The sequence below is a fragment of the Curcuma longa genome, chromosome 12, assembly GCF_044706935.1.
Source record: "Curcuma longa cultivar G26 ecotype Majalengka, Jawa Barat chromosome 12, ITB_CL_G26_1.1, whole genome shotgun sequence".
Lineage (NCBI taxonomy): Eukaryota > Viridiplantae > Streptophyta > Magnoliopsida > Zingiberales > Zingiberaceae > Curcuma > Curcuma longa.
The window spans coordinates 4,604,946-4,749,124 of NC_133872.1; the positions used below are offsets into that span (position 1 = coordinate 4,604,946).

At 37.5% G+C, this 144,179-nt stretch overlaps 8 protein-coding genes, 1 long non-coding RNA gene and 5 pseudogenes across 11 annotated transcripts; 9 read left to right on the top strand and 5 right to left on the bottom strand.

Moving 5' to 3' along the window:
* The first annotated feature begins 631 nt into the window (after positions 1-631).
* On the top strand, positions 632-2,488 carry LOC141843505 (protein trichome birefringence-like 19; annotated as a pseudogene).
* Positions 2,489-4,174: 1,686 nt separating this feature from the next.
* Positions 4,175-6,612, top strand: LOC141843205 (glucan endo-1,3-beta-D-glucosidase-like). The gene has a single exon (XM_074731246.1). The coding sequence runs from the start codon at positions 4,175-4,177 to the stop codon at positions 6,401-6,403; it is 2,229 nt and encodes a 742-aa protein (XP_074587347.1). The 3' UTR covers positions 6,404-6,612.
* Positions 6,613-22,183: 15,571 nt separating this feature from the next.
* Positions 22,184-26,371, top strand: LOC141842766 (benzaldehyde dehydrogenase, mitochondrial-like). Of its 2 annotated transcripts, XM_074730783.1 has the most exons (9): positions 22,184-22,319; positions 22,451-22,604; positions 22,710-22,939; positions 23,742-23,831; positions 25,114-25,287; positions 25,359-25,496; positions 25,588-25,725; positions 25,817-25,878; positions 25,960-26,371. In XM_074730783.1, exons 2-9 carry the CDS (start codon positions 22,574-22,576, stop codon positions 26,231-26,233), a joined length of 1,137 nt encoding a protein of 378 aa, XP_074586884.1. In that variant the 5' UTR covers positions 22,184-22,319; positions 22,451-22,573; the 3' UTR covers positions 26,234-26,371. The 2 variants fall into 2 exon arrangements, with proteins under 2 accessions (XP_074586884.1, XP_074586883.1); XM_074730782.1 differs by lacking the exon at positions 22,184-22,319 and having other exon boundaries at positions 22,445-22,604.
* Positions 26,372-29,391: 3,020 nt separating this feature from the next.
* Positions 29,392-40,437, top strand: LOC141842764 (potassium transporter 25-like). 2 transcript variants are annotated; one of them, XM_074730778.1, is made up of 9 exons: positions 29,392-29,660; positions 30,120-30,639; positions 30,724-30,777; positions 31,854-32,114; positions 32,193-32,245; positions 36,781-36,904; positions 37,047-37,301; positions 39,147-39,553; positions 39,621-40,437. In XM_074730778.1, exons 1-9 carry the CDS (start codon positions 29,595-29,597, stop codon positions 40,251-40,253), a joined length of 2,373 nt encoding a protein of 790 aa, XP_074586879.1. In that variant the 5' UTR covers positions 29,392-29,594; the 3' UTR covers positions 40,254-40,437. The 2 variants fall into 2 exon arrangements, with proteins under 2 accessions (XP_074586879.1, XP_074586880.1); XM_074730779.1 differs by having other exon boundaries at positions 39,645-40,437.
* A 1,574-nt stretch (positions 40,438-42,011) lies between these two features.
* On the top strand, positions 42,012-46,199 carry LOC141842765 (uncharacterized). The gene is made up of 7 exons (XM_074730781.1): positions 42,012-42,294; positions 42,373-42,453; positions 42,530-42,709; positions 43,963-44,133; positions 44,475-44,684; positions 44,836-44,924; positions 45,319-46,199. Exons 1-7 carry the CDS (start codon positions 42,216-42,218, stop codon positions 46,006-46,008), a joined length of 1,500 nt encoding a protein of 499 aa, XP_074586882.1. The 5' UTR covers positions 42,012-42,215; the 3' UTR covers positions 46,009-46,199.
* A 2,431-nt stretch (positions 46,200-48,630) lies between these two features.
* On the top strand, positions 48,631-51,483 carry LOC141842767 (GCN5-related N-acetyltransferase 5, chloroplastic). Its single transcript, XM_074730784.1, has 2 exons — positions 48,631-49,303; positions 51,098-51,483. The coding sequence occupies exons 1-2, from the start codon at positions 48,690-48,692 to the stop codon at positions 51,336-51,338; spliced, it is 855 nt and encodes a 284-aa protein (XP_074586885.1). The 5' UTR covers positions 48,631-48,689; the 3' UTR covers positions 51,339-51,483.
* A 17,548-nt stretch (positions 51,484-69,031) lies between these two features.
* On the bottom strand, positions 69,032-73,470 carry LOC141843506 (pyrophosphate--fructose 6-phosphate 1-phosphotransferase subunit beta-like). The gene is made up of 12 exons (XM_074731557.1): positions 73,264-73,470; positions 72,926-73,087; positions 72,702-72,823; positions 72,332-72,385; positions 72,099-72,205; positions 71,888-71,993; positions 71,360-71,423; positions 70,737-70,825; positions 70,047-70,178; positions 69,749-69,919; positions 69,525-69,640; positions 69,032-69,233 (listed from the first exon to the last, which is right to left on the bottom strand). Exons 1-12 carry the CDS (start codon positions 73,448-73,450, stop codon positions 69,032-69,034), a joined length of 1,512 nt encoding a protein of 503 aa, XP_074587658.1. The 5' UTR covers positions 73,451-73,470.
* A 38,496-nt stretch (positions 73,471-111,966) lies between these two features.
* LOC141842733 (uncharacterized) lies at positions 111,967-112,466 on the top strand. Its single transcript, XR_012602979.1, has 2 exons — positions 111,967-112,183; positions 112,298-112,466. It is a non-coding gene; the product is annotated as an uncharacterized LOC141842733 (long non-coding RNA).
* Positions 112,467-113,009: 543 nt separating this feature from the next.
* Positions 113,010-113,456, top strand: LOC141842774 (small ribosomal subunit protein eS17-like). Its single transcript, XM_074730787.1, has one exon. It carries the CDS (start codon positions 113,010-113,012, stop codon positions 113,454-113,456), a length of 447 nt encoding a protein of 148 aa, XP_074586888.1.
* Positions 113,457-130,453: 16,997 nt separating this feature from the next.
* LOC141842776 (protein FAR1-RELATED SEQUENCE 3-like) lies at positions 130,454-133,480 on the bottom strand (annotated as a pseudogene).
* A 434-nt stretch (positions 133,481-133,914) lies between these two features.
* On the bottom strand, positions 133,915-135,119 carry LOC141842777 (uncharacterized; annotated as a pseudogene).
* An 84-nt stretch (positions 135,120-135,203) lies between these two features.
* On the bottom strand, positions 135,204-136,624 carry LOC141842778 (uncharacterized; annotated as a pseudogene).
* A 548-nt stretch (positions 136,625-137,172) lies between these two features.
* On the bottom strand, positions 137,173-138,201 carry LOC141842779 (uncharacterized; annotated as a pseudogene).
* A 1,478-nt stretch (positions 138,202-139,679) lies between these two features.
* LOC141842649 (uncharacterized) lies at positions 139,680-144,031 on the top strand. The gene is made up of 5 exons (XM_074730692.1): positions 139,680-139,977; positions 141,757-141,851; positions 142,744-142,816; positions 143,485-143,553; positions 143,653-144,031. The coding sequence occupies exons 3-5, from the start codon at positions 142,811-142,813 to the stop codon at positions 143,938-143,940; spliced, it is 363 nt and encodes a 120-aa protein (XP_074586793.1). The 5' UTR covers positions 139,680-139,977; positions 141,757-141,851; positions 142,744-142,810; the 3' UTR covers positions 143,941-144,031.
* The last annotated feature ends 148 nt before the right edge of the window (positions 144,032-144,179 follow it).

Sequence of the window (144,179 nt, forward strand, 5' to 3'; positions counted from 1 at the left end):
TGGCTACAGATTAACACGTCGTTCATACTTCCTGATTTATCCTAATGGCCAATAGAAAATTTTTATGAAGTCAGATTGATCATCTTCAAGATTAATCGGTTCGAAAAGTTAGATATCTAGATTACAAACCAAAAAAAGATTATCTCTCTTTTTATTTTAGTCATATATGGTCATTAGACCGTCAAAGGCTAGTATCAAGACAAATTCAACATAGTTTTATTCATATTATTATGCTTTTGTTGACATAAATATATATAATTTAACGGTCGATCAGCTCAAGCTCATTTCCACGTTCATGCCTAATCCATGGGTTAGATTGTGCTAAGCACGACTTAAATTATATTGGATTCAGTTGAGCTACCTAATTTAAATCCTTATTTAAGTTTCGAACATGAAACAATTAGGGTTGAATCATGTTATGCACGATCTAAATTGTGTTAAGCCAAGTTGAGCTAATTAAAACTTTTAAACAATTTCCTTTTTATATAAATTGCCTTAAAAAGGGGGGGAAAAAAAAAGAAGAAAATTGACCTTGTGAATCTCATGCATGTAGCTATCACATTGATATTAATTCCCACCTTTCTTATAAAGGCAAAAAGCTTCATCTTCTTCCTCCTCTCCTCTCTTCGCCATGAAGCCGCATGCTACGGTGCAGCTTCGCCCTTGGAGAAGTTACCTCAAGCACTTCCCCAACCTCCTCTCCCTCTTCGCCTTCCTTCTCTCCCTCCTCGCCCTCCTCCGCTACTCTTATCGCCACTTGCCCTTCCAATTCAACTTCTATTCCTCCCTCTCTCCTTCTCCCCAATCTCTGTCTCCTTTTCCCTCTCCCTCCTCCGTTTTGACTTCTAGATTCTTCATCTCCTTCCTCCGCCGTCACCGTCAGCGTCAGCAGTATCGGTGCGAACTACAGAGCGGAGGAGGATTGTGATATATTTAAGGGCGAATGGGTGCTCGATTCGGCGGCAGAAGATTACTACTACACCAACACCAGTTGCCGCATGATCCAAGATCACCAGAATTGCATGAAGCACGGGCGGCCGGACGTGGACTTCCTCCGGTGGCGGTGGCGGCCGGACGACTGCGAGCTTCCCCGCTTTGACCCGCGGTGGTTCCTCGAGCTCGTCAGGGGCACGTCGGTGGCATTCGTCGGCGATTCCCTGGCCAGGAACCAAATGCAATCGCTGCTCTGCCTCTTGTCGACGGTGAGCGTTCCATCAAACACACCCACCCTCGTGCTTAATTTTTTATTCTTAAAAAGGGCCAGAAATTTGTTTTCCGCATTTTCCTGCAAATTTTAGAGTTCCAACAAGAACCAGAGATCAAAAATTTCTTCCTAAAAACTTAAATTCTAAGAATCTGTGAAATAAAACGTTGAGATTGCAAACTTGTTCACGTAACGTGCGAAGCAACAGTCAACCATACTTGCTCCACAACCAATTAAAGCCACGTTTGGTGATCGAACCAAAGAATCTGAAGAAAATCAATCAAATAGAAACAATCGTCATGAAGTTTACGATGTCGTCGCCTTCAGAGCAGTTGGAGTGTGGCGCTTTCAGGCGTTGCTAATTGTTCACTGTTTGGCAGTTCAACAAATGAAAGGATTAAGTGGTAATGATGTAGAAGATTGAGTAAGAACTTGGCATATTTCCAACGAGAAAGTCAATGCGTTGACCCCGTGATTCCCTGATCGTCTCCGTGATTGATTCCCTCTGAGTTTTGTGTTGACTGACAGGTGGCTCATCCGGAGGACATCTCGAGCTCGAACGACACACAGGACCGGCGCCTCTTCTACGGCGACTACAACTTCACCGTCGCCATCCTCTGGACGCCGTTTCTGGTGAAGAGCTACGACGCGGGCGGCGGATACACGCACGTTTTCCTGGATGAGGTCGACGAGTGGGCCGGCCGTCACCTGGCCGCCTTCGACTACCTCATCCTCTCCTCCGGCACCTGGTGGACCCGCCCCTGCATCTACTTCAAGAACCGCGAGCCCTTCGCCTGCAACTACTGCCGGCCTCCCGCCGCCGCCAACCTGACCCGCATCGGACTCTACGAGGCCAACGGGGCGGCGTTCCGGGCGGCGCTGGACGCGCTGCGGTGGTACAAGGGCGCGGTGTTCCTGCGCACGTTCTCGCCGTCGCACTTCGAGGGCGGGCAGTGGAACGCGGGCGGGCACTGCGATCGGAGGCAGCCGGAGGCGGGGTGGCGTCTGGAGGGGATGGAGCTGGAGCTGTACGGGACGCAGGTGGAGGAGTTCCGGAAGGCGAAGGGGGAGAGGAGGGAGATATGGGTGCTGGACGTGACGAGCGCGATGGTGATGCGGCCGGACGGGCACCCGGACGTGCACGGGCACCCGCCGGAGAAGCGCGTGGAGATGAAGCATGACTGCGTGCACTGGTGCTTGCCGGGACCGGTGGACATCTGGAACGAGCTCTGGCTTTATATGCTGAGCCAGAGGCAGAGGCGGCTGGAGAAGACAGGAGTGTAGTACAGAGTCGACCTTCATTGTTCGCTGCTTTGATTTTTTTTTCATTTTCATTTTAAATTCGATCAATTTTTTTTTTATCAATTGTTCATGGGAGAGAAAGGAATGAAATACGAGCACAATGAATATTCTTAAATATTTGTTTTTGGATCTAAATGATCAAGTGTGTAACAGTTAGATGCGTTATATCTGGAATCTTCCACAATCATATGTAAATAATTAAATTGAGAAATTATAGTTGATCAGGACGAAAGAGGGTATTACTTAGCTTCATCAAAATTTTAATCTTTATCCTCTTTTATAAGTCTACTTAATCGTAACCAACTTAGTTATTCCCCAGGAGTTGTGGGTCCTACTCAATTAGTCTACCGGACTTCAATCCGTGAGCTTATTTTAGAATTTAAGAAAGAAATCTATATATTTAAAAATTTCTTTATATATTTAATAATCAATTAAATAAATTTAATATAAAAATTTAAAAATATAATCAAATTTTAATCAAATAGGACATCCAAGTTGTGATCCAAGGAATGAATGTATTTGTAAGAATTTTCTTTCAAATCAAACTTAAATCCCAAACTGCTCTAGAGAACGGCTTGATTAATTCAAACGGCTTATTTTTATTTTTAAATATGTTAAAATTGTTAGCCTATATCAGAAAAAAGAAAGTCGGCATCTCGTAGCATTATTATACGCGGATTACAAGCGCGTAGTTGTTGGCATGTCTTAAATCAGAAGCATTTTTCTCATTTAATAAATAGTCAATAATAATAAGTAAGTAAATTAGTTAACAAGTTTTTGACATTATCTTATCTGATCTAATCAGCGAAGAGGTGTTTTGAAAAGAAAATTACTATTTACTAACTTCCCAATCGTTCTAATCTGAAAAAAAAAAATCAAATTAGGATTAAAAAATTTTCAGATTTGGATCGAATTCGAATTAAGGATTTTAGATTTGATTATATTCAGATCAGATTCGGATTGACCTGAGTGATCTAAATTTAGAATTTAAGAGATTTAAAAAAATTAAATCAAATTTTATTATAAAACTTAAGATAAAAATAAAAAATTATCAAAATAATTTTTTTAAGAATTTTTATATTTTTTGAATTGATCGGATTTGAATTTAGAATTTAGAATTGAATTCTAATTAAAATTTTTTAAATTAACACTCTTAGAAGAGAACATCCAGCGAAGCCATGTAATTCCTTTATCATAAAGGTGACAACTCAAACATTCAGCATCCTTTGATTATGCTTCTCATTTAAAGGAAAATTCTTATAAATACGTCATAATTGAAGATCGAACCGCGAATGTCTAAATGACGATCTAAATGTTTTACTGTGGCACTTTAAAATCGAACGATGCATTGCAATGTTTCCCTTGCAATGGAAGAGAAGGTCCATCGGTTCTTGTCTTGGGGATCCTAATTACAAGCCAAGAAAACGTGACAATGTTTCCCTTGCAAACCAAGAAAGAACCTAATTCCCCTTCCTCTTCCTCTTCTTCCTCTTCCTCTTCCTCTTCCTCTGCCTCATCCACGCCGAATTCAAACCCTAAACTCAAACAGCTCGCGTTCCTACAGCCAGTCAACCCTAAACAAAACCCCAAAAACATAACCCACCCCAAAAATATAACCCTAATCCCAACCCTCCATTTAGAAAATTCACGATAAATAGCGCAGCGCAGATGATGAAGAAATTGCAAAGGAGAATTAGCAGAGTCTCGTCCGTCATACTCTCTAAATGCCCCACCAGTCTTTATAACAACAGCGACAAGAAGAAAAAGAAGAAGAAGAAACCATCCTCACCATCTCCACCGCCACCACCACCGACTGCCACCACCATGCCATTCCACCACCGCCACCCTCCTTCCACCGCCCCCTTCCTCTTCCCGAGAGCCAACTCCACCGTCCTCCCTGATCCATCCGCCTTCTTCTCCACCTCCCTCCTCTCCTCCCCTCTCCCCACCAACTCCTTCTTCCAGAACTTCGTCCTCAACAATGGCGATCAGGCGGAATACATCCACCCCTACCTCATCAAACCCTCCTCCTCCTCCTCCTCCTCCCTCACCTTTTGCTATCCTTCCCGCTTCCACATCCCTGCCTACGTCTACCAGTCCTTCACCCCCGATCTCACCATCGGCGCCGCAGATGGCGGCGGCCGCCACGTCGTCTCCGCCTTCGACGACCTCAGCGTCACCCTCGATTTCCCCCCTTCGCTTCGCTTCTTTCTCGTCCGCGGAAGCCCCTTCGTCACCTGCTCTACCACTACCGCCGCCACCGCGATCTCCATCTCCTCCGTCAACGCCTTCATCGACGTCTCCGCCAACGCCTCCTTCACCAAACACACTCTCCGCCTCAACAGCGGCCAGACCTTCCTCTGCTACTCCTCCGCGCCGATGCGCCTCGCGCAGCAGGGCAACTCGCTGCTCTTCGTCTTCGTCCCGGGCTTCGCCGGCGTCGTGCGCCTCGCAGCTCTCCCTGATCCCGCCTACGAGCCAGTCCTCGATCGGTTCAGCGCCTGCTATCCGATCTCCGGCGAAGCCTCCTTCGCCCGGCCCTTCTATGTGGAGTACAGTTGGGAGAAAAAGGGATGGGGCGACCTGCTTCTCCTCGCCCATCCCCTCCACCTCCGCCTCCTCTCCTCCCACGACTGCCGCGTCACCGTGCTCGACGACTTCAAGTACAACAGCATCGACGGCGACCTCGTTGGGGTGGTCGGCGATTCGTGGGCGCTCAAGACCGACGCCATCTCGCTCGACTGGCATTCGACAAGAGGCCTGAGTGAGGAAGGCTATACCGAGATCATCTCCGCCCTCTCCAAGGATGTCGACGGTCTGTCTTCTGCTCCCATCACCACCACCTCCTCCTACTTCTACGGCAAGGCGATCGCCCGGGCCGCTCGTTTCGCCTTGATCGCAGAGGAAGTTGGTTTCCCAGACGTCATTCCCTTCGTGCGACAGTTCTTGAAGCAAACCATCACTCCATGGCTGGACGGCAGCTTCAACGGCAACGGATTCCTGTATGATACAAAATGGGGAGGAATTGTCACCAGGCAGGGATCCACCGACTCCGGTGCTGATTTCGGTTTCGGAATCTTTAATGATCACCATTACCATCTGGGCTACTTCCTCTATGCGATTGCCGTCCTCGCCAAGCTTGACCCAGCATGGGGCAGCAAATACAGGCCTCAAGCCTACTCCATGATGGCTGATTTCATGACCCTGTCCAGGAAGCAACATGCCAACTACACCCGTCTCCGGTGCTTCGATCCCTGGAAGCTGCATTCCTGGGCAGGAGGGCTTACCGAATTCGCAGATGGCCGTAATCAAGAGAGCACCAGCGAGGCCGTGAACGCGTACTATTCAGCAGTTCTCCTGGGACTGAGCTACGGGGACACCCACCTCGTGTCCATCGGCTCGACGCTCACCGCCTTTGAGATTCAAGCCGCGAAGATGTGGTGGCATGTGAGGGAGGGGGAAGGCATCTATGACGACGACTTCAGCAGCCAGAACAGAGTGGTCGGAGTGCTGTGGAACAACAAGAGGGACAGTGGCCTGTGGTTCGCTCCTGCTGAATGGAGAGAATGCCGGCTGGGGATTCAGGTCTTGCCGCTGCTGCCCATAACCGAGGCCCTGTTCCGCGACGTTAGATTCGTAAAGGAACTAGTCAACTGGACTGTCCCTGCTTTGGCAAGGGAAGGAGTCGGCCAAGGTTGGAAAGGGTTTGTCTATGCGCTGGAAGGCATGTACGATAGAGAGACGGCGTTGGAGAAGACGAGAATGCTAACTGGGCACGACGATGGCAACTCCCTTTCTAATTTGCTCTGGTGGCTTTACAGTAGGGATGCCAGTGCCCCTGAGCAAAGCAGCTCCGGATGGGTCAGAGACGGTTGGTTCGGCCATTACTGCCATTGATGACAGTTGCAGTCTGGTAAGATGTTAAATGCTTCTTCCTGCATGCTTTCTTTTCGTTTGATTCTTCGATGGGATCGATCTAGAATCGATAAGAACATGAACATCAGCAGCTCTGCAGCATTTTATTTCTTTCTTTTAGGTGTGGTGATATGATTGATTGTTATAATCTACAGAAGCATTATTCGCCTTATAATTCAGCATTGTAAAGTTTGAGCCATGATTCAGCTGCTCCTTGTTCTTCTTGCAAATAAATTTGAAAGAAAATATTTTTTTTCATATTATTAGAGCAATTGCAATAAAAGAAAAGAATTTGAGGTTTATTTAACATTGGAGCAGCAGAGAAAGTTATTATCTTTTTTTTTTGTCATTTGTTAGTTATAATGGAATAATTAAATTTTTATAATTTATATATTTTTTAATGTTAACTTTTTTATGAGATAATTTTTTTTATATGAAATTATTATCTTTTTTGTTTTATTAAATTTGTTCTAATTTCTTAGATGGTTCGACTGTTCAATTATTGTTGTGTTAATTGGTATGGGAGCTCAAAGTTGATGAAATTAAAAATGAAATTGATAAAATAAAGAAGAAAATCTTATAAATTTAAAAATTATATTAATGCAAAGATGAATTTATTTTTTAGAATTAGTTCAATGGCAAATATAGAAATTAATAATCTAAATAAAAAATGCTAATCTCAATATGGATTATATAGTAGTTTCCTATTTATTATCAAAATATAAATTAAATATAAAAATAGGATTATAATAATTCTCTATTTATTTGTTGATTATTTATTTCTGATTTATTATAGATGTACTAATTGTGAATATATTTTCTTTTATTGTAAATGCATTGAATATTTTTTATTCATGAAGATTTTTAATTAATTTCTTTCTTTTTATAGTGGAATTTAAAAGAATGCTTTAAATTAACAAGGATAATAATTAAACTAATGATATGATTTGTGATGGATGATGATTACATTATATAGAAAATATTTTATTTGATGGATAATGATTAAATTAAATAGAAAATATATTTTTTTAATCGGTGATGATTAAATTAAACAGGATTTTTTTTATAGATGATGGTTAAATTAAAAAGGATTTTTTATGAATGATGTATGGTACTATATGTATGAATTTAAGAGAAAAATTAATTAAATTTGAATAATTAAAAATTTTTGATCAACATATAATATGTTTGGGATCTAACTTTATATAGATCTGAAAGGTAATAAATTTGATCTTATCGAATAAAATAATCTCATATCTATTATACCACAAAGGTAACGAAATATGTGTTTTATACCATTCCAATGCCTTCGGATTGGAAAAGATTATATCTTGCATAAGATTAATAGAAAATGTAATATCTGGGTGAGTGCAATTATCGAGATTCGATAATACACCAATTGCACTAAGATATAGTATTTTTGAACCAATAATATTTTCTCCATCTTTGAGTGGATGAAAAAGATCTTTCTTAATGTCAAGTGATTGAACAACCATTGGTGAAGACAATGGATGTGCTTTATCTTATGTAATAATATTTTAATATCTTTTTTTGTATACGAGGACTGATGAACAAATATTCCTTTGGATAAATATTTAATTTACAATCCAAGACAAAATTTTATCTTTCCTAAGTCTTTCATTTCCAATTCACTTTTTAAATAATTAGCAGTTTTGTTGAGCTTTTCGGGAGTCCCTATAAGATTTAGATCATCGACATATATTGTCATGATTGTAAAATCTTCTTCTGTCTTTTTTGTAAAAATGCATAGACACATAGTATTATTTGTATAGCATTCTTATAATAACTATTCACTTAGACGATTGTACCACATGCGCCCTGATTTCTTTAATCCATATAATGATTTTTGTAACTTTATTAAAAACATGGTATTGAGGTTACATCATTTGCTTCTGGTGGTTTGAATCCTTTTGAGATTTTCATACATATATATCATTATGCAATGACCACATCCCTAAGTCGCACGTCTAATTTTTTTTATACAGTCAAACTAATAAAAAATTAGAAAGTAATGGCATCTATCATAGTTGATTATATTTGCTTATAATCGATTCTAAGTCTTTGTGAGAAATCTTGGGCTACAAGTCTGACTTTATATCTCACAATTTCATCATTTTCATTTTCTTCGTATAAACACTCATTTATATCCTATTGAGATTACATTTTTAGGTGTTCAAACTACAAAAACTCAAAGACTTTACATTTCTCTAAAAATTCTAATTCAGTCTGTATAGCCACCTTCCATTTTGTTGAGTCATTTCTTTCTTTACAATCTTTAATAGATCGTGGTTCGGGATCTTCATCTCCTTTCACTACGTGAAAGCAAAAACATCATCCATGATTGTATTATTTTGATCACATATTTTATGAGATATCAAATAATTTATTAGAATCTCATTATTTTCATGTAACTGTGATTCTTCAGGAATAATATTTTTCATATTTAATTCATTGAGTTCTCTTAATGTATCATTTGGAATTGCTTCTTCTAAAGCTTTTGATTCTTCTTTTTCTTGTATCTTTCTTTTTCTAGGTACAATGTCTTTCGAGCCAATTGGTCAACTACACTTCTAGCATATTCTAAGTACATTTGCAATTAGAGTACTAGATGATCCTTCAAGGACATCGATTTTTACTGGAGTATTCTCTACTTGTATGTACTACTTTATCATATTTTGTATTAACAAATTAAAGCATTAGACAATTGGTTTGCAATTCTTTGCAAGTGAATGATTCTTTCTACTTTTTGCTCACATTGATTGTTGCGAGGATCAAAATGAGATAATATTTTTTCATTTCAATAATTTTTTTTTGTTGGATATAACTTTACTCCTCTCAACATTGGAAAATTTATTTCATTAAAGTGGCAATCTACAAATCTTGCAGTAAACAAGTCATCTATTAAAGACACCAAATATATAATAATGGATGGTGAAACATATCCCACGTAAATCCCAAATCTATATTGTGGACCCATTTTGGTTCATTGTGTAGGTGGGATACGGACTTATACTGCACAACCAAATACTCGAATATGAGAAACATCATGTTCTTGACCATAGACAAGTTGTAATGATGAATATTAGTGATAATTAGTTGGTATTGCACAAATCAATAATGCAGCGTGTATTATGACATAACCTCAAGCAAAAGACACGGAAGTATTATTTTCATGAATAGTGGTCTAAGAATTAATTACAACCGTTTATTAAATAATTCTGCTAGGTTATTTTGTGTATGAACATGGGCAATTGAATGCTCAATTGAAATTTTGAATAATTAGGGACGTCGACTTAAAATTCATCAATTGAAATGAACATGGGCAATAGTCATCCAATGCTTAAATTCAATAACATTATCAAGGTGAATAACCTTGATTGAATAATTAGGTACAATTGAGTTTATAATTTAATAATTTGCCCAAGTAGTTTAGCGAAGGCTATATTTCAAGATGAAAACAAACTAACATATGACCATCTAGTTGAAACATTAACCAATACCATGAAATATCAAAATGGTTCACATGGTGGGTGTCTATAAATATCCCCATAAATCCTCTCCAAAAAGGTTGGAGTTTCAACATCAACCTTTATGGGGGAAGGTCATATAATTAATTTGCCTTGTGAATAATTTACACATGAAAAATTATCATGTAAAAGAATCTTATAGTTCTTTAAAAATGCCCACATGAATTATTTATTATTCTTCACATTATTATTGCCCTAGAATGACCAAGTCAGTCGTGCTATAATATGAAACTATGCTTGCAACAAACTTCTAGTTTGTTACTATGTTTGTCTCAATTGATTTTATCATTGTATAATACATCTTAGAAGGGGGTGTACATAATTATTTTTTTATCTATTGGTTGCTTGTTTTAAGTATTTTACCATTTTATTGTTGATAATTTTTTCTTTGGCCACGTCCATGGTCACACCTATGACTTATGCCAATTTGATGATTTTGAGATGAGTTAACATTCACGTCAATGTTCCATTTGATGATGTAGATCTAGTTTGGCATAATTGATGATTTTTTATGAGGAGCTCATTATTTGTTCAACAACTAGTAGGCATGAGATAAGCTCATAATATTTTTTTTAAATCCACGCTCATGATATTATTATTATAGGAGCGTATTCGATGCATGAAAAGTGGAGAAATTTTTTTCTAATAAATCTTGATTAGTAATTTTCTGTCCGCAAAAGTGTGAGTCTGGAACTAATTTTGAATAGTGTCGAGTTATAATCGATTACAAATTTAAAATCATGCAGACGAAGATGCATCTATTCATAACAGGCTCTTGGAAGAACTATAATTCGCTTATGGCCAAAGCTTTCTTTCAAAATTTTTCAAAGTTCTTGTGGTTCTTTTATAGTGAGATACTTAATTTTTAATCCATCATCAAGATGACGATCAAGAAAAATAAGTGTTTTTGCACAATCCTACATGTATTCAGTCTTTCTTTCTTTTATTGTATCTCCTAAACTCTTAGAGATAAGGTAGATCTAGACATCCAAAATCCACTATAAATATTTTTTTTCAGTTAGATCAAGTGCTTCAAATTCAAGCTTTATGATAATTGTCATAACAATTATTATATAAAAGAAAATTAAGAAAATAATTACAACAATATCATTTATAGAGTAAAAATATATTGCTATTTGAAATAATTAAATATTTGTCTCCATACAAAATATTACAGCCATAAAAGTTAAAAGTAAACAAATATACTATAATATGATCAAAATGTGTTATGATGTAATAGTTATAAAACAATCAATCATTTATGTTCACACAAAAATATTATAGCAATAAAAATTAAAAGGAAATAAATACTAAACAAGTATGAGCATCAACATAAAATTAAAAATTGTGTTTCTTCATGAGCATCAATGTAAATTTAGAATTTGTGCTACTTCGAAAGTATAAATATTAAATCTAAATATTATACTAGCTACTTCAAAAGCATTAATATAAAACTAAAGGTATAAATATAAATTTAAAATTTCTATTATTACGAGAGAATCAATATTAAATTTAAATATTATACTTTTTCGAGAGCATCCATATAAATAATTCGCAGAAGAAAATGAATTATTTTAAAGAACGCTCGTGTTGATAACATGTTATGCTAAACACTCCTATTTATAGGAAAAGAAAAATACTGATTCATCAATCAACAATCAAATCAAAGTACCATTCATCTAGTATAACAAAAATACAATTAGATCTATTTTAAAAATTTTGTTGGTTCTTAATTTTACTAGTGACATAATTGCTAGCGGATGCGTTTGAGAGAGATTTTTTTTTTCTGAAATTCTCTCTCTTTTTAAATTTTTTTTCTCCATTTATAGCAACATTTTTTTCTCCTTTTCTCTCAGAATTTCCCTTTTTCTCTCTCTCTTTTTCCTTAACTTTTTTTCTCCACTCTTTTTCTTTTTTTTTCTTCAATTCTTCCAATTGTCTTTTTCTTCTTATGCTTGATTTTTTTGGTTGTTACCATTATTACAATATAATAAGAATTTTCTTTTTTTTTGGATGATGAAATTGACAATGATACATTTGATAATATAGCTAGAAAATAGGAGTCTCATTATAACTTAATATTGGATGGAAATAGACAAGTAGATAACGATGGAATAAAATGTGTGTGATGATAAAGAGAAAATAAAATCATAATAAAATATAAAAAATATATTAAAAAAATTAGATATCTGATTGGCTTTTGTTTGGCAAGTTACTGTCGATGAAATTTTTAATACTTTACCAAATAGATTCATTTTGTCAAATCCAAATCTATTCATGATTTATTCGGTAATAAAATTTAAAAAATGATCAAATCCAAATCTATTCATGATTTATTCGATAATAAAATTTAAAAAATGAATAAGATCGACTAAGTAAAAGACTACAGAATCTAATTCATAATATGACAAATGAGAAAAACACGATATACGAAATTAGACATTAGAAAAATACCTGGAGCAGAAGATGCCGATGAGTTCATCTTTGTTTCTGAGAAAGAAACCTAAACAATAGAGAGAAAAAGTAGAGAAGAAACTGCTCCTATCACCCGCCGTAGACAAAAATTTCGTGTATGTCTCAATGGGGCGACAATCCACATACGTTAGGGTTAGGAGTAGGGGTCTCTACATATAGAGGAAATAATGGACCAAGCCTACCCATTATGGCTAAGCCCAATAGCATCCTATTAATTATGCTAGTCCACATAAATTATCCAACATTCTCCCACTTGGACAGCATAATTAATACATCAGATTAATCAACAATATGTGACCATAATAAGATGTCAAAATAAGTCAACACATAACACGAAAAGGTCCAAAATGGAACTATAAGCATCTTAATAATACAGAAAATCACATTCGAAGGAATAATGATATCATGCATTGTAAGATACTTATATCCTGTGACCCAACAACAAAATGGAATATGGATAAATGGGAAAACCCAACAAAATGACATGCCAAAATTTGAACAAAGTGTTATTTCCCAGTAGAATGACCCAAACATCTGCCCAAGATGTCATATAATAACAACAAAATTGAGACTGGGTCCGAAATGTCATCACCAACAATATACAATGGGAAGAACCCAACAAAATTGCCCTAAGAATGTGCCCATATAATAACAACAAAATTGAGACTGGGTCCGAAATGTCTCCACAATATACAATATGCCCATCACAATATATATACAACAGTAGTTATTATTTGAGCAATATCAACAGTAGTTATTATTTGAGCAATATCTCAATATTGTTCAATGTCTCAAATATTATAAATGTGATGTCATAACAAAAACATAAGCATAAACTCCCACTAACCCAAAATATCAAAAGGCTTTACCACACCCATACGGGTTACATGGTCAACAAAAGCTTTAACAGTTATGCCTTTGGTTAGGGGATCAGCAATATTAAGCTCTGTAGGGATATGCTCGACACGAGTTTTAAACTCTTGAACCTTCTCTCTCACAAACATGAATTTTGTCTCAAAGTGTTTGGTGCGCTTTGAGCTTTTATTATTGAGAGAAAAACTCACCACGGCAGAGTTATCACAATATATAGTGAGAGGCCTAGAGATACTCTCCACAAAATCAAATTCAGCAATAAAGTTTTTCAACCATATCGCTTGACATGTGGCCTCATAACAAGCTATGTACTCTGCTTCCATGGTTGATGTAGCTGTAAGAGTTTGTTTGACACTTTTCCAAGAGATAACTCCCCCAGCTAACATGAATATATATCCTGATGTGGACTTATGATCATCTGGGCAACCTCCATAATCAGAATCAGAATAACCTGTTACCTCAAGATGATTTGATCTCCTATATGTGATCATATAATTTTGGTACCTTTCAGATACCTCAAAACACATTTTACAGCCTGCCAATGTGCCACACCAGGTTTACTCAAGTATCTCCCAAGTACACCCACAACAAAAGCAATATCAAGATGTGTACAAACTTGAGCATACATAAGGCTGCCAACAGACTTTATTAGAATGAGCCCATTTTTCATGTTTTGTTATAACAGCAGCGGAAGATTCAGTTGTGGGAACATTAGACTCATTCTCAGTAAGGGCAGCATCAACATTAAAATGGCAAGGAATAACTTAACAGAGTCAACCCAGTCCTCATAATTGGTTCCATTCAGCTTTGGTAAAGAGTTCATACTCATAGGCAAAGCTGGAATTTAAATATTAATGGGAGATTATTGTCGAGCATATCCAACAAAAGAAATAGAGCTTATGACCACAATAAATTTATCTCATGCAAATGCAATTCCGCCGAAGGGTCCCGAATTACAATGCATAAATTAATTCTCACATCACATAAAATAATTATATTTTTAAAGCTAATATCGAAAGGATACTGAAAACTTTAAAATATAATTACCAATCATTAGAACTATATCAATAAAGACAAACCGATAGGGTAAGTGCATTATTAAAATAATTCCTAATGCCACATTAATAATAATTTTTCAACAATAATATTTTATCATAATCCGTCTCGCGAAGGCGAGCTCACAACTATGAAAAAATATTAACAACAATACAAAATGGTCTTAAATTTAAAATACCTCTTTTAAATTTAAGATAATTTAAAATAACAAATGTCGTAGGCAATTTGGTTAATAGAGAAGAACAAAGTCATTGCCTTAATTAAGCAAGCAAAAAGAACCACACAGGGATGGGGCAGCTAGTTGTGACCCACCCACCCCAAACGTCCTCTCTCTCTCATTCGGCGCGATAGTCTATAATGTTTAATATATTAACAGGGTATCCCCGTGACTAATCATTTTAAGATGGAATGAGGTTTAATTATAATTCAACACGGTATCAGACCAACATTGATATCATTGAATTAAGATAGGCATGAAGGGGCGTGTTAAGCAAAAATATCACATTTTCATTTGTCCCACACGGACATGTACAATGGTCCATTATGTATATCTACTAAAAGGATATCCCCTCTCAAATGACTAGTCAGTCATTTGGGATGGAATGGGCTCAACCCCAATTGAAGATATACTTAAGTTCTTATACAATCCCGACAAGTCCACATGATACACCCCACATAATGGAACACATAATGACAGAAGATTAAGGACAGTCATGTAGAGGCAATTTAGTTCATGAGGTTACCCAATTTCACTATGAAAAAGTCATAAACAGACTTGTAATCTGTGAGAAAGAATGTCTTGTTGGTTGCTTGCACGATAGGAAGTCACACTGAATTAAAATATAAAGATTAAAAAAATGATTATATCCAAGAAGCTAGTTTTGCAGAAATTGAACGGTAAAACAAATCTCAAACTTGCCTCACAAACAAACAAAATAATAATAAGCATGATGCCAACTTGTGATCTGAGTTGGTGAACGCACATGGACAACAATTACAAAACTAGGAACATTTAATCATCAGCAGAATCTAGACCAATTTCATGCAGTATGGAATAGATTGATGTATATGAGTCTATAGAAAAGCATTGTTCTGTTAAGAAGAAAATTTGGATTTTTTTTTTTTAATAATTAAAATTGTAAAAAAAAATTTGAAACCACGTCGTTCTCAAATTTGGACGCAATTAACCACGTTGTTCATTTTCAAAAACTGACGCAACCGTCCAAAATTTTAAAATTAATAATAATAAAACAATAAATTATTGTTGTCATCGTTCTTTCCGAACCACCGCCAACATCACACCGTCTTAAGAAGACAGTTTCCAACCATGATAATTTTCGACAGCAATTTCTGACGATTTCTCGTCTCAACATGATCATTCATCATGCATCAAATCGCAACACGACGGTTTTCTCCAAATCATAAAATAAATTTAGGAAAAGAGATTGATTGAAGAAGAAAAACTCATTGTCATATTAGAATTAATAAAACTTGGCTCTGATACCATTTGAAAGACTACAGAATCTAATTCATAATATGACAAATGAGAAAAACATGATATGCGAAATTAGACATTAGAAAAATACCTGGAGCAGAAGATGCCGATGAGTTCATCTTTGTTTCTGAGAAAGAAACCTAAATAATAGAGAGAAAAAGTAGAGAAGAAACTGCTCCTATCACCCGCCGTAAACAAAAATTTCGTGAATGTCTCAATGGGGCGACAATCCACATACGTTAGGGTTAGGAGTAGGGGTCTCTACATATAGAGGAAATAATGGACCAAGCCTACCCATTATGGCTAAGCCCAATAACATCCTATTAATTATGCTAGTCCACATAAATTATCCAACATTTACTGGGTCTAGGTCTCGTACAATACCTAATTGTCGAGTCAAGCAATATCCTCCTCCGTCGTAGTCAACTGTAATTTCTCAATTTATCTCATCATAAATGGTCGTAAGGACGACTGTGTGAAATTGTTGGATAGCGAATTCTACTTTTTACAGAAGAGGATGATAATCAATAACGAAGATACCTCTTGTATTATTTGGTGCAACATCAAATTTAAAGTATCGAACCATCCAAAAAAGGAAATCTCATTTAAGAAAAAACTTTCACGCGAAGAGGAAAAATAAAATTAAAAATTATATTATATTAATTCAAACATAATTAGATTATAGGATTTTATACTTTTTTTTATAAACTTAACTTAATAGCAAAGATAAAAATATTCTAAATAAAAAATAATAATCTTAAGAAAGATTATAATAATTCTCTATCTATTACTATAATAAAAAAATATTGATTATAATTAATAGTAATTAAATCTCTAATTTATTAAAATATACCAATTTCAAATATATTTTTATTATAGATCTCTAATCAATTTCTTTCTCTTGAAAGAATTAATTTAAAATTTATCTTTAATTTTATGTTTTTTAATATTTTTTTCCTTTATTTGCATTATATATCTCCTTATTTAGTTTAAAACTCATATATGCATACTAATAATGTTGGAGTCATCTAGGTTCTTAGATTTATTTGATAAGTTGAATGTGTGATTGGACATTAAGATGACACTTTACAAAATTTAGTCAAAGATCAAGGGTAAATACAAAAACTTCCAACTTGTGTTAGACCTTTAGGTATATCCAACTCAAAATTTCATAAATTTGACTTTCTATGGAATATTATCATCTTACACCTAAAATAAACTTACTAATACATTCCAAACCTTTTCTTTTATCTCTATCTCATATAGAAAGTGATATATGACGCGATAAATTAAATTCATCTCCGTCATGCATGTCTCATTTGCATTTATTCTTAGATGTCCTGAGACAATGGTGCAACGGTAGGACATTCGGATTGTGACCCAAGGACCCGTGGTTCGATCCCCAACTACGGCGTATTTGTAAAAATTTTCTTCCAAATGAGGAGCGCAATCAAAGGATGCTGGACATCTGGATTGGTCGTTGTATGCGCTTCCTGATTTACCCTGGTGGTCGATGGGAAACTTCCGTGGGACCGAACCAACAACCCCTAGGGATTGAGTCCATGAGACTGACTGGGATTTATCATTTTTTTTAGATGAGATAAATTTATCCCCGGGGTAATGATGCAACGGTAGGACATCCTGGGTTGTGATCCAAGGATCCGCAGTTCGATCCCCAGCTACGGCGTATTTGCAAGAATTTTCCTCCAAATGGGGAACGCAATCAAAAGATACTGGGCATCTGGATTGGCCGCCGTATGCGCTTCCCGATTTACCCTTGTGATCTATACTTACACTTAAAACGGGCTTATTTGGACGACCACTCACGTGACAAGTCGCGTGGTGTCGATCGCCGAAGCAGCGCACCCACGCCGGAGTTGAGCTCACGTTCGGTGTGCCCATTAATTGTCATCGCTTTGGAATCATCGCTCACTGCTTACCCCTCCAACTCTCCCTCCCATCCGGCTCGCTCTGTTGTCTCCAAGCAGTGCAGTTACAGTTTGGCCGTCACATCGCACTGGACCCTATCAGATCTTTAGACTTTGTTTCACAGTCCCTTTTTCTAATCAAGATACGTCGGCCCCCCTCTTCCCTCTCCCTGTATTCGGTGCCCATACCGGCGTACTTTTCTTACGCTAAATTCAAAAATAAAGTACGCAATATACCCTGATTCCCACTCGCCCATCAATTGGACTACTTTCCTCTTTCTGACAGCAGACGTGCCGAAATCAATGAGCACCAAGTACCACGCACGCAAGACAAGTATCTGCCCATCGATACGCTCCCATATCAAAGTCCACGTGGATGGCCGATATTACAAGACACGCCAAAGGTCTCGTCAGACCTGTACCTGCTGAGCGGCATAGTTAATGTCGTGCAGGCATGTTGCACGGCTTCATGTTATCCTTCACGTGGCCACGCCTTTGCGTGGCATCTCCTCCTTTGCTTTTCTTCCCTATTATAATCGATTATCTCATCTCATTACCCAAAATGTGACGTAAGACTCCAAACAATTGCATCAAACTTTATTGACCAAAAATAAAAAGTAAAAAAAACACTCCGTTTTCAAATAAACATAAAATTCAAATGAACATCTCATTGAATGTTTTATATCTAAAATATTTTTTTATTCACTCTTCTACTCTACTCTCTGATAAGTTCCACCTCTCACTTCTCTTAATCGCGTCGATTTCCATTATTTTTTTCCGGATCTTTAAGTTATCAATCTGTTAGTCTTCTTGGTTTTCGTTTCCCATTGAACTTGTAGATATCAGAGGTTTATGAGAAGATCAATGATTTTGACCTATAAGAGTTGTATACTTTGGAAGCTGTGTTCAGAGAAAAGGTTTTATTTTTGGATATTTAACACTTTAAATAGGTACAGTTCGTCAAGGGCGATCCGGCTTCCATGTTTTTAGGGGAAGCAAATTCAATCTTATGACCTGACAAAAAGCATTTTTTGATCGCGTGGTGTCGATCGCCGGGGAGCGCGTATTTCCCTCCCTGTTCTCAAACATTGCCCTCGAACGCCGCGAACAAAGTACTGCCGCGGGAACAAGCGAAACTGTACGTCCGCCCATCCAGTCACCCTACTCCTCCTCTCTCCTCCTCCTCTCCTCCTCCTCCTCCGCCTTCATCAGCTCCCTCCCTTCCCCGAACGTCGTCACGATATTAAAGAAAAACAGCCTTCTTTGATCACGTGAGTGACGACCACTCACGTGACACTTTTCTCTTTTTACTTGATTTATTTATATTTTTAATTGTCAAATCAATATTTATTGATGATTAAGACTAAAAGTGACAGGATTAAATATGCACGTGGGCTCAAATCTTTTACTTATAAAATTAAAAATCTAATGGAGTAGAATAAAAATATAATACAAAATATAAATTACATTTTATTTATAAAAAAATAAATTTGTGAGAAATAATTACAAATTTGTAAATCAACGAGCAATCTCCACGAATACGAAACAGACAAAATATAATATTAGAATTCGAATCTTAATGAAAATAAATATTCTGTAAATCAAATTTTAAATACACAAGCTGAAGGATAAATCATGAAAAAGACATTAATTGGACAAAATATGAACAACAAAATTATTAAAAAGGGAAAAACATAACTACAAAATTTTGTGGTAGAGATGGATTTGTAGAATTTAATGGAGCAAAGTGTGACTATGAGTATACATGTGAGACACATATAGAAAGGGAATGATGTGTCCTGCTAATGAATTGTCAATTCTCACTAAATACATAGCAACAATTTTTGTTACCCATCTTTTTATTATATATTTTTATTATAAATAAAATCAAAAAAAATTATGAACACCTCTAAAATGTTCACCTCTTTGAAGAAAAGATATTTAACCATTATAAAAATAATAATAATAAATTACTATAATTGATCTCAAGTTCCGATCTCGAGATCCAGACTCGAACTTCATAGCGTTTATATCAAAAGTATTCGATATTTCAATTTTTTGATGCATTAAAATTATAAAATAAATTATATTTGTCCAATGACTCATTAAATTTTTTGATATTTTATTATTTTAGGATATATCAAAAATATCAAAGATATTGATACATTCGATATTTATTGAACCAATAGATACTATATATATCGAAATTTTTAATATTTTGCTCGCCCGTCGTCATTGCTACACGAAAATTAATTAAAATTTACTTAATTAAATAACCTACTGTCTTAATCTTTGCTGTTCATCATTTTTTATTTTTGGGCCAATCTTTAAAATATTGTGTTACGTATTGTCATTTCGATCAATCCAAATCACGATATGTTTTGATTTATATTTTTCGATCATCAAATCATGCATTTATTAAATGAACTATTGATTAAGACTTAAAGAGACAGGTGGGTCTTAAATATTTTACTGATAAAATCAAATATCTAATCAAGTGATTATAGCCATCTAATTCCATAGCTACGAGAGCAAGTTGACTTTTACGATGGAGATTGACGGCCACTATAACTGTGGCATATAGAAAGGAAATGATGCTAATGAATTGCGAATTCTCACTAAATAGATAGCTACCATTTTTGTTAGTCATCTTTTTATTATATACTTTTATTATAAATAACATCTAAAAAGTTCGATCTTCAAAGAAAAAATGTTTAACCATTATAAAAAACAATAAATTACTATAACAAAATCTTTAAGAATGAAAAACACAAAAATTAAAAGACGCGTCTAGGACTTCATCGGACGCCGCCCAATGTAAGAAGCAGGTTTGGAAGCGACCGCCCAATGTGTCGGCGAAGGCGGGCGCCGCCGTGATTGGGGGAACCGCGTCTTGGCCCGCTCTCTCCGAGTCCGCTAAACCCTCCCCCAAATCATCCTTGTCCGATGCTTTGAAATCTCTTTCTGATGCACCGCTTTCTGCGCCGGCAGTGAGATTTTCCTGATTTTGGTTCAATTGCATAGGGCTCTAATGGCATCGATCTGAGCACCTGTGCATGCTGCTCTGGTAATCTATTTTATGGTCTACCTAAACATAAAATTACCTTTTCCTCCTAATTTTTCTATTATTTTTGGATTTGAAAAATGTTTATTAATGTCACATCTTTGATTTTTTTCAGCGAAAAATCCGGTTCTTTCCTTCTCTCACCCTTTGTGTTTCGTACAAAATGCTGGACGGAATGGTGTTCCTCTCCTGATAATGATGGGCATGTGTGAACTTCTTTCAAGGTTTATAGTACTTCAAGCCTTTCTTTTTACGTGAATATGCTTGTATTTATACTTATATTTAAGCTACTACTTATCCTTGGCACACACCGCGCATTGCGCGGTGCATGTACCACCTGCTAGTTAATTTTGTGTGTGTGTATGTGGATACCGGATTGATCGAGTTTGACTTTGTCTTCTTTTTGATGATCGGATGATTTCGTTGAGAAATTATCCGGAAAAATATGATCTTGAAATTCGATGTATCGACTCTGGAGTACTCTTTTACTTTGGATGGAACATCGATGAATCTCGTTTGAGTTTTTTTTAAAGACAAAATCATGATCGGGTAGCTTGATCAATTCCTTCTCTGGAATTCTTTGGTGGATAGATTTTTCTATCTCTGTAAAGACTTGTTTTTTTTAAGTCCCCAAATACTTAATTCATGATGTAGATAATGTTTTGAAGCTATCTTCAAGGATGAGTGCGGATGACCTAAGGATCTTAGACTTGCGTGTTGTTTTGACACATTTAATTTTGTTTGCATATGCTTTATCTCTTGTTTTTATTTTTATTTTGTATGAATGTAATTACAATGTCAGATGTTATCTGCGAAGACGACAAAAAATTATGAACACTTACGATCCTAATGAGCATTCGTAAAAACAGAGCGGATCAACGAGCTCGCTAGAGGTTTTTTTTAATCTGATCCTGATCTCTATTTAACTTGAGAGTCGACGTGGGTTTTCAAATATTTTGTTTGACAATATTCCCTGTTGATGCGGTATGATGTGATCTGTAGTCCACGTCCAAAGCCTGACTGCATCGCTTAAATACATTCTTCAGATAGATTTGATGGTTCTGCATCTGGAATTCTTCCAAGGTTCAGCACTGCTGCCGCGGTTGAAGAACCGATTGCACCACCAGTTCAAGTAAACTATAACCAGCTTCTAATCAACGGAAAGTTTGTGGACTCGGCTTCAGGTTCATTTTCCACCTGTTTCTGAATAGAGAACAGATGTTGATGTCTATTGTATCAGATGTTCTTAATTCATCAAGTTTTTTGCTCGTCCATATTGCATAAAAATTAAGCTTTTGGAAGTTCTTTGCTCACAGGAAAGACATTCCCGACCTTGGATCCTAGGACTGGGGAAGTAATTGCTCATGTTTCTGAAGGCGACTTAGAAGATGTCAACAGAGCAGTTATTGCTGCTCGCAAGGCTTTTGATGAAGGACCTTGGCCTAAGTTGACAGCTTATGTAGTTCTCTTAGCTTTTTCTTTTTCTTGTTGGATTGAGATGTTTTCCATCCTTTCATTACTAGTATACTTTTCTTATTCTTTACATATTTGTGTTAATTTTCTCATGCTCTCCTAATATCAATGATGCAGGAACGATCCCGCATAATTTTACGTTTTGCAGATCTGATTGAGAAACACAATGATGAGATTGCTGCACTTGAGACTTGGGACAACGGGAAGCCTTATGAGCAGGCTGCCCAAATTGAAATTCCAATGCTTGCACGTTTGATGAGATATTATGCTGGTAAGGACATTTCCTTGATACAATGGAGTAATAGACCCATTTAACTGCCCTTGATTTTAATGTTTTTCTTATCATATGCTCTTCTCTTGCTATTTAACCTTTCAGGGTGGGCAGACAAGATACACGGGCTCATTGTGCCAGCTGATGGTCCACACCATGTGCAGGTTCTCTATGAACCAATTGGTGTTGCCGGACAGATTATTCCCTGGAACTTTCCACTTCTTATGTATGCTTGGAAGGTGGGACCTGCTTTAGCTTGTGGAAATACTATTGTATTGAAGACTGCAGAGCAAACTCCTTTATCCGCGCTCTTTGTGTCAAAACTATTCCAAGAGGTAGGTCAGGCAATTGGTTTGTGTTTTTTTTTCAGTTGGGATTCTCCTTTTTGTATTCTGATGATTTTCTTTCCTAGAGGTAATCAAGTTTAGTAATACATCTCTACTCAGTATATGATTTTTCGTAAAGGAGGTAATGAAGAATTAATGTAGGTATCTAATTTTATCAAATGCCATTATAGCCATGGAGTGAATAACATGCAATGATTAGTAAATTCAACAAGTTTTGAAAAAAGCAAAAGATTTCACTTTTGATTTCAGTAATGATGCTTCTGGATTGTTATTTTCAACATTAATTGTTCTAAAACTTCTTTAATCTCTTCATCTACGATTGTCGTCCATGAAACTTTAGGGACCTGTTTAGACTCATCAGTGAAAAGTAATTCTGAATATATTCTTTTGAGATTGAACCTTGATTACATATCTGATGAGCTTATTCATTCTTTTTGGGGTTTGAAAGTTGGTAAATCTACTAATCTGTGTAAACTTGTTGAAAACAAAGCTCTGAGCATATGGACAAGGTTAAGGGTTAAGATGTGTATTGGATAAGGGTTAAACGTGTGTATTAGAGGCATATCCAGCACTGTCGTGCTTCTTATTGAAAACTTGAGATGTGATATATATATATATATATATATATATATATATATATATATATAATACCTTCATTTAAATTTCTTTGATCTTTGTCTTCAAATAATTATGTGTTGCTTTCTGTTCTTTGAAAGGTTCAGTGTGATGACCAACCTTGGTCCTTAGCTGACAAAAATAATGATCTGGTAGTCTAATTTCTATGAATCAGGCTGGTCTTCCTGATGGTGTTCTCAATGTGATATCTGGATTTGGTCCAACTGCTGGTGCAGCTCTTGCGAGTCACATGGATGTTGACAAGGTGGCAAAATTCTATTTCTTATTTTATGAATTTGAACATATAGGTATATGGAATTTGATAAAACTATCTAGTATTCAAACTTGTATAATATCCCTGATGACACTGCTAATTTTTATCTTGATGAAAGATTGGCATGAGATTAACATATCCAATTCTGCTGTTTGTTTGTTCATTTTTTAATAGAAATCGTCTTTATTAACCATGGATCATATCTTGCATTTCTGCTAGTCATTTCTTTATCATCTATTTGAAGAATTGACAATAGATATTGTTACAAAATTCAGCAGCTGTCTCCTTTTGAGGAGACTGAGTCGGCGATACATTATACTTACGAGGAGACTTAGTTATTTGGCATCGCAATTATCCATCCACATCCTTAAATGATATCATATTTCTTATATAACTTGATTTCATTGTTGAAAATCATTCCAATTTTTATTCTGTTAGTGGAAAAAACCATTAAATAAAATCCATCATTTCATTTGCATTTTCCATTCTGATTTTAGATTTGACTATTTTCTGATTGATTAAATTATGTGTAAGCTTGGTCAACTTGTTACTCAGATTTCATCCACTGCCATAACACCTAATTTCCCCACATTGACACTTTAGATTGGATACATGACAGCTACTTGGGAAGATACAGAAGTGGCCATAACCTCTATATGTTTCCCCACCTGCTTTGGTAATGGATTATGTGAATCATAAGGTGTTAGTGCCACCGATATGCATATCCTAGACTCCATGCACTATGATGAGGGGATAAAGGCTTCGTTGTTGTTGTTGTTCTTCTTCTTCTTCTTTCTTTTTTCATGTTTCTTGCCTCTTACAACTTGATGGAGCTTGTCCAACTCCTGACACAGTGACCCTTGTGATTAAATCCTCCTGAAAATGATGTCGTCGATCGCATTTCTGATCCTAAAGTCCACACACAATATAAGACAAGATTTTACCATGTTGGTTTAAGAAGTAATTGCTAAGTGGCAAAAAAAGGTGTGGATTATTTGGAACTTGATTCAAGGAGATCACTCAATTGGAATCTAGTTAATTAGCTAGGGATTAGTTTAAACATGTGTATTTCGCTTAATGGGGCTCTTTAAGTTGAACTTCTGTCTTGTCTCCAAGGATTAAGAGTTTCAATTGGTAGCATTTGAAGCTAAAGGAGGGGAAGAATTGATTAAAGTTCAATAAAATAGCAGAAAATTATATTTTAATAGTTGCATCACAAACATAATTGTCTGAAGGTTTCTGGGATTGACCTTCACCTCTAATATTTGATCAGCTTGCTTTTACTGGATCTACCGGTACCGGCAAAATTGTACTCGAACTGGCTGCGAGGAGCAATCTTAAGCCTGTGACTCTCGAGCTCGGGGGAAAGTCTCCTATGATCATAATGGATGATGCCGATATTGACCAGGCTGTGGAGCTTGCACACTTTGCTTTATTCTTTAACCAGGTAATTCATATCAACTGAATGTAGCAAAATGTTTGGAGACATTTTCTGTTAACTTAGATCGTCTTCAACAGGGACAATGCTGCTGTGCTGGGTCTCGTACATTTGTGCACGAGCGTGTATACGATGAGTTTGTAGAAAAATCTAAAGTCCGTGCTTTAAAGCGCGTTGTTGGTGACCCCTTCAAGAAGGGTGTTGAGCAAGGTCCTCAGGTAGATTGTGAACTCTTTTATTGTTCGCAAAAGAATCTCCCTTTTACTTAATCCATTTTCTTCACAAATCTACCAAATAACTATTTCTCAGATTGATGAGGATCAATTCAACAAGATCTTGCACTACATAAAATGTGGAGTTGATGATGGAGCCACCCTCGAGGCAGGAGGCGAACGTCTAGGTACAAGAGGCTATTACATTCGGCCAACTATCTTCAGCAATGTAGAGGTATTGTTTACTATCTACTGGTACATAATTCCATAAGGCTATCACATAATTCATGCATCTCAAATCGCATTGCAATATTCGACTCTTCTAGGACGGGATGACCATAGCAAAAGAAGAGATCTTCGGCCCAGTTCAGTCGATCCTTAAGTTCAAGTAAGTACACTATCGCAAAAGATGTGAGATGTGTTTCTCATACAAACACCTGCATGCTCATGCCTGTTTTGTTCATAACAGGGAGCTTGATGAGGTGATTCGAAGGGCGAATAATAGTCACTATGGCCTTGCTGCCGGAGTGTTTACTAACAATCTCGATACCGCAAACACCTTGGCACGCGCCTTGAGAGCTGGATCTATTTGGATCAACTGCTTCGATGTCTTTGACGCTGCAATTCCCTTCGGTGGCTACAAGATGAGCGGCCAAGGACGGGAGAAGGGAATCGATAGTCTCAAGAACTACTTGCAGGTCAAGGCAGTTGTCACTCCTCTGAAGAACCCTGCGTGGTTGTGAACATCAATCTAGTTTAAGCAGATGTTGTTGCTGGTGTTTACTTTGGAGGAAGACAGACATATTTCGACAGCTCTGATGAAGCTAATTGGTAACTTTGATAATAAGTTGTACCTGTTTAATAGCAATTGTCTTGCAGTTTCTACATGCTAAATGCTTGAGTTAGCAAGCTCCTCCAAAGTCATTAAGATTAATAAATAGAGCTTAAATCTAGATTTTCTCACAATTCACATGCTAAGAGATGTTATCTCTAGAATTTTTATTGTGTTGGTATCTAGTTGATCTCAATCTACTATAATTTCTCATTTATCAAGAGACTTCGCTTTTGAATCTTTCTCTTCTGTCAACACCTGTTGAACTTCTTTATCTGTTAGCATCTTTTGAGTTTCTCCTTTGTCAAGTATTTGATCATCAACTTACTTGAATTGACTTCATCTACTAACACTTATTAAACTTCCTTTTTTTTGTCTGACTCTTGCTAGACTTCTCATTTGTTAAATGTCTGATCGACTTCAATCCACTTGAATTTCATCAATTATAATGACAATTTCAATGCCAAATAACTACATCCACACTTTTTTCACATAGTAACAACAATGCGAGCTCTCATAAACATTAAATCATATGGTTGAATTCGACTACTTAGACATGATTGTATTAATAATATCTTGGTTGAGTATATGTCTAAGAATAAGTTTATGCTAAAATGCAAGATTATAAGTCTCTCGTAATCTTTCACATTTCACTTGCCAAAAATATTTTACTTTTAGCCTACTTCTATTTACTAGGAGTCTTCAAGACTTCTTCCATTTGTTAAGAGATCTTATTTCTTTGTCTTCTTATATTTGCTGAGTCTCATCTTCCGGGCTTCTTTTATTTGCCAAGAGGTTTCACCTTTAGATTTTTTTCTTTTTTTAATATTCGATTGATCTTAACTTCTCATCTATCAATTATTATTGAACTTATCTATCCATTAAGTATTAAATCAACCTTGATTTACTTTATTTTTTGATATATATTTTTTAATTTTTTCATCCATTAAATATTCAATTAATCTCAAGCAACTATGTGTCAAGTTTTTTATATTTGTTGCACACTTGATAAAACTCATCATCAAATAAAATATTGACCTAACTTAAATCCTTCGTTAAATATAATAAAATCACTTGGTCAAATATGACCATTTGAGCAATGATTGTAATCTCTCCCATTTTATATTTGACAACTTATCTAAGTTAGGATAATGTATATATAATTGAGTTGCAATCATTATTGTTGTTGTTATTTGAGTTATTATCCTAATTAATTTTTAGTTAATGAAATGAGACAATTGGTTCCGATTAATATGAATGCTTAACATTAGAATTGTCAAATGAGTCAACTTATGGTGGGACATATCAATCCGTCATAAACTCATTATATAACGGATGGAGCTGGGTCATCACACCAACTTAACGGGTTGAAAAACCTTCAATCTAATCTAACTCAAGACGGATTTATGGATTAGACAGGTCAATCTATAGGTATATTAAAAAATAAAAAAATATTAAAAATATTAAAAATTTTAAATTTGAATTATAATTTAAACATGTCAAGTTAAAAATTTTAAATTTGGATTGCACACTAGTCCATTGATTTTTTTACTTTAATTTTAAATTTTTTAAAAAATAAATTTTCTTAATCCACAAGCAAACCTAGGCCCATCACGAGCCGATCCATGCAAATCACGGACCTAGGTGGGTTGACCCACTTGAATCCATTCTAAAATGAGTTGATAAAATTTTAAAGTCCGTTTAAATTAGATAGAGGTGGGCCAACCTGACGATTCAACTGATGGCTCTACTAATATTCTTCCTCAACCTTAATCTCTATAAAATATTGCTCCCCTTTGGTTTGTGGGGCATCCCTAATAATTGAATCACACTCCCTTACTATACACAGGGCTACCCTACAACAATAACAAAGCATGGGTTTATGTCTTCAACATTCTTCCTCCATCAACATTTGTCATTTAAGGGAAAAGAAACATTTTATTTCAAGAAAATATGTCACAAAAATACAAATTAGATAAGGGCAAACAAAATCCCTTAAGAAAAGATTTTCTTTTGGAATCTTATTAATTTGATGCATTTAAAATATTTCAATTTTTTATTTAATTAGCATTCAGTATTTAATTTTTATAATCGATTAATTTTGAGATGATCAATTCGATCCTATAAAATTTTTCATCGATTATTAAGATAAATTCGAAAATGTTTACAACAGAGGATCCAATAGCTCGATTTTCTTAGACCCAATTTCTCAACAAAAAAAATCATCCTATAATACATCACAATTGAGATTCGAATCTTAAATATCTATTGCACCTTAGCTCGGGATCATTTGGAATATTCCATGTTGCTTATTAGGCTTGTGTGGATGTTATCCATGAAGCCGACCACAATTTACGTCTATCCACAGATTCTCACTGAGATCTAATCACACCACAGCTTTGAGAAGTACATTTTACAAAACTATAATTGCTTTGACTTCCAACACACCAAAAAGGAACCAAATCATAGCATCGTCAAACTCGAGTACAAGTTAAACTGTCAAACAAGTCAAGTTGATTGAGATGTTTTGCTGCTATCTTAATTGTTCAGATGAGTTCAGACACAAAAGGAGAAACAACATTTAGATTTGTTAGATAAACAGCCTTAATTATTATCTCTAAGTTTTTCTGGATGTCAGTTTTGTAGTTTGATTCCAAATAGAAAACTGACACACCAGCCAAAACAGGCAACGATGATCTTTGCAGCATTCATTCATGAGCTTAATAGTTTATTCAGGCACTCCATTTGCAGCCCAAAGCAGAGATTTTTGAGAATCTAATGGTCCATTTCCAGCATTAAAGGAGCACCGACCTATCAAAGTTGACTGATTCTAATTTTTCTTCTTGCTAAAAGTATGCAAAGGAAGTTGCATGGCTTGTTTTTTGCGTTTCCTTCGTTGTAATTGTCATTTTTTCTTACGTCCTGTCAATGTTAGGTCATCAGCGTAGAGGCCGTCTCTTTCTCTTTGCCTTGCGTCCAGAGGCTGCCAGAAGCCATTTTTGTTCTGGCACACCATAAAAGTTCGATTCTTTGCGTCCGGAAGAGGATCGATTGGTGGTGGAACGCAAGAGGGACAGAATGCAGAAACCTCAAGGCAGTAATTGCTATGATTCTTCTTTTGGTGTTGTAAATATTTTGGACATGGCTTATGCTTGATTCCTACTCTGTCACTTGCTGCTGTGGCCGAACCTTCTTCCGCTTCCAAGAATCTTGGGTATCGGCTTCTCCTTGGTCTCTGTGCGGCAAACTAACTCCGCTTCGAGAAGGAGTATATGATTCTGAGTTCGACGGCGCGCGCTATGGATGTTGAGGCCGGTTCCTACATCAACCCTGCCAAGGTGAGTGGTGGCGGTTAGCTTCTCGGTGGTCAAGTTTGGACCTTGAACCGCCTCTCTGGAGTTTTGGCTTTGTGGTGTTGGGTTTTACTATTTTTCTTTTTGTCGAGTTCGAATTTCGAGGTTGATTGAGCAGGGAGGGTCTTGTTTGGAGTTTAAGCTGTTGTTTTGAATACGCTTCCAAGTGTTTCAAGTTTATTTTTCGGTTCTTCAACTAGAACATGCCCAGGGTTCTTCAGTAGCTTCTTGGGCGTTTCTTTTTCCTCCTCCTCCTCCTCCTCCTCCTCCTTCCCTAGTCTGGAAGTTAAATCTTTTGATTTCGCCCCTTGGGCTAAACTTTGAGTTTGTTCGTTTGGTTTTCTTCTTGCAACTTGCTCATTTCGTCTCCAAGCTAAGATTTTGTTAAATTTTCATCCTTGTTGTTGCTTAAAGAGGGAACTGTACTTGCTACTTGAACTGCAGAGACAAACTTGGAGTTCAGTGCTAATGCTTGCCTACCAGAGCCTTGGTGTGGTCTATGGCGATCTTAGTACTTCGCCTCTCTATGTGTATAAGAGCACCTTTGCTGATGATATCAAGCACTCCGAGAGCAATGATGAAATTTATGGCGTGCTATCCTGTGTTTTTTGGACCCTCACCATCATCCCCCTTCTCAAGTATGTCCTCATCGTCCTCCAAGCTGATGACAATGGCGAGGGTGGCACGTTCGCCCTCTACTCGCTCCTCGTCCGCCATGCTCGCGTTGGATTCATACCGAACGGGCAGGTTGCTGATGAGGAGTTGATGGCCTATAAAAAGAAGGATGATCACTTCCACCTACTTAATCTTTCAGCCTCATCTTATGGCGACGATACGTATACTGCATCATGGATGAGGAGGCTGCTGGAGAAGCACAAGAACTCACAGCGTGTTTTACTATTTCTTGCTTTGCTTGGGACATGCATGGTCATTGGTGATGGTGTCCTCACCCCAGCAATATCTGGTATTGCTGTGTTTTTATGATCCATCGTTGCTTCTTTTGGTACATAATTGATTTGTTATGTTCTGAATTCGATATTTGGTGTAGTCTTCTCTGCGATCTCAGGGCTTGAGCTTTCAATGTCAAGGGAGCATCACAAATGTAAGGAACTTCTCTAAATCAAGAACTTTTGTTTAGAATTGTTTGTAACACAATGGTTGTTATAAAGATTTTGTGACATTACATTTGACATGATACCGAGTTTTGTAAGTAGCTTGAATTACTCTGTTTGATTTAGGATAAAATTATCTTAACTTGCTTCTGTTATATTGAGTGCTTTTACGGTATGTGTCTTTGTTTCTGTTTTATTGAGTATTTCTGTATATAAGAAGAGAAAAGTTGGCTTGTCCTCATACAAAGCTCAACAAGATAGGAAGAAGAAAGGTAGAGTTTATATTAAAAGCTACATCCTATTTAACCCTCCAATTTCCTTCTGACTTGTAGATAAACATACATTTTTCTATTCTAATTCTATTTATTTATTTATGCTTTTGATTTTCATTTGCTATTTTTTTTCTCATTGAATTTGAATTTGATCGCGTAAATATGAATAGGTTTTCTAGGATCCTAGGAAGCAAGGATTTGTAAAACAAGTTTCATTACATGGTTAGTCCATGTGCTTTGCATGTTTTTATCAAAACTATCATGTACTCTTGATAATAGTAACAAATGTATCATTAGTTTCTTTCCATCCAGTTGTTAAGTTAATGATGATCATCACGCCAACTCATTTACCATGTCTACATCAACCGCCATGTTTTTTTTATAACAATGTCTCACTCTTAATAAAACTTAGTCACCTCAGCCATCCAGTTTTTATTCCAAAATTTAGACTATCAATTTAGAACCAAAACCTACTCTTCCTTCCCTTACCCTATCGTCCAATTGTCTCAAAGCATCCCCCTCTCCCATCACAGTGAGGATCTTGCTGACCTCCCCTACCACATACAATTGCTAGGATCTGATTTAATTGGAGATTTCTTCACAAAAATGCGTCATATTTTAGTATTCTTTCTTGTCATGTCTGAGCACGATGTTTTATTTTCTGTTAGCCAAGTTTGATAGAATGGGCTTTCTTTTTGTCTTATATGATTCTCTGTTAATTTATTTGTTACATTGATTGTTGGTCTGGTGGCTTTTATATGAATATTGCTTTTTCTCGTGATTCTTTGTTACAGATGTTGAGCTTCCTGTTGCATGTTTCATACTGCTCTGCTTGTTTGCGCTGCAACATTTTGGCACTCACCGACTAGGTTTTCTGTTTGCACCAATCATCATGACTTGGCTTTTATGCATCAGTGTCATTGGTGCTTATAATATTGTTCATTGGAATCCTCATGTATACCGAGCCCTTTCCCCATACTATGTGTTCAAGTTCTTGAAGAAGACTAGAAGAGGCGGCTGGATGTCATTAGGTGGCGTTCTCTTATGCATAACAGGTTTGTAGAAGGTATCTATAATCAGCATATAGATTTCTTTGCCATGAACTGCCTTTGTTTAAGAAATTTCTTTTATAGGTTCTGAAGCAATGTATGCAGATTTGGGGCATTTTTCACAGTCATCAGTAAAGGTACAGGCACCTAATGCTATTTAATATGAATGTGTTTAATTATTTTTTGATGGTATATGTCTCTATTTTTCGGTAGTATCTTTCGTCTTTATGCTTTTACTTGGAATAAGTTCTTTCTCAAACAATGTTGATATTAGTTATTCTCACATTTGCAAGTATTCATTATTTGGATCAAGGTTTAGAATATCGTTCCAATGTTGGGTATTGGTGAACTGTCTATAACAGCAAGGGTTTCAATGCTAACACCTGCGAGTGATGTTAGCATTGGTGCTAGTTAGCACCAATTAGAAGGAGAATAGCTTACCTATGCTTCTGCCATTGTTCCTGTGGCAGTCCGCATGAGCTAGGCTTACTATGAAGCTAGATTTGCTCGCGAGCGTGAGCTACAATAATGTCAGAGAATAAATATAGACAAGTGTTAACTAAACTAACTATATGTACAAATCTCGAATAATAACCTGTAGGTCAAAATAGAACGTGAGTATAGAATGCAAAGTGGGTATAAGAGGAAAGTGTATGATGTAAAGTAGTATATCTCATAAAAGAATCCAAAGAGCTACCATCATTTTTGCCAACTTAGCAACATTAATCTTTTACCACCAATTTCTCTTAAATTTTCTCTTAGACAATTTTAACATTTCTTGTGTTTTCTATTTTATACTTTTATAAGAAGTCTTGAGTTACTTTTATCAAGAAATTAACATATATATACATATTATATAGGGGTTGACGACCCATAATATGCCTAGTAAAAGATGCATTGTATAAGATGAATGACTTGCAATCCATTCAAAACGAAGTGCATTATAAATATATATAAGATGAACGACCTATAATTTACTTGATAAAGATGTATTATATATGGGGTGAACTATCTGCAATCCACTCAATACAAAATACATCATATAATACACACACACACACGCACGCACATGCACACGCACACACCCAGAGATGCACCTCTGATGCGGATCAAGTTTACTCTTTTTTATTAATTTTGCTAAGTTAGGGTTTAGGAGTATTTTTGTCTTTTACAGGGGTTAGAGTTTGAATCTATTTAAACACTTGTTTAATTATTTTTGAGGGAGTTTTTGATCAATAAGAATTTACGGCCGCGCTGTCTCTTCCCAAACGTCGAGTTTGGTTGCGTATCTCCTGGCATTCTATGGAATAAACAGGGTTTAGAAGATCGCTTCCGATATTGCGCGAAACAATGGAACTGATAGTTATCCGCTACATCAGTTGGTATCAGAGCCAAGCTGATCTTGTGGAATCATGCCTCCAAGAAGACAACAACGCGTTGACTACGCTTTTAAACTTTGGGTCAAACTACCAAAACCCAATGCTGATTGTGAAGATGAGTGTCCTAGTGAAGCTCTCATGGTTCTGAAATATGCTAGTGTTCTTCCTTTTGTTGGAAGAAAACAAGTAGAAGAGATGGGAAGGTTCTTTTGGAACAATATGTATCGAGATGAGGGTCATGTTAAGATGTTAGCAGCAACATTTGCAAATGACCTTCTTGATATAGAGAGACAGTTAACACCAATTCTGGTTTTACTTGTTAGTAAAGACTCTTTAATGTTGGATGGACTACAAGATGCCAGCGAGATGGAAGAAGCTAAGGTAAAATTACATGAAATTATTACTTCAGAAGAAAAAACATTAAATGGAAATATGTCTGGTGGGCCTTCATGGATGGTTGATGGAGTTAGGGTGCCTGATAATGCATCCCAACTTCTTCATTCTCTGATTAATTTGACAAACAAGATAACTGCAAAAGTGAAGGCTATCTAGTCATATTTGTACGATTGATATTTTTAATGTGAAGCATTTGATCATCTATTGATGATGATATGGTCAGTGATTCGAGGGGGAATTTTTTCCACCTTGGGGAAAATAATACGGATCAAGTTTAGTCTTTTTTATTAATTTTGTCGAGTTAGAGTTTAGGGGTATTTTTGTCTTTTATAGGGGTTAGAGTTTGAGTCTATTTAAACACTTGTTTAATTATTTTTGGGGGAGTTTTTGATCAATAAGAATTTGCAGCTGCGCCATCTCTTCCCAAACATCGAGTTTTGTTGTCTATCTCCTGGTGTTCTGCTGAATCAACAGAGTTTAGAAGATTGCTTCCGGTACTCATGTGAATCAACAGAATTGATCGTTATCCACTGCGTCAACCTCATAGAAGAAAGAGTAAATTACTTGTAATTCACCCAATGAGAAGAATTATTTCATGTAAAATGGCCAACGTCGACAAACGTATGAAAAAACTCAAGGGCCTTTTTTGAGCGTGGAGCTCATGCTCTATAATGTAAGTAATTCATTTATTTTCTTAATTTAATATACGTGGTTAAGCAACTTTTTTAGAGGGTGGAGCTGAAGCTTTATAGTATAAGTGTTGCATTTATTATTTTGTCAATTTAATATCAGTAATAACGCAAAGTGTTGTAATCATTATCTTGTTAATTTAATTTTAATAATTATGCAACTCTTTTAAAAGATGGAGCTGAACCTCTATGATATAATTTCTTTATTTTTTTATTAATTAGCAAAATTAATTATGAAATTTAATTCGTCAAATTCTCAAAAGGGAATATAAAGGAGAAACAATGTGGGAGAAAACTGTCAAGCAATAAAAGTAGAGATGTGATCATAAATAATTCTATTTCCAAACAAATTCTACATGTTCCATGGCGGCATATTGAAGAACAGCGGATAATTGAAGAGGTCATAATAGTTGAAAATTTATTTTTTCATATTTATTGCCTGCTGTTTTGATATGCTATTATATGCTATTAATGCATGTTTAAAATTCCTCATATCAAATAACTAAGTGGGAGAGGGATTATTTAAATAAATCTCATGGTCTCTATTACTGGTTTGTAAGTGATGCATTCAAACTTGCGCGTTGGCTTTAAGTGCCTTCCTCTATATCGGAGTAAGGAAACAAGGTAAGAATAAACCCACCTTGATAAGGACTTCTAAATGAATACTTATTTGATCCCGCAATGCACTTTTAAGCCTAACCATAACTCAACCTACGATATAAAGGGTAGTCCAGTGCACGAAGCTCCTACCAATGCGGGGTCCCGGAGAAAGTTTATTATACACAGCCTTATCGTGCTTTGCAAGAGGCTATTTCTAAAACTCGAACCCATGACTTCCAGGTCTACAACAGCAACTTTATAACTCAACCTACGATATATGAAACAAATACCACTCTTACTATAACCTCAATCATTCGTCTAGATAAAAAGGTCATGGATCAAAAGTTACAATAGACATGCAATCTGCCTCTCCAAAGTTGAGTTGCTAGGGCATATCTAGCAAGAGGTAGTAGGGGAAATTTATTCCATTCTTTTGTTTGTGTATCCGACACAAAATTGCATTCATAGGACCTCTACACTGTTGGCCATACTGTCCTATGGCAGCAAAAATGTACTAACCACTTTTGCCATTTCTAAGTGTGAATTGTCAATTGGATTGAATATCGTCACAATGAGAGTTCTCATTATATAGAACATGTTAAAGATTTACAGGGTTGATTTTCAGCCATAAATCAAGACTGATTTCTAGTAATTACTAGAGGACTAAGGATGATTTCATTTTCTCATTGCTCATTTGTAGCATTCTAACTGTAAATAGACTGACTCGAACTTGAATCCAGCTCAGACTCAACATATAATGACAGTTAATCTACCCCCTCCAAATAAATCAAATATAGCCTCAAAATCACCCTAAAACCGCAATTACCCATAATTACTATTAATTCTAAAAAATTTCCCTTATTTAGATTTTAGGGTTATAACACTACGTATAGTGTGTATTTTGTCCAATCAGACATTATATTTTCAAATACCTTGAAGATTTGCTCTATCAAACAGAATTTTTAAATCCTGTTAGTTTTGTTCTTCAAGCAAGCAATTTAGTCGATATGAAATTTTCTAAAGAGAACAAAGAATATTTAAGGGAACATATAATAACAATCCATATTTAATGAACATTCACTGGGTCATTTGTGACTTGGACAACTTTCTCACATACTTGGGCACTATTTAACCCTCTCAGCCCCTTGTACTTTTGTTGGAGCCTAACACTTGAGTTGAAATATGAAACCCATATTTATCACATGTAAAATTTTCTAGAAACAACTGTGCCAACACTTAAATCCACATTGATGTTGAATACTCGTACTTGTACTTAGTCAAGTCATAAGTGGCATAGACCCTGATGCAGTGCTTTGTAGACCAATTTCTATCAGAAACTAAGGTCTCTGAAATTTCTTTGCAAAACAAGCAGCTATCCTGTCATTCTGATTCCATTAAGCCGTTCGTGAGTATCTCTAAGACGATCATGGGGACTTGGTCTCATGACTCTAGAAACTCTACTCTTAGAATGTGAGAGCTTTAGTAAACAAATCTACTTTTAGTTTACAAATGGTCTTTGCTTTTATCAATTTAATAGGCTTCTTAGTTGGCTTGCAGTTGAATCTCTAGAGAACTAACTGCTTCACAGTGAACTGAATCTATCTACAGATTGCTTTTGCATTTGTGGTGTATCCATCCTTGCTCCTGGCATATATGGGACAAGCTGCTTATTTATCTCAGCATCATGTTATTGAAAATCACTATCGGATTGGATTCTATGTGTCTGTACCAGGTGCTGATATTTCGTGTATCGTATTTTACTACAATAATTCTTAATCTTTAATCATTCTTTTATTAACCCTGTTTTTTGAGGGGAGATAATCATAACCATGTTGATTTCAAAAATATTTACATATAGAAATTTCTCTTGTTAGAGAGACTGAGGTGGCCTGTTCTAGCTATTGCAATACTTGCTGCCGTTGTGGGAAGCCAGTCTGTCATCACGGGTACTTTCTCAATTATCAAGCAGTCCTCTGCCTTAGGTTGTTTTCCAAGGGTGAAGATAGTTCATACATCATCCAAAATTGATGGACAAATATACATTCCTGAGATCAATTGGATTTTGATGATATTGTGCTTGGCTGTGACTATCGGTTTCAGAAATACCAAGCATTTGGGAAATGCACAAGGTATGGTGCTTTAAAAATATGACCTCTCTTTTTTGTGTTCTTTCCTATTTCTACTGTGTCCTTTATGTTCAATTTGTCTTTACTTATACCTCATGGTTTCCCCTGTTCCTGATCAACTCTGTACCATTTCTACTATTGGCATCATGCCGCCAATTGGGTCAGGCTTCCCACCACCTAGCTTGGCCAAGCTCAGGCCAAGCATGATCCATGAGTTGGCATAGGCGTGAATGATAGCAAAAAAGTAGAATTGGAATTTCACAAAAATAAGAAAAGACAATGGCAGGCCTCAAGCAAAACCAAGCTAAAAGAGACATTTTGGTAACAAAGGGTTTAACTGTTCGACTCTGCAATGGTAAGTTCACAACCAAAAATAAATATCAAGACCCAATCTTTAAGTAGTTTAGCAAAAATGATTATGATTAAATTTGTATATATGATAATTATTAAACTTTCAGCCCAATGGCTCGACATTCTCAGGAACATGTTGGGCTTGAGTTTCGGCCATCTCGAGCAATGCTTGGCATGACTTATTTTGAGCTATGTCGGGCCCACATAATCGAGGACAAGGACTTAATCTCTACCTATAGATCCTTATATTGATTGGAGAAGAGATTGTTAAAGAGATTCTTGTGAAATATATACAAAGAATGGAAACTCTAAACTTTATATGGAAGATATATGATCAAGATATATAACCCTAAAATTTATCACGGTGATAAAATACGTGGAAGACGATAAAACAAACAATGGTTCCCAAAAACAGATAGAGCAATACTCTGCAGTGAAAATAAGTCGTTCCTCCAATCACGGTTGTTTTAGAGCTAGTCGTGAAAGATGCTAAAACTCACTTTTAGTGCAAGAGTCATCTAGTCTACCTAATGGAACTTTACACCATGATACTTGATGGTGAGCTATGACTAAGACTAGCGACTTGAATCATAAAGGCCAAGATGAAAACTTCAATGCTTTCTAAATCAAGATACATATCTTGGAAATCTTAAAAGGTTCTCTAGAAACCTTAAAAGACATCTAGAAAATCTTAAGTGCATCAAATAAACATCAACTCTGGGTTAATATTTTTGTATAGATAGTAGTAATATAGATGTAATTGATGCCAAAAGAATAGAAATGAATTCCATTTTATCATACTCTTCATAAAAGTCCATTCATGAACGAATAAAATACTTTAAGATATCTTTATTGAATCAAATTGGAATCTTAACTAAGATTGGCAATCTTGCTATAAGTCACGAAGCAACTAAATCTTGGTTGATTGTATTTTTTTCCTATACTCTCTCTAAGTGATATTCCTTTTGACTTTATGGGGAACTTGAATGAAAATTAGAACTATGAAACATGCATAGTGCATCCAAGCTGAAGATCCTCAGATTCAGGTACAAAAATATTATGAGTTGCTGCAGATGGAGTTGTTTGTTGTTATAAAATTCAGCGAATACCTGATGTTGGCATAATAGAAAAAAGATCTGTCTTCTGTGAATTTTTTTTATTTATTAGTCTAGTTTGTTGGTTGTATTCCTCCATGTGATAGCAGTTATTGATTGTTCTTTGCTCTGACTTAAGTGGTTTCCTATGATTGCAATAGAAAGTTCTGAATGCAAGTGAACAGCTAACGGTAATTCATTGTACTAAAGGTTACAATTAAGTACAGCATCTGATGCCCATAGCTTGGTAATAATAGTGATTTCTGTTTCTTACTTGGTTAACCCTTTGTCGGTGAAGCGGCAATTCCATACACTTGGAATGAGGACCTGTCACCACTATTAACTTGTCTGACATCATATACAGTTTTCTAATGCTCTATCTTTAACCATTGCATTGCAACAGGTTTAGCGGTCATCATCGTTATGCTGGTCACTACCTGCCTCATGTCAATAGTAATTGTGGTATGCTGGCATAAGAACATTTTCTTTGCAGTATGCTTTCTCATTTTCTTCGGAACAATAGAAGTGATATTCCTATCGGCCTCCCTAATCAAGTTTCTTGAGGGAGCATGGGTTCCTATTGCCCTTGCCTTCATTCTCATGATTGTTATGTGCATATGGCATTATGGTACCCTCAAAAAGTACGAGTTCGACATCCAGAACAAGGTTACCATCAACTGGCTTCATACCCTTGGCCCCTCGCTTGGCTTTGTACGTGTGCGAGGCATCGGCTTGATTCATACTGAACTTGTATCGGGAATTCCTGCCATCTTCACACACTTCGTCACCAACTTGCCTGCATTTCACCAGGTACACCTTAGTTTTTTCAATGCACTGAACTCTGGTAGGAAAATGAATTTGAAATCCATTGGCCCAGGTTCTTGTCTTCCTTTGTATCAAGTCCATTCCAATCCCGCACATCCATCCAGAGGAAAGATTCCTTGTCGGTCGAGTTGGTCCTAAGGAATTCAGAAGTTATAGAGTCATAGTCAGGTATGGGTACCACGACATACCCAAAGATGACATGGAGTTTGAGAAGGACCTAGTATCCAGCATCGCGGAGTTCATTCGATCTGCAGGGAATAAGCATGATGGTCTTGCAGAGGGAACTGAGGATGGTGATGAAAAAATGACAGTCATAAGTGCAGGTTTCAGGTTCAACGTGGAGAAAATAGAATCCGAGGAAGCACCGGGCATTTCCAGATCCAGGGAGATGCATTCTTCAGCTACTCCGCAGAAGAAACGAGTACGGTTCGTGTTGCCAAAGAGTCCAAAGATTGAGAAGGGAGCGGAAGAAGAGCTGCAAGAGCTGATGAAAGCAAGAGAAGCAGGAATGGCCTTCATACTTGGACATTCATACATGAGGGCAAAGAGCGGATCCAGTTTAATAAAGCGTCTATCAATCAACTTCGGATATGAATTCTTGAGGAGGAACTGCAGGGGGCCGATGTATGCCATCAGCATTCCTCATGCTTCAACTCTGGTGGTTGGGATGGTTTATAATGTCTGAATTCCCACTCCACTTGTACATATTTGCAATGATCAGCTTCATCTTCTAATCTCAATAGCCAAAGATCATGAAAAGCTAAAGTAGATTTTGTAAGGATGGAACGATTAGGTGCCCACGTTAGTTGGTTTTGCCTTGTAACACTGTATATCAAACATAATTTTGTATAGAAACTTTGGTGCTCGAAGAGATGCTAACACATCTTGCTTAAACCTTTCCTATCATCTTGCTAAATGTAAGTGCAAGCAAATGTTCTTGTTGGCATCTCGTGTTGTCTACAACTAATTGTTATATGAGCAACACGATAGAAGTGGGCTCATTAGAATCTTAATATGGTCTTGGTATTTTCATGTGCATAGCCTTACACAAGTTGAACTCTGAAGTGTGTGATCGTTCCAATGATGATTCAAGCCTTCTAATTCTTGCTAAATTTTTAGTCAATAAAAGTTCCATCATCAATGCCTTCATGGAGTCCTCCATAATTTGATCATTGCGACATTGCTGTCTGTTGGTCAAAGCATCTCTTTTCACCTAACAATCAGTAACTCAGAAGGTACTAAACAAACCCAAAACTGCTCCTCTCAGTCTCTTGGACCCTCAATTCAATCACGACGAGCATATGTATGAATAGATGCATTGCTTTTAGCAAACACTCATTGCAGGTTGCTTCCCAGGTTTTGTAACCATTTTCCTCCTCATCATGATAAGCATCATTATCGAGTTATCTTTTTTGTTACCAGACGAAATTTTCGTGATTTATCTCCTTTCAGAAAATTCCTCGTGACTCCAACAAGAAGTTGGACCATCATCCTACATTGTTCCAAACAAAATTCCTGCTCGCGAACACAAAGTGTCTGAATCCCCATGCACAGTGCCAAACGCAGTAACTTCTTCAGGCAGTCATGCAATAACTCCACTCCGCAGTGGCATTCACGAGAAACCTGCCCTCTGCACTGTTCTTGGCCTTCCTCCTCAGAATATACATTTAAAAAAAAAAATTCTTCCATCATCTCCTCATCATCAAGGCAATGTCTATCCACACCACCACCAAGGACAAGACACTGTACAGTGCATAGCTTGCGGCATAAAGAGGTAAAAAAAAAAAAAGCTTAGGGCATTTGGCAAATGCAAAGTTGACAGTGAACAGTAAGTTCATGCACCAAGTGGTAGGGAGAATGGAGATGATAGATCCTCTCCTTAAGCACTGCCCTCGTAAGAACAGGAGGAATCACATGCAATTATAGAAAGGTGATAAAGCGGCAAAGGAAGGTGGAGGAAGGAATATATCCGCAGCAGAGGCCATGGAAAAAGAAAGCAAAAAGTGAGCCCCACGCCATCGCACACCACCACCTTGAAACTCGTAAACTATTTGGTGAGCCATTGATACAAGTTTTTTCAGTCAATCTAAGAAAAAAAAGTCAATTTTTTTCTGCAAAAGCATGTTCTTTTCTTGGTTTTTAAGGGGAATTGGTAGTGTTGATCTTTTAGACCAGTTGTTTAGTGGAGTAAACACAGACAATTTGTTTCTTGCTGCTGACAATGGCGATCAAAGGTTCTGAGCTTGGCAATTTGGTTGTGGCTTGAAGGCTTTCCTACATGCTGGACAGCTGCTGAGGCAAGTGACAGCCTTGTTTTGTTTTATTTTATTTTATTTTGGTTGTGCTTATCACTCTTTTCATGCACCATTTTCTTCACTCACTCAGGCCTCACTCCTCACTTGTCTCTTTCTTCTCTGCTCTTTGCTTTTTTGCCTCACAAGAGGGGAGGAGAAGACACTACAGTAAAGAAAAGGAAGCAAAAGGGTGAAGGCGTTGATGTGCTCCTCCTTGCTTCTCCTCAGCTCGTGAGGGGTGCCAATCAAGAACTGCCTTCGCATGGGTTCCCCCCTTTAGGGTTCTAACTTTCTGGTTTCTCCTCCTCTGGATCATTACTTCTTTGAGAATCTGTGGCTTCCTGTGGAGCAAGATGAGAGCTTTAGCAGTGCTCACGCTCCTAATGGCATTACTAAGCGGTAGCAGCTCTGTTTCAGCTGCTACACCTTCAAGTGAGTTCTCTTCTCCTTTACTTGTTCTTTATTTTAGTTATCTTCTATAATGCGGCTAAATTCTGGTTGTTTCGTTAGAAATGGTCACTGCAGCTGTGTCCAATGCGGCCTCTTCTATCTTGAAGAGGTTATTGTCACTGAAATCTACCACAAGAACAGGTGCAATATGTTCAAGATCGCTGATTTTTTGCTTCCTTTTGTACATTTATAACTTGATTTGTGTACCTGATTGCAGCAATCCCTAGCCACCGGCCTTCGATGAAGTTCGAGAGCGGCTACACCGTGGAGACAGTGTTCGACGGAAGTAAGCTGGGGATTGAACCGTACTCAGTAGAGGTGACCCAGAGTGGAGAGTTGCTGCTTCTTGATTCCGTCAACAGCAATGTATATCGGATCTCTCTGCCATTGTCTAGATGTGAGCATTTTGTCTCTGCTTCCTTAATCTTCACAATGTTATGTGCCGATAATCGAAATAGGCTTTTTGAAACTATACTCCATCATTTTCATGCATATATCTTGAGATGTTGATTGAACAAAGCAGACATACCTCATTTATAGAGGCCACAGTTTTCATTTTAGTAATAGATTTGGTGAATGTGTTCTTTTCCTTCTCTATTCGGTAACCAAGAATTGCCTAAAGATCAAGTTTATGCTTTTCTACTATCTTAATGCTTCATTATTAGGGTCGATTACATCGATTTTGTACCTCCATTATCTAGTATTCTCACTCTAACTTTTACACTCTCCACTAATAAATTTATACCTATTGAATTTTAGTGCAACTACAAAATAGTTAAGATGGATTGACATGAAATTGTTATAACCATGAATTTTAGATAATTTGGACCTTTTATTAAACAAGGCGATATTGATATTAATGGAGATATTGTTAATAGACTAAAGAATGCATGGTCGAAATGGAGAGGAACTTCTAGAGTTGTGTTTGATCTAGAGGAAAAATTTGTAAAATTATTTGACATGTCTATATAGATCAGATTGGGCTAGTACGAAGAAATATATATGTAAGTACCATTGATGAAAATTATAAGTTGGATATATGGATTTACTAAAAAAATACTAATATCCAAAAGCAATTAGGTGTAGCTCTAATAGATAATAAAATTAGAGAAAATAAGTTGGATGGTAAGTACACGTTGAAAGGCGACTAATGACTTCTATAGAGATTAATATTACTACTAATGTAATTTTCATTGAGTGCAATGAAGGGATAAGATTCATGTGGCGATCTTAAATAGGTGGGACAAACAGAGTTTGATAATGATAGAAGTTCACTTTACTTCTTAATCTATATTGGTAAATGAATTGAATTTTAGCCTTCTAACTTTGTGTTTATCTTAGTAGTTTTGCATAGAATAAGCTGGTTTTTTGCAATACTTTAACCGTTTGCATGTCATTGCCATTTGATGTTCTCGATACACAGATGATAGTAGTTAACTCTTGGGATATTGTTCTATTTGTGTAAAAGCAAAATATCCTCATGTTGATTTGGTTTGCTTGTGTATATGAAGATTATCTTTATCAATCTCATCTATTAATTTTCCAAAAAAAGGGGAAAAAATTCAATTTCATCTATCGATTGTCGCTCTTACATGATATATTTACACAATTTCTATGTTGAGATTATTCAAACATTGTTTTCAAATGCAGATAGCAGACCTAAGCTTGTCGCTGGTTCTCCAGAAGGGTATGTTGGTCACGTTGATGGAAGGCCACGGGAAGCAAGGCTGAACCATCCAAAGGGCTTTACGGTTGATGAAAGAGGAAATATATACGTTGCAGATACGATGAACATGGCAATAAGGAAAATTAGTGACACTGGTAAGTGAAAAGACAAACAAATATGGAACAGCTTTGGTACATGTAAGTTCTACTTAATATGAACCAAGGAAAAGAATGAAAACCTAAATAGAAAATTTCTTTTGATGAGAAAATAACTTCCTCGTTGAGGGAGAGCCGTAGAGTTCATCTCTGATACATGTAAGTTCTAGGTTATACGTGTGCTTGATTAAAAGCGATGGATTGCTGGCTAACCATGATTTAGAAGAGGAGTGATATTTCACCTTGATCTATGCATAGAAAACAACTGCAATTTTGGATTCTTGTTGGCGGTTTGTTTCGTGGAGTTTCCATGACTATGATGAATTTTTGAACTTCTACAGGGGTTACGACAATTGCTGGAGGAAAGTGGAGTAGAGGAACACATTCAGACGGGGCAAGTGAAGATGCAAAGTTTTCTACTGATTTTGAAGTAGTTTTCCTTGCAAGTAGTTGCTCGCTTCTGGTGGTAGACAGGGGACACCAAGCAATCAGGGAAATCCAGCTTAACGTCGATGACTGTGCATACCAATATGAAACTGGGTTTCCTCTTGGTACTTTGTGACGACTTACTAGCTAGAATTCGGTGGATGTTCTTATAGTTTCTGTTATACAGAACATTATAAAGCTTAAAGAAACTACATGAACAAACAGTTACTTTCTGATAACTTGTGTAAGCTCATCGTTTTTACTGCAATTATATAGGTATCGCGGTGCTGCTTGCTGCCGGTTTCTTTGGCTACATGCTAGCATTACTTCAACGACGTGTGGGACTGATGATCTCATCAAAAGAGGTGAGTAATTCATACTTGATACTTCAACAATCCATTTACCTCTACTGCATTTGTGCAAATATTCTCCACATAGTTTTCCTTCTGTCATGGTTGTATTATTCTTGAGTGGCCATAACTTCTCAGCCATTCGAGTAGTCTCCTTTGGTGATTTTCGACACTATGATACCTACAGCCTTGGCATTCCAAAACACATTTAGATGACTGATCATGGATTGACAGATTTCTTCGCCGAACCACCCTCCCTGAAATGGGTTTTACGATCCTTTCAGCTGATTTATTCTTTCAGTAAATGATAGGAACTTAGAATTTAGCGATCGTTATATAGATCTAGTACGCATTTGCATCATAGCTTAATATGATTAACTATGCTGAATGTAAATAGGATCTTGTACAGGAACATCGAACAAATTTTATACAGGAACACCAAACACCCATCAAGACAAGCGTACCTCCTTACCAGAGACAAATGGCATCTGTAAGACCACCACTCATACCCACTGGAGAAGATGTGGAAAATGCGGATGAGGAAGGCCTCTTCACCTCCTCGCGGAAGTTAATATTTCGAACATGGTCGTCCTCGGTTGAAATCTTAGGTTCAATGTTCCCAATCTTCCGAAAGAAACCCAAACCCACACAGTATCAGCAGCAGCAACAGAGGGTAAACACTTGGTCAATGCCTGAGAGTTTTGTCATTCCAGATGATGAGATACCGCCGCCGGTGGAGGCGAGAGCTCCCACTCCACGAAAGACATATGCATTCATGTCGAAAGAACCAGAAAAGATCCACCACATCGGGCACCCGCGAACTCGAACTAACGGGTGGAACGCAGAGCCACAGAAGCAGGTACAGCAAGTGCATAAGCAGCAACAACTTCAGCAGCACCGGCAGTACTCATCCAGTCCTCAGACTTACTATGAGCAGAGTTGTGAAACAACTAATGAGATTGTTTTCGGAGCAGTTCAAGAATTGGATAGCAAATGCCGGTCGGTGGAGATCAAGGCTGTGAATTATGGGGATCCAATCTATGAGCAATACGGTATGCGATACCGAAATGGTTATTACATGGGGTATGGCAACTATTGATAGTCACTAAATTTCCACCTTCATCTCGTCGAACAAGATTCAGGCAGCTTATATGAGGTCTCTTCCCTGTCTTACATGTCCATAGAATGAGGGAAGAAGCACCAGGAAATCTAGAAACTTGGCAAATATTTGCATTATGTTCTGCTTGTAAGGGAAATCTAAGTGCTTAACCAATATGGTTCTGTAAATTTGGCTCGATTATATCAGTTATCGAATCTTTGTCAACCTTGATCTTTTACTGCTTTCTCCAACAAGTAAGATCTAATAAAGTCCATTAGCTGGTATAAATGTGTTCCCCAAGAGTTAGAGTTTGGACTCCACTGACTTTATGGCTGATAAAGTGTGTTAGTGCAAACTTGTAGCCGTAATTCTAATTTCTGCCAATGCTCTTCGTACAAAGGTTTAAACTAAGTTCGCGGCTGGGATGTTAGGCCTAGCTAGAACGAGATGTGTGGGTTTGTCCAGCCACGTGTCAGTCGCTGGGGTGAGTCATTAAGCTTAAAGTTTAAAGACCAAATAAGTAACTTCAAGTTTAAAGACTAGCTGTACTAGTTTACATGAGATCCACATAAGCTTTAGATTATAAAAACAGGTCAATTTAGGACGGAACGGATCAATCGGTTAGAAATTTGTCATATGACAGGGTAGGAGCGGGTTGGTTTATCAATTTGACGAGTTGAAAAATTTTCAATCCAATTCAAGACAGATTGCGGTTAAGCGGACCAATTCACGGCTATCAAAAAATAAAAAAACATAGAAAATATTAAAATTTTAAATTTGGATTACAGTTTAAATGGGTCAAGTTGAAATTTTTAAGTTTGAATTGTAGTTTAGACGGATCAAGTCTACTGGTCCATTAAGTTTTCTATTTTAATTTTAAATTTTGAAGAAAAAAATTAGTTTTCTCAATTCACGAATCAATCAACCCAAGCCTATCACAAGCCAACTTGAGCAAGTCACAGGCCTAGGCAAGTCGTCTCACTTGAACTCATCTTAAAATAGGTTGATAAAATTTTAATCGAATCCGCTTAAATTGTTTGATAGAGTAGACCAACTTGACTGATTCAACCCAAATTGACGGTTTTACGTTAAATAATATACATCCAACCAATTAATCTTAGAGGTGATAGTTTGATTTCATGAAAGTTTTTTATATTAGTTATCTAACTTATACTGATTAATTTTGAGATGGACGATCGATCTTACATTTTGGCTACCAAATAAATTCAAGAAGCAATGTGACTCCTGACTAGAGCTGTCAAACGGGTCAACCCATGACGGACCCATCATATGGCGGGGGCAGGGCGGACCAACCCACCAACTTGACGGGTTAGAAAATCTCCAACCCAATCCAACTCAAGACGGCCCGCAGGTTAGGTGGGTCAACCTATGAGTCTGTTAAAAAATAAAAAAATATTTAAAATATTTAAAATTTTAAGTTTGAATTATAATTTAAATTGATTAGGTTGAAATTTTTAAGTTTGAATTATAATTTTTAAGTTTATTGTAATTTAAATGGATTAAACCCACTAATTCATTGAATTTTCTATTTTAATTTTAAAATTTAAAATAAATAAATAAATTTTCTCAACCCGTGGGCCAATCCATCGGGTCGCGGCCCTAGGCGGGCCAACCCATCTGAACTCATCTTAAAATGAGTTGATAAAATTTTAATCCAACCCGCTTAAATTACTTGGCGGGGCGGATCACCTTAGCGAGCTTAACCCAAATTGACGACTATACTCCTGACATGATTCCCTAACAACATAAATTATCTGAATATTGCATGTATGTACTGAGTTTTGAACCATTATTTAAGAAAATCTCTTACCACCACATCATTTTCTAAGGGTGGTCAATTTCACCCTTGGAACATGATTGAGTTGGTTATTATGGGACAGATTTGTTGAAGTGGACAAGGATCGAATTTTGGCGAAACCGCGACAATACCTTCCTCCATAGTGGTTAACTGTAGCATTTTGATTTATCTTTTCATAGATGATTATGAGATCGATTATGTGAGATGGTTAGAATGATGAATTTCATTTTTTAAGAAAGGGAGTAAGGGACTATCAATTTCATTATTATTGCGGTAAAAAGGTTATGAGTTGACTTTGGACAGCTTACATAACTGGCGTCACAGTCATAGAAAAGTAAATTAAAAAATCAAAATAGACTCCATACACATAATTTCATCAGAATTTGATCCTTATTTAGTGTCCGACTCCGGCTCGACCGGGCAGTCAATTTCATTATTATGCGCTTTATTGAGAATGTCTCACTAGTCAATATTGCATAAACTTTTTGATTTATTTGTACAAATTGATTTGTAAATTATCTTCTACATCGGATTCTCGAATCCCTTTTCTTTATCATGTTTACTTGGAATCAAAACCATGCAAGTCAGAATATATCCAATCACTAAGCCTCAAGGCACCTACCTACCTTCCACCCGCATTCCTCTCAATAATAAATAATAATAATAATAATAATAATAATAATAATAATAAAAATCTCATTTTTATCTTCGTCACTTCCTTCTCCATCCAATCCATGGAGCTCCTGCAGCTCTCCTCTTTCTCTTCTCCCATCTCTCATCTCAGCAACTAACGGCGGCGGCGGCGGCGGCGGTTGCGGCGGCAGGGGAGGAGGTGCAGGAGTAGAGCAAGAAGAAGGAATTGATGGGTTGTAACCCAACTCCTCTCTCCCTCTCTCTCGACTCCGCCCTGCGACCTTTCCTTGCATCCCACTCTCCTTCTCCCGTTGTTCGATCCCCTCACGAGTCCCACGCTTCGCGCTTCCTCAAGCTCGTCCGCCGCGCCTCCCCTACCTCGGCCCTCCTCTCGCAGGGCCCCGCCCGCGCCCCCGGTACCTTCCTCGACCCCGAGGCTCTCGACGCCCTTCGCCATTTTCGCCGTGGCATCGACCTCGACCTCACTGGCGACGGCCGCGGCGGATTCCTCGAGATCCGGCCGATGGAGGACGGCGACCTCGATGCCACGGCGCAGCTGCTAGCCGAGTCCTTCGCCGAGGCCATGTTCGTTCCCCTCCGATACGTTTACGTGCTCGCCTTCCTCGTGAAGCAGTATATCAAGGAGCGGGTGGCCCTGGAGCCGCACGTGGCAGTGCTCCTCGGGTTTTACAGGGAGGCGGGGGACGAGGGCGCGCCGCAGCTGGCGGCCACCGCGGAAATCTCGTTCGATGCCCGCGGAGCCAATGCCGCCCCACCGACGCCGGTGCCCCCAAGTGAATGCCCTTACATCTGCAACATGGCTGTCAAAAACACGCTTAGAAGGTACAAAACTTGTTCTTTCTTTTCTTTCTCTGTTAGTTTGCTTCCTCCAGCTAATTTTGCTCAAGAATGTTGCTTAGGACACAATTTTATGCTATAAATTGCAATTGTCTATTTAGCCTTGTGATGCTAAACGTGTGCTCCCTGTCCTCGGATTGATTGAGCAATGTTACTATGAGAACCAGATAATCCAGATGATATAGCATACTAATCGTCTGTTTACCCCGAAATGACCGTGAGAATGAAAAGGAAAGAAAAAGAGAGAATAGTGAGGAAGAATATGAAACAAGGAGGAGGAAGGGAAGAGGTGCGAGTTGGCTGCGACTGCCACTTGTGGCTAGGCCATGGCCATATGAGGTCACAACTAGTTGACAGGTTGCAACTGCAACTCATGGCCGTACTGCAGCCATGAGTTGTGGTTAGACTGTGGTCGTGAGTTGTGGCCGCGGAGCTTGCTGAGACTTTGAGACGACCGGAGATTTTTTTCTTAGTGCCAAAGTTCTGCCTAATTTCGGGTGGACAGAAATCAGAAGGAAGGTAAATCTGTATTTTTCCTCATCTTTTTTTAAGTATACGAAGGAAAGTGTTTCGACTCTCATATGATTCATTCTTCTCCCAATCCATCCTTCAGGGTAACAGAGCATAAGAGCCTCTTCCTTCTTTTTCTATCATTTCCTAGATGATGGTCTTAACGAGGTGCCATGTATTAGATGGGTAAGGCAAAATAAATGCCGATAAGTTATATGAATATGACCCTACATCATGCTCCAAGTTCAAGTTAGTTTGAATTTTAGAGGTTTCCAAAAGCTAGAAATCTAGAAGGAATACTTGTTCTAATGTCTTGCTACTAGAGAGTATCAGTGATGAGTTGTGATACTCGTGTTGTGAGACCATCCAGATAGATTTAGTTAGTCACCATGTAACTGGGGAAAATACTTAGTTGATGAGTTAACAAATTAAAGGAGCAAGCACTTACCTTGAGTATAACGACCTATGAATATCATATTGAGTATTGAGTATCATATCAGTGGCAAAATCATGGGCGCACGCACAAAAAATGCATTCTCTTAAAGCTGATTTCAAAGACCAAATGGCATTTTGCTGAATTAGCATTTTTTTGTGATAGATTGCCAAACACATACACACAAAATTCTTTTAACGGTGATTTCAAGACCAAATAGCATCTTGCTGAATTAGCATTTGTTTGTGGATAAATTGCCAAATTCTTATTAAAACACCACGGATCACAAGAGTCACACGCGCGTGTGCGCACACACACACAAACATTCTTTTAAGAGTGATTTCAAAACCAAATAGCATCTTGCTGAATTAGCAGTTGACAAAAAAAATCTTTTCAGTGATTTAAGGACCAAATAGAATCTTGCTGAACTAGCATTTGTTGTGACAAGTTCTCATTTCAGATAAGATGAAATTTTAATGTGTGAAGAAAACACCATGCAATATAAGTTTGTACTGCTGTTTGCAGAGTTAGTTAATGACTAACCCAATAAGGCAACCCCCTTGAGCATCTTTACACAATCTTCAAGTTTAATATTCTTTTCTCTTGTTCATTCTCTGCTTGTTATACATTAGGTTTCCGCAAATCAAAGATTTGGCATTCATCGTTGGTAAAATTGTCCGACCTCAGCTTGTCGAGAATTATTTTCCATTGCATCTACATTTACATTTACCCTTAATTTTGGTTCAGGTTATTCTTAATTAACCATCTAACATTCATCACAGAATGTGACTAATGTGCGAAAAACTAATGTTGTATCTATGCTTTCAATTTTTTAGGAGAAGAATCGGATGGTATCTTCTGAAGGCATGTGAAGAGCTTATAACTCAAATGAAGGCTCAAAGAAGAGTATACCTTCATTGCAGAATGATCGATAAAATCCCTTTTCAAATGTACCAAAAAGCCGGGTATAATGTCATCAAAACCGATAGCTTTCTAACTTGGTTCACACTCCAAAGACGCAAACACTTGATGTGCAAAGAGTTGCCCCCTTCTTCAGATGTCATTGGATTTTCATGATTGTGATGCTCATTCAATTCTGGTCATTACATGTAATATGTTCAGGCGGAAGATCAATCTACTGAGAGATTGATTTTAAATAAGTTCAATATTCAAATATGATAAATACATTGATTGTGTCAATAGGATAATCATTTCATGATCATAGCTAGAACTTTGAATACCTTGAATATTCATTCACAAGATTGAGGATTGAAATTTTTTATGTTCAACTTGTTATATGAACTAGAAAATGGCAACATGACATTCATGTACCTTATGTAATTAATGGAGCACACAGCTAGTCGACAAAGTTTTATAGATGGTTGATGGAGTGTGAGAGTGATATATGTTGTGAAAAAGGTGTTTTGTACAAAACACCTTAATAGCACAACATTTCGATGGCTCAAAGGGCTTAAAATCGATCATTCCATATATCTCGCGTTGCATGCTTGTTAGTCTTCTAATAGTGTTCTAAGGTCTTTTAGTTCATCAAGGTATTTTGGCATTGAATTCTTAAATCAACTAGGTGTCGTCTAGAACTAGATTAGTATTGTATTGAACACAACTAGTTGTCAAGTTTGTGTAGGATTGGAAGGTGTGATAGAGATGGATGAATATCATGCATTCTTTCTTCGTTCTTTTCTTTTTTATCAGAGTTAGTATGCACAACATAATATAAAGAAAAACTAATAGTAATGAATAAATGACACAAAGGTATTTATTTGATTCACACCCTCTAAGGTACTACTCCAATGTCTATCTATGTATTTGGCATGAGTCTACTATCTTTTATTTCTTTCCTGAAGTCTAGAGAAACCAGTTAGAGATACAATCACAAGTAGAAAAACCTATATGCATAAATAATGCAAATAATGTTGGTCGATAAGGCTGCGGTTTGAAAGTCCTAAGTGTTGCAATACTTTTCCTGACGCTTTCCTGGTCGCACACACAAAATGTCGTAGACTTTTTCCAAGCATAGAGCAGGAGGATTAAATAAGAATTAAGTTATGAGTCTCTACCATCAAGTCTTCTTTTTACAGGATTATCGATCGACTGAACCATGGTTGGTCGACTGATCTTAAATTTGATCTCATCAAGTTAGCGCTTGATTTTTGGATTTTCCGGTTGACTGATCTTCCAAATTGATTGACTAAATTCAATCTTTCCTTGTCATCAGATCTAACCTCGCAAAATCCACTTTATCAGTCGCTTGATGCCCTTATCAGTTGACTAATCCTTCATGTTTCTTATACTGTCCAGATCTCAACGCATCCGATCTTTAGTTTCCTTTTAGATTTAGTTGACTAATCCTTTATAGGTCAACTGATCGTGATATTTCCTTCCAGAGCCGAATCTGATCTTGCTCGACCTTATCTACAATAATTGGTTGACTGATTCTCCTTGTTCTGTCGATTGAACCGATCGATCGATTGAAAATTTTATTTTTTACAAAATAAAGTTAGCACAATAGATACAAGTAGTAATACAAAACAGTGTTAGTAATGTTGTAATTCGGTCAACCAAAATATATCGGTCTAGTCGACCTTGTACCTATTGGTCATATTTACTTGTAGTTCACTTCTTTAAGACTTTTCACTATCTAGTGTTTACTCCTCTAGAGTTTTTCCTTTGTCAAGCATTCAATCACCTTTGATATGTTTGGATTTTTTCCTTGTCACATTCGATGCTTGAACTTTTCTTTTTCAGACATCTAGTCAATCTTGATTTGTTTGGATTTTTCCCTTACTAAGAATATGGTCAATCTTAACCTATTTGGATTTTTTCTTTTGTCGATCATCCAATCAACCTTGATTGACTGGACTTTACCTTTGCTAGTCATTCCGTCAATCTTAACCTGACTAGACTTTTTTTTTTGTTAGTCATTTGGTTAATCTTAACTTGACTATACTTCTTATTTGACAAAGTCAATCTTGATCAAACTCTATTAAATATATTATCAAATAAATATCAAAATCTTAAAAGCCAATTATACCAGTAATTTGATTTAAATAAAGAAAGAAATAGGTAGGGTGACAAGCCCTGCATGATGAAATTTGACCTTGATCATTTGAGAACACTTAGACACAATAGGAAATCAATAAGGATATAGTTGTATAGGAACTTGAAGGTCATATTCATGGAGAAGAATTCATGGCTAATGATATGGAAGAATGAACAAACGAGGTTAACCTAGATCATCATCATGATTTAGAAGATTATTTATTCGAGACCGAGGAATCTTATTAGATAATTTCATGAGTTTTCTAGAGATAAATATAGGACGTGATAAAACCTATTGAGTTTTATGTTGTCAAAGTCTGAATAATATTTTTGGACTTTTGGAGTTTGTGGGAGGGTATTAAATAATGATGAAAAAATCTCCAACATCTAATTCATATTTGATGAAAAATCTCCAACATCTAATTCATGATACAAAAAATTACTATAAAGAAGATTAGATGTTAGAAATACCTGGAGTGGAAGATGTCGAGGAATTCATTTTTACTTCCTGTAAGAAAACCAAAAGACAGAGAAAATCGCAGAGAGAACTTCTCCTATGACCTCAATCAAATTTTGCATCGTAGTCTCAATGGGGCGACAACAATATTTAAGGTTAGGAGAAGGGGCCTCTGTTAAGATTTAATGGGCCAAGCCTACCCATTATAGCTAAGCCCAATAACAACATGTTAATTATGCTTGTCCACATAAAATATCCAACATTCTCCCACTTGGACAACATAATACATCAAATTAATCAACAATATGTGACTATGATAAGATGCCAAAATAAGTCAACACATAACACGAAAAGGTCCAAAATGGAATTATAAGCATCTTAATAATACAGAAAATCACATTCGAAGGAATAATGATATCATGCATTGTAAGATACTTATATCCTGTGACCCAACAACAAAATGGAATATGGATAAATGAGAAAGTTCAACAAAATGATATGTCAAAATTTGAACAAAGTGTGCATCTGCCCAAGATGCCACATAATAACAACAAATTGAGACTGAGTCCAAAATGTCTCCACATACAAAGTGTGCATCTGCTCAATATGCCACATAATAACAATAAAATTGAGACTGGGTCCAAAATGTCTCCACATACAAAGTGTGCATCTGCCCAATATGCCACATAATAACAATAAAATTGAGACTGGGTCCAAAATGTCTCCACATACAAAGTGTGCATCTGCCCAAGATGACACATAATAACAATAAAATTGAGACTGGGTCCAAAATGTCTCCACATACAAAGTGTGCATCTGCCCAAGATGTCACATAATAACAATAAAATTGAGACTGGGTCCAAAATGTCTCCACATACAAAGTGTGCATCTGCCCAAGATGACACATAATAACAACAAAATTGAGACTGGGTCCAAAATGTCTCCACATGTATACAACAATAGTTATTAACAATTGAACTTCTCAATAAAACATATGGTAGCAATAAGTATTATAAATATGAGGTCATAACAAAACATAAGCATAAACTCCCACTAACCCAAAATATCAAAAGACCTTACTACACCCATAGGGGTTACATGGTCAACAAAAGCTTTAACAGTTATGCATTTGGTTAGGGGATCATCAATATTAAGCTCTGTAGGGATATGCTCGACACGAGTTTTAAACTCTTGAACCGTCTCTCTCACAAACATAAACTTTGTGTCAAAGTGTTTAGTCCGCTTTGAGCTTTTTTTTTTTTTTTTGAGGAAAAAACTCACCACGGCAGAGTTATCACAATATATAGTGAGAGGCCTAGAGATACTCTCCACAAAATCAAATTCAGCAATAAAGTTTTTCAACCATATCGTTTGACATGTGGCCTCATAACAAGCTATATACTCTGCTTCCATGGTTGATGTAGCTGTAAGAGTCTGTTTGACACTCTTCCAAAAGATAGCTCCTTCAGCTAACATAAATATATATCCTGATGTGGACTTATGATCATCTGGGCAACCACCATAATCAGAATCAGAATAACCTGTTACCTCAAGATGATTTGATCTCTTATATGTGATCATATAGTGTTTGGTACCTTTCAAATACCTCAAAACATGTTTGACAGCCTACCAATGTGCCATACCAGGTTTACTTAAATATCTCCCAAGTACACCCACAACAAAAAATAATATCAGGACGTGTACAAACTTGAGCATACATAAGGCTGCCAACAACAGAAGAATATGGAATTTTCTTCATATTTTCCATTTCACTTTCAGTTTGAGGACACTGGGCATTAGATAACTTCTCACCCTTTTGAATAGGTCCAAATCAATGCTTACAAAATTGCATATTGAACCGGTTCAGAATTCTATTAATATATCCTTGTTGAGACAAACCAAGGATGCCACGAGATCTATCACGATAAATCTCAATGTCCAAAACAAAAGATGCATTATCAAGGTCTTTCATATCAAAATGAGTTGTAAGCATTTGTTTAGTCCAACAACATTATTAATATTAGAATATCGTTGTTCAATTGAAAGAGGATCAAGAGTTAACATATACATGTCATTCAACTTGATGCCATAACCAACAATAACAGATTCAAAATATATGATAACTTTATTTGAATTGAGGTCTGTTACTTTTTCCCTTAAAATATGTTTTCTTTTTCTCATTACTCTTATGGGAAACCAACTGAATAACTTGAGTCTTACCCTTCCTCATATTTTGATCCTCTTGATTAAGAATGGCTACAAGCTCATCAATAGTCCATACTAAAAAATCACTACCCAATTCTACTTTTATTGATTTTATCTTGTTGTACCAATTGGTGAGCTTCATAGCATGCTCACGAACACCCGACACACCATCATATCTTGTCTTTGTCAATAATGAAAGATATGAAGCCTTTTCTGTCTTATCAAATTTTTTGAATTTCTTGCCTACAGACTCAAGAAACTCCTTAGCACTATTCGTCTCAGGAACATTATCTTTGATGGTCTTATCCATAGTGAACTTCATAGTCATCAGACATACTTTATTAGAATGAACCCACTTTTCATGTTTTGTTGTAACAGCAGCGGAAGATTCAGGTGTGGGAATTTCAGGCTCATTCTCAGTAAGGGCAGCATCAACATTAGAAATGGCAAGGAACAACTTAATAGAGTCAGCCCAGTCCTCATAATTGGTGCCATTCAGCTTTGGTAAAGAGTTCATACTCATAGGCAAAGCTGGAATATATACATTAATAGGAGATTATTGTCGAGCATATCCAACAAAAGTAATAGAGCTTATGAACACAATAAGTTATCTCATATAAATGCAATCCCGCCTAAGGGTCCCGAATTACAATGCATGAAATAACTCCCACAACACATAAAATAATTATATTCTTAAAGCTAATATCGAAAGGATATTGAAAACTTTAAAATATAATTACCAATCATTAGGAACTATATTAATAAAGACAAACCGATAGGGTAAGTGCATTATTAAAATAATTCTTAATGCCACATTAATAATAATTTTCCAATAATAGTATATTTTATCATAATCCGTCTCGCGAAGGCGAGCTCACAACTATGAAAAAATATCAACAGCAATATGAAATTATAGAGATCATTTTGGTCACATTTAACCAAATAATTTAAAATGTCATTAAAAAAAAACATTTTATCCAAATTTATAATAAATTGGATTAATATATATATATATATATATATATATATATATATTTTAATGACATTAATAAAATAAAAACATGCACTGTTTTTATTTTATTTTTCTTAAATCATCGCACCCAATTCACGTTTTAAATTATTAGATTTAAATTATCAGATTTAAAGGAAATTATTAATAAATTTAAATAAAAAAAACTGCCACGTTTTCTTGTAAATTAATAAAGTGAAATTATTTTTTAAAAAAAATGCACGTGTTTTACACGCACAATCCTTTGTTTTCTGCCATTTCTCTCTCACGCACGTCTCCTCAACCCACGACGCCACATTTTCTTCAATCCGTCCACGACGCCGACGCCACCCACGACGCCGACACCGCTCGCCGACCTTCTGCAGTCCGTCCAGCGCCGTCGCCGACGCTAGTCGCTCACCAGCAGACCTGAACCACCGTCGCCTCTTCACAGCGACGCCGACGCCTACTGCCTCTTCGGCTGCGCGGCTGCGTCGCGGCTGCAAATACCTGCCACGGCTTCGCCAGCCGACGCCAGATCCGTCACCGGCGGCAACAGACTTCAACAGTGTCTGGATCGGAAGCGATGTTCAGCGGCTTCAACAGAACTTACAGAAATTTAGGGATTTTAGGAGAACTTGATCGGGATTTTTAGGGATTTTAGGAGCGTCAACAGAACTATGTTATCTTCGTTTGATAAACAAGGATTTATCATTTTTCCTTCTTCAAACATAATTTGTAAGAAGGAAAAAAAAATGCTAACAGGAGTATTCGGCCAAGAATCAAGATAAACCTGGCTCTGATACCATTTGATGAAAAAATCTCCAACATCTAATTCATATTTGATGAAAAATCTCCAACATCTAATTCATGATACAAAAAATTACTATAAAGAAGATTAGATGTTAGAAATACCTGGAGTGGAAGATGTCGAGGAATTCATTTTTACTTCCTGTAAGAAAACCAAAAGACAGAGAAAATCGCAGAGAGAACTTCTCCTATGACCTCAATCAAATTTTGCATCGTAGTCTCAATGGGGCGACAACAATATTTAAGGTTAGGAGAAGGGGCCTCTGTTAAGATTTAATGGGCCAAGCCTACCCATTATAGCTAAGCCCAATCCAACACCTTCGTGTAATCCAAATTTTAAGACTAAATTTTCTATTTTTTGTATTTTAAAATTTATTTATTTTATTTTTATTAGAATTTTTAATGATAAGGTATATTTGAATTTATTTTTGTAGGACAGTCAAAGCTGCCAAAAAGTATTAAAATAAAAATATTTTTTAATAAAAATAAAAATAAAAAATAAAAACAACATACTGTTTTAATATAGATAATTTTTAATATCTTATATTTTAAATGGTGACAAAAGTAATAACTGATATCGACGTGATTAGGAGGAGTGAGCGGTTAATAACTGAACCAATTAAATCATTAAATTGAAATCATCAATTTTTTTTTAAAAAAAAACTGAACAATTTTCACCAAAAAAATCAAACAAATAAATCGATAAAAAATTAATTAATTCAATCAATTATTAAATTAATTGATCTTTATATATCAATCAATTGCTATTGAATAGATTGTAGGATATTTTCCTAATAATTAAAGTTGAAATTGGATTCGGGATATGATTGAAGCATTATTGGATTGATTATTATAGAATAAATTTATTGAAGTGGATAAAAATTGAATTTTCTCCGTCGTGGTTAATTATAGTTTCTCAATATCATAGATGATCGTGAGACCGATAGTAGTTAATTATAATTTTTTAATTTATTTTTTATATGAAATCGATTACTTTGTGAGATCGTTGAGGTAATGACTTTGTCATGGATCGATTTTATCTTTTATACCAGGGAATTGAAATTGAATAATTGAATTATAAAAAAAATTAATACATCGAACATGGATCAAATTAACTGATATCCAGCCCATGCCCACGCGTCCCTTACTGTTGAACTGTACCCCACCATCTCCTTCCGTTCGCCGAAGAGCAGCGAAGAAGGATAACAAACCAGCCCAAATCCCTCCCTCGGTCCACTTACCATTCCTCCTCTTTCCGACCAATCCCTCGCTCGCTCGCTCGCCTTGCCATCGTCCACCGGAGCCGCGGTTGCCGTAGCTAGGGGTCACCGCCGATTCCGCCCGTAGCGCTTCTCGTTCATTCGGAATTTGGAAGTGATTGGAAATTGATGGTTCGTGCTGGCGGGGGGATCGAGGGGAACCAAATCGGGCGAGATGCAACGCTATGCGTGGGCGGGAAGGTGAGAAGAAAGTACGGAGGCTCATTCGAGTCCGTCTCCTCGCCTGGTAGTATAGAAGAAGAAGCATCTCATGGTCCTTCGCCTCGGAGGTCGTTGTCGGCGTCGGAGACGCATTCCGATTCGTTCCTGAAGGTACCTCCTTTCCCGGGTTATCTTGCTTCTGTATACTGTATATTTGGATTATTTTAGGAATTGGTTATTATGCGTTGCTTGAACGTTTGCGTACTTTCTCGTGAGATGTCTGGTCTTATTTGTGGAATTTGAGTAGTGATCTTGCCCAGCAAGGTTTTTAGCGAGTTGTTTATCATGCGCTGTAGAATGTAGGAGAAGTTGGCAGTGTTCAAATGACCCAGATGCGATGAAAAACTAGCAATATAATCTACATTAATCCAAGTTAAGAATAAGTTCCATATAGCTGATCTGAGATTGTTGGGACTCGTGGCTTGTTGTTGTTATTGTCTGGAACCCCTTCAGAAAGAATATTTCAGGAGTTTTGTCCACGAAAATTTCCTTTCAAATTGAAATTGTTTTGTTCCAGGTAAAATCCACAGCATCTTATATGCAAATTTCCTTTTTGTGCTACAAGATGAATGATCGTTGTACGTTAGGCTCCAGCTAATATATTGTCAGGGAAGTTTGGTTTTCTTAGTGTTATTCTTGACTATATAACTGAATAATTTGTGCTTCAAGCCTGGTCTCCTAGTTTGCAATTGAGAAACTTGTTCATTTCAGTAACACTCATTCGCTCTATAGGTTTCATGACTAGTCATAACAAAGAAATCCTTTCTCATGCAAAGCCAAATACAATGATAAATATAGCGGATATAAATAAGATAAACACAACAAGAGAAAAATACAAGCACTAACAAATAATTTACATGATTCGAAACCTCTAGTTTCTACTCCATGCCCTATGAACACTTAAGATGAATCACCCCTTAAAAAGACCACTATATTTTCTTTTTATCAGAGGTGGAGAAATCTCATATCAAGATGTTCACAAAAGAAGTAAATAAGTAATGACAAAGCAACTGAATATATAAAAACAAATTTAGGATTTTGAGGTACAAGCTGTAAGTCCTAAGCATAAAAGACAATAGAAAATAAAAGAATACTTTGTGGAGCTGTGGAATGGTCTGAGAATCATGCCTTTCTTCTTATTTCAACTCCCCTTCCACCTTTATTTATAATCTTCAATTCATGCTTGGATAAACTTCTTCTAATGAATCTAAGTTGATTAAAATGTGGATCACAGAAACCATAATTTGTCAGCCACTATCTCCAATTGACTGATTATCTATCTTAAATCCATCCCATATATCTTAAAGCCATCAATCGACACCTATGGATAAGTTCTTTTAAACAATTTTTTTTTTTAATTCTAAAAATAAATTAGTCAAATGCCTAGTTGACTGAAACCATATCAGTTGACTGCCTAGATTTTGTTCACAACTAATTCAGTCTTAGTTAACTCCCTTGTTGACTTAGCACATTAGTTGATTGGAGTCAATTTCCAATCGACTGAAGCATCGACTGCAACCTTGAAACACACTATTTCTTGATCAAGTCTTCTGCCTAAGTAAGACACTACTTAAACCTTAAAGTACAAACATTCAACTCTCATAATTCATTTAAGAGATTATCTCAGCAGTTTGGCTTTGCCATCTAAGTCATCTCCCATTAGGTTTTAAGTCCCTCTGATGCAGCACTGAGTTCTCGGCTCATGTAACATGTCATCCTTCACTCCTTTACATAGTTCACCTCCTTCTGATTGTCGTCATCACTGCCACCTCGATCCTCTACCTCCTACAGTCTCTTGAATGTCTCATACCATCTTTTTGATCTTCAACAGACCTTGAGCCATGGAGCCAATTAAGCTCTTGCAAGCTTTATGTACATATAAGTCATACCATCAAAACTAAGTTAAACCCTTTGTCAAACACATCTAAATAATATAGCCATGTTGGTGCAATTGTGCTTCAGTTTGGTCCTATTAAACAAAGGTGTTTGACTTTTAGCTATACACTTGGTCAAAAGTATAAAGGTATGTTTGACTCAAGTGGTTAAGTTAGGACAATGTGTTAAGTCTAAATAGTGTGTCAAGTAGGTCACTAGATAGTTGCCATTAAATGAAGTTAAAGTGAGTTAAGGTTTTTAAGGACACTTAGTAAGTGGAAAGTCAAATAGATGTTGGCAAGTGGACCTTTGCTCAGGATCTTTGAGCAACTTTATTTATTAGTGGAAATCAATTATGATTAAAAAGGGTATTGATACGACAAAATTTGGAAGCTCCTAGCTGAATAGTAAGTAAACGTCGATGGCCCATCGCTTCTCGCTTTCTCCGTATCGAGTAGAAGAATTCCCGCTCAAAGTTAACACGAAGTCAAAGGGTGCCTGTCTAGTCCCGGCTAGACCCGACCACGGGCCGGGTCCAGCCCGGACCTGGCCCAGGTCAACGGGCCGGGTGGCCCGTTGACCCGGTTAGCCGAGCCAAACCGGAACCGGCCCGGCGATGCCGGGCCGGTTCTGGTTCAATAGGTGTGAAACCGGCGGCCCGCCGGTTCAAATTTAACTCCAGTCGACTGGATACTCATCAGTCGACTGGATTTAACTCCAGTCGACTGATGAGAAAAGTCATTCGACTGGATTTTGAATTTTGACAAAAATCAGGTGTGATTTCATCAATTCAGTAGTCGTTTTCTTGGTTTGACTAAATCAGTCGACTGGGATGGTAAATTCCCCGAAGTGCACTTTTTTTAATAAATTTTAAATTTTAAATTTTTTAATATAATAATCTCAAACCGTCGCGAACTGTGAACCGAACCGTGAACCGGCGGTTCCGAACCGTGAACCGTAACCGTCTTGGGCGGTTAAGGTTAAGGGTCGACCTGCCATGAACCGTCAAACCGGCGGTTCCGAATCGTCGAACCATCGGTTCTGAACCGTGGTCGGGTCTAGTCCCGGCGTGGGCCCTCCGATGCTTAAGTCAGATGAGAGTTGAAAAAAGTAGATAGTAGAAAATGTATGAAAAGTGAGCATAAGCATGAGCATACCTTATCGCCATTCTTTTATAGTTTTTTATGTAATGATAACTTTTATGTCATTAAAGTGTTTGATTGCAACGACTGCTTTTATTCCATGTTATGATTCTGCTCTGTTTCCATTCACCAACGACCTTACGATCCTGTCTTGTGATAATGCCTTATCAATAATTAATCTTCGTTATTACGGGCCGCCATTATTGCGTCTAATGTTCTCCCAAACCTTTGCAATTCCATTATACAAACCGATTCTCGAGTGCTCTCTAATCCCGACTCCGGTTCCCAAGTACTAAATAATTCTGAATTTGATTTCTGAGTACTTAATAACTCCGAACCCGATACCTGAGTCTAAATAACTTTGAACCCGATTGCTAATCATATTAAGTTTCACAGGCTTAGCTTCTTCTTAAACTCACATACCAAGCTCAATCTCCTCTTTCCTTATGGGCCCAACTCGGCTGACCCATCCTTAGCAATCGCAGATACAAAGTATCATTAGTCACTCCTCACACGAGTCAGATGGTGCATTGTAAATCGAGTCTGACTGTAGAAACCGAACGGCCATGCATTTATCGATCCTTAGTTACCCCTCGGAAGGTTGCCGACGTAGTTCGAGCTTAGGCTGCCGACTTAGTTTGACCTTATAAATGCGCAACCGAGTCAAAGACTTGGAAGGATGCCTACGCAGTTCAAGCTTTTGAATTCTTCCAGATCCTTCTCTCGACTCAACAAATATTATACCTCCTCATCTTGTCCTCGATATCACAGATATCATATAGCCACATCCACCTCGACATCATAGACAAAATACTTCTACATCCTCCTCTCGACTTAACAGATATCATACCTCCTCATCTTGTCCTTAACACCACAGATATCATACAACCACATCCACCTCGACACCATAGACAGAATACTTCTACATCCTCTGCTCGACTCAACATATATCATACCTCCTCATCTTGTCCTCAACACCATAGATATCATACCTCCTCATCTTTCCCTTGGCACCATAGACATCATAATCGGCTGCACCCAACTCTTTCCACTCGGTCGATATGCCCCACCCTTGTAGACGCTTGTTGGTCATCGATCTAAAGATCGAGTGTCTAAAGATTGATCTAAATTCGGATGCTTGTAGTTGAGGACTTTTGAGACGTTGATATCTTGTGCTCACAAGAACGTTAGACGGAGGCTGAGGCTGACGTGAAAACCCTTCTGATGCTCAAGCCAAACCTTGGAGGAGAGAATAACAAATAAGCGAGATTGCATAGAATAACGTATGATAACATACCTCTCGATGTTGATATTATTACCTAACAATTATGAGAAGAGTGGTAAAACTATCCCACCACACTTGTATCATTGTGTTCTTCTCTTGCCTTTTCTCAAAGGACACATCTGTATTATTGTCATTCTTCCCCCACCTTTGTAACTATCACTGTCGTACTCGAGTTTGAGCTCTTAAAGCTTTTGACTCCTGAGTGTACTTGAGTTCGGGCTCCTAAGCCCTCAGCTCCTGAGTACGCAAGCTGTCGAGCACTCCGGTAATGAGCATTCGGATGCTCGCTTACCTAGGTGAACGCCATGGTGCTTAGCAACGTTGCTGGTTTTCTCAACGTGGTCCCACCTTGTTGAATGCATGAAGTGGGCTATGATGCTCTCAAAGGGGGTCCCACTTTGGAATTCATGGAGTGCTCGACAATGTTGCCCTTCCTTTGGATTAAGCGGGTCCCATCTTTGATGAATGTATAAAGTGCTCGGCAATGTTGGCATTCCTTTGAATTAAGCGAGCCCCACCTTTGATGAATGCATGGAGTGCTCAGCAATGTTGCAATTCCTTTGGATTAAGTGGGTCCCACTTTTGGCAAGAAGTGGGTGCTTGGTACTACTGCATGAGGGAGTGGGTCCTACTAAGTGAAATGGTGCTCAACATCATTGCACTAGTAATGGTTCATGAAGGAGTGGGTCCCACCCTTGGTAAGGATACTCGGGGTACAAAGAAGTGGGTGGAAGGAATGAGTCCCACCTGTAATGAATGATATAATAGGCTTGTTGTATGTGAGAAAGAGAGAAATCTATTGTGAAGCCGAGGTCAGGCATTTCCTCTCCCTTCTTTGATCCGCCGTCGGTCGCTCGATCGGTTTGAGGTGGGAGGATTTGATCATGTTGCCTTCGCTACACGAGCTCTACACCGTCCTCTTCGATTTGAAGGTCAAAATGGGTTGAGCTCCCACTCGTATCATATGATAATAGCAACGGGAGAGGTAGCAGTAGCCCCGTGCTCTCCAACCGTATCATATTTTTGCGAAAGAGGCGAGAGTTACGTGTTGCCATCGAACAGTCACAGAGAAGGAGAGGTACAACGTCGCATCTAGCATTGAGGATGCAAGCGGAGGCCACTAGGGAGAGTCATCCTCGATCAACTAGGTGGAAGGGGTAGCGGTTTCGGCCGCCCCCGAACAATCATGGAGGGCGTTGGTTACAGTCGTGGAGAAAGAGAGGAGTTACATCAAGCAGGACTTTGAGATCGCGTTCTGCTTCGATTTTCCCATTCATCCGGCGAGGTGTGAGGTCTCCCTTCTCCCTCTATCTCAACGTTAACGTCCTAGCTTTAGTTCTCACAGATAGCGTCAATTATGATACGACAAAATTTGGAAGCGCTCCCAGCCAAGTACTTCTGGAATGTTGATGGCCTAGCATTTCGCGCCTTCTCCGTATCGAGTAGAAGAATTCCTACTCAAAGTTAACACAAAGTTAGAGGGTATCGGTCTAGTCCTGACGAAGGCCCTCCGATGCTTAAGTCAGATGGGAGCAGAAAAAAAATAGAAAGTAGAAAATGTATGAAAAGTGAGCATAAGCATGAGCATACCCTATCACCATTCTTTCATAGCTTTTTATGTAATGACAACTTTTATGTCATTAAAGTATGTGATTGCAACAACTGCTTTTATTGCTTGTTATGATTTGCACTGTTTCCATTCACCAACGACCTTACGATCCTGCCTCTTGATAACACCTTATCAACAATTAATTTTCGCTATTATGGGTTGTCATTATTGCGTCTAATGTTCTACCAAATCTTTGCTTCCGTTATACAAACCAGTTCTCAAGTGCTCTTTGATCCCGACTCTGCTTCTCGAGTACCAAATAACTTTGAACCCGGTTCCAAAGTACTAAATAACTCCGAACTTGATTCTCGAGTACTAAATAACTTCGAACCCGGTTCCTGAGTATTAAATAACTCCGAACTCGATTTTCGAGTACTAAATAATTTTGAACCCAGCTGCTAATCATGTTAAGTTTCCTAGGCTTAGCTTCTTCTTAAACCCACATACCGAGCCCACTCTTCTCTTTCCTTATGGGCCCAATCCAGTCAACCCTTCCTTGACAATCGTAAATTATTACAGAGTATCAGGTACCTTTGCTTACAAAACTAGAAGTCAAAAAAGCATAGTACAAATTTGCTAAGTGGGTGCTCGGGGAAGATGTGTATTGATTTAATCTTAATCAAGAGGTCAAGAAGATAAGGCAAGTTACAATTTTATATCACAATCTTGTATTCTCCTTTAAGTTCTTTAGTTGATATATATATATATATATATATATATATATATATATATATTCTAACTAATTTTATTTCTTTTCTTTCAATTATTTATCAACATTTAGAGCCACTATTATTGCTCTAAATTATCCTTTTTCACTGGTAATATAACTTTAATTAGCATCATTTAGTCACCATACTAATAAATGACAAAAATGTGAACCATTAGACTTAGTATCCTTATAATGTAATAATGTCATGTGATTTATGAGCTGAAGTTCTCACTTGGTATATAACAATGTAGTGCTCTCGCGTAAATAAATACTAATCATGGGTGACTCGTCACTACCACTTCCTTCTGTAAGTAGGTATTCTAGTATAAGGCTAGACGGAAAGTTTTCACTTTTTAGTATTTCTTTTCTCCATTTAAATTTATAATTGTTTCATTTTAAATCTATTGAGGGTTCACATCTTATTAGATAATCTAAACAACTAACCTAAATCAACCATTTGCTATAAGTTATGCTATTTTATTATATATTAGCATGTGATCTCTAGGCATGAGGTATGCAAGATAAAGGGATATGTATCAACATCTATATCAACAAGTATAATGAAAGGTAAAGCAAATATAATGACAATATCAATTAAGGAGTAAATTAGAGCATCCATTTTAATTTTTAAAACACCCTTTTTCATGTTAATCCCCATGTGAAATTTTCATTTGATCATGAAAAATTATCAATTATTTAACCCCCAATAGCTTACTTCATTTAAAATCCATTTCACTATTTTAATTATTATTTTAATCTCCTTTTTCATAAACAATTATAAGAACATGTATGTAATTCATTTTATCTATTTATTCATGGACAAGAAAATATCTACAAGTTAAATGATAATTTTTTACCCATGTCTATGTACAATAAAAAACTTCAAATATTTCCAAATCAACTTACTCCACTTGAACTTCTATCTATAAATACAATATGAAAATAACTTATAAACCCCAAAATAAATATCTAATAATGAAAATAATATAAAAATTAACTGAAACTCGAAGTCAATTGATCATTTTTTTATCATGTTACCTTGATATAATCCCAATTTCTAAATAAGACACCTATTACAATACTTTATTATTCATCCTAAACTAGACATGCTAGCCTAAAGAGATAAGTGTGTGTGTATACCTTACAATTTTTTTCGAACAATGGAACACGCTTGGTGTTTCACTAGCATGAAACACTTGACCAAATCAAACCTAAATAATACATTGTAATTAGTCTGAATTAACTAAATATTTTTCCAATATCAATATACAATTATTTACCAAGTCTTACCTTTAAATTGGCTAGCGTACGAACACAAATCTCATTCAACAGCAGCGATCGGTGGCTCTCTCCCTTGGCTCAACAGTAGCCAACCGTGGGTCCAGGAACTAAGAGGAGAGGCTGTATTGTCCCCTCTCTTGAGCTGCGACTAAGGCAGTTGCGGCAGTGACAACCATGATTGCTTGAGGACAAGAATGAGAGAGAGGAGAGGAAGAGATGTTGCCGGTGACACGGGGAGGGAAGGAGCGACTGTAGGTGGATGGCTCTGGTGCTGGGAGAAGAGGAAGCAAGGGAGAAAGCCGTGTGGGAGGGAAAAAATCACAAGAAAGAAAGAGAGTTGAGAGAAAAGTATTGCGACTGTAGGTGGATGGACCAGGTGCTGGGAGAAGAGGAAGCAAGGGAGAAAGCCGTGTGGGAGGGAAAAAAATCACAAGAAAGAAAGAGAGTTGAGAGAAAAGTATTTCTAACTCTTCAACAAAAATCTCTAATTCATTCCAATTTGATTGAACTGGTTTCCCCCACTTAAAATTTGGTTCGACCATAAGATGGCCAAAACAAATCTAAATCGACCCTAGTTCCACATAACTCTAATCACCACGTCTACTCGATGGATTTAATCCAAACCCAATTCAATTACAAATTGATATCCAAATTTTATTTTTAACGGTTTGATTCGATTTATTATATGGTTCAAAAAATTTAGAAAAAATAAATTTTAAGATGTGAAAAATTATAGATAAAATTCAGAATTTAATATCTCCAATACTGATCAATAGTGTAAATAAAACATCTCTCAATCCATACTAATTCAAAACCATTTTCAACTAAACCCAATAATATTGAATTAGATAATAATATATTTTAGTAAATAATTTATTAATATCTTTTATTATTTAATAACTTTATCAATAAATGTGTGGCAATATTTATTTACTTTTTGGTTATCTAGTAAGAATCTAAAAGATATACATTTAGCTTAATAATATGATATTGTTTAATATTTCTAGAAGATTATTTTATCAACTAATAACAATAATAATCTGATATCATTAACCTATAATGACACTATGACTAATCTAATTACTTATATACTGTTCATTATTTATATTTTGTTATAAGTGATGATATTACATGAGACATGATATATATCCTTATTATGATTGAACATCATTTGTCTTCTTTTATTTCATTTCTTTAATTTTTTTTCATTATGGTTTCAATTTGACATGTCCTGCTAGTGTGATATGGTCGATATTTACATTTTGTGACAATCTATTCTGATATAGATTTTGACAACAATGGAAAAAACACAGCTATGAATATGAATATATGTTAATTTTTTTTACTTCCTTTTTATTAGATTGGATAACAATTTTTGAGGAGCAAAACTTGTCACAATAATCTTTATATTAGAAATATACACGTTATGCTGATTGCATATATTTAAATCTCAAATTGTACCAGGTGATATGGGCGAAATGTACTAAGTTTGTAGTATATTGAGATTAATATGAGAGTAGCATGGTTCTAATGTTGTTTGATACAAGGTGATATGAGCTACACAATGCATGCTATGAGCTATCCAAAGAATGATATGAGCAAGACATTGCTTGACATAGACAATAGAAAGTTCGATATAGACAATACAAATTTAATACAAAAAACAGAGAACTTGTAAACTAATCATATTCTATCATCATGCCTAAACTTGCATATCTCTTATATTGGTTTACACCAATATCTAGGTAAATGAAGATGCACATCGTTGAGCTATAAAAAACCAGTGAATATACATTCTTGCAATCTCTATGTACCTTAGGCAAGATAGTTTTGAAATTGAAATCTTTGTGGTCAGAAATTCTTGATAATTATACAGACAAATTTGATGCATAAAATGTAGCAATTACTAGCAGTACAATATCAATTCTTAATAACAGTAGGTGATTAAGATAACAAACTGAGGAAATGAGCCCTGTCTTTCCAGAATGTAACAGGGCTCCTGCAGCATAACCCAATGCATAGCAATAGTTGGCATCAAAATTTGTCGGCAAGCCACATCTTCCTTCGTATCTGCAAATGTAGAACTCCTAACTGAAACAATAGAGTATAAAGGAAAACCAAAACACCCTAGTAAAGTTGGCACAAAATAAAATTAAGAACTCTAAAATGTGTGAATGAGGGGTCAAAAACCCAAAAGGAAGCCTATGCTAGAGTACTCCATAATGAAATCAAAATAAAAAAATCTTAAACTCTAGAGAGAATCTAATGTATTTCTGGATGTAAATATCGCCAATGATTCTACAATGATGCCTACAATGGAAAGCCAGTGCAGACCAATTGAAGTAATATGACTATTCTTACCCAAAAAAGTGAGACTGTCCTTTAAAATTTCTAGCATATTTACCCTCCAATTTTCTTTTCTGCAACTCAGTTTCAACCATGGAGATAAGCATTTTCTCAGTTTCAATTTTGGCAACCTGTACAAGAACATAAATAAGTCATAAACAAAATGACTAGCCAGCCATTTCAAAAGTACCAAAAACACAGGAACCTGCATGGCATGATCATTAAATAGTTAGCATCACCTGTACATTTCCATGCGGATCTCTTTCCAACAAGAGTTGCTCTTGGATTTGCTGAGGCAGAAATTCAAAGAGAACTTTTGATTGTTGTTGAAGTTTATTTTTCCACAACCCCTCAGCATCAACTACATCATGAGCTAGGATTTCATTTAGTTCAGCAATAAGTTGTTGAACCTGGAAGGAAAACAGGAATATCAATACAACAGTTTATATCTGGACCACAAATGAATACCAACACATTCCTTGTTTACTGATTTATACCAAACATGCACAAAGAGGAAAAATAAAGAATAATTCATGCCTCAGGAATAAAATCAATCAATCCTTCAGGAATAAGTATGACGCCATAATTGTAGCCAAGTTCTGCCCGCTTGCAGATAATATCAGTAATGTAGTCTGTAACATTCTTAAGTGTTTGTTTCTTAGCAGCCACCTGTAAAATAAAGACTGTGAAGCCAGAGGAATAATGAATAATTGACACAGTGATGAAGAAAAATACATTGTTCACCAAAAGTATTGAGTTAGTAATTATTCTGACTGTATGCCTTTTTCTGCTAATCAAGCCTACATTTTGCTCAAGTTTCTCAACCCATGGGTATTTTAAATGGATACTCAGTGAAAGAATAAGAAATGGTCGCCATACAGACATGCATTCCCAGGCTCATCAATGGAACATAAAGATTTAGGCGAGTTTAATTTAATTCAACAGCAATAATTGTCCTCGGAATAAAAACTCCCACAAAAAATACCCTATGGGTTACTTTCAACTTGAATCCTAAGGAAGCAATACAGAGATCATTTTCCTCAACCAAAAAAAAATGCAAAACAGCCTTTATTCATCTTTGATCATGGGGAACATCATTAAATAACTTACAAGTTAATGAACCACATGGTAGCTTGTAGCAAGATAATGACTACGTCAGAAAAGATACATTTTGGATTATCAAATAGATACTTCAACAAAATATTTAAACTTAAATAAGAGAATCACCTCTTCACCAATGATGGCAATGTTAGGATGTGTTTGCAACGCACATTCCAGTGTTATATGAGAAGCAGCACGACCCATCAACCGCACAACTGTAAAAGCAGGAGTCATTACAAGTGCAAATATATATATATATATATATATATGAATAAATAAACAAAAAGATTATTTGTAATGATTATTTAAATCAGCTGAGATTTAGGATTGATTTATACATTCTTGGTAAATAATATTAAGAGACATTGTGGGATATAACATGACTAGAACAATATCATATGATAAAAATAGCCAAAGAAGTAAATATGGACATTTAAGAACTATAAAATGATGGTTCCACATGACAAGACATACAAAATATACCATCAACAAAAGATTTGGTAATAATTTTTAAAAGTTTTATGATGCAAGAATGGCCTGAGTTTGTCCGAGAAGGAAATTTAACCTCATCTCTTTAGTAGGTTTAGGTTGTTTTGCAAAACTATTTTTAGCAACTAACCAATCTATTCTACAATTAAGAAATTGAGCAAACTCCTTTGATATCCACCAAGAGCTTTTGACCAAATACTGAAGCAACTATTTCAGATCAAGCTATGGAAGCTATGGAATGTAGCAGTTCGTGAGCTTACAATGGTAATATTTGCCAGTAGAACGTGCATCTATCATTACGTTTCCAATCATTTCAGAGTAGATCTGCAAAGCAAGAAATAATCTCAGAGAAAGAGTTCCAAGAAAACCATGCAATATCTGACACTTAGCATTTAGAGAGAGAGAGAGAGAGAGAGAGAGATTAACTGGTGAAAATTTTCATGTGAAAATAATTCCTATTGTCTTATACACTTGCAAGAAGGCACAAGTTATGTGATCACAACCATGTAGTGAATATTGTAAAAGGAGACACATTGAGAAACACATAAACACTACATAAGATTTCCTATTGTCTTGCAATGATATGAACTATGAAGGATTGAAGTCATGATTTTGTCAAAGTCTCTATATAAGGTTTTTGTGCATGTTAAATATTCTAAATGACACAGATATTTAAAGCTGCATACTCAATAGATTCTAAATAATTTTGCATGTTGTATCACTCAGCCTTTATGATCCTTAGATGCAGACTGTACCAAACAAGCATAACTCAGTAGTGAAGAAGAAACCTTGCACGCAGTATCAAATCCAAAACTTGCAGGAACTTCCTTGCATTTAAGATCTCCGTCAATTGTTTTGGGGCATCCAATAACCCGAGTTTTCATTTTCTTTTGCCTAATCAAATGTGAAGTTCAAAAATAATACTTGGTTAGTGATCATCAACAGGAACATCAAAATGAGTGCAATATTGGTTTAGTGAATTCTATCTCATAGTTCAACCTAAAATTTTCAGCGAGCAGGCATGCATTAGTATTGGAGTCATCACCACCAATAACAACAAGTCCATCCAAATCAAGCTTTGTGACAGTATCTTCAGCTTGCTTAAACTGATGGCCAAGTATATGAATGCAAGTCAGAATAAAAGGCAATACACGAACTTTTTTATAGTGAGTAGATATAGTTTAAAAAAAAACACTCATTTTTGACAAGCTAGAAAAGGATGAGATAAATGCCTGTTCTGGAGTTTCAATTTTATCCCTTCCACTACAGATCATGTCAAATCCACCCTATTCAGAAGAAAATATAGGATATAACCACATTTTTTCCAACTAGGAAAGGACAATCAATATCTTCAATATGCAAAAGGGTAAGGAGGCATGTATTCCAAACTCAACAACAGTAGTATTTCAATAAGCATACCACAAATCACATCAGTTAGATATTGCTGTGAAACTAATCATAAGTGTTTTGGTTTGGGAACTATTTTTAGAGCTTAATCCGCCAATTCTTAACTGCCTTTATCATGGAAAGACTAGTATAATAATGACAATAATCCAGGATCACTTCTAAGTGATTTTTTCTTAGTGATGGAGCAATAAATACCTGATTTCTGTAAGGATAGACAAAATTATGAGTCAGCTCCACATACTTGCACTTCATAATACCTGCTGGACCTCCTTTAAATCCATACAGGATGCTGCCCTTCGCCTTTTCCTGTAAGTAATCTAACAGAAGGGGGATAAAGATAGTAACAGATCACTTGGATACGGCGCGGTAAACAGAAGAACGAATTATAGATCAATAACGTCAATGGAATAGTGTCTCACCGAAAATCCCAGATATGACATTGTGTCCACCTGGAGCCTGGCCACCAGACAAGACAACCCCAATCTTCAGGCTTGCGGGCAAATCTGAACGACCCGAATCAGCCGGCACCAGTTTTGCCGATGGCTGACCAAACAAATTGGGAAATAGCTTCGAGATCTCGTCTATCATACACCAACATCAACGACAGCGTCACAGGGGTGAGTGAGATAAGTTTTTTTTTAAAAAAAAGACACAATTGATAAAACAAAAAAATTCCAAGTGAACATCCATCTATCTACCAGATCAACGAAGGTGTCACGCAATCCTCAATGAGATAAGGCGAATTACAGAGAGTGACCTGGGTTTCCGGCGGCGGAGCTACGAGGGCCGTCGAGGAGCTCGAAAGGGGCCTTGAGGATGGAAGGGAGCGGGAGGGAATGATTGAGGCGGCTGGTCTGCACCTCGCTGTAGACGGAGGCGAGGCGGCCAGGAGACGGAACCTTCACGGCGTCGCCGTTGGCTAGGAGGGACTTCGCCGTCGCCATTGGGAGATCAGAGGGGGGAGCCGAAGGTTTTCCAGTCGAACCGAAACCGGTGGATTTAAATATAAAATATACATTTAAAAAAGCAAAAAGAAAAAAAAATAAGAAATTGATTAATTTCCCTCACTCGATTTTGATGTTCTACAGCCACTCCCTTCTGTAAATATCTCAAGAATAAACCGGTTTGGTATATATATTTTTTTCACTGTGAAAAAAAAACTTTAAAAGGTTTAGAAATTCCCTTTGAGATATTTTCAGGATTTTATGTGACTTTTAATATTTTAAAATCAATTACAATTTTTAAACCATTTATTTTATCTGTTTAGAAAAACTTTTGGATATCTATTTTGAATGTTTCAAAAAAAAAGGATTTTGGTGTGCCTAAAATTTTATTTCTATATGATAATTTTTCTACACGGTATAGCCAATCTAACCCTTCTGAAGGTTAAATTTATTCTATCTATCAAATAAATTCAAGAAGTGAGGTGTCTTTGATGTAGTACTCCAACATCACTAATTGTTCAAATGCTGCATACATGCCTTGTGTGAATTTTAAACTCTAATTGTTTGAGAAAATATCTTATTTTTTACCATTATATCATGTTTTAAGAGGCTACTTAATATAAAAGATGCACGAGGTTAAGAGAGAGATAAGGAATGATTATTCTAAAAATAATGTGATAATCAATTAGTTAGTAATTAATTTTGTAAGATTAATTTATTAACATTCCCCTTAAATTATAGAGATGTTAGAATGAACTTTTAGAAAAAAAAACCAAAAAAATTAGTAGATACATAAAAATAAATTAGAAGACAAAAGAGGAAGAATAATAACTATACAAGGAGGAAAGACTATGTATATAAACCTCTCTTTGACATCAAAAATCTCTAGTGATTAATTAGGAACTTATACATTGATGTTAAAAAAAATTAAATATTAAATTTATTTTTGAAATGCCGTTTAGCATTTTAATAATGTTAAAATGTTTTCTAAAATATAAATTTTAAAAATATTTTAAGCACAATTGTCCTGCTAAATCTCTTGAAACAATGTTAGTTCCTTGTGTAACACATCAATTTAGAACAAAATCTACGACAATAAAGTTTCAATAAAATAGGATAAAAATCGACCATCCGTCTTGGGAAAACTCTGTTAAATATCTTTATTATTTATATTTTTATAAGAAAAAACTCAATAATAATAATAATAAATGTTTATGGGCCTTAGAGTACATGTATGGGCTGTGACCCAACAAGAGCCTTTTTCTTTAGGAAGTTCCATATGATCTTAAAAAAACATTCAATATTTATTTAAACCTTTAGAGATTTATTTTACTTTTTATGAATTCATGATTTTACAAGGACTATATGGAAATTTAAAAAATAAGTTAATTGGGGGCCAAAATGGGATAAAAATGAGTTCATTCTATCTGAAAACCTATAATTATTTGTTCAAAAACAAAAAGATAACTGTCACTGTGTTTCTTTCTCTGTCTTCTTTTTATTTTGTGGCTTAAACGAGAAGATGTTGATAGTGTGCAAATACTTGAGAGTCATTGAGCTCCAAGTCTTTCAACTTTTCCAAATTCCAACAAAAACCATTGTTGCGTGGGGGAAAAAAAAGTTATTTAATTTATCAGACAGATAAAGACTACAAGCTTTTGTACTATATATATTTTGCTTTCCCACAAAGCTAAAGAGACCATTAACCTACCACATTATTTCTTGTGTACAAAGTACAACCTTTCTATTGGGGAAAATGAATTAAAATTATTTCATTATTCCAATGACGGTGAGTCGTCATGAAGAAATCATGATATGATAAAATATATGACAATGTGTACTTTTGTTTGGTATAGATGAGATTGATCAGACTTCTTGTAAAATAAAAAATCATAATCTTATAAAACTTTTAATATAATAATAATAATAATAATAAACTTAATTGAGATATGGGTTGGGCCTCCCTGAACTCTGTAATGTTTTCTCAGTTGGGCTTGGGCTTGGCTTTGGGCTGTGAACTTTTAAGCCCATTTGGATACATATGCATCTTTTGATCGAGTCCTTTTCCTATAAAATTGTTAGCGGTATGTGTCCCTTGTCCACTCCTATCGTGCTTGTCCCCTTCTCCATTTCTAGGCAATTAAGCTGCCTCATCAATCGTCTTCAATGCCCGATAACAGCCCCGGGATTACGGTGTAGCGGTCGGATTCTTTAACGATTAGTCAAGCATCTAAGATTCGAATCTTAATTATGGTGCACTGTAAAAATTGTTTTTCTCTAATAGGATGAACTGCCATGAGTATTTTGCAATTTATTTTAGTGATAGATACAAAATTTTTATAAGATTAGATGATGATTTTTAAAATTAATTGGATTTAATTTATCAAAAGGCATGAGGAAGCTTCGCCCTCTGCCCACCTGCTGTTTGTTTGGTAGTCGAATTTAAAACGATTTGCATAATTTTCTATGCGTTGGTACGCCTAAATGTTGAATATTATTATTATTATTTATGAATTTCAGATTTAAAATATGCCACGTCGAAGAATAACTTAAAAAAAATATTAAAATTAAAGACGAAAATATTTTTAAAAAGCTGTATAGACATACGAGGATGATAAATAAAAAAAATTAAATAAAAAGTCAAAAAAAATTAATTAACAACGTCAAAGCATAGGAGGATTGAGATAAATCAAAATATTTGATTTTCAAAATTAATTAACAACGTCAAAGCATAGGAGGATTGTTTTTTTTTCATCCAAATATAATTACCAAATTATTTATCTAAATGTTTTTGTTCTTTCACATCGAGAAAATTACACTTCAACGAGACTAATAACAATTGTCTTAAACGTTTTTCATTTTATTTTTTTCTTGACTCTTTAGATCTCCTCAAATATGTTATGAAATATTGTTTAGGAGGAGAGGAAGAAAGCAGCAGAAGAAGCACAAAGAATGAAAGAATAGCAAAAAGATTGAGTTGTTCTCGTGCAAGCTTCTTTTATAATCTCTGCAACATCAGTCGACTGCTGGCAGGGCCAGTCGACTGATGCCTTCAATCGGCAACAAAATCTCGCATTAAAGCGCATTAAATGCTTGTCAATTTTCTGCAACGTTCAAATAGCAGTCGACTGTCCAAGACCAGTCGACTGGAAACAGTCGACTCACCATAACACCAGTCGACTGACCAGTCGACTCCTGTCTTCCTCTGGCTCGACTGATCTTTCTGTGTGCGTCTGATTTATGAGCAGTCGACTGCTGGCAGGGCCAGTCGACTGGTGAAGCTGAAAAATCCCATTTCAGCTTCTCTTGACCTAGACCTCGGCCTTCAAACACCTCCCACAGCCTCATGCCTCCCTGCACTAGCCTGAGATGCTTCCATCAGCTTTGTCATGTCAAGTCTTTGCCAAGACCACCCTTGGACTTCTCCTTGCCAAGACCACCCTTGGACTTTTCCTTGCCAAGACCACCCTTGGACTTTTCCTTTGCCAAGACCACCCTTGGACTTCTCCTTTGCCAAGACCACCCTTGGACTTTTCCTTTGCCAAGACCACCCTTGCCAAGACCACCCTTGGACTTTCCTTTGCCAAGACTACGCTTGGACTTTCCTTTGCCAAGACTACGCTTGGACTTTCCTGCAAACTTGCATCACACATGTTAGATCAACAAGAATTGCCTAACTTCAAACATAGTTTAGCCAAACATTGAAACTCAATGCACTTGGGGCAACTATTGCACCAACACAGTTTCCTTGTATATATATATATATATATATATATATATATATATATGTTGTGCACTTCCATTCTAGTATCCATTGAGTATTGTATACTCACCACTCAGATTCTGGGACTTTTCTTTCTTTTTCTCAGATAGCAGATAAGGACGTTGTTTGAAACTTGAAGATCTGTCAGACTGCTCCTATCTCACAGCAGGAGCAGTATCAGTTTGGGTGACTTCATATGGTTTTCGGGTTTTATCTGATTGTGTGGTTCTGGTTTGTTTTCGATGCATGGTTTGTGGAGTTCTGGTGTGTATATGTGGTTGGACTTATGTTTGTATTCATGTGGATATGGATCTTGTTAGAATTCTGCTGTGAAATTTCTGTATCGCAGACTTATTGAGTTTGTCGTTTGATTTTGTTGTAAGCACTACTGATGTGCTTTAGGATTTTTGTTGTTGTACGTGGATTGGTTGTTGTTGTGGTTGGTATTTTTGATGCATGTGTTGGATATGAGATTTGTGGTCGTGTGGGTCTTTATTCATTTAATTTAGTGGATTTAATACATATGTTGTATTGTTGAGTGACCGTGTATGCTCTATGTAAAATTGTATTCAGGAAAGTTGAATTATAATAAGGGAGTTGTTATCGAAATTTTTCAGATAGCTGTCTTTCGGATGTGATACTAACTTTTAAACTAAATTAATTATTTTTCTTCTTACTCATGGTGTTTAAGATAGATTACTCAAAAGTTAAGGGTTTGTTTGTAGGAGTTGAATGCTCATGTGTGCCATGACAATTAAGAAACACAAAAATGCTAAGAAGAGAAAGTACAATAACACGAAGAAAGTAAAATTGACAACAAACATTTTTATCTATTTTGACAAAATTTCTTAACCGTTGGTACATGAATGAATTTCTTATGTTCCCATCAAATGTACATCATATTACTCTAGAATTGCCACATGCAAGATGTTTGTCTTTTTACAAAATAAGAGTTTAGGGTTATATAGGAGTTTGTCAAGTGTGGAGAAAAAATCGATTATTTTCTTGGTTGCATACATAACTAAGACCCATTCATCATAGCACCATATTTGAAAAAAGGATGTAGTCATCAATTAGAAGAGCGAGTTGGACAAGTGCATGACGACAACTCAATGAAGATAAGGACACATTAAAGTCCCCTTGTTGTCTTAAAAGGCAAAGCAAGTTTACCAGAGATCTAGTTTCAGTAGAACAAGCTTCAAATACTAATTTTCTTGAACCTGAAAAATTAAGAAACCCATTCTTTACAAGGTTAAGGCCAACATTAGGAACAAACTAGGACAACCTAGGATGAGAAGTAATTTTGTTGTCCAATTCGTCATGGATATTTGGAGCCAACTTGTGGAATCACTATAAGAAAATTACCACATATCCACGGTAAATTTTAACTACGCATATACAAATTGTAAGTAAAGGTAACATATAGCCACAGATATATGACATCGTCATTATAAGTTATAGGGATAGATATCAATACTGTGACTGTTGGATATCTATACCTACACTTATATTTTACTATCATTATAAATTTTTTTTACTGTGGGTATAAGTAGCATATATCTATATTTATAATTTACTGTCATTATAAATTTCACTATTATTATAAATAATTTTTAATGATATTTAACAAAATAAATTATTTTAAATATTAAATTATCATATTAAATTATTTATGATGATAAATTTTATTAATGAAAAATCAAATCATAACATAAACACTATAAAAAACAGAGTTTTAGAAATAGATTTTTGAGACAGAATTAAAATTTATTTTAGATTTAGATAAATTAATAATGTATTTGTCACAAAATTTCTAATCAGTTCCACTTTAATAAAATATAATATTTTAAAAAAAATTTGAGATGGAATTTGAAATGAATTGAGACGAAATTATAAATAAATTTTTATAAATAAAAATAAATATAAATTATAAACAGAAACAAATTAATAGATGCTAGGATCATCTATTTGGTTCATAATGCTTATGATGGGCTAAATGATGAAAATTTTAAAGAATCATTCATTTGACCAACTATGGGGAAGATCGATACAAAATTAATATATATTTAGTTCAAAGATCATTGTTGGACATTCCAAAATAAATTAATCAACTTAATATCTTGATTATGATTCACAATGAAAATCCTACAATACTAGATTTTATATAGCACAACTAATCTTCATATATTCAATCGATTGATATTAGTAATCAGTCGATTGTACGCATACTAGTCGACTGGTTCACAATACCAGTTAACTGGTTTGATAAAACTTTCGGTACAGTAGTCAATTGACTCGACTGGATTTCATTCTAGTCAACTGGTCAGTTAAAACGTTCGACATAGTGACAAATTGACTCGACTGAAATTCATTCCAGTCGATTGGTCGGTTAAACCATTCGGCACAGTGACAAATTGATTCAACTAGAATTCATTCCAGTCGATTGGTTAGTTAAAGCGTTTGGCATAATGGTAAATTGACTCGATTGAATTCCATTCCAGTCGACTATTTGGTTAAAATGTTCGGTACATAAACAAATTAATTTGACTGAGAAAAATTACAGTCGACTGAATGTATAAATCAGTCGATTGATTTAACACCCAACGCGTGTTTTAACCGCCCGATGCTATCGTGATTCATCCCAAAACCTTAATCTCATGACTTTCTCCCCTCTGCGAGTTGACTATTCTCCTTTTCATTCTCGGTCTTCTGGTCACACTACGGTGTCAACTCTCCCATTTCCTTTCTGGTGACTCGTCCTCCAGCCTTCTTCTCGCCGGATATCTCTCGGGCATCCAGTACACTGTTATCCCGGTAAACTCTATCCTTCCTTTGTTGATTCGTGGTCAACGGGCTTCCAGTGCTAGGTTTAACCCTCATTTCCCATTTTTAGGTTGCATTCATCATTGCTATTCTACTCGTGAAGCTGCTTCAGCAACTTGTATACACGAACGAAAAATGGCGCCTAAGTAAAATCCTAACCTTACTCTCCTTCTACATTTCTATGTTGCCTTGGTCACTAATCCATTATTATTGATGCATTCATGTATTCATATAGATATAAATCTAGGCATGTTAAAGCGGGTCAAGGTCCTTCTAGGACCTCTTCTAAGGGCAAGGGTCCTAGTGAATGCCCTAGTTCATTAAAAATTATCCCTGCTCGCTACTTACATGATAAATTCTTTCGTGAGTAGTGTTCTGATGTCGTAGACATTATCACCACTATCATTTAGAAACCATCATGTTTTGTGACACTTCCATGCATTTAGATTTGGTTGCTGAGTTCTATAATAACCTTTATTGTGTCAGTGATGACCCTCCCTTGTATAGAACTCATGTGGCCAAACATGACCTTGATTTCTCTCCCATTATTTGGCGTTTCTTTCTGGGTTGTCATCCGGCTAACAACGACTTTGTCTGTTATCCGGCTCTTTACGAGCCTCTTCTGGAGCCTTTTGCTCATTTGACTGTGGATCATATATTTGAGTATTTTTCCATCGAGTTCAGCCATTGCATAAGGAAATTTTCTCTGCTCAGGGTTTCTTGGCTCCCGATAATGTTCTTTATAAAGTCATTATCAAGTGTCTACTTCCTATTGTCACACGTGGTCTAGCTTCCATAAGGCTCAGTCATCTATTTCTTCTATATGCATTTCGTCATAGGTTAGATGTCGATGTTGGTCTAAATATGTTTCATTGCATTGTCCATTTTACCAAACCCATCTAGAAAAAGATTCACATGTCTTTCCCTCATCTCATTACTGCATGACTTGCATCTTTAGACATTGATGTGACTAGGGACAGGACCAACATTAAGCCTCTCACTGGTTATGATCGAATTGGGCTATAGAACTTCTCCCTCGCTGGGATGAGGGAGGGCTTTCACACTATAAAGTGGGACGACGGGCATGATAATCATGCTGACGACCTTGGTGGTGAGGCTGAGGGAGCACCTGTTGGGATCGTTCCGGTGCAATGCGCATGTTCTTACATTTCAGAAACGTGCGCAGCGGAAATAAATAAATAATTAAGTTAATTATTATCATAACACACGCATGCATAAGCAAGAAATAACAAATATAAGGCATAGCAGGAAATTAAAATTTTTATAGAATAATAAATTATTCTAAACGCGTACCTTACGGATGACGTCGAGTGGTGTTGGTATCAATCGAGCGGTCCTCGTCGGAGTCCCACCTCTACTGGTGATCCACGCTAAGCTCTCGTCTGGACGGCTTCGAAAGTCATGAGTTGTGTCATCGTCTTCGGTACTAGCCGATGATCGATGACGATCGAATCAAGAAAAGACTTATTCCGGAAACCACGCAATAATATTTGTCGCGATCGTTCCAGGGCTTTCTAACTATCACCGAAAATCATATTCCCGGTGTAGTTTTCGGTGGTCAATCTTTGACCACTGATTTAGGATAAATAGTCAAAATCTCTTTCCGACAACGATGGAATCATTATCTGGAAGCTTCATAAACTTCCGATCGCTAACTTACACACGACTTCTCCGATGGTTGAAAATAATTTTTCAACAAACAGAGAATACAATCTCACTTCTCTTCCATGCCGACAAAAACACAAAATACAATCTCCTCTCCCAATCTCCTTTCCCATGCGACTAAAAACAGAGGAACCAACAACATTTCTAGTTTCTCTGGCCACCTTCACCTCTTGGACGGACGAAGAAGAACAAGTCCTCTTCTTCCTCTCCGGCAGCAGTGAGCATCTCCGGCGTTGCATCTCCTAGACGAAGAAGAGCAAGTCTTCTTCTTCGCGTCCGGGCAAACTGCGGCGAAAACAGGGGAGCACAATCCCTTCTTCCCGTCGCTTCTCCGGCGACAGTGAGGAGGCCAGCGATGGAGCGACGGTCAGATATTCTTTCGATCGCTTCTCCGGCGGCTTGCGAGCAACGCGAGAACCGGCGCTGTGGCAGCGACGCTCGCACGGGAGGGAGAGTAGAGGGGTCGTCGCAAACCGAGAAGAAGTGGCGTCGGGAACCCCTCCTTGCTCACATGGGAGGGAGAGCGTCAGAAACTCCTCCTTGCTCAACCGCGCAGTCGGTTGTCATGCTCGCGGGGAAGGCGCGTCATGGTGGAGAAGATGATGAACAGGGATCACGCGGAGGCAGAAGGTCGGCAGCACAGACGGTGACGCACAGTCGGTGATGTCGCAGTCGGTGAGACTACGACGGAGTAGGGGAGCGCTAGGGTTTTGGGCGACATTTTCGCGAGGAGGAAGAACAGAGGCCACCCTCTATTTTGTCCCGTGAGGAGAAGATGAACAATAATATTTCAAACCTAAATTGTGATCCTTTATTAACGAGAAGCTACAGTTGCATCTATAGTGAACCAACTACAATGAACTAGAAAACTGAGCTTGAACCAGAGAAATCTGAACCGGGCTGAACCAAATCGGGTAATTAGGGTTTACTTTAGCAAACCAAATTCAAACTTGGTTCGCTTGATTCAATAACCAAACGACCTCCGATTTGACCCAAATCAGTTTTGTTCAATTCGTCTTCACAAGACGAATCTTCTCATCTGATTCATTTTGCCAAAGTCTCATCCATCATGAACCAAACCAAGTTGGTTCAATTCAGTTCAAAACCTAATCATTTGGTTCACTAACCAAATGACCTCTAATTTGAACGAAATTAGTTTTGTTCATTTTGTCTTTGTAAGACAAATTCTATCATATTGTCCTTTGTTCGATCCAACCAGACTTTATTTCTCTCATTCTGAGAATCCAATTCTCAAACTCGTTTTAAGTCCTTCGAAGAACTTGTAGTGCGTGTGACCCAATAGGTTCCCGGTTATGTTGGCCGTCCGTAATTAACCAATAATTGCGAAACGATCATGAGTGGCACCTAGTAGTACATCATGATTCCCAATTGATCGAAAAATCAACGATTGATTCTAGAATATTTTCTAAACCCTTCAGCAACTACATTGAATCGTGTCTTGTTCCTTTCACCATCTTATACCCGCTTGGTTCAGGACATGGTCTATGTGTCGGCCCCCACTAGGCTGACTACGTCACACCTAGCCTAAGCTGCTTTCTTGTCCTACGGATTCAAGTTACTTGTACACGTATCTAAGAGTACCGTACTCTTAACATGTAATGCTTTGGCCAAAGACTTTTAGTAACAATCCTGACAAGCGGCCGCAAGGTATAGTCTCCTTTTTCAAGGAGCGGTGAATCCTCTGTGGGCTATTCAAACACCTTCGAGCACTTCGATTTATACCCAATCATCTCGGGTCCACACCTTCTCAGAGATGATTGCTTAAGATGTCAAAGTATAAGCCTACATGACCAAGGTGACTTGAATACCGCAAGTCAAAGGAAACTCGCACTTAAGCTGCACTGAAATCTTCAATGACATATGAATCGAACCATATGAAGTCTCAAGGCAGGTCACTTCAATGAACTGGTTACCTTTAACCAACATCCATGTCTCAACATCCAATGTCTCCAGCAGTAAGATCAGCTGCTTAGCTAACTAAGGAGTCTAAACGTGCTAGTTTCAACAGAATTGATAACGTTCGTGCTCATCAATTCCTCGACTAGAAATAATTTCAATACATTCATAATTACTGTAACGACCACCCTTCTTACCATAAGGCGATCCGTTACTTATTCTTGCTAAAATCTACTACTAATTTAAAATTTTCTTACTAGGTGATAGTTGAGTAAACACATGTTCTCAAATGGGTAATATAAAGTCTAACCATCCTAATTACAATGACCAAACCATAATTACAATCTAAGAGCATGGAGAAGAAAGTAGCAATTCTAGTTGCACTAGTATCAGTCGACTGAAACCCTGATCCCAGTCGACTGGAAATATAGCCAGTCAACTGCATAGTCGACTGGAAAAGCTTCTGTTCGAAGTTAGTCGACTGACCAGTCGACTGGAACTCGACTGAAGCCTCACTCGAGCCTTCTGTTCGCTCCCAGTCGACTAGGCAGTCGACTGAGAAATCTGTCTCAATCGACTGGGTTCCAGAAATCTGAATTTTCAGATTTCAGAAACGTACCAAGTCTATTCTATTTCGTACCAAAACCCCAATAAACCTATAGTTAAGCTCTACCACATATATTAAATGATTCTAGACTAGTAGACAGATATCTGCATGACAATTAAACATACTTTAGCAATTTCTAAACATGGATTTAGAAATCTAGACATGATATCAACTTAGCATTAAAACTAAACAATGCTAGCATCTGAATTTATCCTAAATAACATGTTAACATCAAAATGGTTCCGTAACTTCCAACCTTTCCTTTCACTACTAATGAGCATGCTATTGTAATTTACCAACTATCATATAATGCATAGAACTACTATGGTTGTTAACATTCGAAAGTGCGAAAAATAAACAACTCATAAACACTAGTCTTTAGCATTTTTAATAATGTAACTTCCCAAGGCTCTTTATTCTATGTTCCACCACATCACACACTTCACATCATCTCTGCCGCCTCCGCTACTCGAATTTTCCTTTGCCCTTATCTGCAATACAAGGAAAGAAAACTATAATCATAAAGCTTAGCAAGTACCATCCTACTCACAAAACGACACATATTTTAAAATCATGCTTTTTGAAAAATATGAAATGTAGGATCGGAAATACGCTAGAGGGGGGGGGGGGGTGAATAGCGTATTTTAACGCTTTTCGAAGTTCGATAAAATTCTGCGTGCGGAAGCGTAAGCGAAAATTCGATTTGCAAGTTAAGAAATTGTGCAGAAAGTAAGAGACTCGGTTATTTTTTACTTGGTTCACAGCGATGCGCTGCTACTCCAAGGCCCACGGTCTTTGACCGTTTACTTTGGGCAATCCACTAGTATACTTGCTCCTTGCGGTAGCAAGTATGTCGAAAAACCGATTACAGAAAGCTCGATTACAATAAAACAATTAAAATGACAATATGATCTTTGTATACCACTTTTTGCGCTTCCCGGAGTATGATTTCGGCGTCTCGGTGCTTGTTGAAGTAGCTTGATGTAGTCTCGGCACCAACGTCGAAGATCGGATGCTAAATGGACACAAGGAAGGCGTTTGGTCGATGAGAGAAGTGAATTCTCGAGAGCTGCTCGCGTCTGCCTTATATAGGCGTCCTGAGTCGACTCAGATAGGCATCTGGGTCGACTCCAGCTGACGTGGCGGATAAAAGTTTATCGGCTTCGCTGCTTATCCGTCCTGAGTCGACTCCAGTCTGGTTCTGAGTCGACTCCAGTCGCAGTGGCGGCGGAGACGATAAGGCCTTGACCTGAGTCGACTCAGATCGCCGTCTGAGTCGACTCCAGCATCGCTGGCGGCGACTTTTGTCTCGCTGACTTCCGGTTCTGTGCTGATTGGGCTGGAGTCGACTCCAGAACTCATCTGAGTCGACTCCAGACCCGAAAACTTGAATTTTCGGCCGGAGTTTCACTTTTTCAAGCTCTTCTTTCCTGCAAATTAAGTTAGCTCGAAATACATAGTAATTTAACAAATCGGTCAGCTTACCGAACCGATTTCGAGTCTTAACTTCGGATCTCCGGTGAGATCCTGGGTTAGACCGGCGCCTACTGTCCCTCGTAGGAACGCGTTCTCACCCACTCCCCTCGGGAGAATTTACCTGATGCCAACTCAGTCCTCCTGACCTGTTGGACTTTTGCTCGGCTCTGTCGTTGCCCCCCAGGACTTTGAACGCAACTGATCCTCCTGATCAGTCCATTCTTCTCTGCAACTTGGTCCTCCTGACCCAAGTCCATTTCATCCGCAACTACCCAAGTCCGGATCTTGCCTGGTGCACGTTGACTCTGCCAAGTCTTCTTGCCTAGACTTACTAGGACTTAACCTGTTGCCTAGACTTACTAGGACTTAACCTGTTTCTCTGCAATCTCATTTCAACGTAGTTAGTCAAACTTCATACTTAACTTGATCCTAGTTCCATAATCAAAACACAGGTTTGACCTGCTAGTGCTTCCTGCACTAACAATCTCCCCCTTTTTGATTATGGCAACTTAAGGTTTCAAGTTAAGTTTAATAATACTTAAATACCAAAGTTACCAACATTCAACATATATGATTTACTGAGTTACCAAGATATCACATGAGCAAAAGTAAAAATGCAGTGCATGCAAGTGTGTTGCTCCCCCTGAATTCTTTACTCCCCCTTTTTCACGTAACTTATGCTTTCTTAAATTTTGAACCTCAATTTTGAATTTTGAAAAGACTTTGATTAACTTGAACCTCAATTTTATTTTGAAAAAGACTTTGATTAACTTGAACCTCAATTTTCTCCCCCTTTGACATAATCAAAAATCTTTAGGTTCTATGGGTTTGAGTCCAAGTTAATAAATAATAAACATAAGTAGACAAAAAAAATTTCTTTTTGGGGCGCGTGTCCAACTTAGGTTTTAGCCATCTACTAGAAAGTAGGAGCTTGACCCAGTTAGCCAAGTTTAAGTGTATCATCCCATTTCAAAGATTGTCTTTTAGATTTGGGACACTTAACTTGATCAATATGAATTAAAGTCTAAGCTGTTTTAGATTGATGCACAGATTTAAAGCATCTATTTTTAGCTTAGACTAGATTCCTATACATCTCACCCGTTCTATGTTTTAGCAAACACAAACAAGGTATCTAAGTGCTTTGTGAGATGTCCACCTAGATCTATAGGATCATGCTTTCTAGGGGGATTTTTCTAGTCTAAGGCAAAAATCTCCATTTACTTTAATTTTGAAATCAAACTTTAAGAAAAGTAATTTGAAAATACAATAGTTTTGAAATCATTTTCAAAGTATACTTATAATAGATTGAAAAACATGTGTTTTCAAAACAAATTTCTTTTCCCTACTCTACTAAACATAAGCCTAGTTTTCTTCTAAGTGTACTGAATTCAGACTCAGGTAATGGTTTTGTGAAGATATCGGCTAAGTTTAGTTTTGACTCGACATAGTCGAGTACGATTTCCCCTTTAGCGACATGATCGCGTATAAAATGGTGTTTGACTTCTATATGTTTGGTCCGTGAGTGATGTACTGGGTTTTTAGTCAGATTGATGGTACTTACATTGTCTATTAGGACTTTAGTATTTTTGTAGTCTAAGTTAAAATCAGTTAATGTGTGCATCATCCAAAGTAGTTGTGCAACACATTCACCTAGAGCAATGTATTCAGCTTCAGTTGTAGATAATGCAACGCAGTGCTGCTTTCTACTACACCAGCTAACTAGACAAGGACCCAAGAACTGGCATCCACCGCTTGTACTTTTACGGTCTAGTTTACAACCGGCATAGTCTGAATCTGAATATCCAAATAAATTAAAGTTATTGTTTCTAGGATACCACATTCCTACAGTTAAGGTTCCTTTGATGTATCTTAGTATTCTTTTAACTGCTGTTAAGTGTGATTCCTTAGCATTTGCTTGATATCTAGCGCATATACCTACTGCAAATAATATATCTGGTCGACTTGCAGTTAGGTATAGTAGACTTCCAATTATACTCCTATAATATTTTAAGTCTATTGGTTTTCCATTTGGGTCACTATCTATGTTGCAATTTGTTGCAATTGGAGTATTTATTTCCTTTGAATGTTCCATTCCAAATTTAAATACTAAGTCTTTAGCATATTTACTTTGATAAATATAGTTTCCATCCTTAGTTTGTTTAATTTGAAGTCCTAAGAAGAAATGTAGTTCTCCTACCCAACTCATTTCAAATTCATTTTTCATTATCTTTATAAATTCTTTTAAATATTTTGAGTTGGTTGAGCCAAAGATTATGTCGTCTACATAGATTTGGGCTATAAAGAAGTCTTTATCTATGGTTTTTACAAATAGGGAAGGATCTATTTGTCCTTGTTTGAATTCTTTTGCTACCAGGTATGTGGAAAGTCTTTCATACCAAGCTCTAGGAGCTTGTTTAAGTCCATAAAGTGCTTTCTTTAGTTTGAAGACATACTCAGGATGGTCTTTGTCTTCAAATCCAGGTGGTTGACCTACGTAAACCTCTTCTTTTATAAATCCATTTAAGAAAGCTGACTTAACGTCCATTTGATAGAGTTTGAATCCTTTATGAGCCGCATAGGCTAGCAACATTCGTATGGATTCAAGTCTGGCTACAGGTGCGTAGGTTTCGTCATAGTCAAGTCCCTCTACTTGACTAAACCCTTTAGCTACTAATCTGGCTTTGTTTCTAACTACTTCACCCTTGTCATCTGTTTTGTTCCTAAACACCCATTTGGTTTCTATTATTGACTTATTTTCAGGTTTAGGAACTAAGTCCCAGACTTGGTTTCTTTCAAATTGAGCTAACTCTTCCTGCATTGCTATGATCCAGTCTGGATCTGACAATGCCTCTTCTATGACTTTGGGTTCTAATTTAGAAATTAGGGCAATTTGACTTAGATTCCTATAGGCGGATCTGGTCCTCACGCCTAAGGTTGGATCACCCAGAATTTGGTCAGGTGGATGACTTGCTCTAAGTCTAGGTGCTTGGGTTATCCTACTTGGATCTGGTTCAGTCCTTTCAGATTCAGTTCTATTATTGTTAATTACTCTGATTTCATCATCTTCTTGATCTTTTGTATTAGTTGTGTTATGTTGATTATTAAATTTTATTATTTCTTCATGATTTACTGTGTTTGTATTTTCTTCATCGAATATTACATTTGTGGTTTCTTCTACTTTCAATGTATCTTTGTTGTATACTCTATAGGCTCTACTGGTTTGTGAATATCCTAAGAATATTCCAGGGTTAGTTTTAGATGTAAATTTTCCTAAATAGTCTTTAGTGTTTAATATGTGAACTTTACAACCAAATACTTTAAGATAATTTAAGTTGGGTATTTTATTATTAAATATTTCATATGCTGTTTTATTGTGCCTTTTATTAATTAGAACCCTATTTTGAATATAGCAGGCTGTGCTTATTGCCTCAGCCCAGAATTTACTGGCAAGTCTATATTCGTTTAACATTGTGCGCGCTGCTTCTTGTAGTGTTCTATTTTTCCGTTCCACTATTCCATTTTGTTGTGGTGTTCTTGGACATGAAAATTCATGGTGGTAGCCATTGTCTTGGCAGAATTTTGTGAATTTGCATTTTCGAATTCACCACCATGATCACTTCGAATTCTTTTTATTTTTAAGTTTTTCTCATTTTCTAGTAATTTGCATAGAGTTGTAAATTTTTCATATGTTTCATCTTTTGTTTTTAAGAATTTTACCCAGGTGAATCTAGAATAATCATCAATTATTACTAAGCAGTATTGATTTCCGCTTAGTGACTTAGCCCCATGGGAATCAAAGAGGTCTAAGTGTAGTAGTTCTAGGATTGAGTTTGATTGGGCTTGACTAGTTGCCTTATGTGAGGATTTTGTTTGTTTTCCTTGTTGGCAAGCATTACATATTTCATTTTCTAGGTTTATTAATGTAGGTAGGCCTTTAACTAATCCATTGTGACTTATTTTTGAAATAAGTCTGACATGTGTGTGACCCAATCTTCTGTGCCACAACCTAGTTTCCTCTTGTTGTGTTAGAAAACACTTGAGTGAGGATGAGGGTAGGTCAATATTATATATGTTATTTTTCCTGATCCCAGTTAATTTAATTTCTGGGTTTTCTTTATTTTCTAGTAGACACTTGGTTTTGGTGAACCTAACTGTGTAACCTGAGTCACATAATTGACTTATACTAAGTAAATTGAATTCAAATTTGTCAACCAATAAAACCTTTCTAATTTCGAAATTTGAATCTAATTTTATATTACCTGATCCGATTATCTTTAACTTTCCGTTGTTCCCGAATGCGACCGTCCCCAAGTCTTTGAACTTGAGTTTGGTGAATTTTGATCGATCTCCAGTCATGTGTCTGGAGCACCCGCTATCCAACATCCAGTTATCCAGTTTCTTGTGTTCCTATAAATTTAAGAAACACTTAGTTGGATTTTATGGATCTTGGTTTTTGAATTAGACATTGTTAATTGAGTTTTAATGTGAATTAATTTTGAAAATTTGAAAAATTTTTTAAGTTAAATTAATTTTGAAGTTAATTTGTTTAATTAATTTTGAAGTTATTTTTTAATTTTGAAGTTATTTTAATTTTGAAAATTTGTTAAATTAATTTTGAAGTTATTTTAATTTTGAAAATTTGTTTAATTTTTGAAGTTATTTTAATTTTGAAAATTTGTTAATTTAATTTTGAAGTTATTTTAATTTTGAAAATTTGTTAATTTAATTTTGAAGTTATTTTAATTTTGAAAATTTGTTAATTTAATTTTGAAGTTATTTTAATTTTGAAAATTTGTTAATTTAATTTTGAAGTTATTTTAATTTTGAAAATTTGTTAAGTTAATTTTGAAGTTATTTTAATTTTGAAAATTTGTTAATTTAATTTTGAAGTTATTTTAATTTTGAAAATTTGTTAATTTAATTTTGAAGTTATTTTAATTTTGAAAATTTGTTAATTTAATTTTGAAGTTATTTTAATTTTGAAAATTTGTTAATTTAATTTTGAAGTTATTTTAATTTTGAAAATTTGTTAATTTAATTTTGAAGTTATTTTAATTTTGAAAATTTGTTAATTTAATTTTGAAGTTATTTTAATTTTGAAAATTTTTAATTAATTGTTAAGGACGGCTCCCCGAGGCTCAATCCTGATTAAGATAAAATTAATTGCAATGGACGGCTCCCCGAGGCTCAATCCTTGCAATAGTTGTAATTTTACGTTTTATGATTTAAATTGATTTGGGTTGGTTGGGTTATTTTAGATTATTACCTATTCATCTCACCCAGTCTAAGTGATCAATCAGTTATCCTAGGAGTTCAATGTGAGATGATTTCAATTTTATCTTTGTTTATTGTGAGGGGTATCTATACTTGATCAACCTTGAGTTAGATTCAGGTTTGACCTTCAACCAATTAAGTACACATTTCAAAAACTGATTCCCAGGTGGGTGGCGAGGCATGGGGCCTTCTTGGTTATCGGAGCAACGACCACTTCCTAGACAGAATCAATTCAAGAAATTATGGACTTAACCGATTTATTGAAAAACCTTGGTCTAACTAGTCTAGGATGTGGCGAGGTAGCTTCGGCCAGTTCGGTTCGACTCCATGAACCAAGTCAGGTACTCCTTACCCTTCTTGATCACTTTGTCTAGCCTCCCTGACGTACTATCATCTCGCCCCACCCTGGTACTATGTTGGCAAGAATTGATCGAGTAGTTGATCCTTAAACTACCTAATTTCTAATACAAGAAAATTAAATCTAAGTTATACATGCAATCAAACAAGTTGGTCTGGTTCCCCCGGGATCGTGTCCCTTGATTGGTCGAACCAAGTGAACCTGATCCTTGGGAATCAGAAACTGGTTCGGTCCGACTGGATTAACTAGTCGGGATTTTGGAACCCACGCTTGGACTCGTGTTCGATTTCTACGTGTTAGTGCAATGAATGACTTTTGTTTAGATGTGTATCCGATGCCCGATCGATTGTATCCAGCCTTCTGCGATCCAAGCATCATTTTCAGATTCTTGGACCCGTCGGTGAATTTTTCAAGCGATCGCGTGAGATCACTGACTTGGTTGTTCAGTCGAGAGTTTTCTTCCTCGAGTTGAGCTCGAGTCGGACCCTTGACCGGTTCCAAAGTCGGTGACTCGGAGGTGACTTTCTCTTCGAAAAGTGCTAACTTTTCTCGGAGCAAGTCACGCTCGGCTCGGATCGAGTCAAGCTCGGCTTCGTTTATTACTAATTTTTTACTTAACGAAATTATGATTGAAAGCATTTTATTTCGACTTACATTGAGTTTGGAACCTTCGGAAACGGATACGGATCCGTGGCTTTCGTCGTCCGAGTCGTAGTCGCTTTCGTTTGGGTTGTCTTGTGCCGGAAGGGCGAGAAGGCTTTTTGTTGGTTCTTCGTCTGATTCTTCGGATGATGATTCGTCCCACGTTGCTTTAAGAGCCTTCCGTTTTGACTTTTGGTTTTTCCGCGGGCAGTCGGCGATGAAGTGTCCTCTTCGACCGCAGCCGTAGCATTTTGTGTCTTGTTTTCCGTTAGTCGGTTGCTTTGACGAGTTAACTACCTTTTTGATCTCCGACCGGCGAACTCCGCGTTTGTTCCGGAACATCTTCCGAACTAGGTTGACTAGTTCGGTGGCGACGTCGTCGTTTCCGTCGGCTTCGTTTCCGTCGGTGTCCGATGTCTCCGAGTCTTCCGGAATTTTTCGTCGTTTCGGTTCCGAACCTGCAATTAGAGCAATACCTTTCTCCTGCACTTCCGCATTAGATTGCTCATGTAGTTCAAATTCAGAAAACATTTCATCTAATTTAATCGTATTTAAATCCCTGGATACTTTGTAAGCATCTACCATCGATGCCCACAAAGTATTTCGAGGGAAGGCTTTAAGTGCATACCTGATTAAGTCCCGGTTATCGACTCGTTCTCCAATTGCGTGCAAGCCGTTGAGGATGTCTTTAATCCGTGCGTGCAGACCGCTTGCAGATTCTCCTTCTAGCATTTTAATGTTATATAATTTATTAATGTACAAATCTCTTTTACTTACCTTGGTGTCGGATGAGCCTTCGTGAAGTTCTATTAGCTTATTCCATAGTTCTTTGGCGCTGTTGACTGGTCCAACCCGGTTAAGTTCTTCTTTTGTTAGTCCGCATTGAAGTGTCTGGGTAGCTTTTGCGTCAGCCTCGATTTTCTTCATCGTTGCAGCATCCCAATGTTCGTAGGAGAGTGGTTTTCCATCATTACCAGTTGGGATTGTGAGTCCCGTCTGGATGATGATCCACATCTCCACTTGTGTTTTCAAGTGACATTCCATTCTGGTTTTCCAGTATGGGAAATCGTCACCGGAAAACAACGGTGGTCGTGCGGTGCTCGATCCTTCTTGTTGGGCCATTAATATGAAAAGAAAAGAAAAACAAGAAACGAATTCCAAGACTTGGTCTTGGATTAGTAGTGCGGGAAAAAGAATTATCGAAAGAACGAAATTTATTCGAAAAAACGTCTTGAATCAGTGGTTGCACTGTTTTCAAGAAACCCCGCTCTGATACCAATTGTAGGATCGGAAATACGCTAGAGGGGGGGGTGAATAGCGTATTTTAACGCTTTTCGAAGTTCGATAAAATTCTGCGTGCGGAAGCGTAAGCGAAAATTCGATTTGCAAGTTAAGAAATTGTGCAGAAAGTAAGAGACTCGGTTATTTTTTACTTGGTTCACAGCGATGCGCTGCTACTCCAAGGCCCACGGTCTTTGACCGTTTACTTTGGGCAATCCACTAGTATACTTGCTCCTTGCGGTAGCAAGTATGTCGAAAAACCGATTACAGAAAGCTCGATTACAATAAAACAATTAAAATGACAATATGATCTTTGTATACCACTTTTTGCGCTTCCCGGAGTATGATTTCGGCGTCTCGGTGCTTGTTGAAGTAGCTTGATGTAGTCTCGGCACCAACGTCGAAGATCGGATGCTAAATGGACACAAGGAAGGCGTTTGGTCGATGAGAGAAGTGAATTCTCGAGAGCTGCTCGCGTCTGCCTTATATAGGCGTCCTGAGTCGACTCAGATAGGCATCTGGGTCGACTCCAGCTGACGTGGCGGATAAAAGTTTATCGGCTTCGCTGCTTATCCGTCCTGAGTCGACTCCAGTCTGGTTCTGAGTCGACTCCAGTCGCAGTGGCGGCGGAGACGATAAGGCCTTGACCTGAGTCGACTCAGATCGCCGTCTGAGTCGACTCCAGCATCGCTGGCGGCGACTTTTGTCTCGCTGACTTCCGGTTCTGTGCTGATTGGGCTGGAGTCGACTCCAGTACTCATCTGAGTCGACTCCAGACCCGAAAACTTGAATTTTCGGCCGGAGTTTCACTTTTTCAAGCTCTTCTTTCCTGCAAATTAAGTTAGCTCGAAATACATAGTAATTTAACAAATCGGTCAGCTTACCGAACCGATTTCGAGTCTTAACTTCGGATCTCCGGTGAGATCCTGGGTTAGACCGGCGCCTACTGTCCCTCGTAGGAACGCGTTCTCACCCACTCCCCTCGGGAGAATTTACCTGATGCCAACTCAGTCCTCCTGACCTGTTGGACTTTTGCTCGGCTCTGTCGTTGCCCCCCAGGACTTTGAACGCAACTGATCCTCCTGATCAGTCCATTCTTCTCTGCAACTTGGTCCTCCTGACCCAAGTCCATTTCATCCGCAACTACCCAAGTCCGGATCTTGCCTGGTGCACGTTGACTCTGCCAAGTCTTCTTGCCTAGACTTACTAGGACTTAACCTGTTGCCTAGACTTACTAGGACTTAACCTGTTTCTCTGCAATCTCATTTCAACGTAGTTAGCCAAACCACATACTTAACTTGATCCTAGTTCCATAATCAAAACACAGGTTTGACCTGCTAGTGCTTCCTGCATTATACCGGGTGTTACAATCCCCCATACCTTATAAAAAGTTCGTCCTCGAACTTAAAATAATTCTGGGTATTTCTGCCTCATACTATCCTCCGTTTCCCAAGTTGCCTCTTCTGCTCTATGATTTTGCCATATGACTTTTACTAATGGTACTTCTTTATTCCGTAATTTCTTAACTGCTCGATCTATTATCTGAATAGGTCGACTATCGTAGCTTAGATCTTCGCGGATTTGCACCGTCTGTGGCTCTATCACCTGGGTGGCATCTGGGATGTGCTTCTTCAGCATGGAGACATGGAACACATTGTGGATAGCTGACATCTCCTGAGGTAGCTCTAGCTCGTAAGCTACTTTACCAACTCTTCTAGTGATAAGGTATGGTCCCACATATCTGGGACTTAGCTTGCCCTTTTTCCCAAAACGCATTACTCCCTTCATGGGAGCCACTCTGAGGAATACTGAATCCCCAACCTCAAACTCTAATGGCCTACGCCGTGTATCAGCATAGCTCTTTTGTCGGCTTTGAGCTGTTTCTATTCTCTGGCGGATCTGCTGTATGGCTACTGTGGTATCATCTATAAGATCTGTCTGTAGGCCTAACTCTTGCCTCTCACCACCCTCATACCAGCAGATAGGAGATCTACACCTCCGCCCGTATAAAGCCTCGTAGGGTGCCATGCCGATAGTGGCCTGATAACTATTGTTGTAGGCGAATTCTGCTAAGCACAGGTATCTACACCAACTGCCCTTAAAATCTAAAGCACATGCTCTGAGCATGTCTTCTAGAACTTGATTCACTCTTTCTGTCTGACCATCTGTCTGAGGATGGAAAGCTGTGCTAAACTTCAGTTTGGTGCCCAGTGCTGTCTGTACGCACTCCCAGAAGTGCGAAGTGAACCTACTGTCTCTATCTGAAATGATAGTCCTAGGGACTCCATGTAGTCTGATAATCTCCTTGAGGTATAACTGAGCTAGCTGTTCCATGGAATAGGAGATTCTGATAGCTAGGAAGTGGGCAGACTTAGTCAATCTGTCAACTATTACCCAGATTGCATCATATCCATTCGTTGTTCTGGGTAATCCCACTATAAAGTCCATGGAAATATCTTCCCATTTCCACTCTGGAATTTGGATAGGCTGCAGAACTCCACCTGGTCTCTGATGTTCTGCCTTAACCCTTTGACATGTCAGGCAGGTACTGACATATCGGGCGATGTCCCTCTTCATCCCAGACCACCAAAAACGTCCCCTGAGGTCTTGGTACATTTTGGTGGAACCAGGATGCATCGCATAAGGTGATCCATGGGCTTCCTCTAAGATCTTCCTTCGTAGCTCTTCTTGGTTGGGAACGCATAAGCGGTCACCGTAGTACAGTGCCCCACTATCCGATAAGCGAAACTCCCCATTTTCTGATTCTGCTATCCCCTGCTTGATTTTCTGGAGGTCAGGATCTTGATCCTGTGCTGTCTGGATGTCTTCAAGCAGGGTTGACACTAAGGTCAAGGTGGAGAGTTGCCCGACGACAATTTCAAGTCCGAACTCCGATATTTCTTTCTGAAGGGGCGGTGCCATGGAGGATAAAGCTAGTAGGGCGGCACTAGATTTCCTGCTAAGTGCGTCTGCCACCTTATTAGCTTTCCCTGGGTGGTAGAGGATGTCAATGTCGTAATCTTTGACCAGTTCGAGCCACCTGCGCTGCCTCATGTTCAGATCCTTCTGAGTAAAGAAATACTTCAGACTCTGATGATCTGTGAAAATCCTACACTGAGCTCCATATAGGTAATGCCTCCAGATCTTGAGAGCGAACACTACTGCAGCTAGCTCAAGGTCATGAGTGGGGTAGTTCTTCTCATAATCCTTGAGTTGTCTAGAGGCATAGGCGATAACCTTACCATTCTGCATCAGCACTGCTCCAAGTCCTAATTTAGAAGCATCACTATATATATCAAAGCTGTCAGTGGTCTCTGGAAGAGTCAGGATGGGAGCACTGGTCAGTCTTCTCTTTAGCTCCGTAAAACTGTTCTCGCAGTCCTCCGTCCACTGAAACTTTCGGTTCTTTCTGGTAAGGGTTGTTAGGGGGGAGGCTATTCTGGAGAAATCCTCTACGAACTTCCTGTAGTAACCTGCTAGACCCAGAAAACTTCTGATCTCGCTGGCATTCTTCGGTCTAGCCCAGTTACTCACTGCTTCTATTTTGATGGGGTCTACCGTAACACCATCCTTGGAGATGATATGACCCAGGAAAGACACCTGATCGAGCCAGAACTCGCACTTAGAGAACTTTGCATACAACTGACTCTGCTGAAGAATCTCTAGTACTGTCTTCAGGTGTTCTGCGTGTTCTTCCTGAGTCCTGGAATAAATGAGGATATCGTCAATAAAGACGATCACAAACTTGTCCAGATAGGCTTTGAACACTCTGTTCATCAGGTCCATGAAAGTGGCTGGAGCGTTCGTCACGCCGAAGGGCATGACTACGAACTCATAATGTCCGTATCTGGTCCTGAAAGCTGTCTTGGGGATGTCACCTTCCTTAACTTTCACCTGGTGATATCCCGATCTCAAGTCTATTTTTGAGAACACTGTTGCTCCCTTTAACTGGTCGAACAAGTCGTCAATTCTTGGCAAGGGATACTTGTTCTTGATGGTGACTTGGTTCAAGGCTCGATAATCTATACACAAGCGCATAGACCCGTCTTTCTTTTTCACGAACAACACGGGAGCTCCCCAAGGTGAGTGACTAGGGCGTATGAAGCCCTTGTTGAGCAGCTCCTGTAGTTGCTCCTGAAGTTCTTTTAATTCTGCTGGAGCCATACGGTACGGTGCTTTTGAGATAGGGTTGGTACCTGGAATGAGGTCTATCTCAAACTCTATTTCCCTGTCTGGTGCTAAGCCTGGTAACTCGTCAGGGAAGACTGCTGGGTAGTCACATACCACTCGGACCTCTTCTAGCTTTTGGTCCTTCTCCAATTCGGTATTGACTACATGTGCTAGAAACCCCGTACATCCCGTGTCCAGCAGCTTTCCGTGCTTTCAGAGCTGAGAGAAATTTCTTGGCCTTTCTCTTTGGTTCTCCGATGTATTCAAACTGTACTCCCTCTTCAGGCTGGAACACGACTTTCTGTTTACGGCACTCTATGGAAGCACCGTACTTGATCAGAAAGTCCATTCCAAGAATGACATCATAATCATGTCATATGCAGCACTATCAGATCACTAAATAGTTCTCTGTCTGCTATTATGACTGGCACCGCTCGGAGCCGGTGCGTGGATGTCATGATCTCTCCTGAAGGTAGTGTTATTAAAAACTGACCACTAAGTACATCTGGAGGAATAGCTAACTTCTCGGCGAATACCCTAGATATGAAAGAGTGGGTTGCCCCAGTATCAAATAAGACAGTTGCATTTTGCTGTATAATAGATATCTGACCTGTCACAACTGTTGAGGCATTCGCTACGTCCCCTCTGGTCAGTGAGAAGACTCGTGCATTTGTAGTGGCTGATGGGGCTTCTGATCTGCCTTGACTAATGTGAGGACCATCCAGTGCTGCTTGCATCTGATGTAACTGTGCAGGTTGGCCTCCATACTGAGTAGGCTGTGGAGTAAGCAGAGGGTTCCTGGTGGGGCAATACTTGGCCATATGCCCCTCTTGACCACAGTTATAACACCCACGGGTGCCCAGGCGGCAGACTCCCGAGTGTTGTTTCCCACACGTGGAACAAGTGGGATACTTGGCTTGCTTGTTTGCTGGTTCCTCTTTTGGATGGTTCCACTGCTTTCTCTTGCCCTGATTCTTCCCTTTCCAATTAGAGTTGTGGCCCTGGGGTTTCTGAATTCCTGAACTGCCTTGGCCTTTGCTGTCTACCATCGCTGACTTTTGCTGTTGCATGTTGTTCAGGTAGTGCTCGGTGATTAAAGCACTACTAACCAGTTCTTCTGGAGGTTTGCGGCCTATGAATTCCGCTGGCCACATTCAAGGCTATTTCTGGCCTCAACATTTTGAGCATAAGTCTAACTCCTCTCGTTCAGTGCTGACCAGCTCAGGGCACAAGCGAGCTAGTCTGTTGAATTTCTTCACGGCTTCCTCTACTGATAGGTTGCCTTGACGAAATTCAGTGAATTCATCATAATGCCGATTAGTAACCCGCATATGAAAGAATTCTTCGAAGAACTCAGCTTCAAAGTTGGCCCACGTCATCTGATTTATCTCTCGTTTGGCCTTCACCCGTTCCCACCACATTCTAGCGTCTCCTGCTAGGCAGAAGGAGGCACACTTAACTTTCTCATGCTCTGGCCAGTCCAGAAGCTCCATTGTACTCTCCAGGGTTTTGAACCAGGCTTGGGCATCCCATGGTTCACTAGTGCCTGAAAAGGTTTCTGGCTTGAGCTTCTGCCACTGAACCAGATATGCTTCTCTTCTTGCCCCTCCTGTTGGGGCTTCTGTTGCTGTTGGTGGGACTGGTACTCTAAGTGGGACCTCTGTCACTATTGGTGTCTCCTCATTCGGTCCTGGTGTAGCAGTGGGTGCAGTCTGCTGATTTGCCCTCAAAGTGGCTATCTCTTGCTGTTGCTCAGCTATCTGTCTCTGGAGCTGAGCTACTATCTCCATGAGATTGGGTGGAGGCACTGTGTCATTTGTCTCCTGCTGAGGCTCACTAGTTGGTGCCCTTCTAGTTGGGCGTCCTCTTGCCATTATCTAGAAAAGCAGAGGACATACATATTTTACTACAACTATATTAAAGTGTCATCAGGTATAAGCATGCTTCCGTTAACTATAAATTATGAAAACTAGAATGCATAGGTTGCTATCAGGTATAAGCATGCTTCCGTTAACTATAACATAAAAGCAAGAAAGCATTAGTAATGTGAGAGGTACTCTTACTTGGAAGCTGCAGGTACGATGCTGGATGTGTGTGTGGAGGAAGGATAGAACTTGCTCTGATACCACTCTGTAACGACCGCCCTTCTTACCCCTAAGGCGATCCGTTACTTATACTTGCTAAAATCTACTATTAATTTAAAATTTCTTGCTATGTGATAGTTGAGTAAACACATGCTCCCAAATGGGTAATATAAAGTCTAACCATCCTAGTAACAATGACCAAACCATAATTACAATCTAAGAGCATGGAGTCTATTCTACTTCGTACCAAAACCCCAATAAACCTATAGTTAAGCTCTACCACATGTATTAAATGATTCTAGACTATTAAACAGATATCTGCATGGCAATTAAACATACTTTAGCAATTTCTAAACATGGATTTAGAAACCTAGACATGGTATCAACTTGGCATTAAAACTAAGCAATGCTAGCATCTGAATTTATCCTAAATAACATGTTGGCATCAAAATGGTTCCGTAACTTCCAACCTTACCTTTCACTACTAATTAGCATGCTATTGTAATTTACCAACTATCAAATAATGCATAGAACTACTATAGTTGTTAACATTCGAAAGTGCGGAAAATAAACAACTCATAAAGACTAGTCTTTAGCATTCTTAATGATGCAAGTTCCCAAGGCTCTTTATTCTAAGTTCCACCACATCACACACTTCGCATCGTCTCTGCCGCCTCCGCTACTCGAATTTTCCTTTGCCCTTATCTGCAGTACAAGGAAAATGAAACTATAAGCATAAAGCTTAGCAAGTACCATCCTACTCACAAAACGATACATATTTTAAAATCATGCTTTTGAAAAATATGAAAGGAAATATCTTCATGCTTGTCATTTATTGCTACTGAAACATATAAGCTAGATAAATATCATGGCATACTCATCATAACAAGCACATGAACTAAAATCATAAACTGAACTAAACATGAATCTTAAAAACTAATTTCACTTCAAGTTAGTAATGAACTTTTGAAAACTTATACATATAGTAAGTGAAAATAGTAATCATCCTGCTGTGGGCCCGGCATTGTGCTAACTATGCGCGCATCCCTAAATAGATCCGAGGTAGCTAATCCCGAACCCATTAGGGTACTACTAGGCGATCTAGGGCCTAGGGGCGATCTAGGAGCCCACCCATGGACGAACTCGGAGTCCAAGCACATGCCATATAAAAAGTAAAATACTTTCTTTAATAATTCTTTTCTCTTTAACCTTGCATATACTAGGCGATCTAGGGCCTAGGGGCGATCTAGGAGCCCACCCATGGACGAACTCGAGTCCATAATTACTGAGGCAAGGTAATTATTTTCATAAACATGTTAAACATGCTAAAACTTATACATTCTGACATTTTCTCAAACACCTTACGTGTCTATAACTAAGGACACACCCTAGGCACCACATGCGTCTAAACCCCAAACTAGAGGGGGAAGCACATAAGCCCATCTAGAGGTGCCCTTTCTTAAGAGAAGCTAATCTCCACATACATACATAAATTTGTGAATAACTAAAACTATGGATTTATGCATACGAACGGAGCTACTTATACTGCAGGTGAGAGGTACTTACCTCCTGCGCTAATTTCCTTACAATTCTTCCGTTAGAGTTTCGGAGAAGAAGATCTTCTCGGCGATCTTCCTACGTCTACGCGTTCTTCTCGCGGAGAGGAGCGTCCTTGTAGAAGAAGTTCTCCGGAAGCCTTCCTTGTGATCCTAGGGGACGGAATCCTCGTTCTTCGGGTTTGGGGCGCCGAGAGGGAGGAGAAAAGAGGGGCGACGGCGTTCTGGGCGAGAGGTGAGGAAAGGGTTTTCGAAGATAATCAAAATCCTCTCTTAAGCCTCCTATTTATATTAAGTGATTCCTAGACCTAACTCGCCTATAAATAAAATTCGGTTCCTTCTTTTTTGGAACACCCTTGTTGGGGCCCCTTGGTTATTGGAAATATTTTAAGAGTTGCAGATTCCTATAGGTTGCGGGTTCAAATCCCGCCTCGGACATTTTACTTCCTATTTATTTTTGCTACTTCCGCTAATCCAAAAATTCCAGAAAAATATTCTAAAATTTCAGAAAAATCATAGAATATTTCTAAAATTATTTTTGAGAATTTTTAAGATGATTGCCTTAGAACACCTCTTAAATCTAACAACACCGCCTTTGCCAGCCCGAGTTGCCTCTGACGACGATGAGTTCCCAGCGGATCGATACGATTACTTAGAGGCAATTATTGAGTCTCTTGACACTCGGATTGAGGAGCTACACCTTGAGATTATCAGTAGTCTTGGCTCCATTAATGGATCCGTTGCCCATCTGACTAGGATGTTTTAGTCATGGATGTCTAGTCATCCTCCTCCGCCGTCTTCTACTTCTAGTGGAGCATCTGCTAGCTGTGCTCCTCCGGATATGGATCTTGATTAGACTGTTGTCTTTTCCTCTAGGGTGTTTGTATTGTTATATGTACACTTACACTCTGTATTTTTATTTTTAGCACCGTCTGAGTGCTTCTATGTATGAAACCTTTTGAAGTAAATGCAATCATTTCACTTTGTATCTCTTCTGATGCGTGTTTGTGTATTGTATCTATGCTTTCTTCAATTTTGGATACATGTTCCATCTTTGTTGGCTTGCTTGCTATGTGTGTGCTAAATGAGCCTCTCATCCGTATGCATTATTTTAGGGGGAGGTGACTCTCGTTATGTTTTCTCTTTTCCCTCTTATACTGTCCTCATATTTTGATATTTGTCAAAGGGGGAGATAACTGTGTTTTCAAATTTTCGTGTTGTCAAACATCAAAAAGGGGGAGATTGTTGAAGCAATCATGCCCATGAGTTATAATTTTGATGATTGACATCAATAAATGTTAGAGCACAATATAAAAAATCTCACTTATGCATCAAGTGTGCAGGAAAGTCCTTACAGGTAAGAAGAACGAATGTAAGACAAAAGGAAATCCAACAAAGTCGAGAAGCGAATTCTTAGCGAGAGAAAGTCCTTACAAGTTAGAAGGTTGGATGTAAGACAAATGAAATCCAAGAAGGTCGACAACCAGACTTTTGCCAAGAGAGGAAAGAACGAGCGCATCATGGATTAGATGCGCGGAAGGTAAGTGAGGTGGATGTAGTAAAACTTCTATCAGTCGACTGATTGTAGTATACAGTCGACTGATATTGATATTAGTCGACTGAAGGAAATATCAGTTGATTGATACTAAATTTTTAGCCAGATTCAAAATTTCAGTCGACTGATAATCATGTCAGTCGAATGGATTTTAGAATCGACTCGACTAATTAATCCAATCAGTCGACTGATGCTGTTTCAGAAATAAATAGAATAGAATCAACTTGACTGATTATTCACATCAATCGACTGATGTTGTTTCGAAAGCAAACAGAATAGAATTGACTTGACTGATTCTTCACATCAGTCGACTGATTATGAATCAACTCGACTAATTCTTTATATCAATCGACTGACTTAGTTTGGGAAGCAAACAGAATAGAATCGATTCGACTAATGACTCGATTCATCCATAACAGTCGACTGATGAGTAAAATCAATCAATTGACATTTGAAATTTGATAAAATTAGATGTGATTTATATCTGCCGCTGACCAAATCAATTGACTAGTATGAGAAAATCAGTCGACTAATCTCAAGAAGATGAACTAGTTTATTAAATAATTATAAATTTATATTATTTAAATTTATTAAAACTCTAAATAAAACCCTAAACGGCTAACCCTTTCGTGTTTCGCTATTTTTTGGATTTCCACCAAAGCTCGCACGACGCTCTAAGGTGGTGGAGGAGCTCGACGGCATCTTCTTCGATAATCCTAAACTTCCTCTCTTGCCTATTTCAAGGATCTGAAAGGTGCAGCCTTGGTTGGTGGCTCTTCTGTTGGGTTGGATGATGGACATGATTTCAATGTTCTCGCATCACGGATCTGACCTTGGGGAATAGCTGAAGTTTCTTCTGAAGATGTTGGTCTAAATATAGATAATATTAATGCTTTTATTAGGATTTAAACTAATCATACTTTATAGTTTAAGCAAGAAAACCTAACTCCAACTATTCAATGAAAAGCAGAATTCTTAACCCTAAATTTGATGATCAAGTTTTTGCAACTAATCTTTAAGGTGACCAATTCAACTCTATAGAAGCGCATCTTCAAGTTCTTAGTGGTTGAACCCCGTGTTCTTCACAGTCCTAGTAAGATCGTCCAACATTGAATCGATATTCAGCTTGTGAAGGCAAACTCGTAGATTTTTTTCGCTCATGAATGATTTTATAAGTGCGTATGGTATTCGTATGATGTTGATAATTATATGTGGTTAACATCACATTCTAACTGCAGCGCCACTGCGTGTTGTAAATGCTTTTAATTGCAGTGCATATTGCATGTCGTGAATGATCATGATTGTAGTGCAACGGTACACATTGTCAATGTCTTATGCCTTTCAGTAGTTTGTAGTTATGCAGCATACAATGCGCACTACGGGTAAAATAATAGTGCGTTGTCAATTGACAAATTTATTGTAGTGCATATCAAGAAGATGTGAAACAAATGAAGAAACTTCATTGCATTTATTGATCATGACACTTCAACTAGGATGGTTAAAAAAGATTGATTTGCTAATGTAGTAGATTCAGAAGTAACTCTACTCTGTTCAGCAAAAGGTAGAATCCGTCATCCTAATAGTCCCACATGGTTGGCTCCACACCATATGTGAGGAGGTAAATCAAAAAATTATAGTTGACCACTACGGGGAGGACAACTCCACTCTCAACTTCTTCCTAGGCTCTATATTGAAAATCTAAAACATAAGTCGTTCCACCGATATCGAACAAAAGGCATAGTTTCGTAACTAAGTGCTTATCAAATTCAACTGTGTATTTAGTCTATCTTATAGGACCAACCGACTAAGCACCATTGTCGTTGTCAGGGTAAAGGAGCTCTGAATTGGCTTGAGGTTAGAATCGGCAGCTACCAGCTATTTTAAGTAGATATTGTAGGCTGACTTCTTAGAAAACCTTTTGATATGACAGGGCAATGACACCTCATCAAGGATAAAGTCATAAAACCGATTCATCTTTAAGATTAGGAAACCCTAAAACCGTTTCACCCAAAGAATAAGGAAAATATCTCGAAATATTTCTTAAACAAATATTTTGAAATCTTCCTAAAAAATTGGAATGGATATCTTAGAATATTTCCTAAACGGATGTTAATATTTCAGAGATCAACTACTATAAAAAGGTAACCTATGCCCATGGATACAGGGACGCGCACATCTACCCTAATTCCCCCAAGTCATTAAACTCCTTCCTGACGTTGAACCCTAACTTGAGCGTCGGAGTGGCTTGTCGGGACCCCTGGTGCCATTCTAACCCTCTTTTTGAGTACTTTTCAGGTCCTCTTCTCTCCGGGCGATTCTCTTCAAGGAGGGTGCACATCAACAGTTCTGAACCTGCGTTTAAATTATCCACGGTGTATTGGCCAAAATAAATTGGCGTCATTTGTGGGAAAACTGAGCCGAGATGCTACGATGGTTAACACTGTAAGAACTAATGACAATCACGGCTCCGTTGGAAAGAAAAGCTACGACGAGTATCCCATTTCTAAATTTTCTCCCCTTGATCCTCCTAACAGTAGCAAAAAGCCTCCTCCGTCAAAACTAAACACAGGAGCAATTCTATAGTTCATGAAGATTTCTTCGAGATGACACATTTTATGACAAGAGCAATCAATTACCAAAGCAAGTCAGATTGTAGGAAGTTCTTGGCTTACGTAAATCTAAATCAAAAGTCTTCGTGGTCTCTGAATTCATAGACAAGCTGAGGAGTCATTATTCTGATCACTCATCTATTTACAAAACATCCATGTTCTTGATATCTAAAAGATTGACAAGTCTAGCTTATATTATCAAAGATGTTCGATGTAATGTCTAAACCAAATTGGCATAGGCTGCGCCATCAGATTAGTCACCTCATATGTCTGATGGTTCAAGAAGTCATTGACTTTAGTTTATTAGGCTTTCCATTACTTAAGGTTTTATCATCTAGTATTATACTTCATTGTCATTACTTTAGAATTCCGGATGAACTCAATATGACCTGATTCATGGAATGTTCATTAGCAAGATAAGTCTCTACTTGTCATTATCATATTCATCTATTTTAATCTTATTCTCTTTTATAATTTAATAAATTCATATAGTGGTTTATCTATTTACTAGATGGATTATTTTTTCCTGCTTGGTATGAACATATTTGTGGTCTTGTGGGTTCCATCAGAAGCATTGTTGGCTCTACGGATAATAAAACTCTTGATACTATTTTCAATTGGCAATTTATTATCTTGTTAGAATTTTTTATTGTATGATCAGTAATTATAAAAAAAACCTTTGAAATGTGATTTTCTACCTCCAATTTAGGATTTCTTAATAAATGCAGTCATAATTTGTATCAGTGGTTTTTATTTTTGCCAAACGCTTTTATTATCCTTAGCATCATGGGCGTTTGAAGTGGCGAGCCGATATCTAAGTTTATATTTTAATCATGAAGCTTCTTTATTGGACAATGTTTGGAATTTGTAGCGCTACAACTAAGAAAGGAGATGGCAAAAGTAAGACATTCAATTATATGCAGTCTCAAAATTTATTGGATCTCTTGGTTTTGTTAAAAGGTCCTTAATATGACATGGGAAAAAGCTCTTGTTATCTGTTCTATTCTGGCTCTTTAATAGTTTGGACTTCTGGTGCCTTTAGTCTGTTTCTTTATACAAAGCTAGTTGGGATTTCTATTTATATCTCTCAGATTTCATAGATTTGATTTTTTATATATTTCTTTCAAACTCATGATACATGAATCTGATCTCAACATCTCTAGATAAGCAATGCATTTTATATGAAGGGTAAATTCAAATGTTGCTTTTACAACTTCTAAAGCACAAACTATGGATCTTATCTTCTCAGGAAGAACATGAATTTCTTAGATAAAGGAGAAAGGAAATCGTAATCAGTTGTATTTGCTAAAGTAAATGAACAGGGAAAGACCTTTTCGTGGGATTTTGTGATGTTGATTAGTTTACACTCTTGCAAAACTTATTTTTTGAAGCCTCCATTGGTAGTCTCAAAGAACTTTTTCTAATGAGATAAATCTCCTTACTCTTATTGTCATAATTTTCTTTTATAGTTTTGTTCATATGGTGAAGATTACTTGATATGAACATATCTTGAATTGAGAGCAGATGCTGAGTCCTCTCATCGATTACAAAGAAGAACCTCTACATATTTTTTTTATTGATATCTTCATCTATATTTATAAATTTTGTTGTTAGAAAATTACATCATAATCAGTTTTCAATTGTCAGCTTATGCAAATAAAATATATCCAAAACATGTCAAATGCCCAACTATAGCTATTGCTATTTCTGCTCTTATTATCGGACTAATTATTCATGGAATTGTTAGTCTATCAAGGATGATCACAACCTTTATATTAAAAGAAGAATTGTTCTAAATTCAATTCTAATGAATTGTTGTAGAAATGATCAGGGCTTTTAAGATGTTCTATCCAATAATACTGGTGATTCTGAATTCGTAGCAATGTTCTAGCTGCACATTCCAAACAAGTATTTGAAGACAATAAAGACTACTATGACAGTTAACATATTTCTTGAATCATTAGCGATGGTGTCGGCTCAAGATATATACTCTTTCGTAAATGTTATCTGACAAGGAGTCATTCCTATCATTATTAAAGTAGAGCCTCAACATTAAGCATAAACCTCTCTTTGAATCATCAGAATATTTTCTTTAACACTCTTTATTTTATAATTCATTCATTATATTACTAACCTTACAGTATTGATTCATTTAATATTTATTCATTTGATGTGTCTCTAAAAATTCTCAGGTGTTTTTATAAACTTTCTTGGTTTCGGACCAGCGGTATCCATTAGTAAGTACCTTTCTCAAGGTCCAATCTCCCTAGATTCAGACATAGTTGTGGATAGAGCGCAAAAACCAATGGATATTTCATTTCATTATCAGTTAAGATCCGGACTTTCTTATAGCAGCTTTTTTGGGGACAGAGATCCAATATCAGAATAGTTCTGACTACACGATGTTGATTCATCATTCGCCTTTGTTATTGAGTTGGTCACTCTATTATACTCTGTTCGGATCATCAGGATATCTTTCTTAACTCTATTTATCTTAATTCATTCATCAGGTCATTAATCTTTACAGCATTATTTCATAAATTTAATATTGAAGTGCTTCAAAACTCTAAGGTCCAGAACATCGAGCCTCGAGCTCACGGATTTGCCTTACGATAGGCCCGGAGCATCGAGTCCTGAGCTTGCGACTTTGCCTTACGACAGACCTGGAACACCGAGCCCTGAGCTCAATGATTTGCCTTACGACATGCCGAAACACCGAGCTCTAAGCTCAACGATTTTCTTTACGACAGGTCAAAACACTGAGCCCTGAGCACGATGATTTGTCTTACGACAGGCCAGAGCACCAAGCCTCGAGCTCGATGATTTACCTTACGATAGGCCAAAATACCGAGGCCCGAGCTCGATGATTTACCTTATGACAGGCCGGAGCACCGAGCCCCGAGCTCGACGATTTGCCTTATGACAAGCCAAAACACAGAGCCTCGAGCTCGATGATTTGCCTTACGGTAGGCCCGAGCATTGAGCCCTGAGCTCAACGATTTGCCTTACGACAAGCTGGAGCACCGAGCCCTGAGCTCGACGATTTGCCTTATGACAGGCCGGAACATCGAGCCTTGAGCTCGACGATTTACCTTACGACAGGCTGGAACACCGAGCTCCGAGCTCGATGATTTACCTTACGACAGGCCGGAACACTGAGCCCCGAGCTCGATGATTTATCTTACGACAGGCCGGAACACCAAGTCCCAAGCTCGATGATTTTCCTTATGACAGGGCGGAACATCGAGCCTCGAGCTCAACAATTTGCCTTACGACAGGTTAGAACACTGAGCCTCGAGATCGATGATTTACCTTATGATAGGCAGGAACACTGAGTCCTGAGCTCGATGATTTGCCTTACGATAGGCCCAGAGCACCGAGCTTGCGACTTTACCTTACGACAGGCCTGGAGCACTGAGCCCTAAGCTCGCGACTTTACCTTATGACAGATCCAGAATATCGAACCCAGAGCTCGTGACTTTGTTTTACGATAGACCCACACCATTGAGCTACAAGCTCGTGACTTTGCCTTACGACAGGTTGGAGCACCGAGTCCCGAGCTCGCAACTTTCCCTTACGACAGGTCTGGAGCACAGAGCCCCGAGCTTGCGACTTTGCCTTACGACAGGCCCGGAGCACCGAACCCTAAGCTTGCAACTTTGCCTTATGACAGGCCTAGAGCACCGAGTCTCGAGATCGCGACTTTGTCTTATGTCACCTCATTAAGGCATCCCGATGACAACGCAACACATTTTAGTTAGTCGATTACACCTCCTTCGATTAGACTAATTGGGGATCCTTGTGATATGGCGGGACGATTACATCTCATCAAGGTATCCCGATAACAACTTAGCACAGTCCAGTCAGTCGGACTACGCCTCCTTCGATTAGACTAATTGGGGATGCTTGTAATACGACAGGACAATGACACATCATCAAGGATAAAGTCATAAAACCAGTTCATCTTTAAGATTAGGAACTCTAAAACTGTTTCACCCAAAGAATAAGGAAAATATCTCGAAATATTTCTTAAACAAATATTTCAGAATTTTCTTAAAAAATTAGAACGGATATCTTAGAATATTTGTTAAACGGATACTAATATTTCAGAGATCAATTACTATAACAAGGTAACTCATGTCCATGGGTATAGGAACGCATACATCTATCCTGATTTCCCCAAGTCATTAACTTCTTCCTCACGCCGAACTCTAATTTGAGCGTCGAAGTGGTTTGCCGGGACCCTCGGCGCCATTCTGACCACTTTTTTTGAGTGTTTTTCAGGTCCTCTCATCTCTCCGGGCGATTCTCTTTGAGGAGCATATATGTCAATAATTTTGAACCGATATTTGATTTATCCACGATATATTGATCGGAATACCTTTCATTACTATTTATTACATATCCTTGACACCAAGCTCGTTGGTTATATATGCTTGAAAAATTGGCCTGCTATTTATTTTAAGGTAATTAAGCTTTATTTGATCATAAATTCATGAAGTTTGATAAAAATAAATAAATTGACTTAAAGATTAATATTTACCTCTACTTTCTTCTTTCCCCTCTAAGTTTTATGACTAAACTTTGCGAGACTTTAATCGATAATATCTAAACTGAAATAGAATATTAAGAAAATTTATCATATGAGTGTGCAATATGGCATGGTTTGAATTAGGCATATTTTTAATTTTTTTTTTTAAATAGGGAGCGCAATCAAAGGATGTTGGGCGTTTAGGCTGGCCGCTGTGTGCACTTCCCGATTTACCCTGGTGGCCGGTGGAAAACCTCCGTAGGGCCGGACCGGTCACCCCAGAGATAGTCAATAAGTCTAACTAAGATTTATCATTTTTCTTAGTTAACAAATTATATGTCTCTGGAATATAGTTGAGTTGGTTACTACGAGGTAGATTTGTTATAGTAGACAAGAGTCGAATTTTGATAAAATCGAGATAATGTCCTCTCTTGTAGTAGTCAATTACAGTTTTTCAATTTATCTCCTCACATGTAATCATGAAAATTGACTGTGTGGAGTCTCTAAGATGACTAATTTCACTTTTATGCTATAGAGTTGACAAATTAAATATATTGTACTTGACATCACTCATAAACACGGAGCTTACTGTCTTGATCCTGATAGAATTGATAGATTACATACATTGTGGTTGACATCATAAACACAGGTCTTATTGTCATGTTTATTACATGTCTTCATGGTAAAGCATTTATAAATCAATTTGATATTATAAAAAAATTATTTATGTTCATTTTATAATAAAGATGTTTGAAAAATATAAGTTCAATCCATTAAAATTCATAAATAAAACTCACGAACAATTTATAACTAGACCCGACCACGGGCCGGGTTCAGCCCGGACCCGACCCGGACCCGGACCGGGTCGACGGGGCCAGTTCCCGTTAGCCGGGCCGAACCGGAACCGGCCCGGTAGGATGCCGGGCCGGTTACGGTTCAAGCCATTTTGAACCGGCGGACCGCCAGTTTGGTTTTTTTTAATTTTATGATTTTTTTATATATTATCAATACATTTTTATATAAAATATATTTATTTTTATTTAATTAAATTATAATTTAACATGTCGTTGCAAGGGATCGAACCAAGATATCCCAAGACACAAGCACATATACTCACCACTGTTCTACAATGTCTTTGGTTTATAAAATTAATATAATTATATATATATTATATTTATATTTATTTAATTCAATTTTAATACGCCATTGATGGAGAATAATTCTCACCGGTCAAAGACGTAGACACTCACCACTGTACCCCAATGACTTTTATACATAATTTCAATACGATAATATATATAATATGGTTATATATTTATTTCAAATATATTATAATATGCGATTGATGGGGATCGAACGCGAGAGTTCCGCATGAGAAATGGATACAGAGACCACTATAGTACATCTTTAATAAACTTATTCAATAAATTTATTTATATATTTATTTCAAAATTATATTTACATGCCGTTAGTGAGGATCAAACCAGAGTCTCCCGCGTGAGAGAAAGGAATACGCACCACTAAACTACATCGACTTTTCTCTCTTTTTTCAATATTTCTTTTATATACATTTTAAATTTTTAATATAATAATCTCGAACCGTAGTGAACCGTGAACCAAACTGTGAACCGGCGGTTCCGAACCGTGAACCGTAACCGTCTTGGACGGTTAAGGTTAAGGGTCAACCTGCCATGAACCGTCGAACCGGCGGTTCCGAACCGTCGAACCGACAATTCTGAACCGTGGTCGGGTCTATAATTATAACTATACATATTTATTAACTTGTCTAAATTTTAATTATAAATTTATTTATTTTTTATCCACGTACATAAAATTAATTATATAATTTTTTACTATCTTAAATTATCTATAATATATCATAAATAAAAATATAAATTTAATATGTTAGCTGACCAATTTATCTAAATTATAAGGATAATAATATCAAAACTTAAGTTCTATATAAAAATTCAAATCCAACTTGAGCTCATAAAATTTATAACAAATAAATTTAAATAAAAAATAAATAAACATTAATACAGTCAGGTTCAATTTACCTTAGGTGGTTTACTCGAACTGTACTGAGCTTGGTGTTAATCTGTTTCGAGCTTAAATCAGAATCTATTGGTTGGTGGATCACACCGTCAATCCGCATTTTGCTACAGACCCGATATTCCCATTTCATTACCCTAAATCGGTTTCGCAAGGCAATCTCAGCGCCGCCCCCTTCTTTTTCCTCCTTACCTTCCCGAACCCTATTCCCTTCGTTGTTCTCTGATCCTTCCACGACCAGCTTCTTGCTGTCGATCGCCAGCCTGTTGAGGCCTGCGAGTGGAGTAGGCTGAGACCGATCGAGGCGATTCTGAACGGCATAACCCTTACGATCCAAAAGCAATCCTTGGTACTCATTCTTTCTGTCTCCTATTTTTTCCTTAGTTCATGGTTTTTTTTTTTCCAATCTGAGGCATCCGAGGGAAATTGGAAATAAAACCCAGAAATGTGTGTTTTTTGACAGTCTGCGAGCTTTCTGACGGAGTGAGATGTCCCAACTTGCTAGAAGGATTGAGGATGAGTTTACCATGATTATATTTAGCCATGGAACTACAGGAAGAAAGAAGAGGAAAAAGTATTCTGCTTTTTTTGAGTACAAGTTGGCATGGGAGGTGTTGGAAAAATATTATTCGGTGAGCAAAATGTATCTTCTCATGTATATTAATTTTAGTAGTTTTTATATAAAATCTTTAATAATTTACTAGCCGCCCATTTAAATTTCACAAATATCTTGTACTAAATCATGCACTATCTTTAGTCTTGTCAACCTCAAAACCTCTTGAGTCACTTTCAACTTTGATTCACTTTTAGCACGGAGATATTGTTGGATTTAGACGCATCTAATTCACTCAAGGATTGCACTAACATGTTTCTTTCACTCTTCTAAATTTGATTATATTAAAATTTACATATTTCATATTTTTTTCAGTCATTAATATGTCTTACTTAAAATTCATTGATGCATTTAAATAATTTAGATTTACATTAAACTCGGACATTATCTACTCGATACTCTCCTTGTTAGAAAGGCAATTGCAAAGTGTAGTTATAGCAAGTATAAACATGCAATTTTGGTTTGGAACTCAAAATCGCTCCCTTCCAAATCGGGCGGAACGCAAGGATGGAAAAAAAAAAGACGTAACTATCCTTCGTCCTGCTCCTCTCCTGCGCCCCCGATGCCCCCATCAGCTCACGGAAGTCCGGCCGATGCCCCCATCGCTCCCCTCCAAGTCATCGAGCGCTACTACTCGAGGATGACCCTCGACTTCCACACCAACAAGAAGATCCTGGAGGAGGTGGCCATCATCCCCTCCAAGAGGCTCCGCAACAAGATCGCCGGGTTCAGCACCCACCTGATGCGCCGGATCCAACGCGGCATCTCCCTCAAGCTCCAGGAGGAGGAGCGCGAGCGTCGCATGGATTTCGTGCCGGACCAGTCCGCCATCAAGGTCGATCACATCGAGGTCGACAAGGAGACCCTCGACATGCTCGCGTCGCTCGGCATGCCGGACCTCCCCGGCGTCGAGAAGCAGGCGGATGCCCCTGCGCCGCCCGCCTTCCTGTCTCGCCCTGGTGGTGGCTACAAGAAATTTGGGAGTTCGTATTGGATTACTAGTATTTAAGAAAGGAAGGAAGTAAACTGTAACGTCCGTCAGGGCTCTGATAAGGGCGGGCGTTACAAAGATCAAGAGGTCTTCGGGTACAAACTTCGTCCTTCCGAAACGTCGGAAGAAAGGTATAATTTAATGTTTCCGCTTTAATTAAATTATGCTTTTATATTGGATCCTGTAAACCAAACACAAGAGCCCAACGATCTAAACGCGTTGGGCAACTTGAGATCGTTTCAGGAAAATTTTTGTTCTGCAAGAATCTACCGGAACGATTTTTCAAGACTTTCCCATCAGGAGGGATAGATCCCATCTACACACCCAGTAATCGCCTTTATAGTCCACCCAATTACGGGTGAAGTTTGACGAACCTAAAGTATACAACTCCTTATGTTGGGAACCATGGTGACTTCAGGTCCTAGGACTAATAGTCATACTAATAGCCACATGAGAAAGTATATGACACTCATATAACGATCCATGATACGTTCTCATGGCGGGTCATTCAGTATACATTCTCCAATGCATACCCATGTGTCAACTTGATATCTCATATCCATGACTTTTGAGATCAAGTCATCATGTTGACCTACATGCTAGTCTCGCCGTATTAACATTGTCCTTGAATGTTAATACTTGACTAGGAATCATTTAGAGTAGTGTTATCTATATCATCTCACTATCGATTCAACCAATTGATTGATATAGATATGAACCTTCTACTCAATGACATTATTATACTTAGTTATATGACACGAATATTAAGTAAGTATAATAACCATAATAAAATGCCTTTATAAAATGTAGAAATATGATAGATGGAGTCCATACAACAATCATCAAATGATTGGCTCTAGGGCTCTCACTAACAGTTTCAAACTAGGCTTATGCCTTTCACAATTCTGTGAGAGTAGATGGTACTGACTTAGAAGGTACCAAGTTTAGAATGTACGCTGTCGTTTCCAAAACATATCCATAAAATAAATTTGGTAATTCTGAATAACTCATCATTGATCTAACCATTTCTATAAGAGTCTTATTCTTTCGCTCTGCCACACCATTTTGTTGGGGTGTAATAGGTGTAAACAATTGGGATTGAATCCCAACCTCTGATAAGTAACTCCTACACTCTCCTAAGAGGTACTCTCCACCACGATCAGATCGTAGTGTCTTGATACTTTTACCATGACGTTTCACCACATCAGCCTTGTACTCTTTGAATTTATCAAAGCACTCAGACTTACGGTGCATCAAATAAATGTATCCATATCTTGAATAGTCGTCTATAAAAGAGACAAAATATTCGAAACCACCTCTCGCCTGGATAGTCATAGGTCCACACAAATCAGAATGAACCAACTCTAACACTTCTTTGGCTCTATACCCCTTTGCCTTAAAAGACCTCTTAGTCATTTTTCCTTCCAAGCAAGACTTGCAGGTTGAAAAATTTTCCACCACTAATGAATCCAAAGGTCCATCGACTATCAATCTTTAAATTCTACTGAAGTTAATATGACCTAACCTTAGATGCCAAAGATATATTAGGTTCATTTCCAAATGTTGCTTTCTCTTATTAGAATTAAAAGATGTGTTATTAATTTTCATTTGTTGCATCGTGGGAGTTATTGGATTAAGAGTATATAAATTGCCAACCAACGTACCAGAATAGATAATATCCCTATTTTTCTTGACAACAACTTTGTCATCAAAAGAAATAGAATATCCATCCAAAAATAATTTAGAAACTGAAATCAAATTCTTTCTAAAACATGATACGTAAAGACAATCCCTCAAAATCAAAGTTTATTCCTATCAAAAGATAAATAAACATCTCTCACTGCAATAGCCGCTACTTTTGTAGCATTGCCCATGTAGACGGTAATCTCATCTTCACGTAGTCGTCAGGTTTCCTGGAACCCCTGCAATGAATTGCAGACATGATCAGTGGCTCCCATATCTATACACCAAGTACCGGTAGATAACACCACTAAACATGTTTCAACAACTAATGAAAAAGATATACCCTTATTATTCTCCTTTCTGCAAGGACAGTCTACCTTATTTAAATGAGTCATCATCTTGAAGATATGATCCTTCACGGGTATTCCCTCAGTCATGGTGGTCGGCATTAAGTTTCTCATGGCCTCCTGCCTAGCAGCTTGATTCTGGTGTCTGAAGAGTTCTTTGAGATTGAGCATCATGTCATACTCTTCAGCAGTTAAGACAATATCCAAGTTCCATTTCTAATCAATATAATTTGCACCAGTAAGTTTATTTTTTTTAGAATAACAACAAGGGGATTGAAAGCCATAATGAAATCCTGAGAATCACAAAATAATATATCTGATTAAAAACTTTAGAATTTAAATAAATATTGATTTCTTAAAAAATATATTTTAAATTTACCAACATCTCAATACACCATGAATTTCGTATGCCATGATAGTGTGGATGTATACTAATTCAAACATTTATAAGAGGAGATTTTATCCATTAATTTTATTATCTTGTCAACCTAACTTTATGACAAATAAAATTAATAGTTGGTTTATCTTCTTCTTTTTTTTGATGAAGGTAAAAATATATCATCAAGAAATAAGCACAAGTGTACACTGGGGTAACCAATGACACTATCTCATGCCATGCCCGACGAACTGTCAGATCTGAGTAAATGTCATGGTCATAACATGTACGTGCTCTCATGTGTACCAACAATATCCATGTGTCTCTCCCACTACCTATCTAACATGCAGGTATGCTGCCCAAAATCATCTGTCATGTTGTAATCTAGAACAGTAAATGCACCATGCCGCGAGGTCAATGTTACAGGCTCGGCCAGCACCGTCCTCCATCAGCTCCGGTTGCTAGTGCATATCAACAAAATGTGCCTCCTATTATCCTGCTATAGCTCAACATCAGCAATCAGCACCAGATGCCAGCTCCACCAGCACCACTACTCTCCTCTAATGGCCGTCGGGATCCATCATCTGATTGATCTTCTGCTGTATTCCTCTCCTCTTCTTGGACGTTGTGTGGGCAATGATCCTACAAGATGACTCCACCAAAATCTCTTCTATACGATGGCAAGAACTCAAGGTAGAGGCTTCTTCTTCTTCCTCTTCCTTTTTCTTTTTCCCTTTCTTCCTTTCCTTTCCAAACCACCACCCACCAAGGGAGAACCAAGGCTTTCTTTCTTCCTCTCTTCCTCTCTTCTTCAAGTCACCACTAATCAAAGGAAATCCTTAAGTAGAGGCGCCGGCTCTAGGAGATATAGAGGAAGGATAAAGGGTGGCCAGTTCTAGGAGAAGGAAAGGAGGGAATGGTCGGTTCTATCTTCCTCTTCTCTTGGGCACCGCCCCTAGCAAGGAGGACATGAAGTGGGCGCCGACCCTAGCAAGAAATAGAAGGAGGAGGAGGAGGGAGGGGGCCGGCCCTAGCAAAGGGGAGGGAGGAAAAGGGATGTCGTCAGCCTTAAAGAAGCAAGGGGAAGAGGCTAATGAATTGTTGTAATTTCCCTCTTGCAAGCCTCCCTTTTATAGATAAGCCATCATAAGAAATTTAAGAAAAAATCTAACAAATATTTAATAATATTCAATTAGAATAAATCTAATAGAATCTTTGGATAAGATTTGTCAGTTTTTTAATAAATTTCCTTTCTCTTAATTTTATTCTTATCTTGACAAAATCTTTTAATTAAATCTCATTAATTTTTTAATGAGATTCCTTAATTAAATTCTGTCAAATTTTAACAAAATTAATTAATAAAATTTTATAATAAAATTTTATTCAAGAAGAGACGAAATTTCATAACGGAAATTCTTAATAGAATTTCAAAAAATTCTGAACAGAATTTTCTTTCCAAAATTTTTACAGAATTCTAACAGAATTCATCCAGGTGGATTTAAGGCTTTATCTAGAGGCTACAGCAGGGACCTAGAGGAGGAATTGGTTTTGGCCTCCTAATGGGCTTGGGCTTCCTGTGTTCTTCCTGAACACCCAACTCAAGTCCATCAATAATAACTCATACCACTAAAGGGTTATTATTGCACTACCACACCAATCCCATATTATAATATGTGCTCCTTCTTACCATGAGTGCATTAATCTCCCTGTATTTAAGATATCGTATGTCTGTCAATTAATCGAATTACTGACAACTCAATTAATTAACTTCTGATTCCGAGAGTAGTACCACTCAACCTTATTATCATGCGGAACTAAGTCCACCTACAGGATTTACATGATAATCCTTATGAGCTCCTCAAGGGGACATCATCAACCTAAATTATTAGGACATAGTTTCTTTCTATAATCAACAACACATCATATACATAATACTATCTCCCAACTCATCGGACCTCTTGATTTAACGAGCTAATTCTCACCCTTTGATGAATCAAAGAAATATATACTAAGTATATGTGTTTGTTATTATATCAGGATTAAGAGCATGCACATCCATAATAACAGAGATCTAGTTCGATTATATAGTCAGTATAAATCGAACGACCTTAAACAGTCCTGCTCAATACACACAAAGTGTACTAGTATAATTTAATAGTCAAGATAGACTAATGCCAATTACACTACAACCACTCCAATGATTTATCCCTATCCATTTTGGTTGTGAGCTACTATTTATAATTTATAAGGAATCGATAATATGATCTTCTGTGTGTGACACCACACACCATGTTATCTACAATATAAATTAAGTGGACAACTGCATTATATAAAATGCAAACATTTGACCAATGTGTTTCTTATTTCAAAATATTTCGGATAAGGATGTTTATACAAAAGCTAGGCTTATAGTATACATCCCAACAACATGCATGGTCACTGTCTGCACACGTCATCCCCAGACACCCATCAATGAACTAGGGTGCATGACATGACAACTGCACACGCTCGAATAACAAACCACTACTAATCAAGTAGGGAGCGGACAGAATATCTCAGGAGAGTTATCTAGCTAGTCCTAGTTGCACCCAACATAGTGCAACAAATACTCTCACCCATGTACGACTATCATACAGTGTTAGGTGAGTGTCAACAACAACAACAACTGTCAACCACACCTACTACTATCATGTATATGTCATGATGCTCAACTCAACAAATAATGACTACATCTACTCAGGCATAATCAACACCAATCAGGACAAGTCGTCAATTAGACATATATAGTAGTAAATCTGTGGCTAGATAATACAATAAATAAATGAGACTGTAATGATGACAATTAGATCATATCACAGGTTAACAATCAAGTATCAACCATCGAGTATAATAATAAGAATAAGGTCAAAACATCAACAAATGATTTATAATAAATCATGCACTACAATTAAGAACTGTACTGACCAAGTGCAGGAGTACCCACTTGGCATGACGAACGTTAAAATAAGAATGCCCAATAAAATCCCTGTATTTAATAGAATCTATAAATCAAGGTCCTGTAAATTATAACATACCACACCCACTAAATATAATAATATATTTAATTTGTAGTAAAATAAATCCCTAATACAATAATAATCTATCTCCCCTACTTAACTTATCCTACTCCGTTCCAATCCCTCATTCCAATTAAACGGTTAACACAAGCTAACCTCATTCCACACTTAACCTAACCAATTCTCATCTGGATCTAAAGCTATCGAAAGTAACCACAATCATTAAACCACAATTATTAAATTAACCTAATCTAATCCACCCGAACTTAGTCTGGATCAAATTAACCACAACAGAAAAATCCATCAACATCCCAATTCATAATCCCCAACAGAACAAAATCCATCAACATCCAAACAACCACAACAAATCCAACTGAACAACATCCTAATAAAATTCAAACTTCAACATGCAGGAATTCCCATTGTAACCCTAGCTCCATCAATTCCTATAGCCAAAACCTATCTTGATTAAAACAAACATGCAAGAACAGATTGGAACAGATCTGATCTCAATCAACCCTTGTTCCAACAATTTCCAAACAGAAACATCATCCTAACAAAACCATAACACTCGGATCAACCCTCATAGAACCATAATCCACAACAAAATTTAGAAATCTCAACACCAAAACAGATCCAACAGAAACAACAAATCCTGATAGCATGCAAGAACCTCAACATCCAAAAGCAATCTAATCGGACTCAAGAAAAACTTAATTAATCTGATGCCCTAGCATCCAACTAATCTCCGATTCCTCCTTCGTTGTCGAAACCCAGCTTCGATTCGTCTCGGACAAGACCCGCCACCGATCTATTGCCAACAATCGGTGAGCTCAAACAACTCAAAGATCTGAATAAAATCCCACAAAACCACACGCACTAGCAATTCAAACTTATCGATCGATCTTCCCCTCCAATTCGAGTTCCCCTATCGCGATGATCGCAGCCACCGACAGATCCCAGGCACCCCCCGATGAGAACCCGATTCGTCGATTGAATCTTTTGGTCACCGGCGATCCACCAAGGTGTTGGCACCGGCTTCGGATGAGCACGATCACACGATCAGAAGAAGAGGAGAAGGAAATTGTGAGCTGAAGAAGATGAATCACGATCGCAGTTTAAAGCCTTCTTAACGGGTTTCAGGTTTTACCCGATCCGAATCTGACCCACCCGATCTATCGATCGAATCTCCTGGTCACCGGTGATCCACCTCAGCATCGACATCGACTTTGGATGAGCGCGATTGTGCAATCGGGAGAAGAAGAGGAGAAGGAAATCGCGAGCTTGAGAAGATGAATCGTGATCGAAGTTTAAAGCCTTCTTAACGGGTTTCGAGTTTAACCTGATTTGGATCCGACCCACTTGATAAATTGGGCTGAATTAATTGGGCTTATTGAGCTGAGTTAATTAGGCTTCAATAGTAAACCCAATTTGAAGCCCAAACCCAATAATAACCTAGACTTTAATTGGTTAATCCTAACCATACTTAATTAGAGATAATAGTTATATTAAATATGGATTAATTCCCCCATAATCCTTGTTAATCAATTAGAGCTAAATTATTTATAATTAACACCAAACATCAATTTATATCTTGAAAATTTTTTTCATATCTTACATTCTCCCCCACTAACAAAAATTTGATCCTCAAATTATCTTCATACTATAGTGCAGAAATACCATATTAATTAAAATCATACCTCAAGTAAATAGATGAGGGTATTGAGCCTGGATAGCATCCTCCGACTTTTGAAAATGATTTCAAAAATATTTTAGAAAACCTTGGTGAAGTTTATCTGTTGATAGGAATCACCATTGATCAAATTGATACAAAGTTAGAGTGAAACATTGAAGTTTTCAATGGTTTTCAACTTTGTATCATTTTTTGAAAATAAAAATGTATTTTCTTAGAAAACTATTTTTCCCTGATATTATTTGACATAAGTAATGTATGTATAAAATTTCATGATTTTTCAAGAATTATGGAATTACTTATGTATTTTTGAAAGTCGATCTGAAAATTGAAAGTGCAGTTTTCTTTGTATCAGTCGACTGATATCAGTAATCAGTCGACTGAGTTTTATATTTTTCACCAAAATGAATGTGTTTAAGGTATTTAGGCTCATCCCGAATGACTTAACTATCCCTAACCATGTGATATGCTTGGATAAGCATTCAAAGGTGATTTTCTTAATGAAAATAAGAAAGGGATGTTAAAAATGGGAAGATAAGGATATGAGAAGGAGGTTTAGATTCAAGGTTAAAGTTTTAACTTCATGACTTAAACTCTTGATTTCCTAAAGGTTTAGGAATTCTAAAATCATTGTTGGTGCAATGATAGCGGTTGGAACATGCTTTGAGGGGGAGGTCCACCTTAAAGGTATGAATTGGATAAGATGAATGAACTTTGAGAAAAGATTTTTTTGATGTGTGCCAAAGGGGGAGAGTTAGTCTAACTTAAACATATTGTCAAACATCAAAAAGGGGGAGATTGTTGGTGCAATCAACCTCAGGTCAATGTTGACCAAGTTGGCCAAGCTCGGTTTGACTCGAGTTGGATTTTGATGTTTGATCAATATGTTGATAAGGTGTCAAGTAAGTCTAGGTTGACTGAATACTTGATGGCATGGTAAGTCCAAGTGGGTCATGGAGGACCAGACACTTGGCACGAGATGGAAAGTCCAATATGGAAGTTGGCAAGAGGAAAGTCCAAGTGGGTCAAGGTTGACCGAACACTTGGTGATCGAAAGTCCTTACAAGGTAAGGCAAATGGAGGAAAGTCCTTGCGGGTGAGAAGACCGGACGTAAGGCAAAAGGGAAGTCCGAGAGGGTCGAGGAGCGAGCTCTTGGCACGGAAAAGTCCTTACAAGGGTAAGGCAAATGGAGGAAAGTCCTTGCGGGTGAGAAGACCGGACGTAAGGCAAAAGGAAAGTCCGAGAGGGTCGAGGAGCGAGCTCTTGGCACGGGAAAGTCCTTACAAGGGTAAGGCAAATGGAGGAAAGTCCTTGCGGGTGAGAAGACCGGACGTAAGGCAAAAGGGAAGTCCAAGAGGGTCGAGGAGCGAGCTCTTGGCACGGGAAAGTCCTTACAAGGGTAAGGCAAATGGAGGAAAGTCCTTGCGGGTGAGAAGACCGGACGTAAGGCAAAAGGGAAGTCCAAGAGGGTCGAGGAGCGAGCTCTTGGCATGGGAAAGTCCTTACAAGGGTAAGGCAAATGGAGGAAAGTCCTTGCGGGTAAGAAGACCGGACGTGAGGCAAAAGGGAAGTCCAAGAGGCGAGCTCTTGGCATGAGAAAGTCCTTACAGGGTAAGGCAAATGAAGATCAAGAAGGTCGACGACCAAACTCTTGATCAAGCGAGGAAGTCCAAGAGGCGAGCTCTTGGCATGAGAAAGTCCTTATAGGGTAAGGCAAATGAAGATCAAGAAGGTCGACGACCAAACTCTTGATCAAGCGAGGAAAGAACTCGGTAAGACTTCATTTCAGCCACTTAATCCTGGTGTCAGTCAACTGGTTTTACACTTCAGTCGACTGGTTTTATACTTCAGTCGTTTATACTTGTCGACTGTTTATACTTCAGTCGACTGGGAGCGAACAGAAGGTAAAACGACTCAACTGATCATCCACAACAGTCGACTGAAATAAAATCAGTCGACTGATGGGAAAAGTCAGTCGACTGAAATTTGAATTCTGATAAAAATCAGGCGTGACTTCAGCAGTTCAGTGGTCGTTTTCTGGGTTTGACTAAATCAGTCGACTGGCATGGTAAAACCAGTCGACTGATGACTTAAAAACTGAACTGGTTTAAATGGTGAGTGCACTTCGTGGAAGACACACTCAACACTGTTTATGCTCCAAGTGCTTGTGCTCTAGTGATCAAGAAACCTGCTGGTGTTCATCTACAAAGCTTGGAGCAACCTCTTGAAGAAGAAGAAGCATTCTCATCACTTTTGTGTAACATCTTTACTCTTCTTCTTCCTTGTATTGCTTGGTTGTTTGTATACAACTTGTAATCTGTTGTAAGAAGGTTTCTCCGCCTTCGGGGTTTGTCCGAGAAGGAGAAGATATAGTGGAAGAGTGAGCTGAGTGAAGATCCTTGGATTAGTCGCCTCAAGGAGGCGGATACCAAGTAAATCCTTCGCGTTAGCATTGTTGAGTTGAGAGGGTGTGTAGCGAGGATTCTTCATCGACGAAAGTTCAAGCTTGATCAAGTGAAGCTATTCAACCCCCCTTCTAGCTTACAAGGTCCTAACAAATTATCCCTAGTTGAGAAATTGATGAGCATGGGCATCATCGATTCTATCAAGACTAGCACGTTTAGACTCCTTGGTTAACCAAGCAACTGATCTCACTGCTGGAGACATTGGATGTTGAGAGTTAAACATGGATGTTGGTTAAAGGTAATCAATTCATTGGAGTGACCTGTCTTGAGACTTCATATAATTCTATATATGTCAATGATGATCTCAGTGCAGCTTAAGTGTGAATTTCCTTTGACTTGCGGTATTCAAGTCACATTGGTCGTGGAGGCTTATACTTTGACATATTAAGCAAGCATCTCCAAGGAGGTGTGGACTCGAGATGATTAGGTATAAGTCAAAGTGCTCGAAAGTGTTTGAATAACCCATAGAGGATTCACTGCTCCTTGAAAAAGGAGACGTATACCCTGTGGTCGCTTGTCAAGATTGTTACTAAAAGTGTTGGGCCAAAACATTACATGTCAAGAGTACGATACTCTTGGACACATGTACAAGTAACTTGAACCCACAGGACAAGAAAATAGCTTAGGCTAGGTGTGACGTAGTCAACCTAGTGAGGACCAACACATAGACCATGTCTTGAACCAAGCAGGTATAAAATGGTGAAAGGAATGAGGCACATTTAATTAGAGATGTTAAAGTGTTTAGAAATAGTTCTAGAATCAATCGTTGATTTTTCGATCAATTGAGGATCATGATGTACTACTATGTGTCACTCATGATCGTTCCGTAAATAATGGTTAATTACAGACAACCAACATAACCAGGAACCTATTGGGTCACACGCACTACCAGTTCTTCAAAGGACTTAAAATGAGTTTGAGAATTGGATTCTCAGAATGAAAGAAATAAATTTCGATTGGATCGGACAAAGGATAATATGATGGATTTTGTCTTGTGAAGACGAATTGAACAAAACTGATTTGGGTCAAATTGGAGTTCATTTGGTTAGTGAACCAAACGATTTAGTTTTCAACCAAAATTAAGCCTGGTCCGGTTCGCTATAGTTTCGATTCGGTTCAAATAGGGAAACCCTAGGCTAGTTTGTTTGGGTTTTTTGTGGTTTTCGCATAGAAAGGGTTGGCCGCCACTATAGCTCCTCTAAATAGGGTTAATCATGATTATCCATATTGCTCTTCTCTGCACGACACCACCTCCACCGTGACACCACCTCCACCGCGACACTGCCGATAACTAGCATTTTAACCGGGTTAATTAGGATCATATTGGGTTAATTTTGGTTATATTTCAGGTTATAAATTATATTTTGGGCTGATTGTTTACCGTGGATGCATTTTTTGGAGTTTATTATATTTTTCATTAAATTATGGTATTTATGGAGATTAATTGATTGTAATTTATTTTGTAGGAAATCAAATTTAGGGGAAAATTAGTTCTGGTTTGAGTCCGGTTCAAATCGAATTCAATTGACTCAATCAGATTGAAGAAAATCAAGTTCAATTTGAATCAAATTGGATTTAATCAGCTCAAAGAACAAGATCAGCCCAAATTCCATTGAAATCAATTCAATGCTCAGCCCACATCTCGGCCCAATTCATCAATGGGTTCAAATGCCCAATTAACCCGGTTTAATTCAGAATGTTGGCCAGTTCAATTGCAAACTCCACATGGTCTGGTTCAATCAAAATGTTCATCGCCTAGGTTTTAAGAAGGTCGGTTCACACAGAAACATCGGAGGCTCAGTCGCGATTGGGAAGCACTGTAGCTTCCCAATCGCGGCTACTGTACATCGTCTTCACCGTTCTGCCGCGATCCCGAGCCTCGTCGCGGCCCGCCACCGCCAATCCACCATCTTCTTCTTCAATCTCTCGATCAGCACACGAGCAGAGACGACTTGTGCCCGGTTGACGAGCGTCGACACCCGCAAGGGTTCACCGATGTGGTTCGGAGGCGAAACCTTAGTCACCGTGGCCGTGGAACGAGGGCTGTGAGTGGTTCTCCAATCATCGATGCACGACGACATTTAGCACAGAGGCACCGCCGTGGGTGGTTCTCCGGCGTGCTGCCCTGGCGCTTCACCTCCACAGATCCCTATCACAAGCTACCCTTCGTCGATGTGGTTCGGAGGCGTTAGGAGATGCTCATGCTTGGCCTGATCGTCCCCTCCACCGATGAAGCAAGGTAAGGATTTCAATCTTCCTTTGTCTAATGCTCTGTTCATGGACGGCAGGTCACGGGCGGAGGACTTGAGCATCCAAATCTTGTCTTCTCCGATCGCTTCTCGCCGGTGTAGTCCAGCTTCGGCGAGACTCGTTCCTGTTGGTGTGAATTCCACTGAAGTTCAATGTCTTCTGTTCTGTGCTGATCGAATCCTTCCACCTCCATATTCATCCCGTGCTCTCTGTGCCGAACCGAAAGGGAAGGCAGCTCTAACCTAACCCTAGTTTTAATCTAATTTCATTTGCTTTCTGTTTAGCTTGTTAATTGTTACAATCAAAACCCCCCTCAATTCATTTGAATTTCTTTTCTATTCTTGTTGTGCCGGCTGGATAAATTAGATGAACTTGTGTTACTGTTTTAATTGTGGGATTAATTGTGAATGTAAATGAATGATTCAATTGGATAGCATGAGGTTTTTGTAGCCGGCTAATTGTTTGATTTATGAGGAGAAAGTTTCGGTTGTGGGCTATGAGAGGTTCAACTAGTTGATTTGAATTACATGTTGCTGTTAGTATGAAATAATTCATGGTATGTAATGGGATGTTTGGATAGATTAGTTTGTTACAACCGGTTGAGAATGCTTTAGTTATTGAAATCAATGTGCACATGAATTTGTTGTTGTTGTGGAAGAGAACTCATGTTGAACATGGTTAAGTGTGATTTAATGTAACTTCTAAGATGTGTTTGTTGATGTGTATCAATGAAATATCTTGTTGAATGTTGAATGTTTGTAAAGAAAGTAAATCATGTTGTTGAATTGGTGATCAGGAAGGCAACTGTTGTAGGTTGAACCATGGACTATTGGGTTGTAAAAGATGTAAGAGCATGCTTAATGTTGAATGTGTAATGTGGGGAATTTCATTAAGGTTGTAGTTGTGAAACTAGTTCTATGATTGTGTAATGTGAATATGTTGTTGTTGTATGTATATAGATGTATGTTGTATGTTTTAAGTGGTATATAATGCATGTTGTATGGAATCATGTTGTATGATTGTTGTATATTATGGATGAATGGGTGTTTGTTGTATATAATTAGCATGTATTTGTGCATATACCTTGTCCTTGCTTGTAATAATAAGTAGATTATGTATAGTGTTGCCTATATTTATGTTTAGATAATTCATGTTTAGTTTGTTTGTAGATTAATTTGTAGATTTAGGGCACTTATTGTATATTAATGTAAATAGGATTATTGACTGAATGTATCATATGTTTTGACCAAATTGTAGGGTTTAATGGTGAAATGTGTGTGTTGTATGTACGATGTGTAGATAGGATGTATGAATTGCTCTAAATTGTAAATAATGTATATTTAGGATTCTTTTACTAATTGTAGGATTCTTTTGAATAAATAGTAGTTGGTTAGGATGAATAAAAGTCAATAACAAACCCCACACCATATGTCTAGAATAAACTTCCGGTCATTGAGTCCGTGAGAGAGACGATCCGGACCTCTCTATACTGCTTTAGCGATAATTAGGGGTTTGGTAAATAAATAATTAATTTTGATGGGGTGTAAGTGACACAATAAATAAGAAAATAAAAGTAAATAAATAAATCCCAACAAAACACCCACATCAAAATTTTGGTGCCGTTGCCGGGGACTCACATAATGTTTGTTTATTTTAGGCTGTATATTGGTGTTCTTATTTGTTTATTTATTTTATTTGTTTATTCATTTGTTTATTCATTTATTGGTGTTATCTATTTATTTATTTATTCATTTGTTTATTTATTTATTATTTAATTCAATTTGTTCTAATTATCTTGAGGATGTTGTTGATTTTCAGTGACACTATGACTTATTTGTGCTTTTCTATATTGGAGAGGTGCATGAAAGTGTAGGAAATTGCACTGGAAGCAATATCCCTAGGATCACTTTCATCGATGTTGACTGGATACAGTTGCAGAGTTGAGAACCCAGGGCGATCATGGATCAAGGGACTCCTCTGGCGACGATCCATCTTCCCGATGAAAGGGGAGTAATCTATCTCATCTTGTTGTTGTATATACAGTTTTATTTTATTTTATTTCTTTTCTATTAAGTAGGATGTGTATACTTGTTTATAATTCTTTCTTTGTTAAAATGTGTATAGTTTTAATTTTATTTTCTTTGTACATATTACCTTGGTTAGTTTAGAATGTATAGAACTGTTATTTATTCTTTCTTAGCTTAGGATGTGTATACATAAATAATGTAGTTTAAGATGTGTACATTTATTCATTGATCATTCTTTCACAATAAATTTTTCCCCTGCATGACTTGATCATCTTAGGAATTGTGATAACTTAGTTATCTAAGTTTGTCAAATTTTAGAGGTTCATAGACATGAAAGAGTTCTTGGATTATGTGAGGATACAACTTAGTGATGGATTTTACCTTAAATAGTTGAAATGATGACTATTTTATACCTAGTGAGGACTGAGCCTGATTGTTTATTTGTTGTGTGGCACTTATGGTAAATGTTACTCTAGAACTTGCTCTGATTCTGTCAAGACCACATTACCATGAGGTTGCATAATTTCATGAAGATCATTACTTTATTCTTTATTCATTCATTCTTTTCTATTAGTTTAGGTTATCGAATAATCCATCTCTTGTGTGCCATCTCTTTCATTACTTTTTCTTGGATTTGGGAACCTTGAATGCCGAGATGAGGTTTTGCCCGAGACGGATAAAAGTTTAAGTGTGGGGGTGTGAGTGATTAGAGAGTTCACCATCCACAAACGATCATTTTGGTTGTAGATAGATTTTTTATTTTTTATTTTTCATTTCATTTTTTCTTTTTTGTTTATTTCATTTGTTTTAGTTAGGTTAAAAAAAAGTTAATCTGTTAAAAATAAATAAATAAATAAATAAATAAAGTGAAAAAAAATCTGTTGAAAAAAAAAAAGAAAAAAAGAAATAGATTCAAAAAAAATGAAAAATGAAAAAAAAAAGTTCAGTTCTTTTTGAGAAAAATAAAAATAAAAGTTTGAGTTGGTGATATTCATTGGGATAGTTGGTAGTGAGTTTTTGCAATTTCTATTTTTTCCTACTAAAGTGTTATTGGAGATGTTTTAGAGTGTAGGAGAATCATAGGAGTTGTTACCTTGCTATTAGCTCACCCCACATTAGCTTAGTTAGATTCACTGGGCATGATTTTCATTGACTCATCTGTGAAGCATATCATTATTTCCCATTTTTTTCACTTGTATTTATCAGCTTCATTTTCTCTTACATACATTATTTTCCTTCCAATTTTTATTCCTTATTCTTTATTCCTTATTCTTTTGCAATAAATCTTTATGAATTGTACGATCTTGTGCATATGATAATGGTGGAGATTAGAAGAAGAGCAAGTCTATGGTAGTGCATGAACCATAAGCAGCTTGAGAGAGATCCACTTATTTACATGATTATGAGGATGAGCGACCACACATTTTTTATCCTGTGAGGTTTTTTTTGTCATCATTCTTAATTTATTTAGGGTGGATTGAAATTGCTATTTTGTGGATCCATATAAGAATTGAATTCTGGATTGCTTGGATTTCTAAAATTTGACATTCTTATTTAACTTGTTGTGACAACTTCTTAATTTGATTGATATTGCTAAGGTGGAAAATAATATATATTAGCTTACTTTCACGAGACGTGAAAGAATAAGTGTGGGGGATTTGATAACTGGTTTTTTGACTAAGAAAATTAAGGTTAGATTGGACCGGTTTGATCGCATTTCAGATCATAAATAGGATTTTTAGACTGATTATTTATTTGGATGAAGTTTTGGTGTTATTATAATTTTTTTAATTAATTTATGACATTTGTGAATATTAATTGATTATAATTTATTTTGCAAGAAATCCAATTTGGAGAAAAATCAGTTCTGGTTCGAGTCCGAGTCAATTCGGATTCAATTTGACTCAATCAGATGCGAAATTGGCTTGGTAAGCTGCTGGTTCAACTCGAGTTCGGATCAAGTTCAGATTCAGCCCAAACCATTTGAAGTTGGTTTAGCCCAAATCACTACAACAGCCCATTTAGCCCAATAGAAGCTTAAAATTTAGCTCAATTGAAACCGATTCAAATCAATTGGTCCGATTTAATCACTCGGTTCGGTTTAATTTCAAGACATCTGGTTCAGCGCCTAGGTTATAATTGTTGCCGGTTCACACAGAAGAAGGAGGGCTCGGTCGCGATTGGGAAGCTACAGTGCTTCCCAATTGCGGCTACTATACATCCCAATTGCGGCTACTATACATCCCCATCGCCGATCTACCGCGATCCCGAGCTCATTGCGCGCTTCACCGCATTCTCCTTCTCTGATCAGCACAGCAACGGCGGTTTGAGCCGGTTGATGAGCGCCGACGCCCATGAGGTCTTCGCCGATGTGGTTCGTAGGCAAATCCCTAGTCACTGTCGCCGCGGAACGGAGCTGTGGACGGTTACCCAGTTCCGGTGCACGATGGCATTCAGCACAGAGGCGCCGCCGTGGGTGGTTCTCCGGCATGCTTCCCTGGCGCTTCACCTCCACAGATCCCTAGCACAAGTTGCCCTTCACCGATGTGGTTCGGAGGCGTGAGGAGACGCTCGTGCTTGGCTCTGATTATCAGTCATCCCCCGGAGAAGCTAGGTAAGTGGTTCCATTCCTTTGTGTCACATACGAGCTTGACATGTCACCCGGGTGCCACATAGGCACTACAATGTCATTTGGAGCATAAATTTAAGCTCCTCAATGCTCCTCGTGACGACGTGTACATGCAAAGTGCAAAGTGCGGCAAAAGCGCCCATTGTGCACGTGCGCACGTGTCGCGTAGCTGGTGGCAGGCTCACAGGTGCGAGCACCTGCTCGCCCCTGAGAAGAGAGTACATATATGGGCTTTTTGTGTTAACTCCGTAACAGAACATTTGATTAATAAGGAGAGGAAGCCCATCGAAATTTTTTGATGTAGGACTATTCCCCATCCACTTTCTTATATAACATTGATTAACAATTAATGTTATTCTGGCCGACTTTAAACAATTAATTTCTCATTCAATAGTCTAAATCTATCTATGCGAAATGTAGATTTTGATTTTGAAGTCAATTATGACTTTCATCAATTGATGGCATTCCGATTTTTTTCACAAACCGTATTAGTCCATTAAGGCCCCAATATCCAACACCCCATGTATCGTGTTGCTATCATGATCACCATCTAACAAATCAACAATATTAATATCCATGAGTCTTTGTTTTGCATCTTTCAATATTCTCATTAAAATAGAGAATCTCTCGAGATTTTTGGACCCAAGCTGATGGACTTCTTGTATATATCAAGGGTTGAAGATTATTATATCTTTTTCTTTTTCTTCATGATAATAAGAATCATCATAAATATTAGTGATGCCTTGATACCGACGTTTACTATCTTTGCGCCATCGTTCCAAAATATGCTTTTCTTGAACTCTAGTGACATTTGTTTTGATAAGAACAGAAAGCATATGTCTACACAAAATTTCTCGAAACTCAAAGAGACGACACAAACATTTCATCTCACAGTCCACCTCATTATATTGTACCAACAATGAAACAACTTTTGGAGTTGCTCCCTCTTTTCTCAATACAATTTCCACCACTTCATATAAGATAGTTGACCCTTCTTGCTTCATAAAGGAAGTGTTACAAAACATCAAACTCATGATTTCATCATGAAACAACTTGAATATCTTATTAGTATAAACACTTTGAAATTGCTTTTCAATTGGATGACCACTAATGATCAGAATAATTGAATTGAAAGATACAAAATTATAATTATTTTCCTTTTCAATCTTGCTTTTCAAAGCGTTGTCATACTATTCAACAAATTACTTCAAAGTTATTTTCGAATGAACATAATCATCAAAAAAGACATTCATACTCTCACTTCTTTGACTTGTTGACATCCCTGCCCAAAATTTATCTTTCACATACACAAACATCCACTTATGACGACAACCCCATAAAGAACTAAACCAATCATTGTTCTCCAAATTAAAATCTTCAATCAATTTTTTTCCAATTGCTATCACATTCTTCAGGAGTTAAAGAATTAAAAATAATATTTTTTAGATTTTTCTTTATCAACTTATAGTTGATATGACTACCAAACTTGGCTGATATTTTATTCATTATATGCCAAAGACATAAGCGATGATGAGAGTATGGAAATATCTCAAGAATTGCAATTTCTATGGCTTTGCACTGATCTGTAATAATATCTCATGGAATTTGCCCTCTCATGCATGCTAACCATGATTTAAATAGCCAAATGAATGTTTTAGAGTCTTCCCTAGATATTAAGTCACAACCAAGTAACAAAGATTCACCATGATGATTTACTCCAACAAATGGAGCAAACGACATATCATAACTATTGCTGAGATATTGAGTATCAAATGTAATGACATCAGAAAAATACTCATATGAAGCCCTACATCTAGTATCAGCTCAAAATATATTTCTTATACGACAATCTTCATCTAAATCGTATAAAAGAAATATGAATTTCTACTTTACATTCGACAAAAATAATTATTTAAGGCTTTTGCATCTCCATGCCCAAGTCTTAATTTGCGTGCTTCAACCACAATTTCTGCACTTTCTTTCATCAAACGATAAATTTTCATAGCCACCTACTTCAGCAACAAATGATTGAAAACTTTTACTCAATGTTATTCCCGCTTGATCATTCAACTCTAATTTCCAACAGTTATCAATGGGGCACATTACTGATAAGGGCAAAGAAATAATCTCAGTTTTTCTACAAGAATCAGACTCAGCCCGGGATAATCCATTAAACATTCATGCAGGAACTACAAGCCCAGGGGCCTCTGTAACTCCAACCCATGGATAGTTTACTGGAAGAAATCGGGACTGAGGATGATGACTTTTTGACTACTATTCAATATATGGCCTCCATGACAATTTCTGAACTAGAGAACGAGGATGAAGGACCCAGATGGATGAGAATGAAGGTCCCAGATGGGATTCTGAGGATAATAATAGGCTATACAAGTTGGTATTCAACCCGACAAAATTAATGGCTCTACTAGGGGAACCTAGTGGTAAATTTGGCTATTACGTCAACTATACTATTCCACCAATAAACATCGTCCCTATCATACCAACAGCCCTCGCCGTCGCGCGCCGTCCGATCGCCGGAATATACCCAATCGGCCGGCGTTCGACTCCTCAGAGAACAAGGATTGCAATGGCTTCGGTTTGGGTGGATGGGGCTGGCCTGGTTGGTACGTCGGTGAGCAGGGGAAGGTCGCGCGCGGGGAAGATGAATAGTAGCGACCAGCCACTATTCATTGCCTATAGTTCGGGTTTATATACGGCCGATTAACTCATTAATCTCAGCCATCCGATCTTGATATGATGGTCAGGACTGATCAGGGCTTTAGGGCAGCTTAGGGCTTCCAAAAAATTTAGAGGTTTTGATCAAACTTGAGCTAGCTCATGTCCTCCATGTGGGCTTGATCAATTCGGCAAATTTGGCTCGATTTGACCGTGGTTGAGCTCGAGTTGGGTCCGATTTAGCCCTAAAATCAATTAAAACCCAATTAATGCAAAAATTACCATTAAATCATGAAAATTATAATCAAGCCTTAAATTATGCAATATATCACAAACATGATCAAATCGATTCATTTAATAATTTATTTTCATGCAAAAACTCAAAAATTGAATCGATTAAAATTATAAAAATCCTAAGTCATCAGTAATCCCAGCCAAGACCTCATTCCCTTCTTTGTTAATAAATCTTGGTCTTAAAAATCAGTGACTTTTGTAATTATGTGGGGTTGTAGTTTAATCTTTCTGTTTCCCAATACTGCCCCTAAAAATTCAATTTCTAGAACAGCTATTTTCATTTTAGTGGGGCTAAGCACGACCCCATGTTGTTTGCATATATTTAACATTACCTGAAGATGCTTGGCGTGCTCCTCTTCATTATTGGAGAAAACCAGAATATCATCAATATAAACTACTATGAAATCCCTTGTCCCCTTGAAGCAGTTGTCCATCTTGTGCTGAAATATTGCAGGGGTATTTTTGAGGCCGAATGACATTACCAACCATTCATATAATCCATCGGGGACCCAGAAAGTCGTCCACTTGATGGAGTCAGGGTGCATAGCTACCTGATGGAAACCACTTTTAAGGTTAAATTTAGAATAAATTCGACTATTACTGGCCTTTTGCAGGATAGTATTGATTCCGGGAAGACTATGTTGATCTTTATTTGTCAGATCATTAAGGCGCTTATAGTTGAATACCATGCGCTCCTTGCCTTTTGTCTCTTTTCCTATCTTCGGGTCAATGGTGGTTCCGCAATTCACAATAATTACAATGGTTCGGTGTCTGCTTTTGCTTGGCCTGATAACTCCGATCTCCAATAATGCCTCAATGTGTTTGGTGAAAGCCTATTTCTGATGGAGTGTCAGATGTTTTAGTGATTTATCTTCAATGATGAAGTCTGGGTTTTTGATATCCAGCTGGCACACAATTTGATTTTTTGACCAATGTTGGAGTGGGTTGTCGCCAATATACCCTTGGTCTTGTAGCTCTTTCAAGAGTGGTTCAATTGTTCCTTAAATTTTTTCTGTGATTGCCCAATAGAGCAGTGGACTATTCTTTGAATCTGGATATATTCTTCCTCCTCCAGTTCCAATTCTTCTATAGCTGCGGCAGATGTTATTGAGGGTAAAGTATTGATTACCGTAAGGTTTTTATAGAAGGTTACCACATTTCCTTCAATTCTGACACCGTCGTGCTTCGCTCTGATAAAATTACACCCAATTATCATTTGGATTCCATCTCCCAAGATCATGGGAAAGTTATACATGTAGGGGATCATGAATATGTTTTCTCCGACAAACACCCTTGCTTAAGTTTCATAACCGTCGTTTGTTGGGAATTAATACCGATGAATTTAACAAGAAAAGTATTTTTCTCCAGTGCTGCTTTTGGTACTGATTTTTTATCCACACAGCATGTTGTGTCTCTTGTATCAAGAATAGCCTTTAAAGAAAACTTAGGAATTCCTGGAATGTCGATTTCCACCATCAAATTATAGAGCATATTTTTTACTAGTCTGGGTCCTCCCCCGGTGAGATTGCTAACCTGCTCTTCGAATATCATATGAGCAATTTCTTCAGTATCTTCCGTATTTTTTTCCAAAATATCCTTATTTCTTTCCAGACTTAGATTTTGGAAATCCTCTACCAATTCTTTGGTTAGGAGTAATTCATACTGAGTTTTATAAAAAATTTACCTCTTTCTTGAGTGTTTCCATTTCCCCTTCACACCATGAAATATAATATTGTTGTTCCTTGAGTAACTTATATGGGAGGAATGGGGCCAGGGCTGATGGTGCTACGGGAACTTACTTCTGGAAATAGTATGGGTCGCAAAGATTGCAAGCCGTAATTAAACAGCTTGGGCAATGAATCCTTGCTCTTTGAAGGGTTGCCCTTTTACAGTAGGTATAAATACTCGATTGTGGCGGAATTATGGTTCATTGAGGTGCTAGTCATGCTAACATTGCATTTGCTTTTCTGACACTTTTATCTGAGGTCGATAACCACCATCAACCTATCCAAGCATGAAGGCAGCTTCATTAATGAGAGAGAGGGTTTGAATGGACCTTTGTAACTCTTCGTCTCCTTCTTCTCCTTTTGAGATGCTAAAAATAGCATCACTTTGATTTTCGCCTTCTTGTACGGATAGAATTTCACAATCTTCTAGAAGGTTTAATTGTTCAAAAATTGCCATTCTTTTGATATTACGCCTTTCATTGGGGCATTCACGCACAAAGTGTCCTTCCTGCCCGCATAGATAACACTTGCATTTCTTGCTTCAGATCAAGTGTTTCCTTTTTTCAATCCTTGCATGTGTCTCATGAGGCTTACCTTTATAAGTTTTTGATTTTTGAATACTGTATGTCTTAGAGCCCGTATTTTTGTAGTACCCTGGGATAGGGATTTGTCTACAAAATGATAAATTCTTCAGGTTCCGCTTATAAGCTGCATCTTTACACTCCTGCTCCAGGAATTTATAAGTGAATAGGATTCTTGGAAAAACACCAACTGTGAGGCTGGAGTATTTTGCATCATATGCTGCTTTGATCCTTTCTCCAAGATCATCAGACATTTTAAGCTAGAATTTCTCTGATAATTCTGGGCCAGCATATATAGTCTTCCGATTTTCGATGCCAATCTCATGTAGTCATTCATATATCTGATAATATCTTTGACATTATCACAAGATAATTTCTCCATATCTCTGTATGCCTTATTTTAGATTGTCGTGGATGCTTGAGCTGGATCTTCTAAAGAGAAAACTCTCCTCATTTGTGACAATATATTCTGAGTTCCATCCCTTCCGTCACTATAACTAATAAGGGCTTCATATTCCTGGGGGTAACTCATTCTCCATTGTATCCAGACTAATTTCTCTATTTCTCCTAACAGATTCTCAATATACTCAGCCTTGTCCCTTACATCAGTGAATGCCTGACTTGCTACATGATTCTTTGTGATTGATTCCCAACAAGAGAATACATTATGAAAGAGACCAATTTGTTCTGGAATAACAAATATTGCTCCCCCTTGTTGCTGGGCCGAGGGGAGTGTCCACATCTCATTATTGTTTCCCCCTTGAAATCTTATTTTTGGAGGTTGTTGTTCATATATAGGATGAGGCCTAGGTGGTCCTGGGTCAGTCCTCGCAGGAGGGTACCCTAGGGGTCCCATGGCAACATCTTGTGCCGATGTGTATGGTGAGACTACCGTGCTTGAGGAGTATATATGCTGGTTCTGCTGGTTTTGAAGCCTCCTCAAAATTGGATATTCTAATTCTGCATTTGCAGCAATAATTTGGGGGGAATTTTGAAAATTTTACGACGAAGGTAGCAAAGGTAAGGATTCCGATTCCCCACCACCTTCCGATGCGAAAGGATTAACCCATTCACTTTCATATTGATCATCCCATCCTGTTGGTATGATAGGGATGATGTTTATTGGTGGAATAGTATAGTTGACGTAATAGCCAAATTTACCACTAGGTTCCCCTAGTGGAGCCATTAATTTTGTCGGGTTGAATACCAACTTGTATAGCCTATTATTATCCTCAGAATCCCATCTGGGTCCTTCATTCTCATCCCATCTGGGTCCTTCATCCTCATTCTCTGGTTCAGGAATTGTCATGAAGGCTATATACTGAATAGTAGCCAAAAAGTCATCATCCTCAGTACCGATTTCTTCCAGTAAACTATCCATGGGTTGGAGTACAGAGGCCCCTGGGCTTGTAGTTCCTGCATGAATGTTTAATGGATTATCCCGGGCTAGGTCTGATTCTTGTAGAAAAATTGAGATTATTTCTTTGCCCTTATCAGTAATGTGCCCCATTGATAACTGTTGATTTATTAGAGGGTACTGTGTCATATCATGCGAGGTTGATGAGTGTTCTCTAGTTTCCTAATATCTCGGGATTATTCTGGGAATTATGTTACAAAATTGTATTTGTGCCAAATCATCAGAGGTAGAACTAAAACTTTCAGCTCCTTGAGTTGTTTCAGAGAGCATTGGTACCTTATATATGTTTGGCGTAATAATCTTTTCAAAGATGATTTGGGCTCTACATTATCCCTGTGAAATTTTGACATTGTTGTCAAAGTAATTAAATATCATAATCATGATCTCACCTTTGTAGTCATTATCAATGACACCAACCCCAACTTCGAGGCCTAGTCTCCATGCAACACTAGATCTAGCTGCAATTCGGCCATAAGATCCGAATGGTATTTCAATGCAAATGACGATTGATATTAAGGCTCTCCCTCGTGCATGAACATAAAGATCTTGTCTGTCGCCAAATCCAAGCCTACCGCTCCAGAGCTTTTTCTTTCTGGAATAGCCGCTGTAGGTGTTAGCCTCCGAACTAGGATGAATGAGAAGTCCTGACTTCCATCAAGAATTTTCATGATTTCAGCCAGCTCTCGTTGGACATCCTCATGTTCCTTTTTTAGTGATGTTGCAAGGTCATGTAATAGAAATGTAGAAAGAGAATGAGATAACCTTTGTTTTACATTTTGTATTTCTTCATCACGATTGTTGTAATTAGGCTGTTGTCGTGCCTTTCTTGCAGCCACATAATTTTGGAAGCTTAATGAAATTCTTCCATCAACAACATTTTGACTATCAACTTCTACTAGTTGCATTGGAATATTGACATGTGCAGGATTTATTATCCAATTTAGTCCTTGTAGTTGCATAGTAGAATACCTTTGTCCTGGAAGAGCTTGAACACCATGGCTTGTTAAATAATCAACCATCCCTTGTATTTCGTAGACAAACTCTACGTTTGGAGTGTTAGAGAGTCTTCCCACTAACCCCCTTGTTATTAAGAGGTTAGCTTCTCCATTCCTCCATTGCTCATATCCCCTGGTGAGGATGGTCATTTGGATGTTTCTGTAAAAATCCCGAATAGTCAGCATTAAATCTGGGATAATATATACCAACTGACTTCCTCTTGTAAGGTCCACCTCCATTGTAGCAAGTATCGCTTGGTTACCTAGCCATCGATTGTCTTGAAAGACGATGAGGGCCATAGTTCCTTCTTCCTGTCTGTGGAGGGTCTGTATTCTTATCTGTAATACTCCTAAATGGATGTACTGCATGCGACTTCGTTGTAGTTGGTTATAACTTCCTTCTTGTATAAAAGTTCTGTCTTGCTGATTTCCATCAACACATAAAATTGCCTCCTCTGATCGGTGTATACAGACGCGATGATGAGCATCATCCTATCTTGAATGGTTTAATACTTCAGTAGAAACAATTGATGCTCTCTCCTACATGGATAACCTTAATTGAGCTTGCGGGTCAATCTGCTGCTCCAGCGTGTGCTAAGTTTCTAGCCTTCCAGTTATCTTTCCGCTAATTCTTCGAGTAGCTTGCTGGATATTATGTAGCCTTCTTTGGTTTCGTCGGTATTCCTGCACCTAATCTTTATAAAGGGGAGTCGATGGTTGCTCTTGAATAGCTTGGGAAATGGATCTGGTCGCCATATTAGTTTTTTAATTTTTCTTGCTCCTCCTTTAATATCTTGTAAGGGTCCTAAAATGCCCTTAATTTGCCTCTTCCTTCTTTTGGTTTCTCAGAAGGTCCTAGAGATAGGGTCTGCAATTTCTCAATTAAAGAGTCAGGCAAAGGAGTTGTAGATATACCTCCTTTTTGTTGTTCTCGGATGGCTTTTAGCTCTGCCTGTACTTCTTTAAGGCTTTCCGCAATTTGGACGAGGAGTTGGAGTTGAGTATTATTTTGCTTAAGTAAAGCACTGTTTAGTGAAGTCTCGATTTGATAATCACTGGACTTAGCAAAACCAACAGCTGGTGATTCTATAAAATCAGTAGCTTGTACTACATCTTTATAGGACTTTGTATTTCTTGTTATAATGTTGCTCATGAAACAAGATGATTAACTTGAGAGGGGGCTAGGATACTCAAGGCTGGAAGTTTAAGTATTCTGGTATTTCTTCCTTAAGATTGGTTCATACAGATGTGCCCTTGGTCTTATGCTAGGTTAGGATCTGTCCTTTTACCAATCTGAAGGATGTAGTTCCAGTCAACCCATAGTTCTTAAGCCTTTTGGATCCTGCCCTGATAATTTTACTCTACGGTTTGCATAACCGCTCTGATATCATATGAGAAGTGCGGCTATTTCACAACTAGAAATAATGCAAAAAAGCAAACTTGCAGGATTCTAATTGCAAAATAGGACTTATAGAGAACTTACAAATAGACTTCAGACAGACAGATTTTGAAGTAAGGCTTGTAGTGTTAAGCACTGCGTGCCTTGCAATGAAAAACCTAAGTCCTTTATATAGAGCGTTTAGGCAAAGGTATGGAACCGGGTGTTGATAGGGCCCATCGTCATTCCATCACACTCCCCTTTTTGCACTACAACAAATTTGACTTTCCGCAGCACGTCATTAACGGCGCACAATTATAGTGTGCTGTTAATAATAGTTTTTACGGCGCACCTAATTAAGTGTGCTGCAGATAATATATTATATTTTATAATTAGCAGCGCACAAATAACAGTGCGCTGCGAATACTATTTTTCGCAGCGTGTAAAAATTATACGCTGTTAAAAAGGATTAAAAATATATATCATTAACAGCGCGCGTGAATGTACGCCGTTAAAAAAAATTATTAAAAAGGATTAATTGAAAAAATAAATGTTTCCCAGCCCGCTCTCTATTACGCGCTAGGTTTTCCCCTCCTGCCCGCGTCGCTCAGTTACGCGAGGTTCCTGACCGCGGACCGCGGCTCGCCCGCGCTCGCCCGACTGTTTTCCCCCGCGCTCTCCGTTCCTCTCCACGCGATCGAGCTCGACTTCTCCATCCTCTCCACCGTCGCGAGCTCCCCCTCCGTCCGTGCTCACGTCAGAAACCCTCAGTCCGTGCTTGCGCCGGTCCTCGTCAATCCGTGCACGCGCCGTTCTTCCTGAGTCCGTCCTCCTCCGGCCGTCCGTCGCGAGCTCCTCTCCAGTCCGTGTTTTCCTCCACCGTCGCGAGCTCCTCCGTCCATTCTCCTCAGCCCGGTTTCCTCCCCTTGCAGCGGCAATCAAAGGTATAGCTTAAGTGTTGATTTCGTGTTTTAGGGATTTGATTACGTGTTTTAGGGTTTGGCATGTTATTGATTTTAGACAGTTAATTTTAGGATTTTGATTTTGTGTTTTAGGGTTTGCCATGTTCTGATTTTGTGTTCTCCAGTTTAACATACAAATGTGAAGGAATGAATGAGTTTACAAATATGCATTTACAAATATTTTGCTGAGACTGAACTTGATTGAGACTGAACTTCTATCACAGTGTTATATAATCTACACTATTTATTCATAATCTATTCATAAATCATATTTTGCTAAAACTGAATTGTAAAGAATAATAATGCCCTGTATAGAGATTTAATGTGACCAGTTAACACTTTTGCTTTTACTCGCTTCTCAGCTAGTTGCCAGAGTGCTTGCTTAGCTGATTCTTTTGGTGGATCAAAGAAGGAAATGAGGCCAAGGAAAATCATGTCTGATTCTACGACTGATCTCTTCATCTGTAGTCATCTGCAATTAGAGTTACAACTCATTCATAAGTTTAGACAAATATTGACACTAGTCGTCTATGCCTATCATAACCCTCAACTTTTATTTTATTGAGGTTGGATCTGGCATCATGAGATTATAATCATGAATAAGGTTAGTTAATCTATCAAATTATCAATTTTATGACTTCCACCCACTTCTGGAGAAGAGAAATCTTAAGCTGATACAATAGTGTTTGGTTTCTTACTCCACTAGTATATGGCTACTTATGACTTATTATTCTTTATGGAAATGTTTGGTAAATAACAGAAAAAACTATATAATTTTACATGGTCCTGTATTGATTTTTTTATGATGCCTCATTAGTTAATTGGAGAAAGTTCCTTACCCTAAACAATGGTTTCAAAATAATATTAGATACATGATGGTTATAGATAGTGGATCACAATCTTTTTTCTCACTATCGTGAATATTGAATATTAATTATGACCCATTCAAAGCTTGTTACTCAGGAACTTAAATTTTCCTAAATGTTGAGCCTAATATAATATGTTCAGGATGTTTCAAACAAACTGACAGTTTGTCAAACTTTTCAAAATGTTGTCCTAACAAATTATATGTCAACTATAAAGGAAAGATGAGATCGTACTGTGCTTGTCCTTTTTATTGCTACTCCCAAAACTCTTAAGCCATCATTGGTCAGTTCTTTGCTTATCTGAAGAACTCTTTTCCGCTCTTCTGAAGTCAAAATCAATGTTACACCTTTCTCATTGTGCTCAATATTAGGTACAGGAACATCCATGTGAGTTTCAAAAGATACACTACCATCTACTGTCTGTAAATTGGTTATACTATTAGAAACTATCTGTGTCCTATTTTCTTCTAAATGTTCTTCTGCCGTAGGCTTAACCATATGCTCATTAACAACAGAACATTCATGAGGCTGGCTCTCTGTAACTAATCCCTCAAGCTTATCTTCTTTTTGAACTTCGACAGCTGATACCAATTCACATTGGTTTCCAGCATACTACCTCCATTTTGTGTGCAAACCTCCATTTTGTGTGCAAACCTCCATTTTGTGTTAGACAATATCCTTGTCATAATTGAAATTTCTACTTTAGGATCCTTTTACATGGAATCAAGCAGCTCTCATGAAGTGAGTGTTATATTGCACTTAGTTAATTCTCTAGTCTCCTGTATATTTTTTAGATAGTGGGCTCTTCTGTGCATGTACCTAGATAGTAACCTTAGTGGTCTGGCGAGTGCAATTGTTGGTTAGTTGCTGACCTTGGATTTCTCTCATTTTACAGCAACACTGGTGGATTCAATAGCACCAACAGGAGATGATGCAGATGCTGATGCTGATTCTGATGCAGATGCTGATTTGCAGGAGATCATACAAGAGGTTTGTAACAAATGAAATTTCACTTTTTTCTTCTGTTTCTTCTGTAAGCTGTTAATTTGCTTCATAGTGGATGCATTTGTTTCAACTTGTGTAATTTCTTTTCTACTACTGTTATTGATCGATGGAAGTTAAATTTGATGCTTTTTTGCAGCCCCTTGAAGTAAATGTTAAAGAAAAATTCTCTCATTTTTGCCACGTTCCAGTAATCATTGTTAAGTTGGCACAACACTCATTTTTGCACAGCACTCAATATGCAGTACTTGCCAACTTTATATGAAAGACAAACAACAAAAGAATCCCAGACATACATAACCAAGGAATCCTGTTTTTAAAGTTCTAATAGAGTATAGAGATATTGTATATAATAATAAAGAATGAAACTCATATATCATATATGTATATATATATTTGGAAGGAAAAAAAAGTGATTATGATTTCTGGGCTGTGCATCTCCACTTAGGTTTCATATTAGTTTTAGGAATTGTTAATGCATTTGAATCAGCAGAGACATATATCAAGTGAAGCTTAGCTATACATTTCAGACAATAGGGACAGACTTCTATAACAATGCCTGTATCTTATTTTCAAATTACAAGTCTCATTTATTTTTCTCCTCTAGTTGCTCTTTTCAATATGTAAGAAATTGTTCTACCTTATCACTTAATCCTATAATAATTTTTATACCTCTATAGTTTATGGTGAATTAGTAAATGCAATTGAAGTGGAGTTGACATTATCTGCAGTAACAGCTGTTGCCTTTTGTTCTTTAAGTGTGATATTGGCCATTGGCGATGAATGTGGTTTGATTAGATCATTCTCTAAATGTTTCTTTATTTATGAAGCATGAAGAGCAGTTAATCTGTGAGCACCTCTTTTTTATGTAATTATATAGGTTCGGATCTACAAACTTCAAGAAAACATCAATGGATCAAGCCTTCACTTTGTGAGCCAAACAAACCATGAAGGTACTATCTTCCTGCAGGCCAATAAAAAGCAAATTATTTGCATGTTAATAACTGTGAAATTCTGAGATGATAGGATTTTTTTTGTAATTCTTATTCTATGTTGATATTTGAACCTGTTCTTGCTTGAATTTTTCATCGGGATGTTGACAAAATTGATAGGCACTATCCAAAAGTCCAAACAGAGGAAAGAATAATTCAGTTATTTGAACAACAGTATTGGTAAGGTAGATTTTCCTTGTTACCCAAGGGACACAGAATCTGTTTTAGATTGAACAAAATTAGCAACAAGCATAGAGTTCAAGGATGAGTGGGATAATACTAGTATGGACAAATTGTAGCTTTCATATGCAGAGTAGATGCAGAAACACGACACTTTTTCCTGCAAGATACTCAAATTTTCACCATAAATATTCTCAAATGTTGGTTATTTAGTAAATTGACTAACTAATGCATCTGTTCCATACTTTAATTACCTATTGGCATTTTAGGGGATGCTTGATGCTACATTGTTTATCTTATTATATCAACTCGTGTTCTTGTTCAGAAAATATGAAAACTGACACATGATTGTGGTTTTCAATCTGATCAATTCTATTGTTATATACATGTATATTTTATCATACTACATTTGATATTATAAGATAAGCTTATTGTGTTTGTCAAATTAGGTTGCTAGTGGTGGCATTGGAAGTGGTGTTGGAAATTATATTAGTGGCGATAACAATATTGCAGTTCAGGTAATTATCTTAACATAATATTATACTTTCGTTTATTATTTATAGCATGCTCTATTATAAAATTTGTTTAATCATTAATTATTGTTTATTGTGATATAGTCAAAACTAAAGAAGATGACTGCTGGAGATATCAGTGTTAATGCTAAATGTAAGCTGCTTCATTGGTCTGTTGATGGAGTTGTTGCAGAAGGTCGAATTGCATCCACGGATCCAAAAGCAAAAGTACATCACGTTCCTCTTGGTGGATCTTATTGGAAAGTTTGGATTGATAAAGTTTTTGTGGAGAAGGTGGAGCTAATTCGACCAAACGAAGAAATGCTTTTTCTTGAGGATGCAATAGGAAGCACAGTAGCTTGGGCATCAATGTTTATAGTTTTGTCTGACTGATTTGGACGAATCCATATACTGTTTGTAGTAAAGATGAACATGAACTTGGATTGTTTTGTCTAACTAAATGTAGATGGTTATCTTTGATATATTTGAGCTCTGATTTTATAATTGTGAATGTAATGTTATCTGATATGTGTATGTTGGATTATAAATGTTAGAACTTTGAGCAGGTTATAATTATTTATATTTGTATTATATATTTTGTATATAGTAGGTATATTGTATTTTAAAAATAT

What these genes read in the sequence shown, in the direction of transcription:
- LOC141842774 (XM_074730787.1), top strand. Translation starts at nt 113,010, where the DNA reads ATGCCCCCATCAGCTCACGGAAGTCCGGCCGATGCCCCCATCGCTCCC.
- LOC141842764 (XM_074730778.1), top strand. Translation starts at nt 29,595, where the DNA reads ATGATTCTGAGTTCGACGGCGCGCGCTATGGATGTTGAGGCCGGTTCC. An exon ending in GTCAAGGGAGCATCACAAAT is followed by an intron (nt 30,778 to 31,853) that starts GTAAGGAACTTC and finishes TCTTTGTTACAG; the next exon opens with ATGTTGAGCTTCCTGTTGCA. An exon ending in GCATTTGGGAAATGCACAAG is followed by an intron (nt 37,302 to 39,146) that starts GTATGGTGCTTT and finishes GCATTGCAACAG; the next exon opens with GTTTAGCGGTCATCATCGTT.
- LOC141842649 (XM_074730692.1), top strand. An exon ending in ATAACAATATTGCAGTTCAG is followed by an intron (nt 143,554 to 143,652) that starts GTAATTATCTTA and finishes ATTGTGATATAG; the next exon opens with TCAAAACTAAAGAAGATGAC.
- LOC141842766 (XM_074730782.1), top strand. Translation starts at nt 22,445, where the DNA reads ATGCAGGAACGATCCCGCATAATTTTACGTTTTGCAGATCTGATTGAG. An exon ending in TTTGATGAGATATTATGCTG is followed by an intron (nt 22,605 to 22,709) that starts GTAAGGACATTT and finishes TTAACCTTTCAG; the next exon opens with GGTGGGCAGACAAGATACAC. An exon ending in CTATCTTCAGCAATGTAGAG is followed by an intron (nt 25,726 to 25,816) that starts GTATTGTTTACT and finishes CGACTCTTCTAG; the next exon opens with GACGGGATGACCATAGCAAA.
- LOC141842767 (XM_074730784.1), top strand. Translation starts at nt 48,690, where the DNA reads ATGGGTTGTAACCCAACTCCTCTCTCCCTCTCTCTCGACTCCGCCCTG. An exon ending in GTCAAAAACACGCTTAGAAG is followed by an intron (nt 49,304 to 51,097) that starts GTACAAAACTTG and finishes TCAATTTTTTAG; the next exon opens with GAGAAGAATCGGATGGTATC.
- LOC141843506 (XM_074731557.1), bottom strand. Translation starts at nt 73,450, where the DNA reads ATGGCGACGGCGAAGTCCCTCCTAGCCAACGGCGACGCCGTGAAGGTT. An exon ending in TCTATCCTTACAGAAATCAG is followed by an intron (nt 72,386 to 72,701) that starts GTATTTATTGCT and finishes TCTTCTGAATAG; the next exon opens with GGTGGATTTGACATGATCTG. An exon ending in CTGCTCGCTGAAAATTTTAG is followed by an intron (nt 71,994 to 72,098) that starts GTTGAACTATGA and finishes ACATTTGATTAG; the next exon opens with GCAAAAGAAAATGAAAACTC.
- LOC141842765 (XM_074730781.1), top strand. Translation starts at nt 42,216, where the DNA reads ATGAGAGCTTTAGCAGTGCTCACGCTCCTAATGGCATTACTAAGCGGT. An exon ending in TTCAGCTGCTACACCTTCAA is followed by an intron (nt 42,295 to 42,372) that starts GTGAGTTCTCTT and finishes TTGTTTCGTTAG; the next exon opens with AAATGGTCACTGCAGCTGTG. An exon ending in CTCTCTGCCATTGTCTAGAT is followed by an intron (nt 42,710 to 43,962) that starts GTGAGCATTTTG and finishes TTTCAAATGCAG; the next exon opens with ATAGCAGACCTAAGCTTGTC.
- LOC141843205 (XM_074731246.1), top strand. Translation starts at nt 4,175, where the DNA reads ATGATGAAGAAATTGCAAAGGAGAATTAGCAGAGTCTCGTCCGTCATA.